Source organism: Peromyscus californicus, unplaced genomic scaffold (genome assembly GCF_007827085.1).
Source record: "Peromyscus californicus insignis strain IS unplaced genomic scaffold, ASM782708v3 Scaffold_7__1_contigs__length_154581171, whole genome shotgun sequence".
Lineage (NCBI taxonomy): Eukaryota > Metazoa > Chordata > Mammalia > Rodentia > Cricetidae > Peromyscus > Peromyscus californicus.
The window spans coordinates 115002845-115147023 of NW_026294595.1; the positions used below are offsets into that span (position 1 = coordinate 115002845).

Sequence of the window (144179 nt, forward strand, 5' to 3'; positions counted from 1 at the left end):
TCTATCTGTGTAGTGTCTATCTGTCACCTTCTCAGGCATCTGTATTCCCACCTTCCCCAAAGTCACCCTTCTCTTTACTTCAGTATGTGTTCTAGAGCCAAGACACCCAGTTTGCTCTCTCAAAAGGGGAGGATACCTTTGTTATAACACGAAGATGGTGACCTTTATCGAGGTCAGAACTAGATCACCAAGATGGCAAATTTGTGGCAAGTCTTAGATGACTTGTCCTCAGCATCCTGCTGTGGTCCCCTTAACTAAGCAGGAAGTCTGGAGTTGTTTCTCTGGGGCAGTTCTTAAGCTTTATCCACTCTCCATCACAGCCTGTGTGGGAAATCTGCAGCAGCTCTTGATTTGGATGAGGAAATTCTTTATTGGGTGAGGATAGCTTGGCATAAACCTGTGAGCAGGTTTCCTGATGGTCCAGAGCCTACCTATGGCGATTTCTAAGCAAGAAGATCAGCATGGCAACAATTAGGCCAATCACAAATAAATCCCAGTATGGTCCGACGGTGTTGTCCAGTTTCAGCCATTTCCATCTCATGGTGAACTGCTGGCAAGAGGCATTCAGTCAAAAAAGAAAACAATCCTAGCATCTCACTGTAGTCAGAATCATTTCCCCTCACAAACCTACCACTGCCACCCTACCCTCAAGCCATCCCCCAGCTCCCTTCCATCTTAGAAGATGTGATCTATTTCAGGGTAGAGCCCATACACAGGCTGAACTACCACCACTAAAATAACCACAAAGATGTATAAAATTTAGCTTGACAAGTGGCACTTGCCTGTAGTCCCTGCACTGGGAAGGCTGAGGCAGAAGGATCTCAAATTTGAGGTCAATCTGGGTTACACAGTAACTTCCAGGTCAGCCTTGATGATATCATAAGGCCCTGTCTCAAAAAAAATTTCTACTCTTAAGAACTACAGTTCTCTGTGGCATCACTTGCCACCTGCCATGTGCTTACCAGTCTCAGATTTTGATGGCAAGAGCTGTATTTTGAACAAATATATATAGCACATCCCTGCTTACTCTGAACATGGAGTGTGCGGAAAGAGTGTCTGCTGAATTAATTCACTGGTTGTACTACATAGTGTCAACACATACTCAACAAGCAGAATTGCTGTGTGGTAAGTACAAGACTTTGCATTCTACTTATCAAAGAAAAGTTAACTAAAAAAAAAAAAAGACTCCCTTGGTAAGCCTCATCACTTTGTCCCAGAGTGTCTTATTCAAAATCTATTTGAGACAAACTTACATTAAAAAACAGAATATCTCGGAGCAAATGCATAGTTTCCAGTTTCATAAGGGCAAAGAACACAGGAATGTGAGCATCTGGGCTTGTCTGAGCAGCCATGTCATACAATCTTCTGGCCAGGTGAATGTCCTAGAAAGGAAGCAGTCCATCCCCATCAGGTACAGATACTTGAGAACCAGAAACTGTTTTTAGAAATGCCACAATTTATGTTTGGTAGGCAGAATGGGTCCACAAAATTGTCTACACCCTCATCATGCCAGAGCAGGAGAGGGAAGTTAAAAGTACGGGAGGAACTCAACTTGCCGCAACTGGATGGTGGGATGTGGGCGTCACATGGAAAGAATCAGAAGCAGCTCAGTGAGCCAGCAAGGAAGCAGGGGGCATGGTCTTCTTAACACTTCAGGGAACTTAATTCACTAACAATCTGAATAAGATTGAAAATGCATTCCTCCTCACTGCCTCCAGGATGGAATTAGCCTTGACTTTAGTCATAGGAGATCATAAGCAGAGTCAGGCCATTTAGACTCTTGATCTAAAGAGACCATGAGAAAATAAACATGCTGTTTTGAGGAAGGACATTTGTGACAGAAAACTAACATAGGCCTCAAAACCCTTTCTTATTATTATCCTGCATTAGTTAGCTCCTACTTGTGAGCAAAGAACTTTAGGTACTTGTGAGTACAGATCCCTGAAATAAAAGTGTAGTTAGCTACAGAATAATAATCACATAATCTCCATAGTATGAATCATGGAATGTGATTATCTGTTTCTCTCTAGGTTCTTGACAGTTTTGGATTATCTGTTCAAAACTAAGTTTAATAAGATGCTTACTGCATAGTAGGGCTTCAATCATTCTTACAGAACGAATGGGTAGGCTATTTTATCTCTCAGGTTGGAATCTGATTCCTGAATGATGTGTTACCATATTCTTTTGGGGCTTTTTCCTCATTGAATTATACCAAGGTAGAAAATTATTTTCTTTATTTTCCAACTACTTATAGCTTATGTTTTTATTTTTATTTTGTTTGCTTAACATTGATGAAAAGGCTTCTAAGGAGTATTCCTTTAAAACATTTTTTTTTTTTTTTGGTTTTTTCAAGACAGGGTTTCTCTGTGTAGCTTTGTGCCTTTCCTGGAACTCACTCTGTAGCCCAGGCTGGCCTTGAACTCACAGAGATCCTGAGTGCTGGGATTAAAGGCGTGCGTTACCACCGCCAAGTGGAAGCCAGAGGCCAACTTTCAGGACTCTCCTTCCACTATGTGTGTTTCATACATTGAACAAGATGTCTTTCTGTATGCTGTGAATATGTGTAGCTCCCATTAGATAATAAATAAAGCTGCATTGGCCTATGACAGGGCAGGATGGAGCCAGGTAGGGAAAATCCAAAAGAGAAAGTGAGAGAAGAAGGGTGGAGTCCAGGAGCAACAAGATGCCAGCAGACCGGTAACGCCACGGCCATGTGGCAACGTATAGATTAGCAGGAATGGGTTAAGATGAAAGAGCTAGCTAGCAAGAAGCTGAAGCCATGGGCCATACAGTTTGTAATTAATATAAGCCTCTGAGTAATTATTTTATAAGTGGCTGTGGGACTCTCAGGTGGGAGAGATTCTTCCGGACTGCTGGGCAAGGCGGGACCAGAGAAACTTCCGGCCACAGTGGTCAGGCTTGGTGGCCAGCTCCTTTACCCACTGATCTGTCTCTCTGGCTCGGGAGTGTTGTTTTTGTTTTTTTTTTTTTTTTTTTTTGGTTTTTCAAGACAGGGTTTCTCTGTGTAGCTTTGCGCCTTTCCTGGATCTTGCTCCATAGACCAGGCTGGCCTCGAACTCACAAAGATCCGCCTGCCTCTGCCTCCCGAGTGCTGGGATTAAAGGCGTGTGCCACCACCGCTTGGCAGGAGTATTACTTTTAAAGCATCTTTCCCAGAACTGTGTTTTTGTTGGGCATCTATGTATTATGGAGAGTTTTTTCTTTTTCCCCCAGAAATTCACATTGTTTTTGGTTCTGGGGATTGAATTCAACACCTCATACATGCTAGGCTACCAAGCTGCATTCTCAAACCCAGGTTGAGGCTTCAATAACGTGTGAGCCCTTGGGGCCTCTGCTAACCCTTTTCTCATGTGATGTTCCTTCGGCTGTGTGCTGCTTATCATGTTCCTCTCTCTGCATTCCTTCTCTCCCTCCCTGACCCCCTACGGAAGCAGGGTCTTACTGTGTGACCCACGCTTGGCCTTGAACTCACAATCTTCCAGACAGCAGCCTCCTGAAGGCTGGGATCACAGGTGTGTGCCACCACACCTAGCTCGTTTCTCAAAGACTTCTAAAGCTTCGAGGTCTGCTAAATAAATTTGTTGGAAGGAAAAAAATGCTCACCTAAAGTACTTAAAATTCAAGAGATTGGGACAGATCTTCCTAGCAAGAAAGAAAATAGACATTGTGAACTGTGGTCTATGTCTTTAATTCCAGCCCATTCAGTGTGTGTGTGTGTTCATAGGCCAGCGGGGTGCACCTTCTATCAGCCCACGTGTGGAAGGCATATCGACTCAAATGACGTGGAACTGGGCAGCTTTTGTCAATAATTGAGGTGTTCACTTACTGTTTTTTGTTTTTTATTGTTATTATTTGTGTGTTTGTGAAGGCACATGTCACAGCACATGTGTGGAGTCATGACAACTGGATCGCCCTACATTTTAATGTGAGTTCCATGTCGCCAGACACAGCAAGTGCCTTTACCAGCCGAGCCACCTCACTGGCCCTTGTTTTTGATTTTTGAGATAGGACTTCATGTAGCCCAGGCTGGCCTCAAACTCACTACATAACAGGATGACCTTGAAGTCCCGATCTTCCTGCTTCTTACCTCCCAAGTGCTGGAATTACATGTCTGTAATTCTTAAATTAATCATCATTAATTTAATTAATGATTAAGTTAATCATTATTAGTTTATTTCTTGAGGCATAGGAATCTCCATTCATTTATGTGATCTGGAGTTTAAAAATGGCAAGAAGTACCTATAAGTAAGATGGGCATACATGCCTTGCTCAACAGACTTTGAAGTTTGCAGAGGGGTGAGATGGGATATGAAAAATCTTCCTTTAAAATTCCAGAAAAAGAAATTCTTGCATGCTTCTAGCTAATAAGGGCAACTCAAATAAAGGAATTTTCATAGCTAAACTCTAGAAATGACTCCTCATTCCTTGACTTTACTTAGCAAAAGGTTCATACCACTGAAACAAACAAACGAAAAGTCTTCTTTTGATGTATATTGTTCTGAGGATGCCCAGGACTCAGTAAACAAGTCCACCGCATACCTAATCAACTTAGACATAACTTGTACTCTGTACATGAGAGTTTACTTTAAAGTCAGTGGTTCAGGTTAGGTGGATCAATCTCTGACTTTTCTCAAAGAACATGTTCTAACTAAAATATCAGGTGTGCCACAGTACTGCTTAATGTGCTCATATGTTCAAAATGGCTGCCCAAGAGGCAGACTTCTCCGACAAGGAAGCATGACACACAGGTTCTCCAGGCCCAAATATTTTAATATCATCAAAGATTTCCTATACTAAAATAGACCATGTGAATAGAAAGGTGGTTGTTTGAGTAATTTATTTTCATTTTCTTATTATGATTGTATCTCTCGGAAATTAGGGGAAACTGATATTATAGAACTGAATAGGGAAAAAAAACCTCAACATAACCCTCCAGTGCAGAGGGAACTACAGATAATATTTTATACACATTCTTCCAGCAGATGATATACTTTCCCCAGAGGACATTGTAATCTCTTTGAAGATTATTTTGTTTTGTCCCTTGTGGTGGTATTGTGTTCCCCCAAAATATTGTGCACCCCAATAAACTTATCTGGGGTCAGAGATAGAACAGCCACTAGATACAAAGGCTAGAAAATGGTGGCACTCACACCTTTAATCCTAGCATTCCAGAGGCACAAATCCGTCTGGATCTCTGTGAGTTCAAGGCCACACTGGAAACAGCCAAGCATGGTGAATTACGCCTTTAATCCCAGAAAGCAGCCTTTAATTCCAGGGAGTGATGGCAAAAACAGAAAGATATATAAGGCGTGAGGACCAGAAACTAGAAGCATTTGGCTGGTTAAGCACTTGGCTGGTTAAGCTTTCAGGCTTCTAGCAGCACAGTTCAGCTGAGAACCATTCGGATATGAGGACACAGAAGCTTCCAGTCTGAGGAAACAAGACCAGCTGAGAAGTTGGCCAGGTGAGGTTAGCTGTGGCTTGTTCTGTCTCTCTGACCATCCAGCATTTCACCCCAACAACTGGCCCTGGGTTTGATTTTATTAATAAGACTCTCTAAGATTCATGCTACAGTCCCTGACCCCAGAGCCAAGCCCACTACTTCATAATGTGAACAATCACCTGGTAAATATACAGATGAGTGAATGAAAACCAGGCCATAACATGGCATTCTAGAAGTAGGTATCTTTTAAACCTGGGAATATATTGAAAGAGTTGAGGGGGAGGAATATATTGCTTAGAATATATTTAGAAGGGAAATGGTATACGAGGCTGTTGTTATCAAGGACAGTTAAGTCAAAGAAGGCATTGAATTTAAAGAAAGAAGTCTAGGATTTATAATGCCAGTAAGGTATTTTCAGTTTGTGTGTTTGTCTATCTGCATTGCCTTTGGGGGACAGTAAAGGAGGTGGCAGTTTGAAGGAGTTACACTTTATCCACAATAACATAGTAGTGGTAGATGACTTAAGTATTCCTTAAGGTAATGCTAACACTTGTAACAAATAAACTCCCCAAATTCAGGGACATAATACCAAAATGTTTGTTTTTACCTTTAATCAACATTTTAACGTGGATGTTCCTGGGTGGTAGAGGATTTTCTTCACTGGTAATTAAGGGACTCTTTCCATTAAGTGGTTCTGCATTTCCCCAGAGCCTCTGCTTTCTGCTGTGTTCCATCCACAAAGTGCAAAGGGACTAGGAAGAAGCTCTATTTACTTACTGACTGCCTTAGCACAAATGGCACCTTTCACTTAAGCTGTTGGGGGGGAGGGGCGACACATGGATGCAAAGGATGTTGGGAAATGTAGTCTAACAAGACAGACATTCCTCCATAATTGTTCTAAAGACCAGAGATTCTAATCTTTAGTGGGCAGAGGTACTTCTGGTAGAAACTTAATGGGAGAACATCAGAACTGAAGGCACCGCGTAGCCTTTGCAACAGACCAACGCGATAAAAAATTCAGACCTGATCCAGAGTCGAGACAGTTGGAATAGCCAGTAGGAATGGACAGCAGGCTTTGTTCATGGTTAAGCTTCGGAAATAATTTAAAAATATAAACTGCAAAAGAGTCTCGTTGTAATTTGTCAGCTGAATGCTTGCGTTTTTAAGTTTCTATCCTCAGTTAATTTTACCATCCTTCCAGCAAAACAGGCACCATCTTGATCAGGTGAGCTGAGTCTGCTTGCAGATGGTCCTTGTATCTGGGCTTGGAGTGCTGATACTCCCCCACAGCAGGAGGAGTTGGGGAGGGTCATTGGGCCCTCAATTCGGTATCCAGCTGCTTCTCACAGCCCTTTGTAAGTCTGTCCTATTTGCACGTGGCCACAGGGAGGCGCTAGAGTATACAGGCTTGGGAAGCTCAGGGGAGGGGGGTCCATCTTTTCAGCTATGGAGAACCCAACGTCCATGCTGGATAGAAACTTGCCAGCGTGGCTGCTTTGGGGTCACCCACTGTCCTGTCAGTAACTCCTGACTCATGTTCTGTAAGTAAAGCCCTCCCCATGCCCCATTAGTTCCCCAGGGTGAACTTTGGAGGAACCATTCCTCTGTTCACATCTCTGGCAGAGAAAGATTTGGGAAATGAGGTGTTGTTCTACGTTCCTACAGCGATGCAGTCTGTCCTGACCCCGAGTTTAGATCAAGCAGCCCACTGAACTGAGGTGCTTCTCAGTGAGGCTGTTAGGATAAGTCGTCTGCGTTACCTTAGGTCCAGCGTATGTTCCCAAAGACAAAAGAGCGCACCAGAGGCTCGTATTTTTACAGCGACTCCACAAGAGTTGATGGATACCTCACTTTCATTCCTTGAACTCAAGATTTTACCAAATATGACTCCTTCAACCTTCTTACATTCTCAGAGGCTCTCTGGAAGTGACATAACACTCATTTTTCTCACTGGTTCGCATGAAGATTTAGGGTAACAAGAACTGGGAAGTGCCACGCTGAAGAAATGGACAGTATGTGATGATGAACACTAGAAATGTCATGCTCCTAACACCTTTGTAGTAAGTTTGGGGCCTGAACTTGCTGGGATGCTTATTTTTGAAAATTAGAGTCACTTAATTAATTTGTCTGAGATGACAAAATTAATAAAGTTTGCCCTAAACACTTGATTATTTTTCTAATTGCTAAATGAAGAGATCAGTAAGGACAAAACGGAGTGATCTCTCATCAGCTAAATCTAAAGTCCTGATGGAGGTTGAGCACAGCTCCCGGTTTCTTTCTTTTTTTCTCTCTCTTTGGTTTTTATTTGCCCCCCCCCCTCTGGTTTTCAGTGTAGATGCTTTCTGTCAAAACAACAACCAGAGGAACAAAAAAAATCCATAAGACCTCCCGTGAGGAAAGTTGATCAGTTTGATCACAGTGAGCGACCTGTGAGTTAAGAGGAAACCTGGCAGGAAAGACTAGAAAAGGAGTCAGAGAGACGAGCCTGTGGCTGTATTTCCAGTGTGGAACGGATGTCCCAACAGCGGCTATCTGACTAGAGAAGAGAGCGCGCAGCCAAGAGGTTCACTGGGGGGGCCTGGGGGGAACCAAAGCCTCTGGGTGACGTCCGAAAGCTGGGCCCTGGACAGTGTGTTGTTCTTTCCTGCCATCTTGGCCGCCTGTCGTGAGAGGACGCTCCATTCTGCCTCTGGGGATGCAGGAGAAAATGGTCTCACTGTGGTGAGGAGGTGGCTGTTAAGAGAGGGTCCTGTTTTGAGTCACCCCAGGTAGGAGAGCTAACTTAGTGGACACACAAGGTGGGGTCATGGCTTTTCTTGGGTTTTGGTGTTTTACATGAGGAATTTATGAATAAAAGCCGGGATCTTATTGAAACCTTAGCAGCTGTTCAAATTCCCTTCTGAGCTAAATGACATCATTCCACATGCTATTTAACTCCAAGGCCCGTTCACACAGCCTTGTTCATTTCCTTCTCTACACTGGCGGGTGGGGGGGGGGGAGTAGGCCAGGTATTATTAGTTCTGTGTCACTGACGTGGATGGCAGTGGGACGCGGAAGGTCAACGAATGACATCCGGAGAAATCCCCAACTGAACCACTTGCTTCTGTACATTTTACAAACAGGTAGCTCACGTCTGCTAGGAATGGGAGACTGGGCTGGATTTGGAGTTGGCCCGATTTGGGAGGCTGATGAGAAATGATCAGGCGAAGGCAGACTGCAGGGAGGTCAAGACAGTGGGGTCTGCATCACTGGGCAGTCGGGCCTAAGAAGCCTTTGACTGTAGACAGCACTGGCTGGCCAATTCTCAGGAAACTCCCCACCAGTGACTCTCAATCGCTAGTCCTACTGGACTGAAGAAGAAAACACAGACAGCCAGTAGTGTTTCACTCTAGAAATATTTAGGAATATAAACACCGTGGAGAGAAACATGCTTTGTTACTAAGAATGACTCTTGTCAGTCCCATTTTTTTTTTCCCCTGAAAATGTTTGGGATCAGACATGCTTTGCATAAAATTCTGGATCCACTACTAAAGAAATTCTGCAAACTTGGCCAAATGACTTTATATCCGAAGTGTAGATTCCTTATGCATATAAGGGCAGAGTGCTTACCTCAATATCTCTGTCTGTCTGTCTATCACACCTAACCAAAACTGGTTAATATTGGCATTTAATATACCTGCCTCCTCCTTTCAGACTTTTAACACATCTCTGCCGGATTGCGCCCACTGACTAAAGGGTTTTCCCCACTAGCGTTTGTACTGTTAGCTTGCTTTCATTAATGAATATGCCTTCAGCCAGATGTGGTCTCTATAGTCTCCTAGTTCTCTTTAGAGTGCCCAGTATGGTGTTACGGAGATAATGGCTGCTTTCTGAGACATTTCTGGATTAATGAATGCCACCTTAATCTATAGACTGGGCCTCATTCCACCTTGCTGTTGTGACTGACAGTTTAGGAGTTGGTGGAGATGCATAAGTCATGTCAGTGAAAAAGTGGAGAGGAATGTATGAATTAGGATTGGTCCAAATTAGATTTCTTCCACTCATTAATTATGTACTTGGTATAAATGAGGATATGAAGGTAATAGGGTAATTATATATGTTAGCATGAGGGAGAAGGACTCTTTTCTTTCTTCTACAGTGATAACATCAATGGAATTCCAAACATTTATAGATTTTCTCTTCTCACACAGCCGTCATTACTAGCTTTGAACCAATGCAGTTACCTTTGCGATACCCAAGCCATGTTCATACATGTAGGCCAGATTGAACATGGCTTGTGCACTGTGATGCTTGTCTGCTGCAATGCTGTAGTGTGTGGCTGCCGTTTCATAGTCTTTCTTAGTCCCATAACCATAGTAATGGTAATCTCCAATTTTCACTCTAGCAAAAGCATTCCCTGAGAGAAATAGCGGAGAGAGAGAGAGAATAGTAACCCAAGTGATTCATGTATAGTCCTCAGTAAATCAACCTAATAAACTGTAAAAACACCGAATACACACACTTATATACATGTATACAATGAAATATTCAAAATCTCACAGTTAAGATTACATATACTATATGAAACACAAGACACAACACTCAATGCTAATAGTCTTCATTGCAGGATAATATTCATGATTATAATGTTCTGAAAGAAATGATAAACAACACAAATTTGTATTTAGAGACAGGACGACAACTCCTGGAAAACTGAATCCTATCTTTCCTGCCCTTAGAATTCCTTTCTAAAACTCTACTCTGATGTGACAGTGGCCACATAAGGGCAAGGCAAGAACTCCAAGGCTCTTAATTACTAAAATTGCTCTGGAGCCTAGTCTGGCACTTGATAAATATTTATGGAACGATCATGCTAGGATATTTTTAGAAAATGCCTTCCCAAGAGGTAATTTAGGATATTACTTTCCAATAAACATGGATATGTAGATATATCAAAGAGGGAGGAAATCACATTACTTTTAAAGATTTGTGGCATCATTCTTTTGAAGGCCATTTAGAAATGGCTTTTAAGTGTGTGTATGTATCTCAGGAGATGGCCATGCTTCTGTTCCCTGAAAGAATGTCGGTTGAAAGGATGAGGGAAAATTCATGTTGGACATTTGTCCCAGCTGTGGCCAATGTTTCACAAGATCCAGGCTTTCTTGGAAAATGGAAACCATGTGTATTAGGGTCTGAGGCATGTCTTGAGATACAGGACTTCTTCAAAAATTCTTTCTCAATCTGGCCCAGTACAGTGGATTTTTTTTTTTAGTTATACCTTTGGGTAACAAAGTTCCTCTAAACTTCTAGTGTCTCCTGTTAAAGCACAGATACTTCACAGATATGTGACACCACGAGCCATCTTTGTTTCTGTCTGAGCAGAGGTAACATTTTAAAAGTCTTAAGCTGATGAAGACATTAGGTTTCAGATTTTGCTTCCTACATAATTAACACAAAATGTATAGGCAAGTGGGAGCAAGGACTGACGGGGATGGCGCTCAAGCAAGGATAATTATAGAGGCCAGGAGAGACATGATGCGTCAAAGAGAAACCCACTCCATCTCTAATTTTGTTCGAAGCTGTCATGCTGACCACAAGGTTCCTTCTTGGCCATAGTCACAAAGGGATGGGACACTTGTGTATTCTTAAGCTTTTCAGTTAAGAGCATGATCCCCCAAGTCCCTGAGAATGGAGGACAGTGAACAAGCCTGTCCTCAGAGCAACAGTAGTACCCTAACGAGGGCCTGTGGCAATTCCGACAGGCTCCTGTTGACTAGAGAGAGATTTCTACTGCAATTCCACAGATGCAAGGTGGTTCTGAGCCCTGATGTCTCAGTACTCTCTTCATATGAAGCAGCTGCTAAAAGAAGCATTAGTGGCTAATTGAAAGTTTTCATTATTAGATTTCCTGCCTTTTGTGAGCCAGTCAGCAGCCATAACTTTGAGATGGGTGTGTCTGACCTTTTTGACACAATGATTTTGAGCAACTTGGCAAGCTGTGTGTGTGTGTGTGTGTGTGTGTGTGTGTGTATTCTATTTAATATTAATATCTCTTCATTTTCAGCTTCTCTTTTCTTTGGTCCAATTTCCGCACCATTTCCTGGCTTGAAATAAACGTGTATTTGTTGCAACTGAGCTGATTTGCCATGGCTGAGAGATTGCTAGCATTGTTTTTCTCACTCCAAATGAGGTCTTTATTGCATTTTACAAAACACGGAATTTCTCACTGAACTCGCAGTGATGGCCTGCTGCTGTCTAGCCGGCCCAGCCGGGTCTGTGAAGGCACCACTGTGGCTTTGTTCCCTCTGCTTCATATTAGCACCAGCTGAGAATCATTTTTTATCCTATTGCATCCTGTTAAAAGGGATGATTCAGCCTTAACAGGAGATGATTTCAGGAAACCTAATTGGAAATAAAATTGCTCTCTTATTGCTAGAGTTCCTCACACGTCCAAATGCCAACCGTGACAGCTGTGCAACATCTCTCTGGTTTTAATACTATAATTTTAGGGGGGGGAATGGGGAGGGACACGGTGATTCAAATGCCACCTGACAGTACTGTTCCGAGCAATGTTGGTGTACATTCCTTACCACATGTGAAACCAATGAGTAGGAAGGCCTTGAGGAGGCTGAGAAAGGATTTTCCCACTTTTTTTTTTTTTTAAATTTTAACGTATTGACGGTGAGAGTAAAGATCTGAAGTGTGTTGTCAACATCAGTGTCTCACTTTAGAAAAGTCAAACATAGTCGGCACATAATTAATTTTGCCTACAGACTCATAGAGACACAGGTCACATCTCAGGTTAGCTCAGTAAACAACTCAGCAAATGAATGACTAAAGCCAGATGAAGAAAATTGTTTTCTTGAGTAAAATTATCATGTTTCAAACAACAGTTCTGGTACCATGGAGACAGAGATGAATTCCTAGGGCTTGCTAAACTAAGGGACTTTGAGACTAATGAAGAAAATGAATTCTCAGAAATGACCTCTAACAGCAGTATAATTCAAAGTGCCCTCTGCTTGACACCCTGGTACCTCTCTGCCTCTGTGCCCAACAACACAGCTGAAGCGCAGCAGATGAATAGTCATGGCTATGGTCCAGCTATGTGCCTAGTTTGATCTGTTTTATACCTTGAATGGCAGCTCGGTTCCATAGCAGAAGTGCCATTGGATACATCTTCTCTTTTCCCAGAATTTTAGCCTTTTCTAAAAGGAAAAAGAAAAAAAAAAAAAGAACTATTGCATGAAAAAGGCTTAAATGAGGACATAGTAAGCCATTTGTGCATATGTATGGTTGGGGAATTTTGAAAATTGTATCTTACTAGATTCCAAAATGAATGCTGAATTGCTTTGAGCTACTTCGTATCCCATTTCTGCAAGCAGTGCATACTGAATAAGAGAAGAGTCTACGTCGCCATCCTTATAGGCGAAGTAGGCTGTCAGGAACTTCTCAGCCCAGTGGCCTAGTTCACAGACACCTTTATACAGCTGAAGACGGAAAGAGAAACCAAACAGGCTAGTTAGCTTCATCCCACACGGTGATCTGTGATCCTCATCTCCAGCTTCCGCTGGCTGAGCAGGCAAGAACTTTTTTCTGCAATTGCCTGGCTTTTTGAAAATTATTTAGAGTGAAGAATTAATACATCTATAGGCACACAGGTTCTCAGGGTAGTTTTGTCTCTGGCACATTGCTCTCCGGCTCCTTTTAATTTGTGTAGTAGACTTTCCTGGCTTGGAGGCTCTCCGACGGATAAGCCTATCAATTTGGAGGGCTTTGTTGTTGATGGTGTCATTTTACAGGCACTGGTGCTCTGCATGGAAGAGGCTACAGCTGATGTGGAAATGAGAAGGAAGGGGAAGTCAGTGCCTGAGGGTATAGGTGACATAATGGGAAGGGAGGTGTGCAGAGCTCCGTGGGGACAAATGTCAACTTAGCTGAATAGCCCTTATGTAACCAAAAGAGGTTAGCCATACATAATTCATTAGGAAGTTGGCAAAGGAACAAATCTAAAGATAGATTATTAACTGGCAGCTTTGGAAATGAGCTTCAGAGGGACCAGATTGCAACGTGGAGGTATTTATACTGGTGCAGCGGACATATTTAATAAATCAATGAAGGGCATTACGGTCCTAAAAGCATTCTTTTGAAAAGTACATTACTGGCTCAGGCTGAAAGAACCCACTTTCTCAATTGTCATCCGAATCATCAAAAATCTAAGGACCCTGTTTTCTGGGAAGGAATGGGCTATATTTTCTAGGCTAAATCAAGCCTGCCTTTCCCGAGTAGTGACTCCCAGTCTCACTGGGAGTGCCAGGTTGCTCTGGTGGTTTGACTGAAGGCTGAAACAGAGCTTCTAAACTGAATCCAGAGGCCAACTCTGACTGTGCTGAGGAGCCAAACTCCAGAGAGGAAGGGGTCATTTCTTTTCTTCTCTCTCCCAATTTAAGTTACACTCCTGTTTTTCCTCCTGTCAAATGGTGGTGTTCATTGCCAACTGTGAGAAAAGAGTGATAAAACAAAGACAACGACCTACTCTGTGTGACTAATGGAAGAGCTGTAACAGAAACCCCAGGTTTACCTCTACGGCCGTTCTGCAGGATCTCAGCACCCCTGTTCCAGTTGCGTACATCTCGGCTAGGTAATAAATGGCGAGAGGCTGCCCACTCTGAGAGGCCAAGTAAAAATATTTGAAGGCAAGTTTATAATCCTTCCATACTCCAAAGCCAGCTGAAAATTAAAATTCTTTTAAGTCACTCAATTTAAAAAAAAACAACATTCTATAGATATAATGGTCATAGTGATACCCACAAGTCTAAAAAGGATGGGAAAAGACTGAGAACTGTAAGTAAAACTACTTTAGGTTCACTATTTTTGGGACAAGTGGTTGAGTTACTCTATGATCTTTACCCAGTCAGAAAATTAAGAAAGAAGGGCTGTTCAGTTTCATGTACATAAGGAGACCAAGAAGTGTGTGATCATGGGAGTTTCTCTGTGATCATACCGTATCGTCTCTCTCTGTCTCTCTGTCTGTCACACACACACATACACACACACACACACACACACACACACACACACACACACACACACACACACACACTCCATGTAGATCTTAACCAGCCACAAACACAGAACAGGGAAATCCCAGGTCCAGGAAGAACAGCCCTGTCTGAGCTCATGATTGGAGGAAGGAGAGGCAGAGAGGCATTTGGTGCTGGGCAGTCAGTAGATCTCTAGCAGGAGAGGTTCTTGGCTCAGTTCTCTTGTTACTGTTATTCCTCTTTATGAGTCATTCCCATCTAGGGACTTCACTTGCAAAAAAGAAGGACCTTTCCCTGGATTGGCTTTACATTCCCTTCCAGCTCAAAGGTTTCCTGGCTTTTAACAACAGTGCCACACGGGAATTAAGCTAGAGCCGTGGCTCAGCCTGGTATGGTGGCACACACCTGAAATCACAACACTCTGGAGACTACAGAAAGAGGCCAGTGAGTCTAAGGCAGCTCAGACTTCATAGTGAGACTCTATGTCTAAACTGATAAGTAAATAAATAAAACTTGAAAAAAAATTAAAAAGAGCAGAACATCTGGTGACAGATCACTTGGGATTGAATCCCAGCCTGTCTGTGTAGTCTTGGGTAAGATGTGTGGGCCTTGGTATGACTCAGTCTGCTCAGCTGTAAGCTGTGGGGTATCCGTATGTTGAGAGAGTACAATGAACTGGAACATGTAAAGCCATTACTATTACTCTTCCTAGACGCTCCAGGAATTGGACAGATCTAAACTGAGGACTTAGAGTGAGTTAGGAGAACACAATGTCAAACATATAGTACAAAACAGGCCCCCTAGAGCTGGACCACAGTGGCAAACATCGGCAGACTTCTTGACTAGATGTGACCTACTTGAGAGAGTTGGCTGTTGTCCAGGCTCCATCTCGGCCATGATGGACTTGGTGAGGGCATGTTCAGATGTCTGGGATTTGTCCTGACCACTCACTCTTCGAACAAATGCCCATCACTGTCTGGTGCCCTTTCCTCTAACTACCTCGCTATTGCTCTAAGAAGGCAGTATTTTTTTGCCTGTGAACTAACTGAGGGCAACTCCACCTTATCTTCCCTCACTCGTCCCTCTTCACCATCCTCCCCCAAGTTCATGTACCTGTACTTTCACTTGCCTTCCAGTGCTGCAGGATGAGAAATCCTACTTCTCTGTCAAGACCCTGAGGCCTCCACCAACCTGGGATCAATCAGATCTTAACGCCACCAACCCCTTTTCCCAGAACCTCCTTTTATCAATTATAATTATGCTCATGTCTCTCATCATGTTATAAAAATTCCTTCTTGGATGTTGTTCCCTTCAGTTCCTTTTCTCTCTTAGAGATCACATTTTGGAAATACTATTTTTCTTCTTTCTCGCCTTGTAGTCACACCCTAACCCACTGTCAACCAGTCCTCATTCCAATAAACACAATAATCTCACCAAGATTCTCCATATTGACCAAACAATAAGGATACTGAATCATTTCTCTTTCCTTCCCTCCTCATTCCCCTCTTCCTTCTCTCCCCTCCCTCCTGGCTTTTCACTTCCTCCCCCTCTCCTCTCTGCCCTGCCCCCAACTCTCTTCCTCCACCTCCACTACTCTATCACCAGACTTTGTGCTACGTTATCAGTAAAATGTACACAGTATCTGCAAAGTTCTGTCTTTTAGCCCTTTTGGATCCCTGTCAACCCTTCTCCCTTTCCAGGATTTTGTTCTTTTTGACAACCATGCTTCTTTGGCTTATCCTTTCAAGATGCCAAAAGGGATCACCAGATTTATGAGCATAGCCACATCTCCCTTTTCTCACATTCTTTCTTTTTCCTTTGCAAGCTCAACTACTCTTAACTTACACCTATATGTTTATGTCTCAGATCTTTCTCCTTAACCTTGACCTCTCTTGTGAGTGCCATCGTTACTTCTGGATGTGTATGTACGCTGCTATCACAAGAACCTCAAATCATATATATTTCAAATTTTATGTGCATTGATGTGAAGGTGTCAGATTCCTTGGAACTGGAGTTATGACAGTTGTGAGCTGCCATATGGGTGCTGGGAATTGAACCCAGATCCTCTGGAAGAGCAGCCTGTGCTCTTAACCACTGAGCCATCTCTCCAGTCCTCGAACCTCAAAGTTAACCTAGTCAAAGGTGGGCATCCTGCCTCTGCATCTCCCCACCCTTTCAACTAATGTCCAAGTCTTTAGGCTTCTTTGAAGCTCTCTTTAAACTGATGCCTTAATGTTCTTTGCAAGCCACTCACAGCAACCCTTTGATGCTTGTTATATGTGGAGAAGATTTACTAATGCATACATCGTTCTAAATGAAGTAGCCATATTTGTGGTACCTACAGTAGTACATGAAGCCTAGCTGGAACTGTGCATTAGGCCATCCCTTCTCTGCAGCTTTCTGGAAGTATTTAAGTGCTTCACCATAATTCTGCAAGATAATTACACTTATTACTCAAAGTTATATGCATAACTCCATGGTAACAACCACTTTCCAGCTTAAGAGTACTGTCAGTGTCCTATAGGCTAGTTAAAATAGCACCAGAAATATAATACATTTTCATTATTATATTAGATTCCATAAAGAAATCATTATGTTATTTCATTATGAATTGTATTTTTCTGTATTGGTAGTTGTTTTTTTTAGATGAGGGAAGGTCACTCAAAAGACATATTAAGCTAAGAAGATAAATTTCTCTATCAATAAAATCCTCAGGAGGCAGCTGTTTCAAAAGCTAGTTTGACCCTGTGAGTCTCAGACACAACTGTGGATGCTATTCTTGTCACATATTTGTTCCTCTGTCTCTTTGGCAAAGATTTTACTGAATCATTTCATTCTCTGTCAGATATACTGGTTTGTCTAAACCAAACAATAAAAGCTAATTTCTATACATTAATGCATAACCATTAATGTTAACCGCAAAAATGCTAGAAATATGTTGAAGGGATGGCAAGGTTATTGAACTTACCACAGGAACACCTTTTCCATGAAAGTAAAGGAGACCAAGTCCATGAAGACCAATTGCATTGCCCTAGAAGAATTTAAAAAATCTGTGAAAAGGAAAACTACTGCAAAATCAATTCAAGTATTTCAAACGCACCCAGTAAGAAATGGCCAAGGCCATCAATTAGGAGGATGGCAATTCATTTGGCCTCTCTAGCACCCTTTCATACCTTTATTTCATCACCCCTGTGACTAGAAGAACAAAACAGAAGGAAATAGAAGTCAGATTTTTATTTCATTCTTACATTTAGCACTTAGTGCTTGCTTTGTGGGTGATTCCATAAGAGGCACTGGGCAGAGTAAAGGTAAACTCTGCCTTGGGGGTCGCGAACTCCTGGGTTCTGAGCCATATCAAAGAAGTGGGTCACCTTTCTTTCCCTTTCCTTCTTTCCTTCCTTCCTTCCTTCCTTCTTTCCTTCTTTCCTTCCTTCCTTCCTTCCTTCCTTCCTTCCTTCCTTCCTTCCTTCCTTCCTTCCTTCCTTCTTGCCTGTCTGCCTGCCTGCCTTCTTTCCTTCCTTCCTTCCTTCCTTCCTTCCTTCCTTCTTGCCTGTCTGCCTGCCTGCCTTCTTTCCTTCCTTCCTTCCTTCCTTCCTTCCTTCCTTCCTTCCTTCCTTCCCTCTTTTCAGTTAGTTTTGTTTGTTTTAAAGTTCTTACCAAATAGCCCAGGCTGTACTCAAACCTACAATCATCCTGCCTCAGTGTCTCAAGTGCTAGGATTATAGGCCGACACTGCCAAGCCCTGTTATGTGGGTCTTATTCCTTAGTCATGCTAAATGTAGTAAGTCTTGAAGTAAAATAAGTTGAGAATGTTGTGGACAGATAAAAGGGGGTACTTGACTGTTTGGTTGAGGCTAGGAACATGGGAGAATCAAGTTACCCTGGTAGTGACATTTGAGCCAAGACTTGAAGGATGGATTCATTTTCTAGAATGGGAAGGTCTATTCAAACGATTGTTACCTAATTTGTCTAAAGGGAATTGACATCAATAGCCAAACAATATTTCAGGACATTGGATTTCAATGCAACCACTGCTAACAGTTAATAATTTATTATTATTATTATTATTATTATTTATTATTATTTGTATGTATTACATGTGGTGTATGTTTATTCAAATTCACCTGCTCATGACATGACAAATGTCCAATGCTAAATTACCATTTCTGTTTCTAATTTGTACTTAGAACTCTAAAAATGGGGTGCTTTCAATACAGGCAGGGCAGTGCTGCATGAGCACTTGTTCTGGTGTATCGATATTTAGTGTGCCAGTACTAGGTGAAGGGGGAGCCTTAAAATGACAGGCCATGTGGCTCATGGTAAAGCTCTTTGGTGTGCAAGTAGAACAACCTGAGTCATAGCCCTGGGGCCTATGGCAGCCACAGTTTCCTGAAAGGTGTTCTCTGATCTCCATATGTGTTCTCTGATCTCCATATGTTGTGGGATGCACACACACACACACACACACACACACACACACACACACACACACAGTGACTTTCCAACAGAGAGTTCCCTCTTTTCTTCTCTCCCCTCATGTCTTTTGCCCTCTGGTGGCTGTGTAAGAAGCCCGAGCTTGGCCACTTGGCTTTCGTTCAGCAGATCTGTGCATCGATCTGTTTTATAGGCTTACAGAGTTTCCTCAGGAAGTTAAATTCTGATAAAAAGCTCTCCAGTGTCTCCTAACAACCTAAATTTAGTTCTGTGGATGCAGCCAGAGCATGCCCCCGTGACCTGGGAAGAGCACAGAAGCAGAGAAGGCATATTTTAAATACCATCTCAAGAATCCCAGCTTTGAGCCTGTGCCTTTCAAAGGACTGAATATTATAAAAAATCCTTTGGATATTCCATCAATATTAACTACATGGCATAAAAGCCCTCCCTGTTTGTTTTGTGTTGGCTATTAATCCTGAGGCCTGCAACTACACAAACATTCTGTAACTGGGCTATATCCCAGCCCTTTCTTCTCTTTTTTCTTCCATCCACCTGTGATTTCTGGTGGTCACCGTTACTCTGCTCTGGGAACAATAAGACCTATTGTGATGGATGTGGCAAAGTCTAGTGAGTCTATTATCTAAGAAGCGTCATTTAAATGTTGAAAAAAAAAATGAAAGGGCGGGGAAGGAGAGGAAGGACGAAGGGAAAGGACTATAACAGCCAGAACAAACTACTTTCTTTCTCTCACTGGTAACTCAATGGTGGTAAGCCTAGAGCACCTATTTACAATCTTAGCACCGGAATGGCCCACTCTGTCTTCTCCATGCTCTGTGCTGGTGACGTAAGGAGTAGTAGGACACTGCCCTCTGAGTGTGACAGCCATTACCTTCTTCATCATCAGAATATCTGTGGCTGCTTGCAAGAGACCCTCACAATCAGGTCTATTGATGTTTCCTCACAGAAGAAGGGGGAGTCATTAGACTCTGCGTGAGATTCCAGATGTTCCCTTTTACTCCCTTCTTTCCGATGTATGGAATTCTGCTTCATTTGCAGATCTTGTGGTTTGGGGTCTCCCTGGAGTGTATAGAGTATGCATCTATGATGAAGTCATTGTCTGTGCTGCACTGAGGCTTTCCAGTGGGGTGGCTGCTCTGGCGTCATCCATGTTCCCCTAAGTCAGTGGATCTCAACCTCTAAGTCATGACCCCTTTCAGGAGTTGAACAACCCTTTCACGGGGTTCACCTAGCCAACTGGCATATCAGATATTTACATTACAATTCATAACAGTAGCAAAATTACAGTTCTGAAGTAGCAATGAAATAATTTTATGGTTGCGGGTCAGCACAACATGAGGAAGTGTATTAAAGGGTCACAGCATTAGGAAGGTTGAGAACCACTGCTCTAAGTCACCCTTGCCCATGCTCTATAGGTAAGCCAGTAAACTTACTGGTGTGCCAAGTTGGATTTGGTGGAACCATCCTTTGATCTGTCATTGAGTCCTACCTAAGGTAACTTGACTTGGACAAGTGGTAGAACAGAGGAGAGGGAGTCAAGCCAGAGGGGATCTGCCTTGTCTAGGGACAGCAGCCTCTGGCTAGTTATCTGCTTCCAATGTTGCCACATAAAACAGTAATCCTGCTTAACTCTTGCCATTTTAAAAGAAAATCCAAAATTATATTTTCATTTGCCAACATGGTAACAAGGTTTAAGGGAGGTACATCTCACATGGATTATCATGATCATAAGCCACAAAAGGATTTGACTGTCTGTGGTTTGATGTGACATTTACTGATTTGAAAAGCACTTTCTGGGCTGACCAAAACATATGTGTAGCCAACTTCCCAGTATATAACTTCCATGTTAGGGCTTAATGTTCTTGATTAGTTAAGGGACATGAACCTCAGGAGCAGATGGTCACTTAGCTGACATTTAATGAACCTTAGCAAGAGGCTAGGACCTTGTCCTCCTCAAGTTGAGGAGACATTGATTCCAGACAGTAGAAAAGTAGCCAGAGGCAGAAAGCTCTAGATGCCAGAGTAGACACTAATTCAAAAGAAAGAAATGATTTTGTGAGCTAAAGGATGTAGGGAGGCTTAGTGGAGGGAACAAGGATTGAGCCCTGCTCAGGATGAGTAGAACTTAGAATGACTACAGGACAGAAGGGTGTGATAAATGTATGAAGATAGGGTTGGGCCTGGTGTGTCCTGTGTGAGACAAGTGAGACAAAGGAGTTTGTAAACGATATTTTTATGTCCTGGTACTGATAGAACTTTAAAGCAAATTAAACAGCACACACACACACACACACACACACACACACACACACACACACACACACACATTATTTTGGAGACAGGTTGTTCAGGTTAGCTTTGAACTTGATACGTAACTCCTGATTCTCCTGTTTCCACCTCTGGAGAGATAGGATCATAGGCATGTATCACCACATCTGCTTTCTTCAATGTAAAGATCAAACCCAGGATTTTGTGCACAGCAGACAAGCAGTCTATTGACTGAGCTATAGCTAAAATCCCAAGAACAGTATTTTTTTTTTTTTGTTTTGTTTTTCAAGACAGGGTTTCTCTGTGTAGCTTTGCGCCTTTCCTGGAACTCACTTGGTAGCCCAGGCTGGCCTCGAACTCACAGAGATCCGCCTGGCTCTGCCTCCCGAGTGCTGGGATTAAAGGCGTGTGCCACCACTGCCTGGCCCAGTATTTTATTTTTAAGTTGCAAAACAAAACATGTGTGAGAACTCTAACAAGTTGTTTGGGCAATAGCTATGGAGTATGGTTGTGCCCACCTAATGCCATCGAGAAGAATTACTTTCAATACAGTTTTAGACTTCCTTCATAAAGAAGAAAAGCTAGGGTTAAAATATAACTAGCCTGGGTCACTGCTAGTTACAAATCCTTTAGCATCTGGGGAGCAGAGTTAATTTATGCCCAGCTTCCTGGCATTATTCCTCCTGGGTGACAAGTCCGTATTATTTGCCAGATTACAAAAGATTGTCCTCAGTTACCTCCTTTAAGCCTGCCCTCCCTTGTCTCCCTAATCTAGTGGTGTTCTGGATAACTGTCTCCCTGAACAGTGATTTCATACAAATTACAAGGGAGAGGTGCCGAGGACCAGCCTCTCAGTCATTTTAGCACAAGAGCAGCAGCCACTGTCTGCTTGTCATTCCTAAACAGGCTCCTAAGGCAGTGTACAGCTTGTAAAAACAGAACAGTTGAAAGTATTCTTGATCCAAATGCTTCTTGGTTTTGCCAGTTTATAGAATAAAATCGTAAGACAGGAAAAAAAAATGCTTCCTCTTGTGGGTGCCAGAGAGTTAATCAGGGTATTTCCCGAGACTAGGCCAATGGGTGTGGGATGAGGTCTTTCTTTGTATAGAAAAGGGATTCTGGGTAGCCTACTGAGTTTGCTCTGATAGACACTCAGCTTCACCGAGCCTACAGCAAAGATATTTTCTTTGTTTTGTTTAGTTTTTTTTTTCCTTTGACATAGGGTCTCATTATGTCACCCTGTGTGGTCTTGAACTCACAGTGATCTGCCTGCCTCTACTTCCTGAGTACTATGATTAAAGCCATGTTCAGCAGCAGGAGCTAGATCATGGATGTCCTCAGGTACTGGGGTGGGAAGAGATGGGCTTCAGGACCTTCAAAGACACTAAAGTCCTCAGATTCTGGACCTCCCACATGTGATCATGTACTATTGCATATAGCCTATGCACATTCCCTATACTTTGAATCATCTTTATATAACAACATCTCTATATAACAACAAATACAACCTCATCTCTATATAACAACATCTCTATATAACAACAAATACAACCTCAAGGTGATGTAAATGGTTTTTATATTGTATAGAGAATAAGAAATGGCAAGAAAATGTCTGTATGCATTCCATTGCAATTTTTGGATTCATGATTAGTTGAATGCATGCATATGGAACATAGTATACAGAGGGTCAACTGTCACACCCTTTCTGTATTCCCTCATAGCTGCAAGCTATTCTGCCTTGGCTATGTTTCGAGGTTCACTCTACCTAACTAGTTCCAGATTACAAAAGACAACTGTTAATGTCCAGCAACTATTATATGCCAGGCAATGCTTTCATGGTTTGTAATATGACAACATCAGGGAAATCTTATATTCTGAACTTACTGATAGGGAAAGTGAGGCACAGAAAAGTTACATAACTTATCATGGCCACACTTGGAGAAAATTGCAGGAATGATGCTCAAGCCAGAGAACTGTGTTCTTCATCTCCTTTCCTTGGCCACCGCCCCAACAACCTTCCACACGGGCTACTGGGGCTCTAGCCTTTAGATAAACTGTCCCTGAGGAAAGCTAGATGGTGACTACGTTTGTCTTAACCTTATTGCAGTTAGTGATTAATGTGTCCTCTCTACTCCTACCCCTATATTTTCTGTTCCCAAGTCATGGCTTTTTCTACTTCTCAGGGGTGAGGGAAGCTGCGTTTCTGTCTAGCTTCCTGCTGGCTCCAGCAAGGGCGGCCGAGTCACTGCCCTTTTCATTTACTAAAAGACAGAAGACAGGCCATATCCCTCCATGCTCCAGCTCAGTACTTTATTGCTGATGATCTCCTCCTCTAGGACATGCAAGTCCTTTCTTAGGCTTATTGTCAGGTCCAAAAGAAACCCTGGACCAATGGCTACCCGTGGTGCCTAATAGCATACCAAAGTGAGTGTATTAGGCTCTCTCAGTTTATTGCAAATACCCGTTACAGAGTCCATGCTGGCACCCTGACTCCTCCCAGCTCTTCTCACCTGCCCCCTACCCTAAACTTCTCCAGCTCATGGGCTTCCCTCCCCACAGCTTCTCATTCCCATATAACCCTGCCATTTGGCCACATGCTTGCTCTCTTGTTCTCCTTTTGTCTTCCTGTCTTTGCTTTCTTTTTTGGTTCTCCTCACTCTCTCCCTCCCCTCTTCTCAGTCTGCTCTGGACTCTTCCAGATGCCTCTGTCTGTACTCTCCCTCTATCTACAGTAAAAACTTTCCCCTCAACCAGACCTTGGAGTGGTCATGTCCTCACTTTATACACCACGTGCTCGCTTCGGCAGCACATATAGTAAAATTGGAACGATACAGAGAAGATTAGCATGGCCCCTGCTCACTTTATACACTTATCACAGGGGCTTAGGATTTTGAAGTCAATTCTCGGGCATCAGTCTGCTTGAAATAGAAGCCAGTTATCTTATATGTTTAAGGCAGTGGGCTGAGGGTGTACCTTGCTGGCCGCCATGGAGAAGTATTTGAAGGCAGTGGCATTATTTTGTGGTGCAGCAGTATTCCCCTCTAAGTACATCTATGGATAAAAAAGAGGCTATCAATAGGAAAATCATTTAAAGTGATGCAAATATTTAAAAACTAAATAGCAATAATGATCGCCAGAGCATTGCGAGTATAGTAAATATCACTGAATTATACATTTTAAAGTAGTACCCATTATCTTAGTTTTATGTCAGGTAAGAAAGCAGAAGAAACTAATGTCACCTACTACATACACTAGAGTGATGTTGCCCCAGGACAAACAGACCCTATTTATGTTTTCTCATATTTCTTGCATCTAAATTACAGTTTGTAACATTTCTAGAAGCAGGGTACTCATTCCCATGGTAACTAATGCAAATCAGCTACAGGGAGCCAAAGCAGCCTGGGGAGTGGAGAAAGCAGAGTCTTTATGGGAAAGAATAGCCCATCCCAGCAGGCATAAGGGCTGATTTTGACTTTGGTTAGTGTAAAACTGTTTCTCATTCCAGGGGTGGAGGAAAGAGACACTTACTTGACTGGGCCAGGGCCTGTACCAGTCTCTGATGACATCTAGCCTGTTACCTGTTGGGCCTCATAGCTACCCTTTGCAGAGAAGTTCAGGCCAGGTGTATTGCAAGGTTCTGTGAGTGCCTCAGATAAAGGCTGAGTTTCTAATAGGCTTCTTCCTGTCATCTCAAGAGTACTACCCACAGGCTGCAGAGGAGTACCTCTTCAACTGCTTGTGTAAAAGGGGTCTTCAAGTGTGGTCACACCTTACCCTGCATTCAACTAGCTTTACTAGTTAATTCTTAGAATACGTGTACACGTGCATGCGTGTGAGTGTGTGTGTGTGTGATTCATTCATTTATTTATTTGCAGTGCTAGTGATTGATTGGTCCTTGTACGTACCAGGAAAACACTTGGCCACTAAACTGCATCTCAAGTCCATTTCTTAGAGGTGTGTGTGTGTGTGTGTGTGTGTGTGTGTGTGTGATATGCATGTGTAGGCCCAGAAATCACATTGACTGTCTTCCTTGATGAATCTCTACTTTATATAATTAATTAATTAATTAATTAACTAATTAATTAATTATTATTTTTTGGTCAGGAGTAGTGATATATGCCTTTAATCTCAGCACTCAAGGGGTTTAGGGAGATGGATCTCTGTGAGTCTGAGGCCAGCACCTGGTCTATGTAGCAAGCTTCAGGCCAGTCAGGTCTACATTTTGTGTGTGCATGTGTGTATGTATGTGTGTTGGGGTGGCCATATTGCAAACATGCATGCCACAGCAGGACAGTTTTGTTGAGTTGATTCTTTTATTCCACTTTCATGTGGTTTCTGATGATTGAATTCAGATCACCAGAATTTCCCAGCAGATGTCTTACCTGCTGAGTGATCTTACTGGCCCTTCTACCTTACATTTTTAGGCAGGGTCTCTCACTAAGCCCAAGACTCACGGTTTCAGCTAGACTAGCTGGCCAATGAGCTCCAAAGATCTGCCTGCCTCTACCTATTCAGAACTGAGGTTACAGAACTGCATAACCATGACAGGATTTTTGGGGTGGGGGATGGTGGAGATTGAAGCCCAGGTCTTCATGCTTGACAGCAGGCCACTTTATGAGTCAAGACATCTCCCAGTCCCCGTGTTTCTTAGCTTTTAAAGAAATATCAAGTACTGATGAACTAGAATGTACCTTTCCTATAAATGCCATGGCATTTGCGCTCCCAGCCTTTGCTGCCTTTAAAAAGTAGTATAGTGCCTTCTGGAGAGAAAAGGAACAGTATTATTGCCAGTCACAAATACATTCTACAAACTGGCTCTTTGAACCAGATTTTATTCATTCAATGTGCATTCAAAAGTATCTATGAAATAACCACTTTGTTTAAGACACTCTTCCAAGTGTTATTTCAACTATAAACCTGAAGAGTGGGAGAATGTGTGTGTGTGTGTGTGTGTGTGTGTGTGTGTGTGTGTGTGTGTCTGTGTGTGTGTGTGTATGTGTGTGTGTGTATGTGTGTGTGTGTGTGTGTGTATGTGTGTGTGTGTGTGTGTGTGTGTGTGTTCTCAAAACAGGGCAAATATATTTTATATACATATGTTTTATATATATATTTTAGAATATAAAACTTTTTTCTTCTCACATTTGGAAAAGCTGGATAGGCATGTGGCTTCATAGCAAAAGATGAATCTCAGCTACAGATTTAAATAGTCCAGTATTTGGAAAAGTAGGCTTTTATGTACTTATTTTGAGACAGTTTGTACTACAGTTGGCAGAATCCTAATGTTTATAAGGCAGAATAAGGCCAGACACACCCAACTGCTTGCTGAGACCATGTCTTTGTGTAGAGGTCAGCTTCAAGACAATTTCTTATGAATCAAAATGAAGGAGATCAGCAAAGCCTCTGATTTCTCTAAGTAATAAGATTAAACATTCTAGAATAATCTTATCTCTTACTGCTGCATTCTCTCGGCCTCATCTTGACTTTCTAGAAAATTCCTGAGAAATAAAAGTGACCAACCACAAGAAAGAGACCTAAAAACAACTCTTTGTTGTCACATTTACACACAATTCATCTGTTTGAACTCAATGAGTCTATTCTTTACAAGGTCTTAACTAGATTAATATGCAATTATCTGCTCCCTCCCAAAGAGAAGAAAATATTTAGGGAAGAAATATGGACAAATCTTTTATATGAAAATTGGCTCTAAAAATGTTGCCATATTATTTGAGAGCTATTTTTATATTGCTAAGTCAGTCTTCTTTGTGGACGTAAGTACAGATGCACCTTTGCTGGACTTCAATGCATCATCTCTTTTAGTCTTCATTTGTCCTTTAGAAAATTTGACTGGCATTTACTACATGTCTATTGGTGTATTAGGTATTATAGGTCATTCATAAATGAACAAAACCATGGTCCCTTAGATTTCATATTGCTAGAAGATCCACCAGGTGAAAAAAGACATCAATGATGATCTATTGTTGACCCTGAATATTATAATATTGACCTGCCAAGTAAGATTTTCCCATTGGTGAAATAGTGGCATGACTGTTGGGGGTAACCAACACCTTTCTGATTGGATTTAAGGCCAGCTCTACAGGAGAAAATTCATGGCTGAAACTGTTAACTTGACCAAAAGCCCACAGCTAGAGAGGTCATAGGCCCTAAGAGAGAACCTATTACTTCCTTCATTTTGCTAAATGCCCACATTATCAAACTATTTTCTAAATAGTTATGTTTCTATACCCACAGATTAGTGTTACTGTTAACCTTGGCCAGAGAAGCTTCTTTTTGCAGTGAGTAACAGTTAGTACAGAGACTCATGGTTACCAAAGACATGTGAGTAAGTCATTGTTAAGCGCTCAGCCCTAAATGGAACATCTCCATCATTCCCTATCCCCCACCCCATACCCACACTGGCTCAAGGTATACCATGGCAGAGGAGATGGAAAGAATGTGTGAGCCTTAAGAATGGGGAGGAGAGCTGTGAAATGCTGTCTTCTGGACATGACATGGCTGTTTCACTTATGAATTCACAGCAGCTGTGGTTACCTGCACAAGAACTGTATAAGATCAAGCCAGTCAACATTACAGCATGGGATGGCGCAGGGCCTTAATGGCCTTGTTCCTAGTTTAGGAGCTATTGATAGTTTAAAGTGTTGGGGAGGATAGAGTCAAGTTTCTTTGAGGGTTTGGCCACTGGTAAGTTGAAGATATATTGAATACGTGTGTGAAAATATCAAAGAATAAATAAAATTATTTTAAAATAAAACATGGTTCCTAATTTGCTACCTGACAATGGTGCTGAGAAAAAAAAAAAAAAAAACAAACCAAATGAACATATGTTAATAGCACTGAGTAGGTGAGATAAAAGGAATGCCCCCAAATAATTAGATGGGTAGAGAATGGGAGAATATAGGTTGTACTGTTTCCTAACAAGTGTTTTTATGGCTTTTCTTTCTAAGTTCTCATACTATCATTATAAGGAAGGTACTGTTAATATATGGTCTTATTTAATGACATCTAAAGTCATGCACAGTATATATATTCCATAAGACGACTGAATACATTTTCTATGTCCTTGGAACTCTTCATGGGATAAAGGGGAAGGCCAAAGTGATAGAAGCTTCACTATACTGAGGCAGTCAGAAACCAGAGGAGTGTCAATAGAAAGAGAGTCTTCATTCCTTTGGGAATGTCTAAGCTGCCTAAGAAGTCATCATTGTTTCAGTGTGGCCGGAATAGAATACCCCAAATCTAGGGCTTGTAAAAGAGAATGCAGGCGTTGACTACTAAACTAAGGATTTAACTTTAGAAAATAAATATCATTAGAGATTTACAATCATTGGGAAATCTTGAAACTAGAAATCTCTGGACTAATCTAAGTGTTAGGAGAAAATTAAAACTATGTATGATATGCCAAATTAAAAAACCACACTGGTTTTGAAAAAGGGCTTTTTTTTTTTTTTTTGGTTTTTCTAGACAGGGTTTCTCTGTGTAGCTTTGCGCCTTTCCTGGATCTCGCGCTGTAGACCAGGCTGGCCTCGAACTCACAGAGATCCGCCTGCCTCTGCCTCCCAGTGCTGGGATTAAAGGCGTGCGCCACCACCGCCCGGCGAAAAAGGGCTTTTTGTATGGATGCTCTTCCTATCCAAATACTAACCAGGCCTGGCCCTGCTTGGGTTCTGAGACCTGGTGAGATTGGATACATTCAGGTTGGTGTTGTCAGAGACTCAGTGGGCCAAAGCTAAGCATACACCCAAATAAGGGTGTCATCTGTGCAAGTCACATTATCTAGGTTTGATTTCTTCATTTAGATTCTCCTCCTCTGTGTTCTCCCAGTACCCTGTTTTGACCCTATAATGTCATTCACCTACCAATTTATCTGTTTGTCTCCTTCAATGTTGGATCCTCTGTACTTAGCACCGTGTCTTCATATATTAAGCATGCATAAAATATTTTTAAAATCAGTGAATGAATATGTATAAATTTTTAAAACAAGGGACCTGGACTTTAATCTTTATGAGACATCTTGGCCTAAGTATCATGGTCCTAAAATCATTTCAAAGTCCACTTTAGTAATTTGGCTCTCAATTAGTTTGCAGTAGAAAGTTCTGGAAAAAAAAGTTTCATTCTGGGAAAAAGATAATTTGAACTTTTAAAAGGAAATAATCTACTCAGAAGCAAGTCCCAGAGTTCCCAACCCTTGTGAACAATGTGACCCCATAAAGCTCATGAGAGTTGGCAGCTTCTCATATAGCACTTAGTGATATGGCTTATTCTACTCCACTGTCAGGGCTTCCTCTACTCCACTGCTGCGACTCTCTTCATTCCACTGTCAGGGCTTCCTCTCCTCCACTGCCGCGACTCTCATCACTCCACCGTCAGGCCTTACTTCACTCTAGTGTTGTAGCTTACTCTACTCCAGTGTTGTGGTTTTCTTTACTTCACTGTCTTTGCCTACTTGGAACTTCAGTTCTATTTAAATTTACCGGTTCTGATGTGATTGCTTCTATTGTGTGATTGCTTCTATTCTATTTTTTTTTTTTTTTTAAAGAGACAGGGTTTCTCTGTGTAGCCCTAGCTGTCCTGAAACTCACTCTGTAGACTCAGAGATCCGCCTGCCTCTGCCTTCCTAGTGCTGGGATTAAAGGTGTGCACCACCACACCTAGCTGTAAAAATGTATTTAACATCACATGAAACTGCCATGCAAGTCACTTTGGTGGATATACAAAAAGATACCCCATGAAGGCAATTTCATGTAAAACCAAGTTGCTCTCAAGCATTTTGATGGTTTGGAGATGTAGTTCAGGTTGTAGAGTGCTTGTGCTTGCCTAGCTTGCATAAAACCCTGGTTTGATCTCTAGTACTGCATAAACTGGATGAGGTGATGCATGTCCCAAGTAATTCCTGCACTTGGGAGATGGAGGCAGGGTAACCAGATCAAGGTCATTCTCAGTTACATAATGATTTTGAGGCCAGCCTTGGCTATATGAGATCATGCCCCAAACAAACAAAACAGAATAATTATCCACCCAGCCATCCATGTATCTTTTAAATATTCACTGAGCAGAGCCACAGATGTAGCTCAGTTGGTAGACTGCCTGCTTAGTATACACAAGTCCTTGGATTCAATGCCCAGCACCACTTAAACTGGGCATGGTATACGTGCCTGTAATCCCATCACTCAGGAGGTGGAAGTAGGAGGATCAGAAGTTCAGAGTCATCCTCAGCTACGTAGTGAGTTTGAGGCCAGCCTGGAGTACTTGAGATCTTGCTTTGAAGAAAATTATTGAGCACTTATCAATTGCTCATTCTACAATGTACATTTTAATCAGGATAGATCTTACTGCAGTGGCAGATTATAGTCTAAAGTTATATTGACAGCTACTTTCTTTCTCAGTAGAATAATGGTTTGTGTCACAGCTAATGGAGTGTTACTATGAAAAATAGCATGTCTCGGGCATTGTGTTAGGTAAAGTTTCATTATTTAAACTCCCCCCTCTTGTAAATGTGGCTTTTTATTGACTCTAAGAAAATCCCTAATTTAATCAGTTTGTAACATTTTCTCTAGAATGAAATGAGAAGGAAATGCATTATTCTGAAAACATTTATGAAGACTGCCCTTATCCAAGGCTCTGTAGATCATCCTGGAAAGGGACATTAGTCTTTCTCTATATTGGGTGGCAGAGAGGATAATACAGATGGCTCTCAGGGTTGATATTATTCCTCTGCCAGTTTTAATTTAATTATGCTGCATCCACTTTAATAATATGCACCCAAGCACCCAGCATTCCTAATCCAATTCATTCTGAGCTTTTATATTTTTAAGAATGCAAATGAAATTAAAATATGTGTATAGAAAAATTCAAGATAATGTAATCAAGAATTGCACATACACAATTTTTAATAATTATAAATTTGGTCAGAGAGGTGCCAAATTATTCCCTATGATAACAAATTCTGAGAGAAATTAATTTAATCAAATAGTGAGCAGTGATGGGGAAAGGCAGGATAGTTCCAGGGCATTTTGGTATTTAATTTGCTGATCAGCAAACTGGAGCATCACGTTTCAAATGAGCCTTGTGGTAATAATTTCTTCAGTGAACTGAAACATCTGATGGGCTGAAGTGGTGGTTTTCATGCTGAAAGGCATCGTCAATGTGTAGGTTACTAGCATCCACTCATTCAATATATATTTACCGAGTGCATTATTCCTAGTAGAAGACAAACTAGTGAGCAAGAGAAACAAGGACATAAATTCCACTGTGGACACAGACAGCAATGAAGACCAATAGAATGAAGGGAGGTACATGTGTTATGTGGAAAGTAAATGGTGTGGGAGTATAAGTAGTGGAACACTGGAGTTATCAAGAAAATTCTTTCCAAGGAGGTGAGACTCAAAGGATAAGAAGCCAAATATGTGAGAAGCTGCCATAGTAGCCCCTCAGAATCTTCTTATTCTTTCACCTTCCCCTCTTCCCTGTGGCTAGCTAACTGAGCATAAGCCAAATAGGCTTAAGGTGAGATTTCTGGAGGAATGTCCACATATATTCAATTTCATTAGACTGAGGAGTAGAAAGGATCAGCCTGAACCTGTCCTAAAGAGTGCTTGACTATAAGGAAAGGTTCTGGAATTAAACTCATGATCTTGAGATCTCTAGAGAAAAATGAGGCCCAAGCCAATTATTAGAAAGTCAGAGATGGAGGAACCTGAGTGATCATGCTTCTCTCTGCATTCTTGCTCTAAAAATGGGAAAGCAGATTTTAGAGGCTATATTGTGGGAGTGGTGCAAGAATAAATGATATTTACTAGAAATAACACAGGTTTTCAGTGCCGAAGGCCTTCATTCAATTTTGCGATTTATTTTTGATGATTTATTTTTATGTATGAGGATTTTGACTACATGAATGTCTGTGTACCAGGCCCAGAAGGAGGCCAGAAGAGAGTGTCAGATCCTTTGGAACTGGAGTTATAGATGGTTGTGAGCCACCATGTGGGTGCTGGGAACTGAACCTGGGTCCTCTGTTCTCTTAACTGCTGAGTCAGTACACCATTCTTCAAATTCTGCTTCTTAATGCACTTACTTTCCAGCTCTGAGACTTGAAACAATTTGCTTTATCTCTACAGAGCAGGTTTTTCACTTATAAAGCACTCAAAAAAATCTCCACAGCAGTGCTGCTGCCTGAGACAGGTCCTCAGGATGCCTGGCTCTTGGCCGCTGCCACTATAGCCTTGCAATCCTTCAGTGCCACTCAGGAGGGCTTGTACTGCTGAGTTGAGGTGGCTCCAGTTCCCTTCAAATGTTCATGTTGTGTGTGGCTGACTGACAGTATGCGTGTGTGTGTGTGTGTGTGTGTGTGTGTGTGTGTGTGTGTGTGTGTATGTAGGGTGTTATATAAAAAGGCTCTTGTTATCCTTAAGTCAATCAAAGTTCCTCTTTAGAACAAATGAGGAAATGTTCCCAGTTATGTACCCAATGACTAACATCTATTATAGGCTAAAGTCAGACACTGGAGCAATCTTATGAACACAGAACTCCTGTCTAAGGAGCTAACACAGTGCTCACAATCAGGTTTTAAAAGCCCTGGAAACCTCCGTTTCAGCTCCCCCAGGATGCAGATGCTTATGTAAATTGCTACTTTATGGAATTAACTTTGACGTTTATCTGATGCTTACCATCTCTCATATAAAAGAGAAAACAACAGCACCAAAGACATATATAAAATAACAATATCAAGTGAAGTGAGAGTAACAGACCCCTTTTTAATGTAGCTGCCTTATAAAGAGGTGATTTCTGTCCCTTAGGCTGTTGGGTTTATGTTGAGACAGAGTTTTCTTTCCTGTGAGAAAATGAGCACGTGGCTCCTAGAAAATGATAGTTAAGTGCAACATCATTTGTTTCTCCAGGTCTGTGGTGATTGGCACCTTGAGACCACATTTAGAACCTAGGACAGAACTCAGCCTGTGATGTGGCATCTCACCTATGTGGGTTAGGCTTGTTTATCCTTTTTCCTCCAGTATGTATTTGGAGGGCTAATTAGGCCTCTAACTCACCACAATAAGGTAAGATCAAGCACAGTGATTAAGTGTTCCACAGAATTGCAGAGATGCTTAAGTTACAGTTAAAAGCAGCCTGATCCCTGACCTAGCCAAACCTGATGAATTAGGCCCTCAGGTAACTTAGCAGAAATTTCCCATGAGGACTTTCTGCAACTGGCCTTTGGGAAAGACAAAAGTTCAAGGCCAGTGAATGGGGGCATTCTCCATGCTCAACACCAGCCTGACAGAATGTAGGGAGTAGGAAATGTTGAGGGTCTGCACAGGCATGGGACATCCTCTGCCCTGGTTGCTCCTCAGAAGTTGCTTTGTGCCTGAAGACAAGTTAGGAAAAATGCAACCGTGGGGTGAACTCTGCTTTCCCTCAGAATATGACCAAAGCCACAGCTGTGGGCTTCCCACATCCTGCCTACTACCCCCTCTTCCGTTTTTCACTGGGCCCTCAGCTTACCTCACCGCTACCATTATCCCCTATAGGACTAAAGTTTGAGATCAACTTACATAGTAATCCTGATCTAGGCCTTTCCTCCCAATTAGATGTAATTGTCCAAGGGATACCTGGAAATGATGATTTTTTGAAAATGGTTTTAGCAGCAATATTAATTTAAATAAAAATAGTATTTATTTGTTGATTTTACTATAGTGCATTGCTTCAGTCTGATGTTATTGGTGTGCTTTGGAAGAGGTGGGGAACATTCCAGTCTATGTTCTTTGATCACATGATCAGTTGCTACTAGGCATATGGCTTCCTTCGTGGTAGAAAGCCACTGGCTGGTGTATGGTAATGTCCAGATTCATGGGTAGAGGGGCCTTAGTCTATGACTCACTAAGATCACATAGGTGCTGTCATGTTCCCACTATGGGTCCTCAGGAGGCCATCTACATTAATGCCAACATTGGAGATACTATTTTCCCATCACTAAAACCTAGGTTTTTAAAAAGTGAAATTTCCAGGAAGAAATGCAAAACCACCACTGCCGCCGCCGCCACCACCGCCGCCGCCACCACCACCACCACTACCACCACTGCCGCCGCCGCCACCACCGCCGCCGCCACCGCTGCCACCACCACCACCACTACCACCACCACCACCACCACCACCACCACCACCACCACCACCACCACCATCTTGCTATCACCATGGCAGCTATTTCTTGAATAAACCCTCAAAAAACTGCAGGTTGCAAGGGGACAAAACAGAAGTGGGGCAGAGAGGAGAGAGTATCCCCCACTTCACATTCAAAGTAGGGCATTGTTGATACCCCTGGCCCTCAGAAGGGGCCAGCTCTCTGGTAACTGGCATGTTCTGAGAATGTGGTCTTTTCTGTGTGCATTACTTGTATCTGAACATCTCCTCTTTCTGCCAAGTACTTATAGTACTGGTATATGTCCCAATCCAAAATCTCACTGTTGGAGCTCAGATTTTCAGGTCTTTCGGTTAGTCTCACTTTCTCCACTGGAATTCCTTCACTTTTTTCCAATTTGTCAGCAACTGTGAATAGAAACAAGTCAGAAAATAGAACACCTGGCCGGCAAGAAGTAACAGTTGATTTGGAGAAACACGGTTAGACTCATTTTGCTTAAATTGTGCAGGAATCTGGACTGCTGACAGGGAAGAGCCATAGGAAATTGGGACTTGCTGGGTTTTGTTTATTTGGATATGAAAAACAGTGGGAAAAAGTCTGTACTTGCCTTTGAAACTCATATAAATATTGTCAACATAGACTCGTGTGAGGCTATGGGCAAGGTTTTAAAGGGACACCCATTGATCCCCCTGTGCTAACTTTTTCCGGGACGGCCATTGCAATAGAAGAATAAGGGCTACTCATTTATTCCCTATAGATAGTCTGAGAATAAATACAAAAATACATTTGCTTGACTATTCCTAACAAAATGTACAGTTGAAATACATACATAGCGATTCCATTATCATTGAGCGTATGAAAAATGATCTTGTCATAAATAGCCTCTGAAATCCAACAGTATTTTTTTCAAGCCCCCTTTCCCCCAGATGTCTGAGATACACGTTTAGATGTTATTGTAAATACAGAAGTTAACCTAATGGACTCAATCCACCTCTAGGAAGACTTTTATTTAGAACTGTATGTAATCTGAGTGATGTTGCAAGATGGAATGTGACATATAACTCTGAAGAGCCTCTAGGAAGGAACACAAACTACCCCATGCTCTATTTTTGTAGTCAAAATTTGTGTGGTAGAACAATGACTGAACTGTGGAGCAATCCCTCCCGTGTGTGTATCTTCTATTTGTTTCATTAGAATTCCTTTTTCACTTCTTTATTTTTTTGGGACAGAGTCTCTTTATATAGCTCTGGCTAGCCTCAAACTTGAAGTGACCATTCTGTGTTTCTGCATCCCAGATACAGTGTTTATAGGTTGTGATGGTTTAAAAGAAAACGGCCCCTTGTTGGAGTAGGTGTGGCCTTGTTGGAGGAAATGTTTCACTGTGGGGGCAGGCTTTGAGGTCTCCTGTGCTCAAGCTACACCCAGTGTGGACACAGAGACTCCTGCTGCTGCCTGTGGATCAAGATATAAAACTCAGCCGGGCAGTGGTGGTGGTGCACGCCCTTAATCCCAGCACTCGGGAGGCAGAGGCTGGCGGATCTCTGTCAGTTTGAGACCAGCCTGGTCTACAGAGTGAGATCCAGGACAGGCACCAAAACTACACAGAGAAACCCTGTCTTGAAAAAACAAAAACAAAAACAATAAACAAACAAAAAGATATAAAACTCTCAGCACCATGCTTGCCTGCATGCTGCCACACTGCTCACCATGATGATAATGGATGAAACCTCTAAAACTGTAAGCCAGCTCCAATTAAATGTCTTCCTGTATAAGAGTTGAGGTGGTCATGGTGTCTCTTCACAGCAATAGAAACACTAAGATGCTGGCCCATACTACCATAACCCCACTAGGAACTTTTTAACAAACCATCCAACATGATTTAGGTTAGAATTAGGGGAGTTCACTTAGTGTTTATGTTTAAGAAGCAAATATTCTAGCAAGGCATAGTGGTGCACAGCTCTTGGGAGAGAGAGGCAGGTGGATCTCTGTGAGTTAGAGTCCAGCCTAGTCCTACATAGGGAATTCCAGGCCAGCCAAGGATATATACAATGAGACCATGTCTCAAACAACAACAACAAAAAACCCACCCAACCAACCAATAACTGCCTCCCCTCCAAAAAAACCTTATGAGATTTACTCACTATAATCTGCCACTTTCTTGTAATGATTTAGGGCAACTTCACAATTTTGTAGAACATTGATTCCTGACAAATATCTGTACCCCTAAAACACAAGCATATATATGTGTTATTATTTGTATAATGCTATAGTTACAATATATCTACTTTTGTCTAAGAATATTTACAAACCAGAATCATCTGGGACATCATGCTTCCTCCAGCACTTCCAAAGGTATAATATATCAGTGCCTAAGGTACAAGAAATACAATTATATTGGTTTCCTAAATTTGGAACTCAAGTCAAATACTGTTTCTTCATTCCTACCCCAGGAATGAACCAAAAAACCATTTCAAAATATATCCCAAGTTTCAATCTGTTCTGTTAATATGGTTTCCATTTATTGGGGTTACCAGGGTATAGAGTCTGTGGTAAAGGCATGACATATGGCATTTCATTTTATCATCTTAAAATCCTATGAAATAGATAGTATCTACCTTCAGTAAAGAACCTGATGTATGAGACTTCAAGAAATTTGTGGCAGATTGCTAAATTTCTCTGCTGAGTAGGTACTTTTAATACAACAGTAGAATGAGCCTCTCTAAGAATAAATTCTATTCAGTGTTCCTTTTAATAAGTAAATTTTGTTCCAGAAAAATAGAGTTAACTTTTACCTTGGCTTGATCATATTCCATTCCTATTCCATAAGAAGATAAAAATCCTAGTGCCTAAAGGGCATAAGAAAACACAAAATGGAGTCAATTTGTTTCATCATTTTTATCTACATATTTATTTTTTAGATTTGTTTATTTTATTTTATGTGTGTGAATGCTTTGCCTGCATGTATCTATGTGCACCATGTGTATACCTGGTGCCCTCAGAGGTCAAAAGGGGGGCATTAGATTCCCTGGAGCTGGAGTTATAGATGGCTGGGAACCACCATGTGGGTTTTGGGAATCAAATCCTGGTTCATTGCAAGAGCAACAAGTGCTCTTAGCCACTGAACCATCTCTCCAACTCCATAATTTTTTGTCTATATTGATAATGGATATCTTACATATATTTTTATAATAATTTATACTGTTATTTATAATACAAAAAAGTGCTTTTATATTGGGAGGATTATATAATATGTGAATCTTCGGTACTTGTTGTACTTTAGAATAAGATATAATAATAAAATAGTAAAGTCAGGTGTGGTGGTACACATCTGTAATCCCAGGAGGCTGAGGAAGGAGGATCATGGCATCTAGGCTATCCTAGGCTACATAGAAAGACCTTGTCTCAAAAACAAAACAAAACAAAAGCAAGCAAACTAGAAAATATTATAAACTTGTGGTTGATGTATGTTTTCCTTTGTTGTAAATAAAATTTTCCTTTGATATGTGTTGGAGTCTGCCAGAGTCCAGCTCTGACCTGTCCAAGAGTTCTTCGGGGGAGGAGAGAGGAATGAGGAAATGATAGATAGGAAGATAGAAACAGACAATAAAAAAGACAGAGACACAGGGTAGCTTCGGGAAGGCCCTGGGTCAATACCCAGTGGCCTTGAGGTTTATTTCAAAGGGCTTTTTATACAATGCCAAGGGTTGAGGCAAAAGACTGCCCCCATTCAAGATCAAAGCACAACATATAGCCAATTGTAGACCCTTCAAAACACCTGGTAACCACACCTGTGGCCAAATCATCCCATTATGCAGCCCTGCTGGGTAAAGCAAGCTCAGATTCTCTGACCTTGAGTAAGGTCTTACTAGGGAGCCTCTGTGGGCCCCCACAGATATAAGCTTTCTCTAAGCTTTCTATATTTCTTGCTTTTTGTGATATGGTGATTGAGTCCAGGACCTCACATGTTCAGGGTAATGCTCTACTACTGAGCTATTTCCCCACCCCTAATTTAAGTATTTTTATTCATATTTTAAAAATAAAATAGAATTGACTTAATAAAATACTTAAAAATATACTGAATAAAGAGTGAAAGCCTGATCACAGAGCAACATGGAAGTATTGGAAGCCCCTGCCTGCATCCGACACAGTATGCCATCCAAAAAGCTTTTATAGAAACCACAGAAACAAGTTAAATCAGTACATCAGTGTGACGCACCAAGCGAAAAATGGGATTCAAAGCCCACATAGGCAGCTCCCAGATGGTTTGACCTATGATTTCCCACATTTGTGATGGTGTGAAAGCAATATGTGCTCTATAGAAACTGTGTTTCAAATCTGGATTTTGTTATTTCCTGGGCTAGTGGCATGGCATACTATACTCCTAGGATGCAGGGCAGTAGCAGCAAGCTGCAGTTCCTGGTCCGGTGTGCTCACAAGGGTGGACCCCTCTGTGATGTATGTGTTGGTAAGTTATAGTGTTTGGAAGGTGACACGGACTAAGTGCATTTCAACTTGTGATATTTTCAATTTCTTATTGGCTCTTTGAGATTCATTTCTTCCAGCAGCTGTCTGTGAACCCTTCTCAGTGCTTACTGGGCCACTCCAGTAGTCTCCAGGCCTATCTCTTCTTGTCTGTTCTTCATCTGCCATCATCATCATCATCTCATCTACCATTGCCAAGCTTGTATTTATATGTCACAGAGTTTAAAAGGATGCTGTCAAATGTCAAGCATGTTCATCGAGGTTCAATAATTCAATTACCCCAGGAAATGAGTAATTGCATTATACTTTCAAGGATAAAGAACCCTGTTACTTTTCATTTATTTGTGTGTGTGTGTGTGTGTGTGTGTGTGTGTGTGTGTGTGTGTGTGTGGGTGTAGGCCAGAGTATAATCTCAGGAGTTCCTCAGGTATCATCCACTTCTTTTTTGTTTGTTTTTGTTGAGGCAGGGCCTCTTACTGGCCTGGAACTTGGTAGGTCAAGTTACGCTGGCGTGGCTGGCCAGCAAGCTACAGGGCTTGCCTGCCTGTCTTTGCCTCCCTAGTGTTGAGGTTACAGGCTCATGTCATCGCCCCTGACTTTAAATGGGTTCTGAGCTTAGAACCCAGATCCTCATTTTTATAGAGCAAGCACTTTCCAAACTGCGCCATAACCCGAGTCCTGTGTTGCTTTTGTGATTAGGAAATTGACTCTAGAAGTTATTTTCTCCCTTTCTAATTAATACATTAGTGTAACTTCTGTCCTTTACCTAATCTGCACACTGATCAAAACCCCTAATCTGAAAATCTTCACGTTCTTCTTTAGCCTCCTTTTAAAGAAGGTGCACCTTGCACACTCATTGCAAGTGGAAAGCCCTGGGACTCCTCTGCATCTTGGATTGTGTGCTTGAAATGGCTAAATTGGCTCTTTTTTTTTTTTTTTGGTTTTTCGAGACAGGGTTTCTCTGTGTAGCTTTGCACCTTTCCTGGAACTCGCTTTGGAGACCAGGCTGGCCTCGAACTCACAGAGATCCGCCTGGCTCTGCCTCCCGAGTGCTGGGATTAAAGGCGTGCGCCACCACCACCCGGCTTAAATTGGCTCTTTTAAAAGATGCCACTAGCCACTTTTAGATTAAAAAAAAATTCCTGCAACTCCTGGCAGTTCCTGATTGTGCTCAGTTTAGAATCTGGTTCAATTATGCAGAAACTTTGACAGTAAACAAACATACTGACCTTTAAAGAGAAGGTATCATTTGGGCTTATATTTGAAGACTCTCTACGGAGTACATCGTTTTGGGCCGAGCTCAGCAAACATGTTGGTCTGTCCTTCAGGAAAACTGTGTAGACTGGTGAAGTTGTGAAGTAAAGCTGGTATTAAATTTCTACTCTGCGATGGGGAAGGGACAGTTCTCTATACAGAGCTCACTGAAGATGAAAGGACTGGACCACGATGGTACCACTCTTGTGTAATCAAACCAACCAGGGTCATGCTTCCTCCCTCTTTAGTGGAGTGATGACAATGAATGACAGGCTCTGCATTCAACTCGTTTCTATTATTTTTATGCTGCTTACAGCATTCCAGGACAATAGAGGAAGCTGAAAGGCCTTAAGGGCTGTCACTTGGTGGACTGTGCTGAGGACTGTCCTTTCCTTTGTGCCTGGGCGGGCATTGCCACCTAACAACTTCATCACCATCTGCTTTTACTGGTGTTTGTCTTTTCTTTTTGGGATAAGGATAAGATAAAACTAGGCGGATCATAAAATGATTAAATCTTAACCCAGGAAAGAAACATTTTGTAAAATGAGAGAAGAGTGGTGACATCTGTGACTCTCTAGCAGTTTTGAAGGTCGGATTCTGTATGCCGGCTTCTCATAAGACTCGATTCTGAATTCCGCCGGTTTGCTTCTGGCACTCAGCATGGGTAAATGCCTGGGATTTACTGTGAAGGCTTTAGCATAATGGATATTTTACCGTATTTTAAAGTAAGTTACTTGGGGTCTGCCGTAACAATTTAAAAATCAAACATCTCTCTGTTTGCTTTTTCTAAGAAATTATTAAAGGAGGAGGAAGATTAAGCAATTTCCCTCTAATTACCATACGAAGCTGGAAAGCATTTGTGATCATTACTTTTGGCTCAAACTACATGTGAAAGCAAAGTGTGAATCAGTTCTAATGAGTAACTCAGATACTCTTAATACAAGGCCATTAACATCAAAAACACCCAACAGAAGCCTCGAATCATCAAAGCGATTATTAGATTGACACTAGAGATGATGTTTTCAGCCATGGCACGGTGCTGATGACTAGAGTCTTTCCAGAAACCCTTCAACCCTTCAAATTTGACATAAATAAAGAATATGTGGAGCCGCTGCCATTGAGATCCAATTATTTTCAAATCACAGAACACAGTAAAACATCACTCACATCTTTCTCTTTTATACATCTGTGGTAGTTATTTTTATATAATAGAAAGGATTTTCATATAATCCGTGGTGAAACTGTTTTGAATTGTATAGCCAAAGAAGTGTGTACATTTAAGTCCAATGACTTAAAAAATTCACATTTGTGTGTGTGTGTGTGACAATAAGCATGTGTTTTAGGTGTTTAAAGGACCACTCCTGGTAGATAATCATGTCCTTTCACTGAAACTCAAACTCAGGGTTCAGGCTACAGACAGGCACCTTTCCCTGCTGAGTCATTTTCATGGAGACTACTCTCTTTCTGTACACACACACACACACACACACACACACACACACAGATATTATATACTCTCTATATAATATATACACAGTATATATAATAGCACATATATTATATATAAGAATATTGTTATTTGGTCACATTTCCAGCTTCTTTAGGTGCATTTTCTGTGTGACATTGTCCTCCCAGTTCCCAGAAACATTTCTGACAATCCATACAGTGTTCCTAGATTAGGCTAGCTCAAACAGCAGGCCAACAAAGATGCTCCTGGCTAGCCCTATTAGGTGTTATCAGGATGGTCTGTGGCACAAAATCTCTTCAACTGACTGTTCTTTGTACAATAAATCAATGAATGAATGAATGAGTAAATCGATTCCTAGGGAAGTTGCTAGAGGTAACAATGATAGATAGCTTTAGTTCAGCCTCACTTCCGCTGCAGTCCGGGAGACTTTCTACTCATCCGTATACAAATGATCTGTTTCCTAATCCATAAGGGGTCAGCCTGAGATTAAAGGAGTCCCAGGATGTCAGAGAAGGGGTAAGTGGGCTTTGCTAGAGGACTTTTACCAAGCAATAGTGTAACATGCCACATTTCAACAGCATGACTGGAATTTGCATATCAGGTCAATGTCAACCTCTGTTGGTTAAGTTTGTTCACACGCACATTCTCTGTTCTGGTCTTCCTTGAGACCAAACACACACATACTGGACAGATAACCTCACTTTTACATCTGAGGAAACTGAGACTCAGAAAGGACACATCCCAAGGTGGGGCCAGTGTTGGAACCCATGGATAAAACAGGACTGGCTGATTTAAAAGACAGAGCTGTTGAGGTGAACATTGTCACACACTAGTATGCATTAATGCCCTTTAACGGTAACGCGGCAGCGGTGGCGCTGGCTCAGGCCTTTAATCCCAGCTCTTGGGAGGCAGAGGCAGGCGGATCTCTGTGAGTTCGAGGCCAGCCTGGGCTACAGAGTGAGTTCCAGGACAGCCAGGGCTGTTACACAGAGAAACCCTGTCTCAAAAAAAACAAAACAAAAAAACAAAACAAAAAACCAAATGGGTTGGGGATTTAGCTCAGTGGTAGAGCGCTTGTCTAGCAAGCTCAAGGCCCTGGGTTCGATCCTCAACTCAAAAAAAAATGCCCTTTAACATTTGCTAAGGATTCTTGATGGTGTTATTTACTTCTTCCAGCAGCTTTGTGAAGCACACACATTATTACCAAGCTCCTTTTTAGGTTTGAGAAAACGGAGGTTTCGAGACATAACTTCTTTAGGGATACCAAACATGAACACAAGATGGAAAAGCTATTAGGATGCAGAACCCAAGGCCACATATGATCGAACATGGTCTGGGAACTCCTGCTGTGCTACCTCACTGTGGTACCTTGCAGCCTGTGACTGTGTTTCCTAGAGTTCCCCATCAGTGCCTGCTTCTCTATAGAAAGATGATCATGGCAATTCATGGCCAGCAGTTGTAGTTTAGAGCTGTCTCCTCTGCTACTAGGTTTGCCCTAGAAAATTATTTTCTGACTAACTTTAAAGCCAATGGCAAACTATTTGATCAAGTGTAGTCTGGTTGACTTAATTTATATGTGCATTGAAAATAAGGAAAGGAATTAAGTGATATAAATGGTAGGGTCATCCAAAGCTTTGTATTTTTGGTTAACCAAACTATGAGATATAACAATTCTTGTATTTTATTAACATTCACAGATGTGTCCACTGTGTTCTTTTTATATATAACTGCAAGAATTCCATGGAGTTAAACACAGTATCCACCAACATAAATTAAGATCGTACGGATCTTTAAATAATGACATTGATCTGTATGTATTTACCTGGAAAGATATCCATGGTATTAAGTGAATAAAGAGCTGGCTAGGGAGCAGCAAATATATGTGATCTCATTTTAAAAACTATATAGTACAACAGTTCTAGAAGTATAATAGTGAAGACAATAATTTTTATAGCTTTCCTCTGCCTAACTGAAACTGTGTCTATTAGCAGTCACTAACCCCTCCCTATCTACCCACTTCTCTCTTCTTTTATAATGAATGACCATGGTGTTCCAGGCATGGAATTGAATGCCCTACATTAACTCCATTAAGCCATTCATGGCTATAATTCATTCAACTTTACATTTTTTTTTGTCTCAGACACTTTACTAAATGTCAGAGATGCACTATTGAACAAGTTGCAGTGTCCGATGTTTTATAATTATCTTAATTTTATAGATGCAGATTTAGAGAGATTGCCCTATCTATCATGGGTTTTTGGTTCAACTTCTTCTGGCTCAACTAAGCATACAGTCCCACAGGAACCCCATGGACCTCTCTTGCCACCAGCTGTATTCTGGAAAGATTGGGGCAAATGAACCACAGTGTGTCAGTGGGTAAGTGTCAAGCCTTCCTTAGCAATGTATACAATCTTCTAGAAGCTGCCATCCCAGATGCCTCAGGAGATGAGACCTACATGGAGAGGATGTGAAAACCATCTTGGTGTAAATGCTTCACCCCCACATAATGACTCCACAAGTACAGACACGGGGTTCTCATTTAAAGGTTTACCATCATCAGGCTCAATAGTTCATTTTAGTATCTCCCCCTCCAAAGGCAGTTTGCCAGTCAGAGACCATTTCCATCATAAGGCATGCTAGGTAAAGACACAGTTCAAATTTTATTCTTATCAGGTTACCTGGGAAACAGAATTGGAGTGTGAACCAAAGGTCAAATTCCCATGCAGAAAAAGGGGAAAGGGTTTTTGTTCAATAAGTAGCTTATTCACTAAGCAAGCATAATAGTGCATTCAAACTGAATCCAACTCCATGCATATTTCCTGTACTGCATTGGATAGTAACAAGGAAGGTCTCTAGTGTACACCTTTTAGGTGACCTTACTTTCGTCTTCATATTTTATGAATTCTTATATTTTTGTTTTTTGGCTAATGGTGTGAATTTTGTCTGTAAGTCAGACAAAAACCTTTTCATAAAACACTATAGCAACATAAAAGCATGCCTTAACTTTACATTAAGGGGCTGAGACAAAATGATGTGTGCAGTTGCATGTGATTAGGGTGATGTAAAAAGAGAGCTGCATAGATCGAGAGGGCAAGTGAAAATACGTGGTGGTCCTCATAATAGCTGAGCCAGGGGATTGACTCCTGAAGGTCTTTGTCTTTATTCTCTCCCCACCTCCTACCTCTCTCTTGCTATGTAGCCAAGAATGACCTTAAACTCTGATTCTCATGCTGGGATTATAGTATGTACCACCAAGCCCTGTTTTATACAGTGCTGGAGCTCAAACTCAAGGCTTCATTTGTGCCAGGAAAGCACACTACCAACTGAGCCATGTCCCGAGCCCCAGTTTTTCTGATTTTTTTTAATGAAATGATCATTTTATTATTGGAATAAAGTAAAACACATTTATTAAAATAGAAAAAGAAATGCTCTTAGCTTATAAAAGATTTGAAATTAAAAGTCAGGCAAACATTACCTTAAGATTTTGTTCCACATTTCTTTCAAAGATGAACACATTCTATATATACTTTAACAATGTTTGGATTCAGAGGTCTTGTGTCAAAATATACACATGGATAGATGGGAAGGTAGATTAGAGAACAATTCTGCTCTGTTCCTATGAACCAGAACAGTTTATCCCAAGTTCCTGCTGTAGTCCTGCCTGGATACCATTTCAGAGTGTTCTGAGTGGCCATACGTCTGGGTCCATGCAGAGGATGGGGGTATTATTTCTTCTCCCCTTTCATATGTTTGTGTTAATTGAAGATGTATCTATTGAAAAAAATTTTATTATCTTTCAAAACTCACGTTTTGGGCTTTGTATGATCCTTCTTTAGCCAAAGACTCATATAACTGGATAGCTGCTGTTATATTTTGCATGCCGAAACTTCCAAATAGCAAAGCATCAGCCATTTTTTCCATAGCTTTCAAATTTCCCATGTCAGCTGCTCTGGCAAAGAGTATGTAGGCTCTGTTTTGAGAATGTAGTCAGGAAGTTGATTAGCAAAAGTGAAAATTTCTGCTACTCCTTCGTATGTCTTTCTAGCAGGTAAACTGTGGTTGTCACTATTAGTAATGATGCAGCTTTGCTGAAATCTGTTATACCTCTAGATCAATAATTCACTTTTATGTCAATCAAAGATTTAAATTTCAAAGCTGTCTGACAAATTATGAAGCCACCAAAAATGAGATATTTATATAATATATACCATGTGTCAAGCCTATATACCAACTAAAGTGAAAAATTAAAGCTTATTCTAAAGCAGTGAGCTCTTCTATGGTCACTTCCATTATTAATAAGCATTTGTTTTATAAAATAAATTCCAAAAAATATAAGAATTATCATAATTGAAATGTCACATCTAGGAAATCTGTATCACAAGAATGTTGGTAAATTTATAGTCTAAAATAATCTTCAAAAGCAGAACTAGTTCATCAACACAGCAGAGCCAGACAGTTTGGAAAAATAACAATCCAAACAAAGTTTAATGGGTGGGGCTTTAGCGTCTAAGTGCCAGGTTCAAGTCCTGGCTCCACCAATTGCTATTTGGAAAGCTTTAGTCTAACTTCTCCATTCCTTTTTCGGCCGTAACACTGGGATGGTTGTAGCACCTACTCCAGGCTGCTGTGAGATGACCCTGTGGTTTGCTTGGCATAGGGACTTATTTAGCTAGTACTGTTAGGATGATCCCATTGATTAAAATTTTATAGCGTAATAATTGTTCTGTAATTAGGTGGTAAATGGTGTGAAATTTTAGTGGTTAAAATACAGACATTGTAAGATTGCCTTACACACTGCATTGTCACCTGATTTGTATTGTACACAGTGCCAGAAGGCATAACAAAGCCCAAACGCAGGTCAGAGACAGAAAATGTTTTGGGGATTTGTTCTTACTTTTATAATGTTTTTTGGTAGTGCAAGATCAAAAAGTATTACCCATAATTTAATCTTGGTTCAAATATAGGAACACACACACACACACACACACACACACACACACACACACACACACCAGTCTTTGATTCTAATTTAAAACAACTAAGGGACTTAATTTTATGCACAACCTATCTATGCCGATACTAAAGTTGCTAGCTGGCTAGAGTAGAATAGGCTAAGGAAAAAGACCCTCAGGCAGAGAGATATCCAGTTGGGCACTGGAGTTATGGCTGTCAAAATAGAGGGTCTGTACTCCAGTGGAACAAGCTGGAAGCCAGAGTGTCAAGAAAGAAATCATAGTCAAAGGAAGCTAAGATTCTGGAAAGCAAAGAACTGGGGAAAAGGTCTTAAAGGTCAATGTGATGACTTAGTCTTGATTTTCAACTTGACTAGATTCAGAATCACCATGGAAACATATCTCTGGGTGTCTCTAAGAGAGTGTTTTCTGAAAGGTTTAACAGGGGTGAAGCCCCATCCTGAATGTGAGCGTTACCATCCCACAGGCTACAGTTCTGGGCTGAATAAAGAGGAGAAAGCAGGCTGGACATCAGCCTTCATCTCATCGTTTCCTGACTGTGTGGCCAGTTGTCTCGTGGTCTGGCTGTGTGATTTTCTTGCCATGGTGTGACCTCAAGCTGTGACCCCACACGAAGCCTTCTTTAAGTTGCTTTGTCAGACATTTTGTCAAAGCAATGAAAAAAGTAACCAGTTCAGAAAATGTGTACTAATGTATGAGGCCATTGATATGGTAAACCTGACTATGCGGCTGATGGTCTTTTAGAACTTGTCTGTGGAAGAATGTGGAAGAGCTGAGAAATATGTGCTAGAGAAGCCCTGGGATGCTAGAAACAGAGCTTACTGAGCCATTCTGGTGGGAGTGTGGAAGACCAGGACGCTGAACGCACTCTCTCTATATAAGAGAGCCTTCATGTTATATTTTGGCTTCAGTTTGCCCATATGTTCTTAACTTGGGTGACACTGAACTAAAAAATAATAAACTAGTTTGTTTGGTTGATGGAATTTTGTGTCAGGATCACAGTTAGACTGTGATCTAAGTTCTCTTATTTAGATGAACAATGAGAGAGAAAGCAGAAAAATATGAAAAGCAAGGAACTTGGTAAGGAAAGGACTGGGAGCAGAAGAATTGTGAACAAAGATGGTTTGGACGAAGCCTCTGAAAGTATTAAAGAGATTAAAGAGGTTAGAGAGAAGTCTCACACTCTTCATTGGGATAATAAAAAAAGGTCCTCGAGGGCAAGTTGTCACTCACTAAAGGATCTAACTTGTGGAAGTAAAAATACATTTGGAAGGAGGAAGCCTGGGCTAGATCAACATGTAAGTGCTTAGCATTAAACCTGATGACCTGAGTTCAATCTACAAGACCCTCATGGTGGGAAGACAGAGCTGACCTCTACCCAAGTGCTATGACCCACACAATAAATAAAAAAGGAATACAATTTTTGATCAATAAATGGAAGGAGAGAGCTTGAACTGAGAAGATCACTGAAGAGATTCCTTGCTAGAAAATCACCACCTACGGAAGTGTTTCCCCTGGGGCAGTACAGAGGCCACTCTCACTGTGTCCGAGAGGACCAGCCTGTATCTCAAACCAGCAGTAGAACTTGGCAGTGTTGTTCATGGAATACTGACTTTGCAGGCATATAAGATGAAAGAGTGAAGGAATCATAGAGGCCTTTGCTAAGGCTGGGGATTGAGGCTAGGCAATGTGTTGCAGGGTCAGATTCCCTATAAAAAAGCTAAGCTGTTAAGGCATGAAGCTGGGCAGATAAAGCCTATGTTGTAGTGGAGACCCTAGGATCTTGGAGATGTCATGAATGTCGAATGTAACCTGAGAAATGCTGCAGGCATGAAGTACACCCAAAAGAGACCATATCTGCTGCAGGCAGCAAAGCTGGAAAGGTAGAACTGCCCAGTACCACAGGAACTCACCATACTCAATCCCAAGTCCCAAGTGCTGGCCATAGTGCTATATGCAGGATTTGTGGTTTGCCCTGTTGGCCTGTCTTGCTTTGATCTGATCTTTTCTTGGTATGCCCCCATTTCTCCCTTTTGGAATGAAATATTTACATCATGCCATCGTATATTATGAACATACAGTGTGATTTTTTTATTTTACAGGGGCACATAGTTAGGAGTTTTCTGTTGAGTTTCAGAAGAGACTTTGGAGTTTGAATTTTTGAGCAGTTAATAACTTTGAAGACTTTTAGTGATGGATTAAATGCATTTTTCATCATGAGATAAACACAAGACTTTAGGGAGCAGGGATGTATTGTTATTCTTTAAAAGGGTGTGTTTGGGTGACAATTGACAAAAGGTGGATATGTGACAGTCTTGTCAGACTGATGCGATGGAAACACCTCTGGGTGTGTCTTTGAGGGTGTTTCCAGAAAGATTTAATTGAGGACTGAAGACCCACCTTGAGTATAGGTGGAGCCATCACCTGGGCTGGGCTCCTGTGCTGAATTAAAGTGGGAAAGTCCACTGATCATCAGCATTCTGGTTCCTAATTGGTGACCAGGTGCCTCGCAGTCCTGTTCCATCACTTCTTTGCCAGTATGGACTGTACCCTTGAACTATGACCCCCAATACACCCTCCCTTAAATTGCTTTTGCTTTGTCACATCGATGAGAAAAATAACTAATACAGTTGATAAAGACAAATGTCTAGGACCAAAGACAGATGTTAGGAAGAGAGCCTGACAACTGGGATGCAGAGTCCCTTGTGACTTTTGTCACCTCACCTGCTGCTACAAAACCCTACAGCCTACTGGACTGAGAAGGGCACCAGCAGAGAGCAGGGACAAGAAACCTGATATGGGGCATTCCATGCTCGACTCAGTCTAGTACCAAGAGTCAACAACAGGCTATGAAACAAATCTTCGTAGATGTCTTTAATCCCATGAGAAGGGTTGGCATTATGGCTTTCTTATTAGGAAAGTCCAAAGTCATAAAAGAGATGAAGAACCCAGGACCAGAGAAGTTGCTTCTGGCTAGGAAAGAGTAAGAGCTGGGTTGCAGTTCCCAAGAGGAAAAAAAATTAGGAGAATCTGGGTAACATGGACAGACACAATAAACCGAGCAACTGGCATCATCTGTAAAGGTTGTGGTGCTGACTACTGAGATGAACGCTAGGGAAGGAAGGTCTAAATGCTTCTCCAGGGCTCACCAGTAAATTGCTGTGGAGAGTAGCTTACCTCCATCCCTTCTTTCTGTCAGGGAGTAGTTCTTAGTGAAGGACCAACCCTAGGAAGAATGCATTCAGAATGCAGATGTAGACAAGACGAAAAGCTTAGTGCCGTTTCCAACTATGTCATCCTTTTCTTGGGAAGTGACAGAACAAGGAGGTGGGCTGGAGAAATGAAATGATTCCCCTTTCTTTGGTGGTGTACACAGTAATTATTCTCTCCATCTTTCTGCATCTTAGATATGAATATACAGGCGTACTTGACTTAAGGACAGTATGCGTTATCCTAACAGTACAAGAACTGTTGCTTAGCATTCCCGTAAACTCCTGGATGTCTTGATTTGAGCAACTCTAGTTTTCTGTTTCCCAGTGCTCAGAAGGGTCAGGGACTCAACCCATAGTTGGACTTCTGCTGCTGAAAAAACACAAGCTGCTCTTCTGTGACTTTTGGGCAAGGATTGGGATCAGGAAAGCCTGGGCAAGAATTGTCTGGTGTAAAAGCTCCTGTGCTGGTGGGAGATTTGCTCCCAGGACTGCATTTCCCCCTGTTGTTTATACCCAAGAGGAAGGATCCCTTCAATGTGAAGTGGAACTGTTACTTGGGACCTATAGCTGGAGTTTTCTCCAGTCCTGCCTGGCCCACGGTCAGGACAAATTTCTCTCACCCGCCAGTCCTGCAGCCGCTTAGACCCAACCAAGTAAACACACAGAGACTTATATTGCTTACAAACTGTATGGCCGCAACAGGCTTCTTGTTATCTAGTTCTTATATCTTAAATTAACCCATATCTATTAGTCTATAAGTTGCCATGTGGCTCCTGGCTTACCGGCAGCAGCTGGCAGTGTCTCTCTGACTCAGCCTTCTACTTCCCAGAATTCTCCTCTCTCCTTGTCCTGCCTATACTTCCTGCCTGGCTACTGGCCAATCAGTGCTTTATTTATTAACCAATCAGAGCAACACATTTAACATACAGAACATCCCACAGGAGGGACCTTCTAGGAGTGTTTTTGCACTATCAGACCAAATCTAAATCATCCCTTGGCTTGACAGGGAATACACTAGTGGGCTCCTTATCTCTTGGCACTCTCATGCTACAGGCTGAGAAACCAAGCCCCAGCATTTGTTTGTTTGTTCTTTTTTTAATTGTGTGTATCTGCATGTGTGTGTAGTGTTGTACATGTATATGCACATACGTGTGTGTGTGCGCGCGCGCGCGCGTGCGTGTGTTGAGGCCAGATGTTGACACTGGGTGTCTTCCTTTGTTACTCTCCACATTATTTTTTGACACAAGGTCTCTTGCTGAGCTCTTAGAACCACTTAACTAGACTGGAAGCCAGGAACCTTGAGGATCTGCTTGTCCCCAACCCCAGTGCTAGGGTGACAGGTGTGGGTCACTGTGCTTGGCTTTTACACAGGTGGCAGGTGATCCACAGATGGTTGTCTCCTTAGCCTCACTCCCAGGGCTTGAAGCAGAAAAAAATGAAGTACCACTTACCTTGCCGAACTCATCTTTGAAGAAAACATTATTATATGTATTAAAGTGCTTTGAGGGCAGTGGTGTTACACACCTTTAATCCCAGCACTTAGGAGGCAGAGGCAGGCAGATCTCTGTGAGTTCGAGGCCAGCATGGTCTACAAATCGAGTTCCGGGACAGCTAGGACTGTTACACAGAGAAACCCTGTCTCGGAAAAAAAAAAAGTGCTTTGAAAGCCATAAGGTCTTTACAAATACTCAGGTAGAATAAAGCATGCTAAAACACAAACCATTTTATTTCATTTGAAATTTCTTACAATTAGAGTAAAAAAGTTATTTTTGCTGAATGTGCCTATCAGTCACTTAGGTCTGCATGTTTCTTCATGGAAAGGAATCCCAATCTCAACACAATCCTCTTGCTTGTTAAAGGGATCAATTTGGGAATCCTTAAGTAATCATTGAACCCTTTTAAAAGCAAAAGCTGATGAACAAAGTGAACTTATTTATTATTCCAATAAGCTTTTAGTAATAAACTAAATTTTCTGATTGTCTAGTTTTTTTTTTTTTTTTCAACCTGGAAATTTAACTTGGCTAAAGGAACTAGATACTTACTCTGTTTTCTGTTTTTGGCTTTTAGACTCCTGGAGCATCTTGTTGCCCATCTTAAATAATTCATCTCCTTTATCTGTGATACTTTTCTTGGCTTGCTTTTTGACTATATGGGGAAAAAGGGAATAAAACCCAATATTATTTCTATTTTTAAATTTTGAGAAACAATGTGCTGACTCTGTGCTAACACTTTGTTTTGAGTTTTGCTACTCATTTGTCTAGTAGTTGCATTTCAAGTAGATCATTCGGTATTATCCCTAGCTCAGGGGCCTGGAAAGTAATGGAAAGAGATGCTTCCAATGGAAGGAGAGGTGTTTTCAGCCTAAGAAAAGGATGCGGGCTTCTGCAAGCAGAAGGTGAGAGGTCTCCCGGTACACCCTAGACAGAGGTAGGATCTGAGGTGCTGTGTTCTTAGTCCTGGCTGTCAATGCCTCTCTTGTCTGTGCCACTTGGTCCATATACTTAGAGCTCTGAGATTCTACAAGGACGTGGGCCAGGTATCTCCAGGATGACCAGAATAGGCATAGGAGCTGAAGAGGCAGTTTTCTTGCAAAATCTTCTTTGTGTAAGGCTTCTGCCATTCCTTAAAACCTTCCTGAGATGCATCAAGGAGTCTCATGAGACTTAAGAAAAATAAAGAAGTTTTGTTTTTCTAACATTTATGCAACACTAATTTTTTTAAAAACACTATTACTTGGTTTATTGATAAGAAAGCTAATTGGGCAGACTCCTATTTCCCACCCTTCAGCTATCTGTCTTTCTCCTCTCTCTCTGCTCTCTCTTCCTTTGTCTCCAAGTCCATTACAATACACAGTGAAGCCTGATCAGAAAAATAGAGCCTGAAGCCCTTTCCAAGGAAAGGCATTTGGGATTTGAAGCCTCATTAACAGGAGTACAAAGAACTTTAAGTGGCTCTTTTTTTTTTCTCCCAGACAAGATAACAAGAGATGTCTATTTTAAAAAGTAGAAAAAAATAACCAAAAAGTAAATTTTAAATTATTTTGAAAGCTTCAAGTTATTCAATCAATTCAGAAACACCAGACATTTTAGCATCTAATTTCTGCTTTGAGTTATATGTTATCTATACTCACGATTAAAAGGGAAAAGTCATAGAGAAAAAAAAACCTGACTAATCTGTGTATAGAGTAGCAATTATTGATATTAGCATGCTTTCTTTCAAAGTATGGGCATACATTCTGGAAGATAGACTATAAGGAATGATTTACCATGAAAAAACTCTTCCCCAGGGCTGTTACTTTTATTAGTAATTTTTTTGCCTTCCCAAATGTATTGAAATACATATTTTCACGACTATAGCAGGATTCAATTTCCAGATAAAGTTATCTTCTTGATGCTTTAATTTTGTTCTTATGATTTGAAGGTTTCCAAACTTGGGAAAGCATAGTAGGGAAATGATTTCAGGAGGCATTCTAAATTTGATGTGAGGCAGACTAGATAGACATAGGAAGAAAACAGGTGGGCTGGTAGAGGGAGAGAGAAAGAGTGGATGAGATCAACATGGTGGGTCAAGACAACTGCTCACAGTCCTTTGCTTTGTTATTACAAAATAATAACATTTCTGTCCATATCATCAGCCTTGCAAATTTGCCTGTTCCCATCATGCATCTGATGTAATGACACATCCAAAACTCTCATAAAAGAACAATAAAGGTCGGGAGAGTGGGAGACGGGGGGGGGGGGGGGGGGGGGGAGGGTTTGAACCTTATTCTTGGCAAATCATGACCCAGTCCTGGAATTCCTTGTTGCCCCTGAATACACATATACCTTAATTTCTCAGTAATCCTCTTCACCATTGAAGTTTGCCCATAAGGCCAAGCTACGCAAAGTCTGGGGGTAATGTGACTCTAGAGAAATTCATACCCACCTCTTGAGAACATGTTTTTTTGAGGTAGGATAGAAAGACAGGGGAAATAGGGGAACATAGGAAGGGAAAAGAGACCCTTATTCTTGAGTCTGGTTGAAGGTTTTTCTAGCTGAGAATCAAGAATTAAAGCATCTGGGCATGGTGGCACATACCTTAAATCCCAGCAGTTGGGAGGCAGAGGCAGGTATTTCTCTGAGTTCGAGACCAGCCTGGGCTACAGAGCAAGTTCCAGGATAGCAAGGGTTACTCTTAAAAATAACAACAACATGAACTGGCCTACTCTGGTAATCAGATTGGTGAATACCCTAACTGTCATCATAGAGGCTTTATCCAGTAACTAATGGAAGCATATGCAAAGATACACGGCTGGCTGGCCAGGCGCCAGGCAGAGCTCCAGGGGTCCAGTCGACTCTCAACTACTTCACAGCATCATGTTTGCCTGCATGCTGCCATGTCCCACCATAATGATAATGGACTGACCCTCTGAACTGTAAGTGAGCCACCCCAAAATTAAATGTTTTCCTTTATAAGAGTTGCTGTGGTCAAGGTGTCTCTTCACAGCAATAGAAAACCTAACTAAGAAAGAAGCTGGTATCAGGGACAGGAATATTGCTGTGATAAGCCTGATCATGTTTTTGTTTGAAGGAATATGAACTTTGGGACTGTAGAGTAGAAAAGCAGTTAGAATGCTTTAAGTGCTGCTTAATGGGCCATTCTAGTAGGAACATGGCAGACAGTGGTGTTGAATGTGGTTTAATGAATTGTGGGGGCCTCACCAAGAGTTTTTAGAGGAGAAGAATTTTAGTATGTTGCCTAGAGATTGTTCTTGAGATACGTTAGTGGAGAAAGTGACTGCCTTTTGCCCCTGTCCGAAGAGTCTGCCTGAGGCTAAAGTGAAGAGATTTGGATTAATTCCGTTGGTAGAAGAGATCTCCAAACAGCCTGGTATAGACTCTGGCTTGTGGTTATGAGTGATAACTCTAATGAAGATTCATAATGAAAATGAACGAGCTGAGCAGGATAAATTACAAAATGCAAACTTTGAGGAGAGAAAGAGCACCAGGAAGTGGAATGGACCTAAATCCTGTGTTCAAGGAAATAAACAGATTTAGAAATGAAATAAAGGGAGTAGTGACCTCAGGTCAAGATCCCACTCAGCTAAATTTCTAACTTGTGGAAAGGAACTAAAGAAAAGCTTAGAGCCTGGAGTGGTGGTGTATGCCTTTAATCTTAGTACTCCAAAGGCAGAGGCTGATGGATGTCTGAGTTTGAGGCCAGCCTGGTCTACACAGCAAGTTCAAGGACAGCCAAGTTTAGGCAGTAAACGTAACAATGAAAAACGAAAGCTGGTGAAGATGTAATTGAATGAGGGGCCATGTTCTAGCCCCAGCAAGCAGCAGAACTTGGCAGCTTTGTCCATGTGGTTCTGGTTTTAGAGCTGAGGATAGAAGAAAAGGGTTATGGAATTTGACCTCAAGACTAAAGAAAGCTGCTGAGGCCAGGCATTTGTCAGGGGTGTCCCTGAGAGGAGGTCTAGTAGAGAGGTCATTGTGTGAAGCTGTGAAGTTGAAGCCTGGATTGCCTTGGAGACCCCAAGATGTTAGAGATGCCAGAGTCTTAATATACCTGCTAACAGGGAGTGGAACCAGCCCAAGAGAAAGAAGTGTGTTGCAGTCAACAAAGCTGAATGTAGCTGGAGATCTGAAGAGTACTTTGACTTTAGGCATGGAGATGCAGGGCTTGGAGTTTGCCCAGCTGGTTTTCCATCTTGCTTTAGTCCAATATTTCCTTGCTATGTCCCTTTCCTTCGTTTTGGAATGGTAATGCATACCCTGTGCCATTATATGTTGGAAGTATGTGATCTGTTTTTTGATTTTTATTTTTACAGGTGATTACAGTTAAGAGGTTACATGAATCTCAGAATAGACTTTGTACTTTTAAACATTGTTGAGATTATGATAGACTATGGTGACTTTTGAAGTTGGAATAAATGCATTTGGCTTTATGGTATTGTTACAAGCTTATGGGGAGCAGGGAGTGGAATGTGGTAATTTGAATGTAATTGTCCCCCATAATCTCATAGGGAGTGGTAGTACTATTAGGAGGTGTGCTTTGTTGGAGTGGGTATGGCCTTGTTGGAGGAAGTGTGTCACTGTGGGGGTGGGCTTTGAGGTCTCTTTTTCACTCAAGCTTTGCTCAGGGTGACACTGAGACCACTTTCTGTTGCCTGTAAGTTGTAGGACCCTCAGCTACTTCACCAGCACCATGTCTGCCTGCATGCAGCCATGTCCCACCGTGATGATAATGGACTGAACCTCTGAACTGTAAGTGAGCCACTCTAATGAAATGTTTTCTTTGTAAGAGTTGACAGGGTTGTGGTGTCTCTTCACAGCATTAGAAACCCTAAGACAGTTGCTTATATAGAGACAAAATTTCTTTTATATATAGATATTTCAAATAAGCATGTTAAAATAGCAATGAACTGTTCCTAATGTCTGAGCATATATGACCTTCAAATGAGGTCTTATTCCTTTCCCACACATTTTCTGGGAATCTAACAAATAAGACTATTAATTTTTGTTTACAGTGAAAACATTCTAACTTTCTGTGCAATGCTGGTGATCTTGAGTTTTATTTTATCAGCTGTAATCGCAGCCAATACACTTCTGGGGCCACATTATAAGCTCTTCAACTGAAAAGGAAAGGTTCTTTAGGAATCCTTTGAGATGTAACTTTAGATGCCACCAAAAAAAGCTCGTGTGGCTATTGTAAAGACACTGAGTGTGACTCCCTCTTGAGCAGGTTACACCCACACTTAGGTGTATCTTCTCCGTCCCCTGAGCTTCTCTCTTCCTTGTTTAAATCTATACTAAAATATCTTCTCAATGAACTCTAACTCTGCATCATACTGGTTCATGCTGAAGTTCTTTTCTGCTATGAAGTCAAGAAGCCTGGCCGAGCAGTGGTGGCACACGCCTTTAATCCCAGCACTTGGGAGGCAGAGGCAGGCAGATCTCTGTGAGTTCAAGGCCAGCCTGGTCCATAGAGTGAGTTCCAGGACAGCCAGGACTGTTACACATAGAAATCCTGTCTCGAAAAACCAAAAAAAAAAAAAGAATCCTAGCTTTTCTGGAGAAGAGGTCTCTGAAAAGAGCTCAGGTTACCTTAGGCAGCTATAACACAGAGCTGTGTCTCTGGCCTACACTTCACTGATGTTGCTGCCTTCACTCTGTGTGGTGGTTTGAATGAAAATGGCCCCCATAGGCATGTTCCAGCTCCAGTAAGTAGCAGAACTTGGCAGCTTTTGCCACATTGTTAGAGCTTTAGAATCAAAGATAGAAGAGAGGGGTTAAGGAATCTCCCTGAGACTAAGAAAAGTCATTGAAGCCAGGCATACATACATCAGGGGTGTCCCTGCATGGAGGCCTAGAGAGGCCATTGTGTGAAGCTGTGAAGTTGAAGCCTGGATTGCCTTGGAGACCCCAAGATGTTGGAGATGCCATAGTCATGGGATACCGGCCTAGGAAAGCTGCTAACATGAGATAGAACCAGCCCAAGAGAAAGAAGTGTGTTGCAGTCAACAAAGCTGAATAAGGTTGGAGATTTGAAGAGCATTTTGATATCAGTCATGGAGATGCAGAGTTTGGAGTTTGCTCAGCTGGTTTTTGGTCTTGCTTTGTTCCAGTATTTCCTTACTATGCTCCCTTTTGGAATGATAAAGTATATCCTGTGCCATTATATGTTGGAAGTATGTGATCTGCTTTTTGATTTTTACAAGAGATTACAGTTAAGAGATTGCCATGCATTTCAGAAGAGACTTTGAACTTCAGACTTTTAAACAGGGTTGAGAATGTAATAGCCCATGGGGACTTTTGAATTTGGACTGAATGAATTTTTGCATTATGACATGGCTACAAGCCTTTGGGGGACAGGAAGTGGAATGTGATGGTTTGAATGACAATGCACTATTATTAGGAGGTGTGACTTTGTTGGAGGGAGTGTGTCACCAGGGAAGGGCTTTGAGGTTTCAAATGCTCAAGCCAGGCCCAGTGTCTCTCTTCATGTTACATCCAGATGCAACTCTTGGCTCCTCCAGCAATGTCTGCCTGTGTGTTGCCATGCTTCCCATCATGATGACAATGGACTAACCTTCTGAACCGTAAGCCAGCCCCGATTAAATGTTTTCCTTTATAAGAGTTGTCATGGCCGTGGTGTCTCTTCACAGCAATAGAAACCCTAACTAAGACACTCTAAACAAAATCTTGCCCCCATTCTCTTATTTTTAATTCTTTCTCTGACAGTGATAAGAACCTAGAAACACCAGATAAATGGCTCTGTTTGGTCTCTTAGTCTTTAATACTTCTCCACTATATGCTGCCAGCAACAGATTTAAAGGGCCTCCTTGAGTTTGGAGTTCTCTGATTGGCCAGCCTGTGGGTGCCTGTTCTGCCCTGATGAAAAAAAACCAGGCTTTCTTATGATAGGTTTTCTAGTTTCATTTTGCTGCTTCGCTAAAAATACTCTGACAACTCAGAGGAGGAAAATGTTTATTTCAGCTTACATGTTATAGTCTGTGGTTGAGGGAAGTCAGGGCAGGAACTTGAGGCAGGCACCATGGAGGATTGCTGTTGCTGGCTCACTACCAGGCCTATACTTAGTTAGCTTTCTTTTGTTTTAGATTTTATTTATTTTTAGTTTATGTATATGTGTTTTGCCTGTATGTGTGACTGTGTACTATGTGTACGCCTAGTGTTTGCAGAAGTCAGAAGAGGGTGTCAGGTCCTTTAGAAGTAGAATTACAGATGGTTGTGAGCTACTCTGTAGGTGCTGGGATTTGAACCTGGGTCCTCTGTAAGAACAAATTGTCTTAACTGCTGAATCATCTTTCTAGACTTTAGCTAGATTTCTTATACAGCTGAGGACTACCTGTCGAGGGAGTGCTGCCACCCAGAGTGGAGTTGGCCCTCCTATATCTACTAAGACAATTAAGATAATCCCCCACAGCTGGGCATGGTGGCACACGCTTTTAATTCCAGCACTCAGGAGGCAGAGGCAAGCAGCTTTCTGGGAGTTCAAGGCCAGCATGGTCTGCCATAGCAAGTTCCAGGACAGCCAGAACTACATAGAGAAACACACACTTTCTTCCTTTATCTTAAAAACAAAAACAAGTCCCCTCAGACATGCCCACAATTTATCTGATGTAGGTAATCCCTCAACTGAGACTCTCTTCTCTGTTGACTCTTTTTTTTTTTTTTTTTTTTTTTTGCTTTGTAAATAACTCCTATCATCTCCTAGCCTGCTGCAGGAATAAATCTTCACTCCTCATGTCTTAGCTATGCTGATTTTGGCTCTGTACTTGCCAACATGCTAGCCCATTATGTCGGGTTACAAGGAATTAGTTGTTGTAACAGTGATGGGGAACTCGATGCTCATCCTGGATTGCATGGAAACCAACTGCTTCTTCCCTGGAGGAAGAGACACGCCTAAATCAAAGCATGGACTGCCTGCCAAAGGCAGGAGGGACTGTAGCTTTCCACGGTCTCCCTAGGTCTCCAGCCTGGAGCTCTGACTTTGTTAGACAACTGCATTTCCCAATCACTCACTTCTGACAAGGTTTGCTTTTTGAGATTATAAGTAGGTAGTGTCGTTGGTAAACTTCCCTGTGTTTGGCAGTTCCTGGACCCAGATCAGATCACCTTCTCATGCATGATGGTAATCTTTGGCTAATATTGCTGACCCTTCAATTGCCAACTTTCCTAATTATGTTCAAGCCACACACCACACACACACACACACACACACACACACACACACACACACACACACACACACACAAATCTATCCTTTGAAAGGACACTTAGGTGTGCCTATCTCTTGAGTCACCTGTACCCACTCCTGGCCTGTCATGCCTTTATCCCATGTTTCCCTTCAAAGCTCCATCTTCTCCAAAAGCACTTTGCTCTGCCCTTTGCTACATTTTTCCTTCTTTTTTTATGTTTAGCCACAGACTCTAAAACCTTAACATTCATATTATAAGTAAATACTCTTTTAAGTTACCTAGAAAACATACAGAAAGAGGACAATAAATTATTTCACATCTCAAGTTATATTTGCATCATGTATTATGTAAAGGTTCATCAAGAATTAAAGGGACTGATGGATGAGCCCGGAGTCACTGAGTCTGACCACAAGTCAGGTGTAGTCACAAAGTGACAGAGATAAAAATGGAAGGTTCTTTCCCAGGGCAGCGAAACTCTCACACCGACTGCTGTGTCCTCCTCACTAATTGTAGTTGCATTGAACTACTTCAGCCTCTGATTTTCAGGATTCACATCAGGAAAACTCTTCACATTCACCCTTGTGTGTGCCAAGAAGACAGAATATTGTCAAAGGAGGGAGAATAATGATCTGTTACTAAAAATAACATTCCATCCAAGAAAAAATGACTCAGCAAGGGGTTAGCAGATAAAGGTGCGATTAACTCAAAAACACTTGAATAAGAATAATATTACTGCAATATTATACTTGATTATCTCCTGTTCATTGTCATCAAACACCAAGACCCCCAGGGGTACTGGAGGAAGTGGTAGACAGTGTTTGTTAGCTGTAGGGAAAAATACTCCTTTTCTTCAAGCATCTATGAAAGTAAAACTTGAGATCAGGGATTCTGACTTCAGATATAATTTATTACCTAAAACTCTTAATTTAGCTAAATATGTTTTATAAAATAAGATTCAAACAATATATAATAGCAGGTATTACTGCTTATAAAGCAGTTAGTGACAATTCTCAGTTCTTATATTTACTAATTCTTTTCACCAACTATGAGAAGGACTATTATCATTCTCCTTTTAATGCTGAGGTGGTGTGGACACAAAGACGTCTGGCAGCTTGAGCAAGGTCACTTAACTGGTACACAGTAGATGACGGCTCAATTCTATGCAGTGTGACTCAAGTCTGTGCTCATGTAGCCACTACTTCTTTAAAAAAACAAAAGCTTTGGAACACCATGGGCATCGTTTCCAGGCATCTACAACAGGAGGGGCTTCAGACTGAATTAGCCACCACTTTGCAAGAATGGACTAAGTTCATTTGCATGTAACTGTGTTGACTTGAGGAAGGCTTTCAGCAAACAGTAGGAGAGATGGTGGCAAAAGAGTCCTGTTTAAGAAGTGCCTTTGGGTGTTTGAGTCTTGCCTGTTTCTCTCTCTCAAAATCAAGCCTGGCTCCCCAGCTTAGTAGCTGGAAATTAACCCTCTTAATAAGGAGAAGCAGAATTTAGAACTCTGAGACCAAGCTCCCTTAAGTTGGGCGTTTCCCTCTCATCCTTCCCCCCACACATAAGATTGATTTAGGTCCCTCAAGACATACGTGAGCCAGTCTTTGAGGCTGATCCTTCAAGATCAAAAGAGAAAAGAGGTCTTGCCAGTGAGTGATCCAAGACATAGTCATTCTTTCCCTCCCAACCTCTCCCTCTGTGAAGTGTCCTTGGATTCTCATCTGGGGAGAAGTTGGATTGGGCAGAGGAAAATCCTGAAGCAGGTTTGATAAAAAACACTTTGTAGGCACCCCACAGGGTACTCTGGAGCGAGGGTAGCCTTAGGACTGTCCCAAGTATGGTGAGATGATCAGAGTTTTATGCTCCTGGTCTGATGGTTGTCAGCAGTGGCTACCAGTGGAAGGGCCAGCTGTCTATACACAGCTGTCTGGCTGGGAATACCATCCCATTTGGGACTGGCTACTGAAGACTATCTGTAGCCTGTAGTCTCAGCAACTGGGGACATGTCCTTCATTAAAGGAGTCTTTGTCTGTTATTTCCCAGTGTCTGTTGCAAATATTCAAAAAGTCGATAAAATAGAATGCAAATGATAAACTTAGCCTAGCTGCTTTAGATTGCAGAAAGGAGAAAAAGGAATGTCTAAATTGGTTTTAGATGAGTTGTAAAATACCCTCCTCCAACCAAGGACGTGGTAGTGGCTGAGGATGATAACTAAAATGAATGCTGATTAATCCCACGGGAGGCAGGAAGGAACGCAAGAGCCAGAGCAAGCTCCAGCCACTCCAGGGCTCAGGCTGGCTATTGATTTGTCTTGCTAACAATTTAATAAGTATAATTACTTTTTTTAGACTTAATTTTATCTCAGAAGAAAGAATTAGCTGTTGAAGTCACAGTGTTAAGGTACTCTGAGGGAAACCGCACCATTTTTTAAAGATAATGCCTTTGAGAACATCATGTTCAACTGCAAAACATCACTCAAATGTGCTCTAGAGGTCTAAGGCTTTTTTACCTTTGAATATCACCTATAATATAGCATACTTCAAAGAAAATTCTGAATTTGAACTCAGTTCTGAGACCATGTCCTAACTGCACAGAGACAAGTTTTGACACAATTTAATTCATCAAGGTGTTTTTTTTTTTTTTTTAATTCTGAGTGTATGGTAGATACTGTACCAGGAACATATCTTGCTTTTAAGTAATGGGGATGCAACTACTCTTTGTTATATTTGAGAAATTCTGAGTTTAAAAACAATTGGCAAGATTGAAAATGAGTCATTGCTCTGTTTTCAAAGCATGGAAAACTATATGCACGTTCTAGAAACTTCAACTTGATGTTAATCGTTTCCATTTCTAGAACAGAAGCATTCTGAGGCTAGTTAGGCTGAGCTTTGTTTCTCTTTTTTTGATGGACTCAGTGGTCTGGGGAACTGCACTTATCTAGAACACCTGTTTCTCATTGTGAAGCGTGTATCTTGTGCATGGAAATGTTAAATGGGCACTGAAGAAGGTCAGAGTTCCACAAGGTGAATAGTGAGCCTGTAATCATGTCTAATCCCCATGTTATTGCTTTATTTTCACAGCTTGTAAAGTTCAAATTTTTCCTTTAGAGGAAATCTTGCCTCCACAAGCTTCCTCTTTTTTAACTCCTGATGTTCCAAGTACTGTTCTTATGCTGTTTACAGTTGCAGGAAACACAAAATGATAAGGGCCAGTTTATATTTAAACAACCTGGTGCTGTTATCGATACCTAGCACTGGCCAAGGTGACTAATAATGGGCATGGGAGGGAAGGGGTATAAATGATCACAAAATGGCTAACATTGGATGTCTGCAGAATCCAAAGCGTTAACAGTGGTATATAATCTGTTACATAACTATTGCTGGCAGACTGTCACTTTAGTATGCATTTTATATAAATTTGGCCCTGAAGTCAAAGACCAGAGAACCTCTGCCCTCATCAGCTTGCCTACGTGTGTGTGTGTGCCCGTCTGTGTGTGTCTGTGCCTGCCTGTGTTCTGCCCAAGTGTGGTGGTGTGTGTCTGGGTACCTGGTGTTCTATGTGCTGTTTTTTACCCCCAGAGTGAATAAGCATGTTTTATCTGTCTATGACTTCTCAAAATCCCTTCAACCTCCTGTCTCCAGTGACCATCCTCCTCTCCTGGCATCACCACATACCCACTGACTCACAGGGAAATGCAACATCTTTTTTAGTTATTCTAAAAGAATTTTCTCTCTATGAAGCAAGTCTGAGAACTGCAGACTTAAGATTTCACAGAACAGAAAAAGAGGCTGATATACCCCAGGGATTAAAATAGCTTCTTTGGTTATCTCAGGCACGGATGATTTAAAAACACAACTTGGATCTCCCAGTTTTGGGGTTTATTGGCACCCCAACTTGGCACAACCACCATGTTCCTGGATCCAAATATTTCTCCATGTTTTTCTGTGTAATTCTTCTCACCTTTTCACAAACAAAGAGAGTGTGGAAGCTGGGTGTGGCATCATACATCTGTAATGCCATCACTCAGGAGGTGGAGGCAGGAATTTGGAAAGTTCGAGATCATATTCTCATCCTTTCTACATAGGGAAGTGTAGGCCAGCCTGGGATACCTGGAACCCTACCCAAACAAACAAACATGAAGTCTCAATGCTGCCTACACATGAGCTGAGCAAGGATGCCACCAATAGACATACTAACATGAAAAGGGGAAGGTCAAGAGGCCTGAACCCAACAGAAAGAACTGTAGTCAATTAAAGGATGCTGCGGGCAGGAGAAACAGTCTTCCCCAGTGACAGCACATCAATTGCTTATCTAATACCAACCGGTCAGCCCTGAAAACACATACATACAAGTAACATCATACAGACTATGCAGGTTGTATTTATATACTGCACACACCACCACCACCACCACCACCACCACCACCACCACCACCACCAACAACAACAACAACAACAACAACGGCAACAATTAAATGAAAAAAAAAAAAACAGAGGCCATGAGTTGGAAAGAGAAGGTTTGGAGGGAGGAAAGAGAAGAGGGAAATGATATTATAATCTCAGAAAATAAAAGCATAGGCTGGGCAGTGGTGGCGCATGCCTTTAATCCCAGCACTCTGGAGGCAGAGCCAGGCAGATCTCTGTGAGTTTGAGGCCAGCCTGATTTACAGAATGAGCTCCAGGACAGGCACCACAACTACACAGAGAAACCCTGTCTTGAAAAACTAAATAAATAAATAAATAAATAAATAAATAAATAAATAAATAAACAAAGAACCCAAAAGTAAATAAGTAAAACCTCTCAATCCTCTCCCTGGGTCTGCAAGAAAGTGTGTCTTTCCTTGAAGAATTGGCATCAGCTGCTAGCAGATTCCTGTGGGGGGTAGGAGAGGGTCAGGAGCAGATGTTCGTCCACTTCCTATCCATAAACACTTATTAGGGCAGCTTTACAAACAAAGACATGCATGCCTTTCAACATATTTCAGCAAATAAAAATTTCTCAACCTCATCACTTTTAAAACTCTATCTGGCTGATCAGGTAAATATTATTCTGGAGATTTATATTGGACTACTGTGAGTTCTTGGCTCTAAATTTGGCCCTGTATCATTGACTTCTGTAATAAGTCAATGAGATGACTCCATGGGTAAAGGCTTTCAATTTGCCATGAATACATTATGTCTTATCACTGTGCTCTGATGTCAGAAATAGCAATAGTGTATTCTGCAGAATACAGGATATCATGGTTAATAAATCCAACTCCACCTACCACACATTGACCCTGACTAGCAGGAGATGTGAGGGGACTAAGATCATTGTGGGTTCCATATAAGTTAAGAACTTTATAAGAAAGGGGTGCATTGAAGAATAACAAGGGCCTTGTATAACCCAATGGCTAATCTTGTATTTAGGTAATCTCATGTCATCTTCTAGAAATACCAAAAAAGATGTGAGACTAGATGACCTCTGACATTCCCTCTTTAAGGCTCTGTAATTTCACTTTTAATTTATCATATGTCAATGAAAGCCTTCATCCCTTCCAGTTCATGTTCTAATTTGCCTGCCTGAAAAGCCAGTGTGCTGAAGGCCCCCTGATTGCTTTTCTTGTGAACTCCTTTCGACAGTTTCTGTATAGGTTAGGTCAAAAGGCAACCATAGGGAATATAAAGAGTAGGCAGAGAGTGAGATAAGGGTAAATACTCCTTGGATTGCCAATCTGTGACTCTGTAGCCTGGCATTTTCTCTTGACCTAGGGTCACAGTTCTGTCACAGAGTTTTCTCCAAGCACCTCTTGCTGCGTTCTCAATTTCAGTAGTCACTACTACCCTGATGTCCTTTGGAGCATTGAGATGATGATGTTACTCCTGCTACTAGTCTGGGGGAGCTTTGTGGTTTCACTGCATCCAGTTTAAACCCTGTTTTAAATTTCTCTCAAATGACTCCATTGAAAGGTGCCATTTTTTTCTTGCCAAAACAAGGGTATTGATATTTTCAGGTTCTATCTAGAACTATCTCCTAGCTAAGCAGCAAACTGGCCTTTTGTGGGTAAATATGGGGTGAAATACTCTTGACATATTACACTTTTGAAAATTTAAATATCTTTGTTAAAGCAGGACTTTGAGAAGGAGCTGAGTCTGGGTCAATAAGAAACCTTCTGGCCTCTAAATGGATTGTTCCCTCTGGAATCCCACTGTTTTCAGGTTCTGCCTCTTGCTATTATTGGCGGTGATGCTTCTCTTTATTTACTTCTAGCAGAACAATACAGTTCTCATTTCTATAAATCTTGATGAAGGGATAGTGTGGCTTACAAAATGGGACTTCTCATGTGTACTCGGCAGGACTTTGAATAGATACCAGTGATGAATGTATGCACATATCCTGGAGTTCCAGAGGACAACAATGCATTTCTTTGAAGTCAAGTTACACTATTCAAAATGTGAATTTTTAAGTCTACTGAATACACAGTAGCTGCTCTTGGTAGAGTAAAAGTATTTTTCATTATTTGTTCTCTTTTAAAACTTGCAAATGAAAGTCAGGTGGCCGTGGTGCACCCCTTTAGTCCCAGCACTCAGGAGACAGAGCCAAGGGGATGTCTGTGAGTTCGAGGCCAGTCTGGTCTACAGAGCGAGATCCAGGACAGGCACCAAAGCTACACAGAAAAGCCCTGTCTCGAAAAACCAAAAAAAAATAATAAAATAAAATAAAATAAACCTTGCAAATCAATTTGGTGCTTAGAAAATTGCAACATGCTTATCAAATAGTTCTGCATCTCCCCAAAGCCACTTGAGAAGCACGTAATCAAAAATTTTTGGAGAGTGTGTTTGATTGCATAGCCCACGCTGGCCTCAAACTTGCAACGCTCCTGCTAACTGCTTCTGAGTGCTAGATTACAGTTATGTGCCTCTGCGCCTGGCAAGCATTTTTGCTCTTGTCAGCCATCTTTCATGATAAGCGGAATAGCTTAGTGGCTAAGAACCAGAGAACTCCATCACTCAACCGTTCAGGTTCAAATTTCACTTTGTGAAACAGCTTTGCAATGTTAAGCTGTGATGGCTAATATCCATCATTAACTTGACAGGGTCTAGCCTCTGGGCTTGCCCATGAGATATTATCTGGACTAGGTTAATTGAGGAGGGAGGCCCCAGCCTGAATATGGGCAGTACTGTTTCTTGGCCTTGGGTCCTGGACTCCTTAAGAAGGAAGAAGCCAGCATCTGAGCACAATCATCATTGCACTCTGCTTCCTGACTGTGGATTCAGCGTGACCAGCTGCCTCGGGCTCCTGCTGCCTTGATTTCCCCACCATGATGGGCTGTACCCTTGAACTGTTAACTGGAGCAAATCCCTCCTTTCTTAAATTAGGGTTGCCATGGTATTTTATCACACAACTAAGACATATCCCTTGCATGCTTACAAAAGTCACGAGGCGGGGGCTGGGGAGATAACTGGATAAATAAAGCTCACGCTGCACAGGCATGAGGACAGAAGTTTGGATCCCCAGAACCCATGTGACAGCCGGGTAGGGGTAGCAGCCCAACTGTAATTACAGTGCATTGAAAATAGAGACAGGAGATCCACCAGGGCAAGCTGGCTAGCCAGACTAGCCATTGTGGGAGTGTGCATACACCCACACATGTACATCATATGTACATACACATTTAAGAAAAAAAAAAATCAGGAGTACTTGTTCCTAAGTCTGTGCCAGTTGTACTGTCATTATAACTATAGAATTTAATAGAAGAGTATGTAAACCGATGAAATACAACTACAAAAAGAATATATGAATGGAAAGTAATTTAAATGCTATGGGAAATTTTGAGAATGGAGTGTCACTCAAAATCACCCAATTTAATTATAATGATGCATCTTAAGAGATTGAAGGGGCAGGGAATGCTGCAGATATCTGGAAGAATTCTGAATAAGCTTACCATGATGGTAAATATTGTTAACTAGACAGGACTGAGTAACACTGGGGATAAGACTTCCAGGGAAAAGCTTTTGTGTTTGCTTGTCTGCTTTTGGCTTCTGACTGGCAAGTTTATGTTCCTGGTTTGTGAGTTCGCCTACACTGTTGCCTCCACCTCTGCTGCCATCCTTTGTCAACGCCACAACCCAGCTTCTTCAGCCTCTGTTCTAGTTAAGGTCACTATTGCTGCAGTGAAACATCATAACCAAAGCAACTTGGGGAGGAAAGGGTTTGTTTGGCTTACACTTCCACATCACACTTCATCATTAAAGGAAGTCAGGACAAGAACTCAAACAGGGCCAGAGCTGATACAAAGGCCATGGAGGGGTGCTTCTTATTGCCCTGCTATCCATGGCTGACTCAGCCTGCTTTCTTATAGAACCCAGGACCACTAGCCCAGGAATGGCACCACCCACAATAGGTTGGGCCCTCCCCCACCAATGACTAATTAATAAAATGTCCTATAAGCCTGCCTCTAGCGTGATCTTATGGAGGCATTTTCTTGAGGTTCCCTCCTCTCAAATGACTTTAGCTTGTGTCAAGCTGACATAAACTATCCAGCACAGCCTTCAAATGTAGACTGAAGACCAAAGGTTCTCTACTAATCCTCCAAGCCTTCAGTACTATTGAAACTGCTGAGGTGAAGTGGTGAAGACAGCCACTGTTGGACACCCAGAGCAATGGTGTAAGCCAATTTAGTAAGTCCACTTTTAATATATATTCATTCTATTAGTTCTGTTCTTCTAGTCTTTGACTAATACAATTGCTCCATGTGTCTATAGTTCCCTATTGTACAAGAAAGATCCTGTTGGGAGAGCTCATGTGTAGTAGAATGGGTATGGTTTTTATTAGGAAGGCCAATGAATGCTGAGTAAAAGGCAAACCACATTTCTCCATTAAAAAAAAATTGACAGATAAGTATTACAATGTGTATGACTTACATTTTGAGTAAATTTAGATGTGCACATTTTGATAGAATCACTGAAAACTGATATCCTTAACTTCATCCACAATTTTAGCTCTCAAGCATCTATTTAAATAACATGCTAATAAAGTAGAAATTCATATACATCTATTACACAAGAGCATGCATTGGGCTTAAATAAAACGTTGAAAATAATTTTTAAACTTTATGCTTGAGTGTCAACATGAATGTAGGAGAAGGGCACATGTTGGGAAGTTACTGGTCCCAGAGAGAGCAGGAAAGGCATAACAGAAGGGACTATGGGATGAATGTGATCAAAATTCCTTGCACAGATACATGACATTGTCAAAGAATAAAAATTTAAAAATGATTGGGTACCAATTAAATTCTGCACACAGACTATATGAAGACCATATTTTTCTAGAATCTTCTTTTATATTAAGAAGTCTAACTATGAAGCGTGTGTGCTTCTGTTATGGAGACTTCAATTACTAGCATAGAACAAAAGGGGTGTTACATTCATTTTGGTTTCCTTTGGCATAAGAGGGTTACTCTTAGCAGAGTGAGTGATAAGGACCTATATACTTTTGGAGATTTTCTCCCATGAGGTATAATTATTAACCTTGCTTGTTATCATTATTCTCAATTCTGAGTTAAAATCCTAGAAGTTGACAGCATAACGCTATTGTGCACATAAATATTTATAACCATAGCCTATGTTTTATCAGAAGCAGCCCTAAAATACGATCTTTGGTTAGTCATTTCAGATTGACATGTGGGAGCATGCTCTACTTACAATAGTTTTGATTTCTCTTCAGGAGATCTTTATTTTGAATTCCTTTTATTTTTAATTTATGTTGATTCTTCTTTTTTTCTAAGGGATTTTCTCTTTTATTGGTTATTTTACTTGATTTTCCTTGTTCCAGTAGATTCGATAAAAATTGCTTGACTTTGCTCACTGATACCTACAAAGAAAAGGATTTGGGTTCACTTCACTCCTGTATGACTTTTTAAATGAAACAAGAAAGTTAAAAAAAATCCCCATTTCTAAAACAACTATAAGTTTAGTGTGATTACTCTAATTCTTGCTTTTTTAAACATCAAAATGACATATGTCTTGCTGCTATATGCCATTTATTTCATCCAGGTTGTATGAAATAAACCCTTTGAAATCTATTTTATTATCTGAACCATGTAACCAAACACTAAAAGCTAAATGTTATAAATAAAATAAAAAGAGAATGTAACCAATCTACTCTTCCCCTGGTAAGCTGTCATGGTAATATCAATTATGTGAGCTAAAATAAATGGAGATGATCCTACCTCATGTGTTACAACAAATATGTGTGTTGTGACTTTTAAAAATGTAAAGAAATCTTTTCCCAGTGTAAAAAATGTAAAAAAAAAGCCCTTTTCCCCAGTGTATTTTCCAGAAATCATCTAATTAACCTACATGAACTAAGGTTACAAGCTTTTCAGTGTATGTATGTGCAATTTGTTTTGAATTGTATAAAATAATAAAAAAACCCAAGAAGTCTATGAAGGAAAGTTACATGCATACTTTTTCAGGATAAATTATATGAGAATCTTTTGTCAATCAATGCTTCTACAAAGGGTCAGGTTTTTTTTTTCTCTGTTACCAAAGAAGTTTAAACTTTCACTTTCTGAAATGCTTAATCCTAGGGTATTCAGAAGCAAGGTGCTAGACAAAAGCTTTTTAAAAGACAGCTTTGTTGGGCTGGGGATGTAGCTCAGATGGTAGAGTTTGATCCCTAGCTTTACATTTAATGGGGCATGATGGTGTATACCTATAAACCCAGTAGGAGAATATGAAGTTCAAGGTCATCTCCCTATATAGTGAGTTTGAGGCCAGGATAGGCTATGTGAGACCTTGTCCCCAAACAAAATCACAACTTCAGCTTTGTTGACCTATAATCAACTTACCATAACTTACCCATTTGACATGTCCATTTTGTTTTCAATATTCACAAAACATGTACAATAGTCAGTTTTAGATCATTTTATCGCCTCAAGAGGAAATCATAGCTGTCACCATCTTATTTTCAAATCTGTCCTACTGTTAGCCCTAACTACTTAATCTGTGTTCTGTCCCTATAGCCTCCATATTTTGATTCTTCATATGCACATTATCACATAGTGATATTTTTTCTTTCTTGTGTGACTGTTTCCTTGCAGGATGATTCTTTTCAAAGCTAAACTTCATTGTAGCTTCTATCAACATTTCACTCCTTTTTATGGTCAAATAATAAACCACATATGGGTATATTCAGTTTTCTATTGCTGTGATAAAATATTCTGACTTAAGGAAGAAAGGATTGGGAAGGTTTATGTTGGCACATAGTCCCAGGATGCAGTTCATCAGGGCAAGAAAGTCAGGATGGCAAGACCTCCGGGAGACAGCTGGTCTCCCTAGTCAGGAAGCCGAGGGAGACCAGTGCTTGTACTCAGGTCCTTTACTCCTTTTTGTTCAGTTTGGGGCCCCAGCCTACAGGATGGTGCTGCCCATGTTTAGTGTGATTGTATTAGTTACTTTTCTATTGCTGTGATAAAACACCATGGCCAAGGCAATTTACAGAAGGAAGGATTTATTTGGGCTTCCTGTTCCACAGGGATAAGAATCTGTCATGGTGGGGGGCAGATCATCTGCACACAGCGGGCATGGTGGCTGGAGCCAGTCAGCACCTATGGAAGGTATTCTCATTCAAATCACCATACTCCTTGCTCCCCACTCCCTATTTAATCTCAGGAAGGTACCTCAAGCCTGTGGAGAGGCTAACCACACCCTCCCAGATGTGCCCAGAGATTTGTGTACTGGGCGATTGTAAATTCTGTCAAACTGACAGTCAACACAAACCATCACAACAGATAAACCAAGTTCTATCCTCCCTCCCTCCCTCCCTCCCTCCTCCTCTTCCTTCCTTCCCTTCTTTTTGTATTAGGTCAGACCTGAAAGGAATCCATAGTGCTGTCAGCCACTTTCTAGTCAATGAAAATGTAAGGCTGGGAAGTGTTATCTTGGTACTGGGAAGTGTTATCTTGGTACTGGGAAGTGTTATCTTGGTACTGGGAAGTGTTATCTTGGTACTGGGAAGTGTTGTCTTGGTACTGGGAAGTGTTGTCTTGGTACTGGGAAGTGTTGTCTTGGTACTGGGAAGTGTTGTCTTGGTACTGGGAAGTGTTGTCTTGGTACTGGGAAGTGTTGTCTTGGTACTGGGAAGCAAGAACAGGAGCTCCCTGCATGCCTTGCCATCACGAGATTATCATCTTCAGGCAGGAAAGAAAGACAGGAAAATTTTTGGGGCATGAGAAGGGAGTCTTTTACCCTAGAGTTTGTAGCTTCACTTGACTTTTAGCTGAAGATCAGGTATTCCACCATATTCCATGAAGTATCCCAGTATTCTAGCTGGCAGTATTGCCCAGTATAGAGAGTTGCCCGCCTTTGAGCCTGGCGACCTGAATTCAGTCCCTAGAATCTACATCTCATGGTGGAAAGAGAGAACAATTCTCTCAAGTTGTCTTTTAACTTCTGCACACACACACATGCAAACAAACACACACATACACAACTACACATACACACATGCAACTACACACACACACACACACACACACACACACACACACGAGAGAGAGAGAGAGAGAGAGAGAGAGAGAGAGAGAGAGAGAGAGAGAGAGATCCACATAATCAGCATTTACTGTGAAGTGTTTTGACACAGAGAAAAAAAATTCCTTCTATTATATGATACGTTTATATTTATTATAAAATTATTTTCTATTAGGAATGTTAAGATAGCAGTAAACCAGGCTTAGGGTCTGAGTGTATGACCTTGAATATGGCCTTTCTTCTCTCCCAGTTATTTCCTGGGAATCTTACAAACAAAATTATTGACTGTGTTTACAATGAAAATACCCAAACTTTCTGTACCCCCGTGATCTAGGTTTTACTTTATAAGCTCTAATCCTCTATAGTGTACCTAGGAACCATCCCATGATCTCAATAAATTTCCTTAGCAACCTTTGAAGGTAATTTCAGACATCACAAAACATATATAAATAATATATGTGTATATATATTATTATATATGTATATATATTATATATATGTATACTGTAAAGATAGCAAAGGTTAGTTCTCCTTTAAGAAGCCCATGCCCATAAGTAGCTCCAGGTTGCATCTTTCCCCAGAGTGTCTTTCTATTAACTCTTGTGCATAAATCTATGTTTAAAAATCTCCTACTAAACTGTGACTCTGTTTTATGCTGGCTTATCCTGAAATTCCTTTCCATGGTGAAGTTAAGGAACTGGCTTTACCTGAGTGGAAGTCTCTAAATACAAGTCCTCAGGATGTTGCATGGAGCTGTGCTCCCTGCCTGAAGAACCGCCACTCCCAGACAACATGCTATGCTACTAAAAGAAAGGCATTTAAAACATCAATTCAAAATAGCGCTAGGCAGCGGTGGTTCACTCCTTTTTTTTTTTTTTTTTTTTTTTTTTTTTTTTTTTTTTTTTTTTTTTGGTTTTTCGAGACAGGGTTTCTCTGTGTAGCTTTGCGCCTTTCCTGGGACTCACTTGGTAGTCCAGGCTGGCCTCGAACTCACAGAGATCCGCCTGGCTCTGCCTCCCGAGTGCTGGGATTAAAGGCGTGCGCCACCACCGCCCGGCGGTTCACTCCTTTAATCCCAGAACTTTGGGGAGGGAGGACAGAGGGAGGTGGGTCTCTGAGTTCTAGGCCAACCTGGACTACAGAGCAAGTTTCAGGATAGCCAGAGCTATATAGAAAAACCCCATCTTGAAAAACTAAAAAAAAAAAAAAAAAAAAAAAAAAAGTTCTAGCATCTAGTTGAGGAGGCAGTCTGAGCTTGACTAATGTCTGCTAATGCCTCTAATGGCCTAATGTCTCCATCTCCTTTTTCTATAGTGTTTTCTGAGTGGTTTCCTCTCTCATTCCCTCAAAGCAAGTAGAACAGTCACCTGGGACAAGTATTAGAAAGCCTTACTATGATTTTCAAAGACATCAAAAGCTGGGAGATACAACTGTGAATAAAAAGTCTCTACCTTCAAAACATTATTTTCTGGTTGGGAAGATAACAGCCAACTGATAGAATGAGGTTTTAAAAGTTAGTGTTATTGGATCTAGGGTGTCTAGGGACACATTTTCCTGTGAGTGGACCCCTGTGGGAAGAGACAGAACTAGTTATACAAATAGCTCACGAAGGAGAGTTCCGGCAGTGATACAGCGAAGACAAGGTCAGGAGCACACGGATGCGCTGGGAAGACAGTGCAGCTGAAGTGTGGTGAGTGATGGTTGAAGGGTGGTAGGCAATGCGGCAGAGGGGCAGCTCCGAAGCCAGGATCAGGGCTGTGTATGGTGCTCCGTGTGAGCGGGAGACCTGAGCCGAGGCGTGATCGCCACTGATTGATTTTAATTTCCAGGAGTCACTGGTGGCTGTAGGAGAATATTATGTGTTGGAGAGCGACTGGGGTAGAGAGGAGGTCAGTTGGGATAAACCGGGTGGGAACTGAAGATGGTGATAGAGGAGAAACGGAGGCAGGTGTCTGGGTAGGCAGAAGTGTTTGCCCGAGGGAGTTTCTGTGGAAGGACTTGGAATGTGTACTTTATCGTGTAAACGGGAAACTGAAAGGAGGAAGTTTTGGCAAGTCTGTTTTTAAACTGCCAGGGAGTGTTTTCGTCAGAGATGGAAGCTGTGTTGAGTTTCATTTCTCCTCACCTTTCCCACACCCTCTTTACTCTCCTGCATCAGGAAGATTCATGATAGAGGAGTTCTTCTGAAATATCCCATGGACACATCCTACCCAGTTTAGAAGCCCTTAGCCCACAGCCATAACAGGATAAAATCCAGCTCCTTTGTATAAATGCTAATATTATCTCCCAAGTCTTCCTTTTTGTAGTATTCCTCCCACACATATGCAGACATCGTGGGCAGTCTCTCTTACACTCACTAGTCCCTAAACAATATAAGTCTGTCCCTTCTTCCTTGTTCTTGCTTACATATTTTTCATTGTCCCTTGTTATCATTATGCCAAATATCTCTCCTGTCTCAAGACCCAGCTCTAGCTCCTTCCCAGGGCCATCCTCATGGCCCTGTGGCCCACAGTGCCCTTCCCTCTGAACTTGTGATTACTTCCTTCTTGGGTAGTACTAGTTCACTGCTCCTATCTCTAAAGTGACATATATATTTTTCAAGACAAGACCTCAAACTTACAGAGATCCATCTGCTTCTGCTTCCCCAGTGCTGGGATTAAAGGCATGCACCATCACCGCCCCGCCATAAAGTGACATCATTTTATATCATACATTTCATGGTTCATTTACTCAGTTCACTATACATTTTGTAAACTTCTTAGTGTACTTTTTTATTTAAAATATATTATCTTGAGTAGAGGAGAGCCAAATAAGTGTATAGATTTATATATTTCACAGTAATCCCTCTTCCCTTAAATCACAGGCATAGTAGGGAATCTTTTCACATGAGAGACTCAAATATTGATGGACTCTGAGGAAAAAAAGAATTTATCTTGCTCTATATTCAGTCCTAATCTGTAGCTAAATTATAGTTTGTTTGTTGTTGTTTTGTGTCTATAGATGTTTCCACAGCAGAATCCAGTCTTAAATACTTGGATAAAGGCAAACAAAATATATAGAAATAGTCCTAGCATTCTGAAAAAACTTCTATTTCAAGAATCTGGCCACTAGAATTTCCATGTTTTGTCTGAATGATAATTGACTTTACTCTGAAAAGCACACAAATTTTACTTATTCAAATTCCCCATCCTAACAGTCCTTACCTCAAGGTAAAAGTGCCATAGATTTTTACGTAGATGTTATATGTAATATGTAATATTTTATGTTCAATAATTAAACTCAGTTTACCCACTCTGTAAAATGGGTATAATAATACTGTCCATTTCAGTAAGTATTGTGAGATGCAAATAAGTTGATGCCTGGAAAGAGCTTTGCATATGATAGTCAAGTATTGGTTGTTATCAATATTTTATTGACCATATATTTCTGTTTAAATAAAAGTTTCTGTGTCTCTAAACCTCCAGAATGCAGGTCCTATAGCTGTTTTTTTATTTGTTCTGTTCATTAGTGAACTATGTCTTGAGCCAGAGAAATCAGTGCATGTTATTCGATAAAAAAACAAAACAAAACAAAACCGCCACCACCAACAAGAACAACCACCTCCCCCCAAAAAACAGAGCAGGGCATGGTGGCACCTTTAATCCCAGTACTTAGGAGGTAGAAAAAGACAGATCTCTGTGAGTTCAAGGCCAGCCTGGTCTACATAGTGGGTTCTAAGACAGCCAGGGCTATGTAGAGGGAGCCTATCTCAAAAACCCAAAACTGAACAAACAACCAAAAAGCAAAAACAAAACAAAACAACAACAACAAAAAACAACCACTACCACCCCACAATTTTCTTAATATCTTAAGTAGAATATCTAAAATTCTTTTGGGTAGTAATTGCACTAATTTTAGCCAATAACATTAAACAGTAATTTTAGCATTTCAAATTGCTGTCTGGGCTGTGTTTATTTGATGCTGAAAATGTCAATTGGTCCACAAATCCCACATTTATTTTTTAATAGAATTTCATAAAGAAAAAAACATGACTAATGACTGAAGGGTTGTAGTAGCCTCCTAGTATAGCTCTTGGGAGTCAATGAATATGAAATAAGCAACTCAGTGCCCTTTAGCAATGATTCCTTTGTTCACATTTGCTGTCTCTAAGAATTGAAGAGACAAAAATGACAAGAGGGGCTGAGATACTTGCTGCTCTTTGGGAATTTCCATTAGCTTATGAGAAGAAAAACAATAACAATAATCAGTAAAAAAAATGATCAGGTTAGTCTCAGAGATTGATGCATGCTGTGAAGGGAATTAAATAAGACACAAGGGCAAGGAGGGAACTGGTCCTAACTAGATTAGACAGGGTGCTTTGCTGTAAAGGTGACTTTGCTGCCAATAAGTTAATGCCAAAGAGTAGTAATGAACAGATACAGAGGCAGCCTCCCCAGCAGAAGGAAAAGCAAATGACAGTACCCCATGTGGGACCAATCAGTTATGCCTTAGGAATGAGAATAAGGCCCTGAATGAGTGTGAGCTAAGGAGAGAATTATAGAGCACAGTCACATAGGGAGGCAGAGGGATCTATCCAGGGAGAGTAGGGAGCTGGGGGTTCATTCATGCAGGCAGCTATCACTGCACAGTTAACAGTGACACACTCTGATTTACACTTTACAAGGAGAGTTCTGACTGATGTGAGCAACAGACTGCAGAGAGAGGGAGCAGGGAGAATAGTGTGGAAACTGTAGCAGGCGACTGGGTGAAGAACGGTGTGACACTGACGAGCGCAGAAGCAATGGAGAGAAACCACACGGGCAGACAAAGGATGCTTCAGAAGTAGCACTGAGAGGAACCAGAGAGGGACTGGACGTAGATGCAGGAGAAATGACAAAGTCAAAGATAATCTCTTGCAGTTTTGTTTAAGCAGCTGAATAGATGAAGAATCAAGTTACAGAGAACGGAGTAGAGTGGAGGCAGGGCTGCATTAGTGAGGGACTCAGACCCCCTCTGTCTTCCTCTGCATGATTGTAATGCATCTGAAGCAGTGGGTCTCAGCCTTCCTAATTCTGCGACCCTGTAACGCAATTCATGTTGTAGTGATGCCCACCCATAAAATTATTTTTGTTGCTGTATCATAACTGTAATTTTGGTAGTTATGAATCATAATGTAAATATCTGTGTTTTCTGATGGTCTTAGGTGAAAGGGTTCTTAGATCCAAAGGGGGTCATGACCCACAGGTTGAGAACTATCGGGTGTGGGACTATACTCTATATGGAGAACAGAAATTGTTTCTTAAAGAGTGAGTCATGCCAGTAATGAGTTGGGACAAGAGCCTTGTTCTTTGTAAATGATAAACAGGTGGAAAGTTAAAAAATTGCACAGTGATGATTCTTTACCTTCTAGTGACTTTTCCAGGGTGCTACATTCAGAAGACATTTCTCACTTTCCTTAACTCTCTATGTCCTTCTGACATTTCTAGCTCTTACCCCTCAGCAATCACCACTCCTTGGCTTTGATCCACTACATCATGCCTCACAAATACTTCCCCCGGGAAAGAGTGGATGTGAAGTAACAGCTTACTGAAGTCATTCATGAGGGCAAGTGAGTGACATAGCAAGACAAGATCAATCTTCCTCACGAGTGGCCTCTATTTAGGTGGAACATGAGATGGCAGAAAGAACACAGGCTGCTGCCACTGGTTTGATAAGAATGAGGAGATGAATTTGAACTTCCTAGTGTGTACAGATGGAGATTCCATGTGCCATGTTTAAGCCATCATATTTCTAAAGTATGAACACTTGTGTTCCAGACATCCTCAGAGAAAGGCCAGTGTATGCAACAGTCAGGAAGAAGAGAGAAGAAAGTGGCATTTTCTGTAGAAGCGCTTGGTTTCTCTAGATCACTGATTCTCAAAACATGGTCCTGGAACAGCTGCCTCGGCATCACCTAGGAGTAAGGGATGCAGATTCTTGGCTCCACCTTAGGTATAGAAACAGAATCTTGGGGGGTGGGGGGTGGAACCCACTCTCCTGCGGTCTGACACATCTCCCATTGAAATCTACTGCCTGGTAAAGATGCAGAGCCCCTGCTCTGGGCAGCAGTGGAAGAAGGCTGAAAGCAAATGAGAAAGAAATCAAAGCACTCGAATAAAGTACCATGGAAATGTGTGTCACTCATCCAACAGTGACGATGTGTGCACACATAGCACATAGCCAAAACTTGCAGAGAGCAGATGCTGTTTCTGCTAGGGCTTTCAATCAAGAATTTAAACCGTATCAGATCACCCTTTCTCTAAGTCTTAAATATATGTATACAGCATGTGTTTGACAGAAAGGGAAGACGGGTAATTCTGAACACTAGACTCTATTTTAGTAGCTCCCCTCTCTTAAAGTAAAATTTTCATCTTTGAGTTGCTTAAATTGAAGCAAAGGGGCTTTTTGGTAATCATCTTAGTGTTCTTCGTTTCTTTGGACTATTTTCAATTAGGACTAGAAAATGATCTTAGGATATGTTGCCTAACATGACTAAGGATTTTATTTTAGCAAGGCAAATATGTTAAATGCAGTAAGTACCACCATGTTTAAAGAAAATGCCTACTCCCTAAGAGAGAACAAATAACCTTCATTTAAAAAATGTCATCCAATTGATGAGAGAGAGGAGAGATACTGCAGGCGAGGGATGTCAAGATCATGACGGGAGGACGTGCAGAGATGACCGGCCACACTAGTGGAAGCCCATGAACTGTGGACTGGTGGCTGTGGAGCCCCCATGGGACTGGACTAGGCCCTCTGGATACGGAAGACGGTTGTTTGGCTCAAACTGTTTGGGGGGCACCCAGGCAGGGGGATTGGGATCTGTCCCTGGTCTATGGGTAGGCTTCTGGAACCTGGTGCCTATGGTGTGACACCTTGCACAGCCTTGGTGCAGTGGGAAGGGACTTGGACCTGCCTAGGCTCAGTATGCTGGGATTTGGGGACTCCCCATGGGAGACCTCGATTTGGGGGATGTGGGGATGTGGGGTGGCTTGGGAAAGAGGGCTGGGAGGTGGGAGGAGAGAGGAGGGGGGACCTGTGGATAGTATGTGGAGTGAGTAGAAAATTTCTTAATAAAGAAAAATGAAAAAAAAAATGTCTTCCTCTTAGACTTCTGGGAATGATGGCAGACAAGAAGCTGCCTCTGTGTGACCCAGGAGAAAAGTAAAAATAAGAAAAAGATGACTCTACTCCAAAAAGAAAAAGAAAAGGAGAACTTTGGGAAATCACAAAGGTATCGATAGGCTATGATAGGCTACGCCAAAACTTCGGAGAAAATGATGGGTGATGCACAGATGTAAGCTGAGCTGACAGTTCCAGTCAGTAGCTCCCTGGAAGTGGGAGGGGGATTCTCATTCAGAAGGTAAAACATGGAGCTTTAATGAGAAGAGACTGGTGCCCTATACCCTTAGGGCAGGCTCACAATACGCATATGCTGTAGATCCAGTTAGGAGGGTTTTTGTTTGCTTGTTTTATTTTTCTTGTCTCTTTTGTTTAAGAGAAGATTTTGCTAGGCAGTTCTAGCTGGCCTGGAACTTCCTATGTAGACCAGTCTGATTTTCCTGCAGCTGTCTCCCAAGTTCTCAGATAACAGGTATGTGTGATCATGCCATATAAGTCGTAGATATTGCTAAGACAGGGATTCCTTGAGCAAATGGGTCAGCAGAGAAGAAGAAGAAGAAGAAGAAGGAGGAGGAGGAGGAGGAGGAGGAGGAGGAGGGAGGAGGAGGAGGGAGGAGGAGGAGGAGCAGCAGCAGCAGCAGCAGCAGCAGCCCATTTTGTCACTCTGGAAGCAGTGACTGAATGTCATCTTGAGAGGGAATCTACTATCTCAAACTGAGCCAACTCTGGCAGCCTGAGAACAGGGAGCGACTGCTGTGGATATCGCTCTGTATAAATAAAACACTGATTGGCCAGTAGCCAGGCAGGAAGTATAGGCAGGACAAGGAGAGAGGAGAATTCTGGGAAATGGAAGGTTGAGTCAGAGAGACGCTGCCAGCCACCACCATGACAAGAGAGATGTAAGGTACTGGTAAGCCACAAGGCATGTGGCAACTTATAGGTTAATAGAAATGGGTTAATTTAAGATATAAGAACAATTAGCAAGAAGCCTGCCATGGCCATACAGTTTGTAAGCAATATAAGTCTCTGTGTGTTTACTTGGTTGAGTGTGAGCGGCTGTGGGACTGGCAGGTGAGAGAGATTTGTCCTGACTGTGGGCCAGGCAAGAAAACTCTAGCTACAAGTGACCACAAAGTAGGGAGCCTACCATAGCCCAGGATGAGAGTGCCCTTAGAGGCAGCTGTGGAAAGCTGGAAGGTTGGACACTGTTCAGAAGAGAAGTATGCAGCAAAAGGTGCATCTCAAACAGCAAATAACACAGGGAAAGGTAGCTTTACCTCAGGGGCCAGGAGCAGATCCCACCAACTGCCACCAGTCCTGGAGTTTGATAGCCCTGAATTGGAGAGCAACAGAAGAAACAACCCCTGGAGCCCCCTATCTGCCATTCCCTGCCATAGAGGCCCAGACTTTGAAGCTCAAGCTGAATTCTGGACATCCACAGCTGCATCCCTATAGTAGGGTGAATCATACACAGGGGAGCATAGAACAATGAAGACACCTCTGCTGATATACAGATTTCAGTGCAGTGAGACCCCCCTCATTACAACATTAGCCACCACATGTTGATACAATTTGAGGAGTCTTAGGAGGATGGGAGAACCTGGCCAGCCCACAGAAATGTGGCCAGCATAGGACCCTTCCATGTAAAGAAGGGAAACTGACAATACAAGACAACTCTGGTGACCATTGGTCACTTGTCCAATGCAGGTGCAACAGTCTAAGCCATGGGAAGGCTAAGAGTCCAAATTCAAATGGTCTCTCCTCACTCCTGTGCATAAAACTAGCCATCGCTCAGTTCTGATGCCCCAGAAGGAGCTGTGCCAACACTTCATGTTTTTTACCTTCTCCTTTTTATTTATTTTTGGACCCCCTACGATCATCCTTATATGTTTTCCTACACTCTCAGCAGCATTTTTACTTTGTTATACTTTAAATTTTTGTGTTTCTATTTTCATTCCCTTTATACATTCATCTAATTTTGTGAGTGCATTTTCAAGAATGTACAGTATTTTCTCTTTTCTCTGCCTCCCCTCATCTCTGTGAGTCCCTCCTTTTGTTTTTCCATTACAGTCTTAGCAAGATTTTGGCGTTACCGTATTAGTTTTCATTAAAAAATAAAATTCTTGGGGTTTTATTATTTTACTCCTCTTCTTACATTTATCTAATTTTGTTTCTGAATAATATTTATTATTGGGAAATGTTTGGGTTTTGTTTTTTAAATTTTCTCTACTATTTCACTTTTCTCCCCGATAATATTCTTCTCTAAGCCTCTTTTTCATTTCCCTTACTTTTATCTAGTGTGTCTTCCTCTATTTATCCCTTTTCTATGCCTTCTTTCTTTCTCTCAGTCATTTTACTATTTCCACACTTTAAATAATTCTTAAGTTCATATCATGTTCTACAGTAGTTTTGTATTTTTCTGTTTCATGGTTGTTGGTGACATATTATTGGGTTTTAATTGTTTTTAAATGTATTCTTATATCTTGTACAGTTTGATTGTGTTGCTGTTAGAACTGCTTTTTCCTCTCTGAGTGGTACTGCTAATTGAGACCTCAAGAGTAGACATCTCAAGCAGCTCCCCAAATAATACTAGAAAAGATATCCAAACCAACAGATCAGCAAATCACAATGCAGATATACAAGAAACATGAAAAAAACAAGGCAACATGACTTCTCCAGGAGATCATGATTCTTTAAGTACTGGATTAAAAGATCATGAAATAAGTAACATGCCAGATAAATACTTCAAAGTTTTCTGGTAAAATTGGCCAACCATGTCAAAGAGGATTCTAATGAACAGATAAATTCAATCAAGAACTGCTGGGGATGCTGTGAATGTATTGCTCTGATTGACTGATAAATAAAATGCCGATTGGCTAGTAGCCAGGCAGGAAATATAGTGTAGGCAGGATAAGGAGAGAGGAGAATTCTGGGAAGTGGAAGGCTGAGTCAGGAGATGCTGCCAGCCACCCTGCCATGAGAAGCAAGATGTAAGGTACCAGTAAGCCACAAGCCATGTGGCAACTTATAGATTAATAGAAATGGGTTAATTTAAGATATAAAAACTAGATAGCAAGAAGCCTGAGCTATTAGGCCAAACAGTTTAAATAATATAAGCGTCTGTGTGTTTATTTGGTTCTGAGTGGCTGCGGGTCTGAGCAGGACTGGAGAAAACTCCAACTACAAAAGACCTAGAAAGGAAAGTTAGCAACGTGGAAGGAAAGTCAGCAAATGAATGAGAATATCAGAAAGATATATGAAAAAGTCACTGGTGTGAAAAATATCAGTAAGATACATGAAAAAAGTCACTGATGTGGAATAAAAATCCAGTAACAACTACAACAACAACAATAAAAAGGCAACCAAATAGAAACATGGGAATTAAAAAAAAAATCAATGATTCAAACAAAAAATATAGTGGAAAGCATCACTACTAGACTGAACCAGTCAGTAGGAAAACTGTCAGAGATGGAAGACAAGATCTAGAATGTACTACATTCAAAGATCAATAAAGAAAAAAAAGTATGACCATAGTATCCAAGAAGTCTGAGATATGATCAAGAGACTAAACCTAAGAATCTATATGATGGAAGAAGGGGTTGAGGAAAACTCAAGGTGGGAAAATCGTATCGAGCTTCCTATGATGTTACTCCTATTCTTTATTTCTCCCCCTTAGTGTGAATATCCATATATTGCTGAATTAATGTTTGAAAATAATGTGTTTGAAAACAACAGTCTCTTCCAGTCTTCCAGGGTATTCTATAACATCTAAGGTTGTACAATGGGACATGAACAAGTGTTGTGAATGAATGAATGAATGTGTGTGTGTGTGTGTGTGTGTGTGTGTGTGTGTGTGTGTGTATCACAGAACTAGAAAGGGGACCAGGCTAGTGGAGGAAGAGATTTTCAGGGGTAGGGAGGTGTAATAGAATACTTATGTCATGAAGGCAATAGTGGGGATATTTGGGGTGTAATGAAAAAAAAATCAGCAAGGAGGATCTATAAGAGATAGGGTAGGTCAATGAGGTCATGCTAGAAACAAACTATAATGACACATATGTGGGACAAACATGCAACAAAACCCATTTTGTACCCGAACATAAAATTTTATTAAAAAAAGACAAAATAAATTTCTTTTGGCAAAGCATTTGCTGATTATTTTATTGCATATTTTCATGCTACCTTCTAATGTCTTCAACTACTAGGTTATAGTATGTTCTTTGGAACATAAGGAGGAGTTTTATGGAACGCATACCATAAGATAATAGACTACAGTAGACAAGATGTAGACTGGATATCAGGAAGATGGTGGGTGACGTTGATGGTTGGCAGTGGAACAATTGAAATGATTTGGTACATTATGTATCTTAAGGACCAAGAGAACTGGGGTGCTGTGTATGAGAGAAAGAAGTAGACATGACTTTAGGAGCTCCTTCATCTAAGCATATAGTAGACAGAGGAGCCAATAACTAACATGGGAGACACTCGGGGAGGAAAGTTAGGGTTAAGGAAAGTCAAGAGTTCCTTTTAGATGCCCTCATAGTGAGCCTATGAAGTTTGTGTCTGGGGTTGTGTTGGCACACACAATAGAGGATGGTAGGTTGAGAGAGTTGTGGGTAGATAGCTGCAGATTTGCTTTTTACATTGGTTGTTTTAAAAACTGTTTTCAGTAAGAAAAGGAAGTGTGATCATCTGCCAGAAATGAAGGGTGCATCTACTAGAAGTCTGAGAAGAAAGAGCTAGAGTAAGTTTGACTAGTCAGATGTTAGGGTTTCCTGGGAAACACGAAAGGCCTGCTTGAGGCTGGTGGTCCTGATAGTAAAATGGGGCACTGGTTTTCTGTTTATTCCCAGCCATGTCAACTACTCAGGTGTGGAACTGAGGACACAGAGGACAGTGTTTCATCAGGGTTGAGATTTTGCAGTAAAACATGATGGAATCATCAATGCCAAGAATGCCTCTTTGTTTGCATATGGTTTAAAATAGCAAGAGTATGTTGTTTCATAGATTTTGGAATTCTGTCCTAATTCCAAGCCAAAATTAATCAAATTAAAATTTTCAAATTAAAACTCAATCAACAACCTAAATAGCAATTATTAGCATCAAATGTTCTAACACAATACAATCCAAATATATACTAACTTTATACTAACATGTTATAAAATGATGGCTGGAAAATTTCAGCATTTTTGTTTTCATAATTAAATTATATGTCTTTATAAAAGCAGTTTTGGATACCAAGTAAGAACAATGAAATAGATCATTTACAATAGGTCTGAAACTGAGCTGTAGTGTTTCAGAGTGGTATTTGTTGGCAATGCATGGCATGATGTCATGTGAAGTGCAGATGTGCTTGTGGTGTGTTTAGAACCAAGTTACAATGACACTGTGCAATGTGCTATGTATAAGTGCTTGCAGAAACACCACATTCATTACATGTTTGAGTCTGAATTAACCTTTGGGTATTGTTCATTCAGAAATGTTTTATTATTGCTCAACTTTTTGCAATCTCTACATTCAGTCCAGGATGTGTAGTGTTTGAAACCTACTATTTTAAGAAGCTTTTTTTTTTTTTAAATCAGATCCCAAATCCTTAACTGTGGTTCTCTCATTCAGAAGAGACACGACACCAAAAGCCTTTTTTTTTTTTTTTTTTTTTTTTTTTTTTGTGAATTTGGTGCCAGAATTTAGTTGGTGGGAAAACCTTACCTAACTCCTGGTGAGGTTATTCATTTCTTTATGTGGCAGTTTGAATGAGAATGGTCCCCAGAGTCCCATATGTTTGGATACTTAGTTCCCAGTTGGTGAAACTGTTTGGGAAGGATTAGGAGATGCAGTCTCATTGGAGGAGGTGTGTCACTGGGGGCAGGCTTTGAGGTTCCAAAAGACTTATGCCATTCCCAGTGCTCTCTCTTTTTCCTCCTGGTTGCAGATTAAAATGTGAGCTCTCAGCTGTTCCTGCTGATACACCTTTGCTCTGCTATCATGGACTCTAATCATCTCACACCATAAGTCCAATTAAATGCTTTCATTTGTAAGTTTTCTTGGTCATGGTGTTTTGTCACAGCAATAGAAAAGTAAGTGAGACACTTTATTTATTCCTATTTATGTGAATATCCATGTATTTCCAAATTATAAATGTATTTGAAAACGCGGTTTTCTAGTTTCTTCTAGGATATTCTATAATATATGAGATATATGTGTATGTATCTTTTCTAACTTTACTTTTTACAGCTTTTATATTTTATATTATTTGTATGTGAATCTTGTTTTACATTGTATATGTATGTATGTATATATGTATATTCTAAAATTACAAAAAGAGAATTGAAACTTCTCAATCTCCTAAAATATTTTAGCAGAAGGAAAACTTTCAAACCCAGTTTCTGTTATCAAAGCGAGACAAGGACAGTACAAGGAAGGAAAACTATAGAACAATATCTCTGATGAAATTGATAAAAAAAATTCATCAAAAAGCCAGAAAACTGAATTCAGTAGTATATGAAACAGGTTAGATGCTGTGGAGAAATAGAAGTCATTCTTGGAATGCAAAGATAGCTTAATTTCCTTGAAAATTAATAAATGTAATGTATCACATTGAGTACTCAATGATGTCCAGTATGCAGTAAAAGTATTTGACAAAGTCAATACTTTTTTATAGTAAAAATTGACAAATAAGGAATAAAAGAGAATTACCTCAATATAATAAGGACCACATGCTAACACTGCTTACCTGACATCACACTCATTTGTGTTAGATTGGGAGCTTTTCCTTTAACATTAAGATCAAGACAAGGACATCCAATTTTGCCACTTATATTTGGCATAGCATTGACAGTTCCACCCAGAGTATTAGATAGGAAAAAACATCCATTCAACTTGGAGAAGATAGAGTTATCTATCAACAGAAAACCTAATCATATGTGTAGAACACCATATTCTTTACAAAACTGCTAACACACACACACACACACACACACACACACACACACACAAGCAAAAACAAAAACAAAAAATACCACCCCAGACTCTAGCTAGTCATGCTGGATCATGCCTGTAATCCCAGTGCATGGGAGGTGGATACAGGAAGATCAGGAGTTCAAGGTCAACTTCGGCTACAACATTGAGTTTGAAGTAAATCTGTGCTACCTGATATCCCATTTTCTTAAAACAACCAACCAACCAACAAACCAACCACCCAATCCAATCAACCCAAATTTCCCCCACCAAAATAGATTCAGCAAAATTGCAGAATAAAAAATCAGCACACAAGACAGTTGGAACAACCCAAAAAGGAAAGTAAGAAAACAATTCATTAAATAGTATCATCAAAAGGAGCACAGAACTTAGAAACCCTAGGGAAGAAGGCAAAGACACATACAACAGACTACAGAGCATTACTGGAAGAAGTTAAAGAAGAAACAAATACATAGAGATACAGACTATGTTTACGGACAGAAATTTTAATATTGTTGAGTTATCAGTACTACCCAAACTGAGCTACAGATCTAATGCCACCCTTGTAAAAATTCCAATGGTATATTTTTGCAGAAATAGAAAATTCATCCTAAAATACAAATCTCAAGGAATTGGGGATAGTCAAAATGATCTTGAAAACTTGGAAGTCTCATATTTTCTAATACCCAAATTTACAACAAATTACAGTAGGAAAAATATTGTCATACTTGTCTAACATGCATGAGGCCCTGGGTTCAGTCCCCAGACTGCAGAAAATGAGTACACACACACACACACACACACACACACACACACACACACACACACAGACACTACAAAAAAATGAAAAGTGAAAAAAAAAAAGCCTTGTGGGGTACTGACAACAGAAACAGATGTATATAACAGAATATGAGAGGCCAGAAACAAACTCTCCTTATATGGTTGGATGCTTTTTGACAAGGCAGCCAATGTCATTCCATAGAAAAGGATGGGCATTTCAACAACTGTGCTGGAAAAACCATCTCCACATGCAAAACATTAAAAGCGGATCTTAGCTTTCACCGTAAATAAAACTCAAATGACCAAAGAGCTAAATGTAAGATCTTTGTCCACTAGAGTCTTTGAGGAAACCGTAAGGGAAAAGCTTCATGACATTAAATTAGTAAGACTCCCTTGGATATGATCCCACGTTTATAGTCTGTAGAAGTGAATAGAGATAAATTGGACAATAGAAACATTTAAAAACTGCTATGCAAGGAACCAGGACCCTATAGATGAGTGAAGAGGCAACCCATGGAATTGGAAAAAATATTTCCAAATCAGATAAAAAGTTAGTGGCTAGAATATATAAAAAGCTGCTACAAGAAAGAACAAAAGCAACGATAAAACCCTCACAAATAACCTGACTGAAAACTAAGCAAAAGACTTGAGAACACAAAGTAAATCAGCCACTAAATGAGAAGTGCTGTATGCTTCCACTTACATGAAATACCTAAAGTACTTCATAGAAACAGCAAGTACAAGGTTGGTTGCCAGGGGCTGCAGAGGGAGGAAAATATGGGGAGTTGACTGTTAGAGTTTCTGTTTTCCAAGATAAAATGAGTCCTGGAAATTAGGTGCATACTGAGTGAATGTAATTAACAGCAGTGAAACTGTTCACTTAAAACTGGTGATTGATAAATGCTGTATGAGGTATATATTAGTATAATCCCCAAACCTCCTGAAATATGGTTGTCCTCACAGGTTTTGGAAAGTGCTGTGATCATGTAGCAATGAGGAAATAAGAACAGAAGGGAATGAGGACACAGAGACAGTGAAGAGCAAATGTAAGGACAGGTAGCCTTGAGGTTCTGGAGAGGCTGGAGTGTTTGTGGAACAACATGGAATGGTACTGGTGGTCATCAGAAACTGGGATCTGCTGTGGGATGGTCTGTATGTCAAATGTGTTGCTGATTGGTCAATAAATAAAACACTGATTGGCCATTGGCTAGGCAGGAAGTGTAGGCGGGACAAGGAGGAGAATAAAACTGGGAAGTGGAAGGCTGAGTCAGAGAGACACTGTCAGCCGCCACGATGACAAGCAGCATGTGAAGATGCCGGTAAGCCACGAGCCATGTGGCAAGGTATAGATGAATGGAAATGGATTAATTTAAGCTGTAAGAACAGTTAGCAAGAAGCCTGCCACGGCCATACAGTTTGTAAGCAATATAAGTCTCTGTGTTTACTTGGTCGGGTCTGAGTGGCTGTGGGACTGGCAGGTGAGAGAGATTTGTCCTGACTGTGGGCCAGGCAGGAAAACTCTAGCTACAGGGATCCTAGACTGTGACTCCAGGGATGATTAGTGGTAGCAAGATTGAAGTAATGAAGGAACAAACCTAGAGTTCATGAACAGAACAATGTACAAGAGTAAAGTGAAAACAGAAACATCAGAGCTACCCTTCTGCCCTCATCTCCATATGTTCCAACAACTGAACAAATATAAAGGGCTACAGATGTATACTGCCCTATCCTGGACCAGAACAAGTGGATTGTGGGAAACAGTGTTCTAGAGAGTACCAGGGCAAGAAGTGCTTAGGAGATAGCCAGATTCCAGACAGAGATAAAGGGGAAGGTACTGTCTGGAAAAGTATGATTCAAGATGGGTGGTTTGAAAGAGACCAAATGTCTAGAGGTTGAAGACTCCATGAATTTTATGACTAAGCCTTGAACAGATGGAAGCACCTTTAATTAAATGTGTACACTTTTATAGCATCTATCACACTGCAAAGACTGGGCTGGGGAAAGCTGAATAAGATACCATATTATACACCAGAAGCTCAAAGAAGTGTTATCAAATAGAGGTCTAGAAAACATAAAATAACATTTAGAACCTTTTGAAAACTCTGAATTAGAGCTACTGTGTGGTACATAATAGGTATTGTGTCTGATGAATGAACACATTGAACTCTTGTAATCCTAAGACTCTTACATTTTTAATGGGCTAAGCTATTCTCATTTTCAAGTTGTGGATAAGCATTTGAATAACCAATTCTACACAAAGGCATTAAGAAGAATGAATAGTACATGTGAAGGGACCTGATAAAGTTTAAAATATTGTATACCTATGAGAACACAACTCCAAATATAAACTGACTACATCATAAATCATGACTCTGGAAATGTGCCTTTCTAAAAAGTGGAATTATTTATTGGACTGCAATGTTAATATCACAGTAAGCACAAATGACATTAGGCGAGTTGAGAAGGGAGCTGCTCCATGCTGAGGGCAACACTGCTGCTTCCCCACTTTAGCGTGTTATTGGTTGTGATTGTTGTCCCAGTGGCCCATCAATCATGCACTTGAGTTGTTGTTTTAGCAGGCCTTCGTGATTCCCTCATACTACTATTCTATCAAACACCTAAGAGTTTATTACCTCTGTGATCACTGTTATTTTATTACTTTGTTTTTTGTAACTTGGAGACAAATTCACGCTGTTTAGCCCTAGCTGGCCTGAAACTTGCTATATAGATCAGGCTGGTCTTGAACTTGTGGCAATTCTCCTGCCACTGCCTCCCGAGTGCTGGGATCAGATGCATCATGCCTATGTTGGTCATTCTTTAATACTGAAGGGAATAATATACAGAGCTTCTGAAAGTACTGAATCATTAACACAAGAATCATTAACTTTAAGGCAATGGTTCTCAACCTGTGGGTTGTGACCCCTTTGTGGGGGTTCTAACGACCCTTTCACAGGGGTCACCTAAGACCATCTGCATACCATATATTTACATTACAATTCATAACAGTAGCAAAATTATAGTTATGAAGTAACAATGAAAATGATTTTGTGGTTGGGAGGTCACCACAACATGAGAAACTATATTCAAGAGTTGCAGCATTAGGAAGGTTGAGAACTACTGCTTTAAGGAGAGAGAGAGAGAGAGAGAGAGAGAGAGAGAGAGAGAGAGAGAGAGAGAGAGAGAGAGAGAGAGAGAGAGAGTGTGTGTGAGTGTTTTGGAGCAGAGTAGACAGCTTTTGTGGACTGTAGCACGTTAAAGTCAGAAAGCAAGTCCGAAAGGGAAAACTAGGGAAAGAGCAGTATTGTTTTGGTGGTTTTGTTGTTGGAACATTAGTGGTCATTGTCATGAAAAGACAGCCCAGACCTTCCTGGTCTGCAATGATGGTACAAATGTGACAGAATACACTCAGCAAGAGCGGCTCACTTCATTGTTAAGGAGCCATGAAACACTGCACCAAGCTTGGGAGCTAGGTCTTTGGCCTGCGATCTCTTCACCTCTTGAGTCTAGGCTCCACGAGGCTGTTTTAGGGATGTTTTAGAAATCATAAGCCAAAGAATTGGGAGAGATCAATCAAAGAAGACTTGGAACACTCCTCCTTTGTCTTTGATACAAAGGCGGTGTGTTTGGGACTTTGTGTATGTTGAGAGCTTCTGGAGAACCGTTTAGGATTCTTTCTTGCCAGGGTTATACATGGAGGGTAGATTCCTAACTATACTAGGCATTGAGAGGACATTTATGGGTCAGAATTACATCTGCATCTTGAGCAATAACAGGTTTCAAGCAAAGGCGTGTCTGCAAATGACTTGCATACAACCTTACACTAGTCGCTGGGCTGAGAGTAGAGTGAAGAATTGAATCCCCTCCCTCTAAGATGCCAGAGGACACTCTGAGGTTACTAAAGCGCTTGAGACCTTTCTGTTTAAACACTGAGGGCTGCAGGCCAGCCAGAGCCCAGGGAAAGGCTCAGACCAGTGAACAGTCTTCTCTGAAGGAAGGAATACTACAGAGTGAGAATTTTTCAAAGTAAAAATGCAACAATAGCTAATTATCTGTTTGAGAAATTCAGAGCACGCTGAATACACACTATTAACAGTGCCTATAACCAAAATTTTCTATTGAAAAAATACGATTTAGCAAAAATATTTACCTGTGTGGTGACATTCATTTCTTTTTGTTTTTTATTATATCTTTCTGCTTCAGTATCTGCAACATACAAAGCATTTCTATGAAATTTGAAGACATCGAAAACATTCACAAAATGCAGTTTCTAGTTTAAAAGCTTTCTCAGAGTGTTAGAGCTTGCATTGTAGTACTTGAGATGCTTTACAGTCCAGAGTTACTAATGAAATGTTAAAATAATCCCTTTGTTGATAGTTTTTAAAGCTGCAATTCAATGAAGCATTTGGAAACCGACCTAAGATGCATGGAGTCTACAAGTGTTAGCATCAGATACAGTCGTGGAAAGCACTCTGAGCTGGTTGTTTGTTTGTGGAAGCTGTTTGTAAGTCACAGGGGCATAGACAGCAAACTATAGGAAGCTTTTGAGGCAGTGAAAGAAGAGACTAAGAAAGCATTAAAAAATGACTTTATTGCAAAGGGAAATAGAAGAAAAGCTTTGGAAACCCACAAAGGCAGCAAAAAGATATGGAAAATAACAGGGAAAAAATACATAAAACACAAGATGCAGGCAAGCAAGAAGCTGAGCACAGCTTCAGCCCCGCAGTTCCTCGTGAGGACCCAGAAGCTGCTTCCAAAGGGAAGCCTGATGGAGGCCAGGCCTCCCTTCTCAGGACAAGCCAGGATCCCAGGAACATCAGCTCCAGTGGCTGGTGCAGATGAGACAGGGATCACATCGGTGGATCAGTCAGCAGGAGAAAGATAACATTTTGTCATGACATACCACTTGAGGGCTGCTGAGCATGGCTTTTTTTTCCTGTTTTACTTGCATATATTAATTATATGTAATGGTAGGTTTCATTGTGACACACACACACACACACACACACACACACACACACATACACACACACACACACACACACACACACACACACACACACACACACACACGAAGTATTCTGAGCACATTCACACACATCTCTTAACCCTTTCTTGCCCCCCACCCAGTGCTATTGCTCAACCCTTTTTCTTTCCCAACCAGTTCTTCTTTTAATGGACCATTGTCCTCTTCCTCTCTCTCCCCTCTTCCTCCTCTCTCCCTCTCTCTCCTTGTCTCTCTTCCTTTCTCCCTCTACCCCCTTTTTCTCCCTCCTCCCCTCTCCCTTCTCCCTCCTTCTTTCTTTCTCCCTCTCTCTGCCCCCATTTCTTTATGATCTACTGAATTTAATTAGGGTGTTTACAGGAGCATGGTTGATTAAGGAGTTATTTACATGAGCTAAAATAGTACTATGTGATTGAAGACAAGGCCCTTTCATTAACATTATATCTTTATGGAGACATGGCATCTCATGATCCCCTCCCTCTTCTGTGACAGAATGTTGATGGGCCAAGTCTTATGCTGATAATCATAGCTTTTGAGAGCTCAACTGTGGCTATTCTTGGTTGTCTACTTGACTACATCTGGAATTAACCTAAACCCCACATACACCTGTGAGGGATTTCTTTTAGTTAGCTAAATTATTTGAAGTTGGAAGACCCACTTCTAATCCAGATCTTTGAAGTGGGAAGATATACTTTTAATGCAGATCTTTTGAGGTGGGAGGGCCCACCTTTGTTCTGGGCTGTACCTTTTGCTGGCAGCCAATATAAAGGACATGGAAGAAGGAAGCTTTCTCTTTGCCTGCTTGCTCTCACCGGCAAGTCCATTTTTTCACTGCAATTACAGCCTGCTTCCTTGGAATTCTGGTATATACTGAAGACCAGCTGAGAAATCCAGCCCATGGACTGAACAGCTACTGGATTCTTGGACCTTTCATTGATAGACAGCCATTGTTGGACTAGCTGAACATGGCCTGTAAGCCATTTTAATAAATCCCCCCCATATATATGTATATATATAAAATCATTCTATAGGTTCTGTTCTTCCTCTAGAAAACCTTGACTAATACAGCAATACTACAAGGCTATGCCATGCTCTGCACCACCTTAAGAGAGAAATTATTCTTAAAATAGTTTTATTTTATAAATTTATTTTATAAATAAAAAACTATCTATTCTTAAAAATTGAGGTACCCTGAAAACCTAAGACCAGGGAACACTCAGAGGGGGCCTGCCATAGCTTCAGGGAGAGAGAAGGCCAAGAAAAAAAAATGCACTTTTAGCATACAGGAAGGCTGAATATTAATGGGCTGTGTTGTATTTAATTTTTATTTATGGTTTTGTCATTCAGCTTCATACATTTGGATAATTTTGTTAAAACATTTTTCATTTGGGAAAAATGCTTTTTTTCTTTGTTTCTTTTTTGATCTCTGTATTTCCTCTTCCTGCCTATGCTTATTAGTATTTCAACAATATTGGCTTTAAATTTGTAAATAAATTTTTACTAAGTGTGTGTGTGTGTGTGTGTGTGTGTGTGTGTGTGTGTGTGTGTGTGCGCGCGCATGCACATGTGCCACAATGAACCTATGGACTCAGGAAATGTTCAGCTTTCTCTTTTCTACGATGTGAGTCCCAGAATGCACAAACTCTGATCATCAGTGCCTTTACTCAATGAACCATCTTGCCAGTCCAATATCCTTTCCTTTATGCATATTCATTGTACACAATACTGTGTTACATAGGAATAATTAAATCCAATTATATGCTATACATTGAATGTATTCCTTCTCTATACCCCACCTTCCCTTTTCTAACCTTGCCTCCTCTATTTAGACCCTTGTTCCCTTAGACAATTTTGCTTTAATTGCTACTTTAATATCATATATACATACACATACGATTTTGTGCATTTATATAAAGTCTAGGGACCACAGATCAAAGCAAACATACAATGTTTGTCTTCTAGGACTGGCTTATTCACTTAACATGATTACTTTCAGCTACATGCATTTCCTTGAAAACTATATTCACTCTTCTTTGTTGCTGAAAAAAGCCTTCATTGTACACACACACACACACACACACACACACACACACACACACACACAAATTAGAAGGCAGGATCTGCATATGAGAGCAATATGCAGTATTTGTCTTTCTGTGCCTCAGTCACTCTGCTTAGTATGCTATTTCTACTTTCATAAATTTTCCTGCACATTTCATTATTCTTTATGACTGAGTAAAATTCCATTGATATATATATATATATATATATATATATATATATATATATATATATATATATATTTCATTATCTGTTTATCTTTCAATGAGCATCTAAACTGTTCCATTTCCTTTCTGCTATGAATAGGGTAGCAATAAACATGGATGTGCAAGTATCTCTGAACTAGAATATAGAGTTATTTGGGTATATGCCTAGAAGAGGTATATTTGGGTCACATAGTAGTTCTGTTTTTAGTTTTTTGAGACCCTACCAATGAATTCCATAATGGCAGCACCAGTTTACTATAAATAACTATTGTTTTTAACTAAATATAAATCATTCAATTTTACCAGTAAAGATTTGGGAGCGAGATGCTGATGTGAAAGCCGAGCTACCTCAGTTGGTAGCACATGAGACTCTTCTCAGGGTCATGGGTTCAGCCCCACATTGGGTGCCAAATATTTTTAACTAAATCCCAATTATTCAATTTTAGCAATAAAGACTCAGGAGCCAGATCCTGGGATGAAAGTCTACTGGCTTAGAGAGGTAGAGAACTACCCAGCTGACCTTCTACCTCTGCAGACATCCCAGAAAGAGCTTTCTCCTATGCTGGCTAAAACAATCTCCTCCAACAGGATGTCTCTCCCTTCTACTTCCTGTGCATCTCTCCTCTCCCTGCACCCCCACCCCCATCCTCCTGACTTCTTCTTACACTCTATGGTAGTTTTCCTGTCAGCTGGCTGCTTGCTCTTCCTCTTGACCTATAGTTGATTTTATTTAATCCTGTTTACAATATTAAAACAGAAAGCTGTTAGATTAAAGGTATGTACTAGGGTTGAGCAACAGCACAGCTAGAACCACAGGTTCCTCCAGTAAACAATGCAATCTCAGGGTTCACAGTGTGATCAAATCTCCTGCAACAAATAAGGGTTCCCCATTCCTCCCTATATCTTTGCCATCATCTGTTGTCATTCTGACTGAGGTGAGGTAGAATCTCAAAGTAGTTTAATTTGATTTTTCCTGAAAGCTAAGGATGATAATTAAGGACACTCAACTTTTTTCCCCCATATGATCATTGGCCATTTGTATTTTATATTTTGAGAACTGTCTGAACATTTTATTAGCCCATTTATTGATTGGGTTGTTCTTAGATATTTGAATTCTTTGTATATTCTAGATACTCTATATCAGAGGTATAGGTAGATAAATTATCTCCCATTCTGCAGACTGTGTCTTCACTTGATTATTTAGCTTATAACCTTTTCTTTCACAGGTTCTATTTGGCTATTGTTGGTCTTCTTCTCCGAGTGACTAGAGTGTATTAAGAAAGTCCTTCCTGTCCATGAACACACCACCCTGAGTATGATTGATTTGGAAGCTAAGCAGGCTTAGATCTGATTTGTGCTTAGATGGAACACTGTCCTATGCCTATATCTTGAGTGTTTTTCCTATAATGATTTTAGAGTTTCAGGTCTTATATTAAGGTCTTTCATACATTTAGAATAAAATTTAATGCAGGTGAGACATAGGACCTCAGTTATTCCCAATTTACTATAATGTTGGCTGAAGGATTGTCATGTATCACATTTGTTATTTGGACTTTCTATTCCCAGTCTTTTCAGGGCTTTCATTGTAAAGGAATATTGGATTTTGTCAAAAGCCTTTTCAGCATCTATTGAAATCACCATGTTATTCTTGTCTTTGAGTACATTTATATGATGTATTATATTTACTGATTTGCATATGTTGAACTATCCTTGCATATATGGAATGAAGCCAAGTTGATGATAATGAATGATCCTTTTGATGTGTGCTTGAACTCTGTTTTCAAGCACTTTGGTGAGAATTTTTGCATCTATGTTTATTAGGGAAATAAATTTATATATTTTTGTATGTCTTTATCTGGTTTTTGGGTCAGGGTAATAATGATTATAAAAAGTTTAGTGTTCATAAATTTGTGTATATAGAAAATATAGACTATTTTGTGTATATAGAAGATACAGATACTTTCATTTGCTGTTTATTTTTAATTTTATCCTACTATCAGAAAGAAAACAATATATTATTTCAATTTTCTTATATTTCTTAAGCTTTAGTTAGTGTCCTAATATGGAAAGTTCCTTCTGTAGGTGTCTCTTCAGTCCATTTGATCTATTGTAATTTATTCAAAAAATTTCTCTTTATTTCTGGTTAACAAGACTTACTCATCAATGAGAATCTGATATTTAAATCATCCATTATTATAGTGCTGAGACAAATCTGTGTCTTTATAAATAGTAATGTTCATGAAATTAGGTGCACAAGATTTGGTGGGTATATATTTAGAACTATAATATCCTTTTAACAGATTGTCCTTTAATCCATAGAAGGTAATCTTATTTTTTTAAAATTAATTTTGTTTGAAGTCAACTTTGTCAATTATTAAAACAACAACACCTATTTATTGTTCTATTGGCTTAGAATACTTTTCTCCATCCTTTCATCCCAAGGTTGTACCTGTTTTTGATGGTAACGGCCATTTCTTGGAGGCAACAAATTAATAGATATTGTTTTAAAATCCAGGATGCTGATCTGTTTCGTTTGGTTAGAGAACTGAGGTCATAAGTATCTAGAATTGTTACCAAAAGGTATATATTAATTCATGTCTTTATTAATTTTGTAGTGGTTGGTGATTTCTTATTCCTCATTTTCTTAACTACTGTTCCAGTAGTTTCCTCTTTCCTGTAGCCTTATGTATTTATCTTTCTCATCAGTCCAAAGGACTTTTTTCAAGAATCTGTGGAGATGACATGGCCATAAATTCCTTTAGCCTGCTTTTCCATGGAGATTATTGCTTTCTCCTTTAATTATGACAGATCATTTTTCTGGGTATAGCAATCAGGGTTGGCATATCAATCCAAACACTTCAGGCTTTTAAAGTTTTTGCTGAGAAAGCCGTTATTGAAATGTGCTTTTATATGTGATGTTTCTCTTGGCTTTCAAAATACTTTGTTCACTATATTTAATGTTTTAACTATAATATGATATGACCACATTTATGTGATTCCAGAGTTCTGTGGCTTGGTTAGCATATACAATCAATAAGTATAATTCCCACATAAATAAATGTAAGGACAGATACTACATTTTCATCTCAGTTGATGTACAAAAGACTTCTGACAAAGTTCGACATCCATTCATGATGAAAGAGATCATGAAGAGGTAGAACATATCTCAACACAATAAGACTGTAGATAACAAACTCACAGACAACAAAATACTAAATTGACAGCATTTCCTCTAAGATCCGGAATAAGACAAGGCTGCCCATTCTCTCCATTCCTATTTATTATAGTACTTGAGTCTTAGCTAGGGCAATAACCCTGATATTAATCTTAATCACAGACATACAGACCAGTGAAGTAGAGAGCCTGCAAATAAACTCCTAAAGTTACAATCATCTCATGTTTGACAAACATGTAAAAGGCATACATCAGAGAAAGATACTTTCATTGACAAATGCTTCTGGAAAAACTGGATTCCTACATGTAAATGAATTAAATTTGATCCCTATTTTATCTTGCACAAAATCAAGTCAAAATGGATCAAACATCACCATAGTATAAGACCCAAAACTTTGGAATTTCTAGAAGAAACATGGATAAGGCACTTCAAGTATTTCTTAAATAAGAATCTAATGGGAAATAGCACAAGAATTCTGGTTTACAAAGTGAGTTCCAGGACAGCCCAGGCTACTTAATGAGACCCTGTGTATATATAAGAAAAGGAATGAGAAAAAATTTCTTGTCTAATCTAAGCGTTCGACAGGGAATTAACACCCAGGATATATAAAGTATTGCAGAAATTAATAAAAACCCATATACCAGCCAATGAACAAATGTGCTAATGATTGGAATAAATAATTCTCAAAGTGAAAAATAAAAATAGTCAATGAATACTTGGAAATGTGTTCAACATCCTTATCAAGAGAAATTCTTTTTTTTTTTTTTTTTAAAGATTTATTTATTTATTATGTATAGTGTTCTGCCTGCATGTGTCCCTGCAGGCCAGAAGAGGGAGCCAGATCTCATTATAGATGGTTGTGAGCCACCATGTGGGTGCTGAGACTTGAACTCAGGACCTCTGGAAGAACAGCCAGTGTTCTTAACCTCTGAGCCATCTCTCCAGCCGAGAAATTCTTAATTTAATGAACATGTCCTGGAGATTCTATCTTACCCCAGCCACTACAGCTATCATCAAGAAAATAAATGACAAGAAATAAAAGCAAGGAAGGTGAGAAATCAGAACCCATATTAACTGATGATAGGAATGTAAACAGAGAGAATCAGTATATATATTTTCCGAGACAGGGTTTCTCTATGTAGTTTTGCGCCTTTCCTGGAAGGCCCTCTGTAGTCCAGGCTGGCCTCGAACTCACAGAGATCTGCCTGCCTCTGCCTCCCGAGTGCTGGGATTAAAGGCATGCGCCACCACCGCCCAGCATAGATATCATTTTTAAAAAGAAACTGACAATAGATCTCTCCTCTCTCTCTCTCTTTCTCTCTCTCTCTCTCCCTCTCTCTCTCTCTCTCTCTCTCTCTCTCTCTCTCTCTGTGTGTGTGTGTGTGTGTGTGTGTGTGTGTGTGTGTGTGTGCAAGTCATGAAACTAGAATGAGGAAAAGAAGTGACTGATGAAATACATGCAGTAAGAAAGCAGAAGGGGACTAGCTAGGGGAAGAAAGGAAACCAAGTGGAGGAGAGGAAGGCAGTGAGAAAGGGAACAGGTGAGGACAAAGTATAACACATGTGTCTGTTGTGAAACATTGGTTTATGCTGTTGAACATTTGCTTTAATGATGCAAAGGTATGTTGCATTCTTTTTTTTTTTTTGGTTTTTCAAGACAGGGTTTCTCTGTGTAGTTTTGGTGCCTGTCCTGGATCTTGCTCTATAGACCAGGCTGACCTTGAACTCACAGAGATCTGCCTGGCTCTGCCTCCCGAGTGCTGAGATTAAAGGCGTGCATCACCACTGCCTGGTTGCATTCTTTTATGTTGCATTTGTTTAACTTGTGAAGCTGTGTTACTGTGCCAGTCTAAAACACCTGAATGGTCTAATAAGGAGCTGAATGGTTAATGACAGGACAGGAGAAAGGATAGGAGGGGCTGGCAGGCAGAGAGAATAAATAGAAGGAGAAAAAGAGGGATCAGGAAGCAAGAGAGATCAAGGAGCAAAAGAACAAGGAGAGGAGAATGCTAGGGGCCAGCCACCCAGCCACACAGCCAGCCATGGAATAAGAGTGAAAGTAAGATATACGGAAGTAAAAAAAGGAAAAAGCCCAGAGGCAAAAGATAGACAGGGATAATTTAAGAAAGGCTGTCTAGAAACAAGCCAAGCAAAGGTCAGGCATTTATAAGTAATAATAAGACTCTGGATTTATTTGGGAGCTGGGTGGTGGTTTCTTTAAAAGTTTCTGCCTGCTGGTGAGCCCTTGAGTAGTCAGTATGTTAAATAGGAACAAAAGTAAGTAAAAATGCCTGTCACAGCACAAGCATCAGCATTCTGGAGCTCTAGGAAAGTTGAGTGCAGTTCCTGGTCATGTACCTCCCACTGGGCCTTGAGCTTGGCTTTCATGACCCAAGAGCAGTTGGAGCTAGCTGAGGGCCACGTGGAGGATCCAGGCGTAGCTTAGCAGTTTAAAGTTTGCTTATGTGGTCAAAAAGACTAGAGATTTGCAGTAAAAGAGGTCCAGATTGGAAAAAAACCTCTAAACAGGTTCCCCTGTGTTTTTAATGTACTTAGGCTTAAGAAAGAAAAGAAATTGGGTATAGGCAGTTTAGAAAGAAATGAATAGTTTTTAAAAAAGTCTTTAAAGAGACAGTAAAATAATAGAAAAAAGCCACATAAAGAAGGGAAATGCACAGGGAGTCTGAATCCTGCATAGTATGGTGTTGATTTTGAATTTTTTGATTGCTGATGGGCAAAAGCTGATGGGAATCATAGGATTGTGAACTGGACTGCAAAAATTGAACCAACATAGATACTTTAGGGCTATCTTAACTTTAAAAAAGAAGTCAAATGTTTTGTCAAATGGAAATAAAAATGCTTTGGAGAAGAGGTTTTGCTTTTGTTTCCACAGGAAACAAGAGGCTGTGGATTCCTTCCAGGTTAATATGGTTTGATCAGGGTTATTGCTGGTCTTCCTAGGACTTGGTCATTATCTATTCTCAGGGACCCCGAAAGATGTCTTCACCCACAGACAACAGGAAGCAGTTTGGGGAACACAATGCCCACATTCCCAAGAGGGGTGTGGGAGGCTTTTGGTTATTTGGTGGGTTATGAATGTTTGTTATCGTTTAGGGGAATATAGGAATATACAAATGATAAAAGGGTATATTTTAAAGTAAAAAATATTAATCTCAAATACAAATTTTGTATTTGTATGTACTTTTGTATATTGATACAAATTTAAGGTAATTTTTGTTACAACATGCTGTATATGTGTTTCTACTCTTGTTTAAAGGACTTTTGTATATTGATACAAATTTAAGGTAATTTTTGTTACAACATGTTGTATATATGTTTCTACTCTTGTTTAAAGGACTTTTGTATATTGATACAAATTTAAGGTAATTCTTATTAATAACATACTGTATATATGTTTCTACTCTTGTTTAAAGGATTTTTGTATATTGATACAAATTTAAGGTTATTTTTGTTACAACATATTGTATATATGTTTTTACTCTTGTTTAAGGCATTGTACCTATGCAGTTCATTTAAAAATGTAAGGTAAAGTTCTAGTTTTTGAAAGCTATTATTATAAACTATTTAGAATAATCAAGAAACACAGGTCAGTAGTTAGTCACCTGTAACAATCAAATTTGTAGATATGTTAGGTATATTTTCAAGATCATACAGAGATATATTTTAGATAGATAAATAGCCTTCAAACACCTTTTTTTTTGGTTTTTCGAGACAGGGTTTCTCTGTGTAGCTTTGTGCCTTTTCCTGGAACTCACTTGGTAGCCCAGGCTGGCCTCGAACTCACAGAGATCCACCTGGCTCTGCCTCCCGAGTGCTGGGATTAAAGGCGTGCGCCACCACCGCCCGGCTTGATAAATAGCCTTCAAACACTTCAAAGACCTATAGACTATGGCATTTAAAATGTTTTTGTTAACTTTATGCTTTTCATGATAATGAGATATATCTTCTCCTAGCAGCACCAATTTACTTCATAAAAGAATGATGGACATTGAAGAAATTCCATAGGAGTTTGCTTTCATTGTGGCAAGATTAGCCATTTGGGCAAGAAAATGCTTTTGCCTTGACTGCTTGACTGTGTGCTGTATGAATTGGACATGCAGGAGGCCCTACAGGAAAGTGACTGCTAAACTTTGTTAAAACAGGCAGGACAGTCCTTTGAGATTCCTGCTTCACAGAAGAGTCTGCCAGACATTCTGCAGGACACAGAGGAAAGCAACTAATGAACTTTGCCAGTACAAGGTAGGACAGTCCTTCAAATTTCCTGCTTCACTGAAAAGTCTGCCAGATATTCTAGGCCTGTAGGCTGAAGATGGATGCCCCAATGTTACAGAGGAACTTTGAGTAACTGTCCAGGCAGCAAGATGTCTCTGTTGTTAGGTAATATTAATTACTTCTGGGGTCATTGATGGAGTTAAAGAATAAATAATTGGAGTTACAGTTTTCCTTAGTTATGATAGAAGTAAATTAGGTATAAAATTTTGGAGTCACTAAGATAGGATAGATGATGGAGTATTTTCTCTAAATTTGCCAGACACAAATATACTGAATATTGTAAATTAATTCTTACTTGATAACTGTTATTTATATATATTTTTATTATGTTAAAGTTAAAACCTTTCATTTTTATTTAGGCAAAAAGGGGGAAATGTTGTAGAATATTATTTTAAGATGTGTTACATTTGTTTATGCTGTGAAACATTTGCTTTAATGATGCAAAGATGTGTTGCATTCTTTTATGTTACATTTGTTTAACTTGTGAAGCTGTGTTACTGTGCCAGTCTAAAACACCTGAATGGTCTAGTAGAGAGCTGAATGGCCAATAGCAAAGCAGGGAAAGGGATAGGAGGGCCTGGCAGGCAGAGAGAACAAGTAGAAGGAGAAAAAGAGGAATCAGGAAGTAAGAGAGATCAAGGAGCAAGAGACTAGAAGAGGAGAATGCTAGGGGCCAGCCACCCAGCCACATAGCTAGCCATGGAGTAAGAGTGAAAGTAAGATTGCAGAAGAATAGGAAAAGGTTCAGAGGTAAAAGGTAAATGAGGATAATTTCAGTTAAGGGAAGCTGGCTAGAAATAAATCAAGCAAATGCCAGGCATTTATAAGTAATAATAAGACTCTGTGGATTTATTTGGCAGCTGGGTGGCAGGCTCCCCAAAGAGCCAAAGAGCAAAGAGTAAAAACCACATACAACACATGTCTGACAATTAGTGGTGAAATTCATTGCTTTGTATGCTCACCAAAAACATTAATAAAAATAAGTTACAGACCTATAGCAAAATGAATATATGCATTTGAAAAAAAATTAAATGCTGAGCGGATTTCTACCATGTAAATGCAAATTCCACAAAAGCAAGGAACTATAATTGGGTTACTTGATAATAAACATTTTAGACGGAAAAAATTTAAGCTAGAAGCATTGAAAGAGGCCAAGATAACACTACAAGACCATTTTTTCAATATATCACTATTAAACAGATATATCCAAATGTCATACTAATTTATTGATCATTTACAATCTGCTTATTTCTGAGGTAGAATTTAATTAAAATGTATCTGTGTAAATAAATGGCATTTAGCAATAAAAACATAGAAACACACACACATATATGTTTCTATGTTTTATATGTAGTTTTTGAAGGCTGAGTCTTGCTATTTAGCCCAGGCAAGACTCCAAGCCACTATTTCCCTTATACATTTTCCCCAGTGTTGAAATGCCATGTCTCTGCTGCCACTCAGCCTTTCAGTTTTAAATTCTTCTCTGTTTTGTATTGTAGTCCTTGGGATTGAACCTGGGGCCTTGCACATGCTGGGTAAGCAGTCTAGCACTCAGCTACATCTCCATTCTTAAATTTCATATTCTCATTGGCTTATCTGTATGTCAGAGGGGTACTGAAATTAATATAATTAAATGTCATGGTATAATTTGAGAAATGCCAGCTAGTATTGATTATACTAGGATATTAATTGAGAAAATAATTTCAATAAATTCTCAAATCAATTTTTGACAAATCTGTTCATAGGAACATAAGTCATATATATATTATGTTATCTTTTATATATATATATATATGCCATATATATGTTATCTTTGGTATGCTGTTAGGAATTAAAAAGTTCAATTACTGTACTTTAATTTGATACATTATAAAACTGATCCTACATATTTCAGCTTGTTGGCAGGGGCCTGTGACCAATCTATTTGGGAGGCTGAGGTTTAGAACTCCAAATTTTAAGGCCAACTTAGGAAAATTAGTTAGAACTTGTCTAACAATAAAAAGTAAAGAGGAGTTTGACTATAGCTCAGTGGTAAAATGTTTGCCTAGCATGTATAAGCCCCTAGGCTCAATCCCCAGTACTGAAAACAAAAATCAGAATGAAAACAAAAACAAAACCCCATGTTTTGTGAAATAAAACACACATGCATGTGATATGCTCACATTCTAGAGACATAAGAATTTGATACAGAACAAATATAGGTAGTCAAATTTTTATACTTACAAAAGTTATGAGATTTTACTTTAAAAGCAGGTCATAAATTTCCTCATGTTTTCTCTAGGATTGCATTTATTGGCCTAATATATTTTATCCTTCTGTCACTGGCGAACTTTACTTATTCCTCCCCCCCGCAATAGAAGCAAATCTACTAAAATTAGTTATTTCTGACTGACACATAGACATGTATTTATGAGGTAAGATGCTATGTTTTGATCCTGGTAGCAAACTCGTGGTCACATGTTCTGTTTATTTTGTGTGATAGACTGTGTAGGAACTAGTCACAGGTTATTTGATATTTAGCCTCTTGTCAAGTTACATAAGAAACTGGTAAATTCTAACCTAAAATTTAACCTTTACATGATAATAAATGTATTAATGAACATACTGTTTTAAAGATTCTATACAGTTTATAAAATTATGTATATTTGGGTTGCTCCTTAGATTCAGGGAGTAAGATAAATTAAACTAGAATTAAAAATGTTATGAATGAAATTTTCTCTATCCCATTTGTGACTAATGGAGGGCCATACATAGTTTGCAAGTCAAGATGGCATCATTGTTCCCCACTCTGCCTTCAAATCTAATAAGTCCTCATTTTCTGCCTTTTCCATTAAGTTTACTATGATAAGCAAGTGAGATAACCCATGTATATTGCACAGTATTTTATATTTGGTGCATTACAAATTTCAGCTTTATGATATCTAATTTGTTTTTAAGACAAGGTCTTTTTGTGTAGCTTTGGCTGTCCTAGAACTAGTTCTGTAGACCAAGCTTGCCTCAAACTCACAGAGATCTGTCTGCCTCTGCCTCCTGAGTGCTGGGATTAAAGAGGATTAAAGGCATGCACAACCACAGCCTGGATGGATATCTAATTCTTTAATGAATCTAAGATGACTGGAGAGATAGCACTGGTTGCTTTTGCAGAGGACCTGAGTTCCGTTCCATGCTATGGAATAATACTTGTGTACACTGTAGATTTGTCACTCAAATAGGTTTAATAAAACACTGATTGGCCAGTAGCCAGACTAAACTAAGGATGATGAGAAGGAGAAGGGTGGAGTTAGGAGTCACTAGCCAGATGCAAAACGAGCAGGAGATGAATGTGCCATGCTAATAAAGGTGCCACCACATGGCAAGGTTTAAATAGAAATATGGGTGAATTTAAATGTAAGAGTTAGCTACTAACAAGCCTGAGTTATCAGCCGTGCATTTATAATTTACATTCAGCCTCTGAGTTGGTTATCTGGGACCAGGTGATCAGGACAGGAAATGTCCATTTATAGTTCCATACATCCACATGTGGCTCACAAACATCTGTAACTCCAGTTCCAGGGGATCTGGTACACTCTTTTGACCTCTACAGGTACTGGGCATGTATGTGGTGCACATACATACATGCAAACAAAATACTCATACACATAAAATAAATCTAATTAAAAAATACATGTAAGGTAATAGTTTAAAAAAACTATGGGAAATAAAGCTTTGTTAGTGACTTCACAGTTTTAGACATTACTGTTTTGCTTATTACTAGTCTCTCAATGACTGATTTTATTCAAATTACTTAGTCTAATTATATTTGTGTATAAGAAATGATATGCTGTGACTTGATATTATAGTAACAGTAAATGCCTAGTAATTTTAAAACTCCATTATTACAGCTAGAGAAAAATGCTAGGAAAAGAAATGTGATTTGCTAGATTCCCATTGTCATTTTCTGCAAAGTACGTGCAATATAATTAGACCTAGCATGACAGAATGTACAGACACAGAATACAAAGTACAAGGTGTCATGTGTTTGAGACAGAGGATCAAATTATGGATATTAAATGGAATAAAATTTATATTATAAACTGGGCCAGAAAATCAAACTGTCAGTGCCAAGAGTAACATGAAAATTACAGGGCTAAAGTCAGTTATCAAAGGAAGGATAAGTGTATCTGAGAGAATTACTGGAGTGGGTGGGGGTGGAAGAGTATGGCTGAAGGCATTAACTCTTCAGTGACTTAAGAAAATAGAAGCAATCAGTCATTATCTCCAGCAGAAGATGGACAATCAGAATACTTGGCATTTACTAAAATCTGATCCAATTTTCCTCTCAAGCTTTTAGAGTCTCACCTCAGAAAATGAAATTTTGATTGGCTATTAGGGAAAACATTCTATGGCAAGGAATACAACCCAGTTACTTTCTGAGTGGTTGTTATATATCAAGGGAGAAGCCATGGCAATTGCTAGCTCGGTGTTGGAGGCCCCACATCATCACTTCTTACTGCATGAATGCCAACATCGCCACAAATTCTAACACTGTGGGAGGAATTTGCTGTGTTTGGGAAGGAAATGCCAGAAATTTTACTTCTGGTAAATGAGACTTTCATTATTAAATGTATCTGTTTTAAAGATACATTTTGTACAACACACAATACATTAGAACAGCAACCTACCATCCATATGTGCATATACCTTCAAAAGTTTGATGTGAAGTTAGCCTTGGAAGGGAAATAAGGCATTACTCAACTCTAGAATGGAATATCTAACTACAATTTATTATATGCCAGATTCTTTATATATTTTATCTCCAATATATGTAACAAGCCAGTAAAGGAGTACACAGGAAATATCTGTGTTCATATTTTACTGTTAGGAAACTAATGCTAAGTGAGAATCACCAATGTGTCTAAAGCCAATGCCAGAATGAGATTCTCACACAAGTCTGACTCTAGACATTTCCTACTTTCTAAGCTGTTGTGGCTTGAAGCTATCAAGGGATCCATACTAGACTGACTTTAACTGGGGAGATGTTGTAAAGCAGCTCTGCCTCCAGCCTCACAGCCACAGGATGGAATCATGACTTGACAGTGAGAATTAAAGGTGTGCCCAGTCATTGAGCTAACACCACTCTGTTTCTTATTTTCTTCAGTTTCATTTCCTTCCTACTGAGTTCCCAGATTTTTTTCCTTTCCTACATTGATCTTGGATCCCAGGACAACAGTCATAATTAATAAATACCTTAAGACAAAGGACTGAAACAACCCCCGCAGGAGACCTTGGCACCAACATAGTTAGTTGTCCATAGTAGATTCCAAGATCCCAGGGGTGAGATCCCGCCACCACCACTGTCTTTCCTGGATGTGCTGCTGAGCCTGGTCTCCTGGAACTCTCTGGGGCTGGGCTTTTCCTCTAGCTAGCTCCAATAACAAGACCAGTTGAAAGCAGCAGCAAAGACTCCCTCAGTCTACAGAATTACAGGGAGAAACCAATCCTTGATGTTTCAATTCACCGTGATTTGTGTTGTTAGTACAGCAATTTGAAATTGAAACAATTGTTTCATCCAGTATGGAGCCTCTTAAGCTCCCAGTTCACAGAAGCAAAGGTAGATCAGTAGGTGATACCAAAATAAGTCACACAGAACACACTAACAGAATTGACAAAAGGACTTGAGCAAAATAATATCTGAAAGCATTCATTATAGTTCTTTACAGAGTTCATTCCCAGGAGAACCTCAACACACACGATCTCCTAGCTCCACCATTGGCTTGCCCAATATAAACTCATCTTGTTTTTCATTTTGGTGTTGTCTACATCTAACCTTTACATTTTAATTCATTTCCAAGACCTGTTTTTCATACACCTCTCCTTGGTAGCCAATAGCTTGGTTTTATTATTCTACTGAATGGTCTTACTCTTCCTTCAATCATTTGTGTTTCCTTGATATAAAGTCTTGAACAGAAACAAAAATAAGAGATTGATGAAAGTCCACGTCTCTTCACCTTTATCCTATTGTTACAGGCCCAGTTCTAACATTCTCAAAGGCTAAGGAACATGAATACAGGTGCTCATGTATTTAAATGTCACCAAATACTTAAATGTGGTCAATAAAAGTAATAATCAATTAAATAAGTATATTTACTATCCCCATAGCTTGTTAATGAATGTTTGTTACAAACCTGGAAGACAGGGTGCAGGTATAGAATCTTTGCAATCCTTGGTTGTGGGTGAGAATTTGACAGCATGAGAAGAGCCAACACCAGGGCTCTAGTTGCAACCCGTTTGTCCTCTTCCAAAGATCACTTTCTAAATGTATGGCACACCTGATTTTGACATTAGAATTGCTTTTTCAATGGTCCATAATGATTGCTTTACTGACCTTATTCAATGACATATCATCTCTGTTATGCTTTAAAATCTCCCTTCTAGACTTTGTGTCGGACACAAAGTCTCTGTGTCCTTACACCAACCTAGACAGCTTTCTTCTTTTTTTGCCACTATTCTAGGCTCACTCTTCTGTTTTACGTCTCCTAATGATCATGCTTACTCAAGCTCAGGCTTTAGTTCTTCGGTGTGATCTAAGCATTTACCTTGGCCAAGAAGAGTTTAGAGTGGACATCTGAGAAGTATTTAGAGGACCGGAAACAAAGAGAGGGTGATATGCTGATTCCAGGGGTCAGAAGCCACTTAGGGAAAAGTCCTGGGAGAGAAAGACCCTCTACTAGTTGTCTCTCTGTGTGTTTCCTCACCCCTAATAAAAGCCCGTCTTCATAGGCTGAATCTGTCAGCTGTGTTTGAGATTTCCCAAACTGCTACCTGTCTCTAGTTTTTTTTTTCTGCCTTTTAATTTTTTTTTTTTTTTTTTTTTTGGTTTTTCGAGACAGGGCTTCTCTGTGTAGCTTTGCGCCTTTCCTGGATCTCACTTTGTAGACCAGGCTGGCCTCGAACTCACAGAGATCCGCCTGGCTCTGCCTCCCGAGTGCTGGGATTAAAGGCGTGCGCCACCACCGCCAGGCCCTGCCTTTTAATTTTTTAACTGGCAGAGAAAACAAACCTGATCTATCACCTCTAGATGATAATATTTGTTGGATCTCTTTTCAAGATTTCTTCTGAGGACTCATTAAAATGCTACCTTGCCAGCACATTATGTTCCAAGATCACACAAAGTTGTCAAATGGCTGCCTTGTGTTCTGGATTTTTACCATGGTCCAGACTCCTTAGGTTGACCTGCCTCTGAGACACTCTGACTGCTGTCTCTTTCTCATTGGCCCTGTGTTGACTGGGACAAGCTAGAGGATCTCCCTAGCATCACTTAGGGACACCTCCAAGAGGGGCATGTTGAGGGACTAGGAGTTAGACAGATCCTTGATAGACAAACAGAAGGGAAGAGGGACCATGACTAGGTAATAAAGATGATGGCATCCTCTTCTCCAAGATGGCCAGCAACCTCGTGGCCAACATGGCTAGCTTCTTCCTCACCCTCCTGACCTGAGACAAAAGTCTGACAACTACAAACAAAGACCTGGAGGGCTTTTTCCTTCCTTCCTGTAGGACTCTGGTGCTGATGGACCATTCCTAAGAGTTCAAGGCCATATCAGAACATATTTATGTTACAGTTGTGGGCCAATCAGCTCTTCTGTCTTTGCTCAAACTGACCAACCCTAAGTTAGGGGAGTAAGACCCTTTAAAGACTTAAAAACCTGAGCACTCCAGGAAAGACTGGATTTTTCAGGCTCTCAAATTCCCTATTTTGCTTTGCAGCGGTATTTCTCTATCTATATGCCTCTGTGTATGTGTGTGTGTGTGTATTTCCTCACTACTAATAAAAGCCTGTTTTCACCAGGAAAAAAAAAATGCTGTGTGAATCAAGCTCTAATATCTGAAAAGCAGAAAACACAAGTTATGGGAAAAGGAATTAATGGAAATTAACATAAAAATTAAGGCTCCAAGGAAACCATAACAGAAAGTTTATGCAAGTGCAAGTCAAGAAAGGGTCCAGGTTCCAGCCCCATCAAGCAGAAGAACTTGGCAGCTTTGGCCATGTGGTTTTGAATTTAAATTTAAGAAGGATACAGGAAAGGGGGTTATGGAATCTTCCACTGAGGTCAAAGAAAGCTGCTGAGGCCAGGTGTTTGGCAAGGCAGTCCCTCTATGGAGGCCCAGAGAGGCCATTGTGTGAAGCTGTCAAGGTGAAGCCTGGATTGCCTTGAAGAACCCAAGATGTTAGAGATACCAGATACCTGACAAGGCAAGCTGCAGACAGGGTGTGGAACCAGCCCAAGAGAGAGAAGTGTGTTGCAGTCAACAAATCTGGAAGGAGTGGGAGATCGGAGGAGTCCTTTGACACTGGACATGGAGATGCAGAGTTTGGAGTTTGCCCTGCTGGGTTTCGGTCTTGCTTTGGTCCAGTCTTTCCTCACTATGCATTCTTTCCTCCCTTGTGGGATGGTAACATTTATTCTTTGCCATTGTATGTTGTAAGTATGTGATCTGCTTCTTGATTTTGATTTTACCGGGGTTACAGTTAAGAGACTGTTTTGAGTCTCAGAAGAGACTTTGGACTTTTAAACAATTTTGAGACTGAGACAAACTATGGGGAGTTTTGAAGTTGGACTAAATGCATTTTGTGTTATGATACAGCCACAGGCCTATGGCAGACAGGGAGTGGAATGTGGTGGTTTGAATGAGAAAGGCCCCATTAGCTTATAAATTTTCATGCTTAGTTCCCAGTTGATGAACTGTTTTTGCAAAGTATTAGGAGGTGTGATCTTGTCGGAGAAGATGTATCACTGAAAGGGGAATTTGAGGCTTCAAAAGCCCATGCCAGGTCCTGTGTGTGTCTCTCTTTGCCTACAGATTAGGATATACAGCTCTCAGCTGCTGCTCCAGCGCCATGCCTGTCTGCCTTCCACCATGACAATCACGGACTAACCCTCTAAAATAGTAAGCAAGCCCCTAATTAAATGTTTTCTTTTATAAGAAAAGAAAAGAAAAACACAAGTTATAGGAGAATCCATCCAGATAGGCATAGAGGCTGATGGAGATGAGACACAGGAAGGCATCTAGGTTGATGGAGATGAGACACACCAAACAAGGGCAGTTCTGAAATCTGGGAACAAGTCCGGAGAGCAAATCAGGCTGAAAATAAGTGAATGTAGACATTCGGAAAAATCTAAGTTACCAGATGACTGGTGAGACAGTGTGGTGAGAAGTGTAAAGATGGGCTGCACAAGAGTCTAGAGAAAACTCCCCCAAAGGGATATTTTGTGGCAATGGAAATTCAGCTTTCTGAGGAAAGTGGAGCGTAAATCAACCTCTTTTCATTTTTGTGCCTGCGTTCATATGATAGCTGCCTCACAGATTTAGTCATGATTGATCTAATTTTAATCTAATTTACACGTACCCTCAGAATAATTCCCCCTCTACAGACACATATCCACTTAAAAACCCATTAAGTCCTTGTTGCATAAAACACGAAATCCCTCAGTTGACCTCTATTTCCTTCATTATCAGTTTTAACCCCATATTCATAGCTCCCTCTAAATCCAAATAATCCCCGCTTCATTTGTTACTGGTTCCACCTTTGAAAGTTTTCTTCTTCCATTTATATAATATCAACATCTTCTATTGAAAATTTCCCTTAAAAAGCCATGTGTCTATGTCTTTTATGCATTTGATTTGTGAGCCACTTAACTTTGGATATCACCAAGAACTATGCTCAGAAAGGGCATGTCCTATCTCAACTGTATAAACCTGGGTAAGTTCTTTAAACGATCCGAGCCTCAGTTTTCTATCAGCTGGGAATACTTGCCTTCCCTTGAAATTGTCTAGCCACCCCATAGAACAGAGTAGAATCAAAGTGTGGAAGTGTCCAGTGAAGGCGAGTATTGAATTCAAGGCAGCACAATAATAAATATCAATTCTCTTCTCCTTTCCCAGTGACCCACCTTTAAAAAAAATCCCGTGCTGGAGATCAAACCCAAGCCTGCCTTGTGCTAACTAGGCAAGTGCTCCACCACTGAGCTACACAGCCAGTGTCCAGAAGACCTGTCTTGTACATGTGGAATTAGCATTTGCACAGACAGCATTGTCCCCCCCTTGTCTTAAAATGAAGAAGCCTTACTTTGTAAGCAGGGGAAGCACCCGCAGCCCAGGGGTCCACTTTGTTTCAGCTTTTATTCTCCCCATCCCAGGGCTTCCACCTTCCCTTTAAGCTCCTGGCCTCACTGATATACCACATCTAAAGCTGGAGGCCTTTTCAACAGAAATTTAATCGTAAGGATCGACAGCAGCAAAAACATCATTAACGGAGATCTGGTTACAGTACATGGACTGCTTTCTCCGTGACCTGGGCTCACTCCTTCTCTAGCAGAATTTCACAAGACTCTTTACCCTCTTTCTGATAGGAGGAAGTGCCATCTTCCTGTTCATGCCAGGAGTAAGATTCTCCTCAACATCTAGTTCTGTGACTCTGCTACTCACAAGGCCAGCCAGTGCCCTTTCTCTTTCTTAGGTCTCTTGCAGGATTAAGTGATGCTTATTTTCAACCTTCAGACACGACTACATTATCTAGATGCTCATCACAATAGTGCACTAGCTGTAGCCTCTACACGGGGAAGTTGCTCACGTAAGAGGCATCTCTTTTTGTCCTCTCTCTACAGGGATGATTTATAATAAGGACACCCACATAACCAGACCAGACTTTGAAGTAATCAAGGACTATGAAGACAGATATTAAAGAAATTGATACTGGCAATAAAAAGACTGTGATAATGAAAATGCTAGTACCATAATAAATTTGTTGAAGGATAAATACATTTAATGCAGTAACTATAGAATTGATAATGGGCTACTGATGGAGTTATATCAGTTAGTACAGTAATATGCTGGATGTTTCAAAACAGTCTATAATTTAATGTTGGTATCTGAGAATGGTATTTTAGAAACTTTCTCCTCCACTGCTTTCTTCAAGTACAAAAATGATAAAATTCCCATAGAATAAACTTATTGGGGGGATAGGTTAATAGTGAATGAATAGTACTTTTATTTATTTTGATTCATATGCATTTTAATTGACTAGAAAAGGCTAAATAATTCCCTCAGCACTGCTGAAGATTTTCCTTCCAGAAGACTAATTGCTCACTGTAATGCCAGTAAAGAGTGTTAACAGCAAACCTGCAAAAATACTTGGATAATATATACGATGTGCCTGTCATAGTTCCTAATATATAGGAAGTGCTTACTTAATGTTAGTTTTTTAAATTCTTGCTTAGATGAGAAGTAACTTGATAGGAATATAAATTACATATGGGAAAATATGGTGGAGATGTTAACTGGTACTTTTCCCCTGATGTTTCCTTATACTGGAATCCTTTTCTCTATTCAGCCTGGGAGTTGTTCGTTGCTTTAAAAAATAAACTTGATGCAGTAGAAAGATCTAGATGTGACTATAGAATGTATCAAACATAGCATTAAGGTAACAGCAAGTCTTTCTGGGAGCCATCCCCCAAATCAGAGAAGACTTGCTCAATTAGGAGAGAGGAGTGAGGTGGACTAGAAGCAGAGAGTCGTTTTCACGACGATAGCCTAAAATTGAGGTTAAATAGACATTCAATTCCATTATTAACAATTTAAGAAAGTCATATGTACTTAGTTTACTGTGCATTACAAATCTGAAGGCTTTGTTAATGGTGAGTGTAAAATGTGACCCGTGTTCTAGGAATGGGGCAAGAGAGCTTTTAAGTGGAGACACTGGTGCTTTACTTGGAAAGGTGAAACTTTGCAGTTGATAATTTACAGTTCCTGGTTTAGAGGAGAATGGAAACACCTAAGCTGTGTGTGTCAGTGCCACCAATGAGAAGTGACAGAGGTATGATTAAAAGCGAGTTAGACAGCGTGGCTATCCTCCTATTGCCTATGTTGGAGTACCCTGCACTTAAGGTTGCAGTCCACCATAACCCAGTCTGCTCTCTGAGCTCAGCCTAAACAGAGGACTTGATTCCTCCAGCTGTGCTTCCTGCTCTTTGCCTGACCTTATTTGGAAGCTGTCCCTGAGCCTGGATGTCTGACTTATCTTAAGTACGACCTTTGACAGAGTTCCCTACAAATGCTCTCCCCCTTCTGCCCATATGATAATTAGGTAGTGTGCTCCAGCTGTATGGTAAGACCATGCTGCCAAATGCAAATTAGGTGATGCCCTGGCTGCTGTTTCCATCACACTCACAGGCTGTACACAGCTCTGAATGCTGCCAATGGATCTCAAGGAAGAGGGAGACCCCATATACCTGTAAGATCCATGATCCTGAACTAAATCATTACTTCTCATATTCTCTACCAAAGTCAGCTTCTCTTTTCAATTTTCTGCCAGTCAAGGGGATTGCCACATACTCAAGTTTGAAATCTTAGGTAAAACTTTTTTTTTAAATCAGTGTCTCACCCTGTCTGGCCTGGAACTGTGTCCCCAACGTGACACTGAACTTGTGGCAGTCTTCCTCAGCCCCCTGAGTACTGGGGTTACAGGCCTGAGCCACTAGGCCCGAACCGAATAATATTTTATTTATTCCACACCAACATCCCCTTAGCCAAGAAAAAAACTGTTTCCTCTGGATAGTACAGTTGTATGCAGAGAGTGGAGGGAATTGTTCTGAGAACTAAATGAAATCATGTATGTACAAGTGCTTGACCTGGGCTAGGCATTCAGTAGTACAGATGGATCTTATTTTTCCAAACCGTGTTATTTCCTACGGTATCCTGCTCTTACTGAAGTGGTGTGTCCTCCACCCCCACACCCCATCTATTCTTATACTTACTCTGGGGACTTCCTTAGGTTTGGAATGTTTTCCCCTTCTTTTCCTGATGTGCAAAGGGTTATCATCCTCCCAGGACACGTCTGTCCTCTTTCAACATTGGAGCTGGGTGCCCCATCTTATACTCTTAATCCATCTTTGTGAAGTGACTAAATGCATTTATTGTCCTACCTCCTAGGGCTTGATTGACTTAAATGATCCTTCCCTTTTAGGCACTTCTCCAGATTTATGCTGTGTGTCACTCATGGCAGCACCCAACCATATACTGAGTACAATATTATATTTCTTATTTGTCCTTCCTAGTTTCACTAATGGACTTTTCATCCATATTGCTCCAACACTAGAACATCATAAAAAAATTGGGGGGATGAACTTACTAAGTTTAGGGTACTTTTAAAAGTTTACACGTATTCGTGTATGTCTGACTGATTACTAGTGACTGAAATAAGAGAGGTAATTATTTCTGCTAACGTGATGTCAATGAATTTCCCTGAGTATTTTAAGACGTTGTTTCATTAATTTCTTTTTCTTTTTATATTTTCATAGTATTGGGGATTGAATCCAGGGCCTTGTGAAGTCTACCACTGAGCTACAGCCCCAGTATCCAAACTGGTTTCAGAGCAGGTTTAGAACCCACTGAACTCTGTAACTCCTGTCCTTTCACTATCAGGGAGTCCCTCTCTGGTGCTGAAGAAGCTATGTGGATGAGCGGTAGAGTAAGGCTGCAGGATTCAGAACTTTGCAATCCTTGTCCTAGTTCCCTTTGCAAATGGTTGTAGTGAGGCAGAAGGCTTACCCTGTCTTGGCTCCTCCAGTTACTTAAACAACTATAGATAGCATCATGTAGTATCATTGGTATTGCCATAATGTACCTTAGAGTAATTGAAAGTGTTGTTTGAATAATAATGATGAGTGATGAGTGTTAATTAAAAGAGCAGAAATTTAAATATAGATATTTCTCATTCAGTACTAACAAATTAATTAATACAGGGAATAACTATGTGGAACATCCTGAGAGTTTTTGCATTTTATATTTTAGCATATTTTACATACATATATAAAATTAAATATGTGCTCTTAGAAATATAGTGACCTTTGTACTATAAATACTTGAGGTAATGTTTAACATACATTGAACATGGAGATAAATTAGTGTTCATATATATAGAAATGCTTTGTCAATTAATTTGTTCTTAAAGATTTCTGATGTGTTATATAAATAAAATCCAGACTAAACAATAAACAAATGAACAATACAATTTCAGACTTGCAAGAGAGTTGTCTCCACAGTGCTACCATTTAAAAGCCAATGTGGACAGAAACTCTCGATGCCTTCAGTCATTTTGCTTTTATAAGCAATATTGCAATGGGTAAGATAGACAAAAACAAAATGACTTTTATTACATTTTATTTATTTTGATGTGTGTGAGCATGGCAGGCACTTGGAAAGGCCAGAGGACAATTTGAAAGAGCCTGTTCTCTCCTTCCATCATGTGGGTTCCAGGGATTTAACTTAGTTGGCCAGGGTTGGCTGGCAATTGCCTTTACCCACTGAACCATCTCACTGGCTCAGCAATGGTCTTTCTTCATTGGATAGTGTGTTTAAGTATTAATAGCTAAAGCCCAGTTGGCATTCCCAAAATGCTATTCTGCTTTCTACTTCCATATGTGGAATATTCAAATATTCATGTCCCTCACTTCAATTGACACTTTTTAATTCGTTGCCAATGTGTGGAGACACTAGTGGCTCATTGTTCCTTGTCACTTGCACACTCACAGGTCAAATGCCCGGGAGAGCCTTTGTTTGCTTTTCCACACAACTGACAGATCATTTGCTTATCTTTCTATCGGATAAAAAGAATCCTCCCAGATCTCATATTTGTATACAATGTATGTATTTGCTTTCTATATTTTTAACCCATCTGAGATTTTTCTTGTGATTGGTATGAATTGGAATATTTCTCTTTTAGCATTCATTACTGTCCATCCCTTATCCATAGAATTGAAAAACTCCCTTTCAGACATTATTTCCCCATCATGCATTGGTCTGCTTTTAAACTTTGCCCCATTTTCTTGGTTTATTTGTTTGTTCTTTTGCCAGTACTCTGATTACTGTAATTTTATAATTGCATGATTTAATATCTGTTATGAAGGAACATTTCTATGTACAGATGTATGTACACATGTGCATGCACACACACACTCATCCTTAGTGTTCCTCTTTTTTTTTCTGAATTCTAAGACTTTTATTTCCAGGTGAATTTTAGAGAAAAAATTTAAATTAGTTAAAAACCCATTGATACTTTCATTATTAATGCATTGTATTTTTATGTTAGTTTACAAAACTCTGGCATATTTAGATTGATGTTCATTCAAGGTTTATTAGTTTATCCATAGCTTCTATTTAATTTCTTCAGTAAAAAAAATCATTTTCCTTCATATATATTGTTATATCTTCTTCAAGCTCATTCTGAGATTTTTTAAAAAAATATAGTTACTGTGGAAGGACTTTAAAATGAGCTGTGGGTGTTAAATTTTTAAAAACATATTTATTTACTTTTTGTGTTTTAGTGCTTTGTCTGCATGATGACTCTGCATCATGTGCATGCCTGCTTCCCAAGGAAATAAGAACTGGAGTTGCAGAGGGTTGTGTGGATGCTGAGAATGGAACCCAGGTCCTTTGGAATAGCAGTCAGTGCTTTAACCGCTGAGCCATCTTTCCAGCCCTGGATTGTTACATTTTTTTAAAAAATAAAATAAACTTTTATTTAGATTTGTCATGCCTTAAATGTTTCTTTGGTGACTATTGATTTGTTTACTTTCCTCTCAGATTCATGTTTTATTTTGCCGGAACACAGTTTCCAGCAATTATTTCCACTAGGGTTTATGGGAAATCAATTTTCTGAATCCCTTTAGCTTAGAAATTGTTTTACTTTGCCATTATACTTGTCTGATAGTCTGTCAAATTATAGATTCTAAATGCAAAACAGTTTTCGCCTCAGCACTTAGGATATTTCTCCACTTTCTCTTATATTTATGTTACTTAGTACATTTTAAGCCATCATGATACTTTTTGTCTATAAATAATTTCACCCCCTCCCTTCTTATCCCCCCCCTCACAGAATCTTACTATGTCAACCAGGCAAATCTGCTGCCTCAGCCTCCTGAGTCCCGGCTCCCAGTGAGTCACTGAGTGTAGCCTCTTTAGCAGCTTTTATGATGTCTTATTATCAGTGAAGTACTAAAATTTACACTGTGTTCTAGCAGTGGGCTATTCTATTTTTCTTGGTCTTATTGTTGGCACTCAATGAAACTTCATTTAAAACTGTCAGATCTCTGAAATTTTATTTATTTTTCCTCTCAGTTCTATTTATTCTGCCTGGAAATCGATCACAGGGCATTGTAGCTTTTGTATTCATTCTCTGAGCTTTTTAACCTTTCTATCATTTCCCAGGCAGTTTGCGCTACCAGCCAAAAGACTTGGAGCCTCTGGATTACTCTTCAGCTCTGTCTGGGTTAACATTTGGTCTTGAGTCTTTGACTTTTATTATCATATACTTCAATTTTGAAATAAATATATCATCTTTTATTTCATGAAAGCCCCTTCTTGCTTTGTGGATACAAATATCTTTAAATACAGAGTATGTCATTGTTTTACATTTATGTAAGTTGTTTGTTTCTTTGCAACACTGAGTTATGTATGACCCTAGTCCTCATTTTATGTTTTAAAGTTTCCAAATGTGTGCACCTTTTCTGTTTCCTCCAATATGATCGAGGTGTATGTATGGGTATGTATGTTTGGTGTGTCTGTGCATGCATGTGTCTGTGGAGGTTGATGCTTCTTTTCATGAAGTTGGTTTTACTCAAATGTTTGGTATATCATAATTGTTCCTAGACTTGGATTTCCCTAACCTTGTCAAGAATGCTGTTTCTAACTACTTAGGCTTTCTAACTGTAACTCTGGGTACTGCAGTGTGTACTGTCTGAGTGTGCCAGGAGCTAATCTTCTGGGAACAGGACCTTCCAGAATGTCACCAGCCATTTGCAGCAGTTCCCTGTATCTCTGGCTCAATGCTCACCCTTATGGTCCCAGCATGAACCAAAGGAGTGCTTTATTCAGTTGTCTCACTGTGAGGGGATTGGTTCTAGGAACCCCCTCGGATACTGAACTCTGAGAATGTTAAATCCTTTACATAAAATTGTGAAGTGTCAGCAGTAACAGCAGATATACAATTTTCTTAAGTTCTTGCAATCATTTTGTGATTACTTATGATATCTATTGCAGTGTAAACAACACATTAGTGGTTATACCATATTGCTTCGGGAATATTTGACAAGAAAAAAAGGATTTATACATATTCAATAAAGACACACCTATCCTCCAGTATTTTCCATGACTGATTGGCTGGATCCACAGAAGCCTTCTATGAATATGGAAGCCTGGTTACACTTAGTTATCTTTACTATGTCCTATAAACTGCCTGTGAGTGGCCACTAGAGTGGAGATTGTCTTTCCACAGAAAGCACATAAATCTACTCCTCCTAGGTGTGCCAGGCACTAGCAATATAACACTGTCTTAGACCTAATAGTTCTAGGATTCAGTGTCTGGGGAGTGCTGTAGAATAATCATTCTGTACACTGTGAGAATATATGTCACTATGATTGGTTTAATAAACAAGCTGGCCAATAGCTGAACAGGATATAGTTAGGCAGGAAAGCCAAACTGAGAATGATGGGATGAGAAAGGGCATAGTCAGAGGAGTCACCAGTCAGATGGAGAACTAGTCAGACATACAAAATGGGATAGAGGGAAAAGCCATAAGCCTTGGGGCAGCACATAGATTAATAGAAATGGGTTAAATTGTAAGAGCTAGTTAGTAACAAGCATGAGCTATTGGATGAGCATTTATAATTTATATTAAGCCTCTGAGTGATTATTTGGGAGCAGGTAGGAGGGACAGGAAACTTCCACCTACAGGGGAGGGCAATAGGTTGTGGGACCTCAGAAAGGCTGGTCTGTGTTAACAGCTTCTAGAGATGTATTCTTTTTTCCTTTTCTTTTTCTCCCTGCTCTGACTGTATCAAGTGTAACAACTCCCTGGCTTTGAGAAGAGGGAATTTGCTGTTGACTTTTAAAAGGTTTCCTGTTAGGCTTCTTCCCTTGGGCAGATCTTGAATATTAGATTCTAGGTTCTTTTCTTTGTAAGATCATTAAAAGCAAAGTAGCCACTCTTCTGACTCAGAAAAAAAGGCCCTTTGTTGTTCACATGCAGGGCTGAGGTGGGGAAGGCATGTCCTGGGCCTGCTTGGGTGCTCTCTGCTTACTTACCTGGACTCTGATTTTTTTCTTAAATTTTGACACTGTAGGTCTTTTAAATTGTGTCCAGTAGCTTCTATGCTTTTATAGTTTGTTGCTAAGTGCATTTTATCTACCTGATTATGAAATTCATGGGTAAACAGGATGAAGGTAGAAGCAACCATTAAGAATGAGTTATATTTTTGGTTGTGAGCCTAGCCTTTAATGGCTGAACCATCTTCCCAGCACTCAGGAGGCAGAGGCAGGCGGATCTCTGTGAGTTCGAGGCCAGCCTGGGCTACCAAGTGAGTTCCAGGAAAGGCGCAAAGCTACACAGAGAAACCCTGTCTTGAAAAACCAAAAAAAAAAAAAAAAAAAAAGAATGAGTTAACCCAGATCCAGAAAGACAAATGCCACATGCTTTCTCTCATTTGACGATGTTAGTGTTGAATCTATAGATGTGTGTGTTCCATTTTGAATACTCACAGAGGTCAGGAAATTAATAAGGGGCCAAGGGTATATAGTTCAATGGAGACATAGCACAGTGTATGTATAAACAGTTACAAGGGGGTAATGTTACAGGAAGGGTTTATGAGAATAAGGATGAGAGGGCAGAGTAGATTAGGGAATACAAGAAGGATAATTAACACTAAAGACATTAAAAAATCATATGGAGGCCTACTACTGTGGAAGCTTCCTAAAATACATATATAAAAATATATAAAAAATTTAAATGGAGTTACTCTATAATGGGGCAATAATGTTCCTACTAGACATCATGGGATAATAAATGAAAAGTCTGGCTGTTAGAATGGGTTACCAGCTTTGTAGTTGTTTGTCAGCAAGGTCCAACAGACCCTTGAACATTATAGGCTATTGCCAATGCTCTTGGTTACCCCCAGAATGTTACAGTGAGACCTTATTGGTTAAGTCACCATACACTTGAATTATGAACACAGGGAAATCCAGCTGGTACTCATCTGGAAGTTTCAGCTCTCCTGGCTAACTTTCATAGTGCTAGAAGGTGCTGTGCATGCTATTGGAGGAGAAAAAGAACCATCAGTTTTACCCATCTGTGAACACTGCAAGCTATAGCAATGACTGGCCTGGAAAGATATGTCCACCCGTGCAATAGTGGCAAGGCTATCACAGGAGTAACCAATCATTTCTGGTTGGATTTAAGGTTCAGTACAGAAGCTGAACCCATACCTGGATCCATCAATGGGCCCAAGAACCTGAGGTTAAATAGGTCATAGGGTCTAGAGAGTTACCTATCATTACCACCCTGATAAATGGATATAGTATTAAACTGACTGCTAGAGATAGCCATAGATTAGTATATCTGTGAACCCTTATTGGGAAAGCATTTTTCTTCTTCTTTGCATTAGATGACAGTTAATACAGAGACCCACAACTAATTAAGGTCTAAATAAAAGACTGAAATATTCAGACCTAAACAATTCTTCTATACCATACCCCTATCTCCCAAGGCTCAGGTATGAGGAAAGAGGGGGCAGAAAGATGGTAAGAGCCATAGGGGTAGATGACTACAAAGAAAGTGTTTTCTGGACACAGCAGGAAAGTTGAAAGTATGAGATCACAGCACTTGAGAGAGCATGCATAAGACCTGCACACACTCAGGCCAGACAGAATTGCAGCATGGAGAAGGGAAATGGTGGACATAAGGCTTCATCACAGCTAAGGAGCTATTGGCAGTTGCTAGCTGGTGGGAGAGAGTTCGTTTTCTTTCAGGGTGTTTCTCCTGGTGGTGAGCCACCCTCCAGTGAAGGCCACACATCCAACAGTATATGGACAGCACAAACTGTATTTGATGCTTAAAATAAAATAAAATAAAATAAAAAGTCACTGACTGGGCGTGGTGGTGCATGCCTTTAATCCCAGCACTCAGGAAGCAAAGGAAGGCTGATTTCTGTGAGTTTGAGGGCAGCCTGGTCTACAAATCAGGTTCCAGGACAGCCAGGGCTGTTACACAGAGAAACTCTGTCTTGAAAAGCCAAAAAACAAAACAAAACTAAAAACCAAAATCAAACAAAAAACCCCCAAACAAAAACAGAACAAAAAAACAAAAAGACCTCCTACCAAACCAATCAAATGCACTAAAAATCACTTCCAGTTTCCAGACCCCTAAACCTTCCAGTACAGTTGCTCTGTGATCTTGTTTCTCAGTCTGTGGGGGAGGACTTAAAGGAGAGTTTAATTTGTTGTTTTTTTTTTCCCCCCCGAAAGAGACTGTTGCTATGTAGAACAGGCTGGCCCTGAACTCTCCAGCCTCCTGTTTGAATCTGTTAAGCTCCCAGACTACCATGGGCACCACCATATCCAGTTTAAAGAAGCTTTAAGAAAACAAATTCTATTTCCTATCATAAGATAGCTAAGACTAGAAAATCATAGTAAGTGGAAGACTCCAGTTAAATAACAAAAATCACTTTTCAAAGGGGAAAATGCTACTTTTGGAGTTTATATACTCATCATATTGCCAAAACAACTGGTTGAAAAGAAAAATAACTATTCTCCAGCTGAGTGCTCTGTATGAAGGCAAACATATGCACATTATATTCTAAAGTATTTGGGTGATTGAATGTTTTATTTTTCGCCTCACTTTTTGGTAGAATGTAGAAACAGCCTGAGGCGAGTCACTATGATAATGAGGCAAATACCCAGAGCAGTCCTTTGGAGAACATAAACTGTGGGAGCAAACAGGTGACTCACAGTCAAAGAGCACTGGGCCTTACAAATGCTACACTTCAAGGTTCTAAAATGCCTGTAAGTTTAGAAAAATCAAAATATTGATTTGACTTACTCCTGTGGGTTTTGTGAATACATTTTACAAATCTCAGAGTTACCATTAGTTTTGCAAGAGCTTTTGAGTATGCGCTGTTGTGCTTTCTTAATATTTAAAAATATGTATAAGTGCTTTTGCCTGCATGAATGTGTATGCACTATACGCGTGCTGTTCCCTGGAACTGAGTTACAGATGGCTGTGAGCCACCGTGTGTGTTGGGAACTGAATTTCGTTCTACAAAAACATCAAGTGCTCATGATTGGCTGAACCATCTCTTCAGAGCATGCCCCACCATCTTTTTGGGCAAGGTCTTGATGTAATATCCCAGACTGGCCTTGAACTTGATACATATAGCCCAAGTTGGTCTCAAATTTCCAAGCCTTCTATTGGGATTATGGACACATGGTATTGTATGTTGTCATATTTAACACAGCCAACTGATTTTAACAAAGGTGACAAGACATTCAATGAGGAGATGTCAGACAGTCTTTAAAAAATGACTCAGGGAAAACTACACACACACACACACACACACACACACACACACACACACACACATGCATAAGCATGAGAGGACTTACCTAATAACATAAACATTAAGTGAAAATTCTTTAAAGACTTGCATACAGACCACATAGATCAGGAACTGTAAAAGTATTACCATAAGACACAGAGGACAAGACTGATGGAATTGAGTAGTGATTTCTTCCTATAGGAACAACAGTGAAATAGGCAAAGGAGACGGAGTCAGAATAAAAACAAAAAGCACGTCCACAGCAAAGGAAACAGTGGCGTGAAGAAATAACGGATCGATGCAGGTGGGGGAATGTTTGTAAACCGTGCGCATGTTCCCAACGTGCGATTGTTCGCTCACAATACTAAGAGGCAGGCAGATGCTGCCTTCTTGTACTGTTTAAGCTTAGCCTCTGTGTGAGAGGTGTTGGCGCGTCCCCTTTTCTAGACGAGGTGGCAAGGCTGCTTGTCTGCTGAGCTCTGAGTCCTTTGAGACCTGTGATATTGCCCTTTTCAATTAGGATAATGAAAAGTGTGGGTAGCTGAGCTGTTGTTGACTTTTTATTGTTCTAACTATAGAAGTGAATGACAGTGAGGAGTTGCTACAAGAAAGAAACAGGAACTCAGGTCCTGGATGCTCTTGTGCTAAACTACTGGTTTTCTTGGCCTTGGTACCTCTTAGTACTTCATAGTACCCTAAGTGAGAAGCTGGTTTTAAGTCAGAAGAAAACATTTCATTTACTTTCCTTTTCTAAGCCATATACCTTAGCATCACTATTCATTTTTCCAGTTATAATAAAGTATTTTATTCTGAGGCTTAATCAAAGGGGAAAACAGTCCCTATAATTGTTCTAGAATTCTTCTTAGGTGAATGTAAAATCAAGGATAATCATATAGTTGTGGCCCAATCTGTATGTTACCATCTTAACATAGTGAAATCAAAGTGTAATGAACAAGTGGAAAAAATGCATACAAAGGCAGGCTGGCAAAGTGTATCTGAGTGAACAAGGACAGACTGGTTTGTTTTACCATGTAAACTAGAGTAGGGAACCTGAAGTGGGAAAACAAAAACCAAAACAGTGAGAGCAAGAGATGATTTTATGGATGAATCAAGCTTTTTAGCACTAGCCTGAAAAGCAACTGCCTTAGCCCAGACTAGCCACTTCCCTGGGCCTCTGTGGACCTGTAATCAATAAACGATCTATTGAGCTATCACTGAAGGGTTTACAACACGCCCCCACGGTCGGGTGTGTTCGCATATGCCCGACGGACACTTCCGCCTAGCCAGGTCCAGGTCAGGATAGCCATTTCTGGGTCAGGGCATCTCACATGACCAAGATCCATGATGTTCCATTGGCTACATAGGCGCGCAACGTGGCCATGTGATCTACACGCTTGCGTGTAGTAGTGACATTGATCTGTCCACGCCCAGCCTTTAAAATCCGGCGCCATGTTCCCGGTTCCTTCTTCTCCACACACGTGTTTGCCGCAGGCCTGTTCACTCTCTGTCCCTTTATCTTTAATAAAACTCTTATTAACGGATTCTGTCGTGTTTTGTGACATTTCCATGCAGGATAAGAACACAGCGCAGCCAAATAACTAACAATCACACCTGACCTTCGAAGTGCCAAAATTCAGGAAGACCTCTGTAATCACTCCCATCTCTCTTTTCTTTCCTTTTCAGCTGAAATCTTGGTTTTGTCCTGGCTTCTGCCTATAATTTCCCAGGAAATATAAGGATTTCCCAGACACGAAATTCAGCGGTCTCTTTTCAGCCCCTATCTTAGCAACCCTTTCTTGCTGATACTTGTCATTACTGGCCATTCACCCTCAACTTCTGTGCCACTGATCTCTCTTACCCTTGTCAACCTGCTGTCTTCTCAGTGTCCACTGCTACTCTAAGCTGCCAAGGTTATTTTTCTAAACAAGTAAGTCTATGAGTAAACCATTAAAATACTTCCATTGGTCACAGGGTCAGCTCAATTTTTATAGCCTGTCACATTCTCTGTCTACCTCTTCAGCCTCATCCACTGCTGTGTTCCTTTTTATGTCCTATACCACAGTAAATGGATGCCTTTCATAGACCACACTCTCTTATTCTCTGTGTCTTTCCTCCTTAGCTCTGCCCTGCAATGTTCTCCCTCTCTCTCTCTCTCTCCTGATCACTCACTTTCAAGGCTAGGTTTATGCCATTTGGTTTATGAAGCCTTCCTGACCACTCCATGCACCAGCATAATGGACCTTTCCCACAGGTGTATAATACAGTACTCTGTAAATACTTGTAAGATCCACAGTACTTTGCTGTTTGTTAATTTATTTTTGTTTTTCCTTTAAGACTCTAAGATGCTCAAGTATAAGGTCTGTGTAGTAGATGCTTTTGTATCCTCACTACTCTGGCACATAACTTGCATTAAATACTTTTTCTTCTATTATTTAGTGGTTTTTAAACTATTTGTGTAATTGTTAGCGCAGTCAAATTTTATTTCATTATTATTTGTGGTACTAAGAATCAAATCTCAGGCTTAGCGCATGCTAGGAAAGTGCTTTAGTTCTGAGCTGCCTCTCACCATGAATTTGTTTTTCTTTTGAAATGGCATCTCACTACGTTGTCTAGGTTGGTATTTAACTTATGAATCTCCTACCTCAGCTTCCTGTGTAGTTGTGGTTGTAAGCACATACTTCTCATATTAATTTTAAAGTATTTTTATTAACTCCAGGAAAATCATGTTCCTCCAACTGGATTTTCCTATACTCTTCATATTTAGGATCCTATGGTAAGTTATAATGCACTTTCAGCCTCTGAGAATTTGGCTCTTTTGAGGCTTTTAGGTCCATAAAACTGTAAAACATACAGTTTTCTGTGGTGATATTTTTTATCTGTATCCCCCAATAAAATTTATCTGAGGATCAGAGGAAAAAGCCAACCACTATATTGTCAGGCAATGGCAGCACACACCTTTAATCCTACCATTCGAGAGGCAGGGATCAGTCTGGATCTCTGAGTTCAAGGCCACACTGGGAACAGAGCCAGGCATGGTGGCACACGCCTTAAATTCCAACACTAGTTAACCATAAAGGTTTAGAAATCTGTACAGACAGACAGGAAGTGACAGAGCTGGGCAAGAAGAAGAAGTGATGTAGCTGGACAGACAGAGCAAATGAGATAACAGAACCGAAAGGCATATAGGCGTGGGTATACAGGAAGTGGGTTTCTTTTGAATCTGACAGTAAGGTGAGGCTAGGTGGCTTGTGGCTTTTCCTATTTCTCTGATCTCTCAGATTTTCACCCCAGTATCTGGCTCCAGGTTTTTTATTTAATAAGACCGTTTAGGAATTCACCTACAGTTTTCTATGCCTAGTTCCTTTTGCTAAGTATAATGTTTTCAAGGCTTATCCATATTGTGCTCTATTTTGTTGAGTAATATTTAATTGTATAGATATAATATTTTCTTTATATGTTCTTCAGTGGATAGGCATTTGGGTTTGTCTTATTTTCCTTTCCTGTCCATAATGGCAGGGGAATCAAGGTTGTAGGCTTGATGCAGCTGGGTACCCTGCACCCACAATCAGAAGCTGAAAGGAATGGATACCTGCTGCTGCTCAGCTCCTTTTCTATTTTTTTTTTTTATAGCTCAGAATCCCAGCCAGGCAATGGCTCCCACTGAAATTAATGTAGTCAAGATAGTTTCCCCCAGACATACTATCTACAGGATTCTAAATTCCGTGAAGTTACAATAACACAACCACAACTCCACCCCTTGCCATCTGAATGACACTCAAATGCATTGCTTCCTAAATTCAGTGCAACTTAAAAAGTCCCCACCATCTTTAACAGTTCCAACTCTTTAAAAGTCCAGAGTTTCTTAGCTGTGAATTCCTACAAAATAAAAACCAAGTTACATAATTCCAACATATAATGGCACAGAGTAAACATTTCTATTCTAAAAGATAAGAATCTAGGCATAGCAAGGAATGATCAGACCAAAGCAAGACCAAAATTCATCAGGGACAATAGCAAATCCTGTTGCTCTATGTTTAGCATCTGGAAGACATGATGAAATTGGCCAGGTTCTAGCTCTGCCTGCAGCACACATAGCCTTTCTCTTGGTCTAGCCCCCTGCAACACCTGCAACTGTTCTTGACATACACTCCATGGGCCTGGCATCTCCAACTTCTTGTGGTGTCTATTGCAACTTAGGCTTCATTTTCACAGCTTCACTCAATGGCCTTGCACACGTTGCCTGGCCTTAGCTGCCATCTGAAGCTGTGGAGAAAGACTATGTAACCCTCTTGCTCTTGAGTCTTTCATGTCTTCAAAATCAGTACCACAGGGATGACACTGCCAAGATTTTCTGTAGCTCAGGATGGAGTCTGTCACCCATGAACCACGGTTGTACCAGATTCTGTGTGCAGACCCCGGGGAAACACTCTCCCAGGCAGTTGCTTCTGAGGATTGGAAAACTCCCTAAGCTGGATTGTCAGTCTGTGACCTCTTTCATAATAAGTTTGTATCATTGCGAGTTGGAGCCTTTTCTGTGTGAGGTCATTCCCTCAAGACACCTTTCCTAGTGTGCCAGTGCAGTCCATAACTATTGCTTATTGACGGGGATATTGGCCACCTATGTTGAGGCGCTCTGTCTCGATCAGACCATATGGGTTTGAGCTTATGTGGCAAGCATATGAATACTGGCTGAATTTTGATAGATATCTCCAGTAGAACTGGTGACCCATCTCGTCAGGTGTGCAACAAGGCAAACAGCTCCATTTCCTACTATAGCCTTTTAAATGGTTGTGATGTAGTTTCTCCTGAATTTTCATTTCCTTAACGACCTTAATGCAAAATATCTTTCATGTGTGGGGCCACTTGGACATCTTGTTTGTAAAAATCTCCATTCAATTCCTTTACCTATTTAAAAAGTGAGTCATTTGTTGTTTTGCTGCTGTCTAAGTACTGAACTCTTACTGGGTGTGACTTGTCAATCCCCCCCCTACCATTCTCTGGTGATCTCCTTTGAAATGGAAACATTTTTAATTGGTGTCCATTGTACTTTTTTTCTTCTTTTTGCTTATGCTTTTGGTGTCAAAGGTAGGCTGTTGTTATCTCATCTGGGGTCAGGAAGACTTACTTCCCTGTTTAGAGTTTTAAAGCTTTAGCTTCTATTTATGCCTTTTATCCAATTAGAATTAATTTGTGTAGATGATATGAGGTGGGGTCCAAATTTCTTCTTATGTCCACAGCAAGGACTTTTAATGCAATGGCAAGAGTAACATTCTTGTCTTATTTTTTATTTCAGGGAAAACACTTTAACCTTTCATCATTTACTGTATTAGCTGTGGACAATTTTTTAGCTGTAAGGTTATTGCTGCCTGGGGGGCCAGCCTCTAGCAGCACAGGGCTCAAAGAGAATCCATGGAGTTGGTACACTAGACTTTTCCATCTGAGGAGATTAGGGAAAAAGGCACTCACACTCTCTCTTGATGGTTTCCATTTTTATTCTTCTTGTGTATTTTCTATTCCTTATTTTCCTGGTGAGTTCCTCCTCTCATTCTTGATGTTTTCCTTCTAATTCTATCTTTAGTCTTCCTTATCCTCTCATTCTTGATGTTTTCCTTCTAACTCCCTCAATGTTTTCTTTGTAATTTTCTCATTCTTGATATTTTCCTTCTAACTTACTTTAACTCCACCTTTATTCTTTCCCTTACAGCTTATATACCCCAGCAAAATCTTTCAGGCAATATAAAAATTACAATGTGGTTACATTCTGTTTTTCAAGTGAATGATTACAATGAATACAAATAAAAAATAGCATGTTTTCCATATCCCTTACATGATTAAACATTTTACATATTATAGGTGAAAAACAAATTATCCCCAAGAACCCACATACATTCACACTCAAGCAACTTGTTATAGATTAACAGAGCTTAAGCAAGCAAGATATTCTTTTACTGGCAGGCTGCATTTTGAGGTTACAAGGAAAGGACCAATCACTTTATTACTTATCTTGAAAGGTAAGTAATAGTATCTTAAAGGAATCACAAACCTAAACTTTTATACATGAAAAATAATCAGTCAGCTGTAGCTAGTGTTTTTTTTGTCTTGTCCACAGTTAGGACAAATCTTTGTCACCTACCAGTCTCACAGTTGCTCAAACCCAGCCAAGTAAACATAGAGACTTATATTGTTTACAGACTGTATGGCCGTGGCAGGCTTTTTGTTAATTGTTTTTATAGTTTAAATTAATCTGTTTTTATAAATCTACATTTTGTTATGTGGCTTGTGGCTTACTGGCGTCTTTACATGTTGTTTGTCATGGCGGTGGCTGGCAGTGTCTCTCTCAGCCTTTTGTTTTTTTAAAATTTTTTTTTGTTTTGTTTTGTTTATATTTTTTGTTTGGCCACTGGCCAATCAGTGTTTTATTTACACAGAACGATATCCACAACAGTTCAGCTCTACTTTAAATCTTTAGTGTGCATACCTACTCATCAATAGTTTTTTATATTAGGAGACTGAGGGCCGAAATTGATATAAAAAATTAATCATCACCTTTGGTCATTAACTAATCCTAGCAAGGAAAGCACATCAGCTAATGATAACTGGGCTGCTTTGTTCTTGTTCCCTGACCTTAATGAGTTCCTCATTCAACTATGTGCCTTTCTAAAACTTTAAATTGTCTTTGTGGGTTTTTCACCTTAAAGCCATTTAACAAAACATCTTGGTTTAACTTTAAGTTATTTTCAAAGCTTTTTTTCAGCTATGATGCACTCCCAAACCTGTGAACACATTTCTCAACATCAAGGTTAAAAGAATTTAAACTAGCTGAGCTACTGGGACTCAATTGTTTTTCTTAATCATTAACTAAGCCACAGTCTATGTGGTTCTTCAAGAGAAACTCATGTGTTATAGCTGTGTGATACTTCCTTGTTTTATTTTTAATCAAAACTCTATTTAAATTAACATTATTATTATCAGTTAGACAGTACAACTCAGGAAGGAATTATCTTCATAATAATCCACAGGTAAAAATGCCCAGTAGAACGGGATATTTCCATGAGATAAACACACTACCTTACAGGCAGTGGGGATCTCCCCACACCCATTCACACCCTGTCAGATATTAGAGAAAGATGGCAGTAGCAAACATGTAAAGGCACAGCAGAAGCAAAAGACATTCTGGAGTCTGTGGTCTTGGGGCCTTGCCTATCCGAGATTCACCCATCAGGGTTTTTCTTCCTGGTGGGCTGACACTCTAAAGTTAACTGCCACCTGCTGCTCCTCTGACATGGCCACTGGCATTAGGTTTTTCCTTAGGTTCAGGGAGATTCGATTTAGTTTATTGAGTGTTTTTAATTGCAAATGTGTTCTATTTTGTCAGGTGCTATTTCTGCATTAATTGGGATGGATATGTGGTCTTTGATTTTATTCTATTATGTGATGTATAACAATAATTAAATTTTCAGCAAGTAAACTAACCTTAAATTTATGGGTCAAATCCAAATAAATATTCCTTGTATTGACTCTTTTATGACTGAATTATATGAGTATTTCATAAAATGAATGCAAGAAATGGACAAGGAAGCAAGATAAAATAACTTCCTTCTTTAGATAGTGACTATGTAGGTAATATTGAAGCTTTGGAAATAAAATTGTCTCTTTATAATGCATTGAAAGGAATATAACTCTATAGGACTTTTCTACTCTTTGAATCCTATAGTTTCCCTTTAAAGTTGTATATTTGACTTAACAATCTGACCCAAATAGCTCTGCTTTACAAAGATTACCTTAATGCTTTCCTTAGATACCTCCTCCCTCTCTCCCTACCTGCCCCTCCCCCACACCCTTCTTCAGTCAGCATTGTCCCAAGTAAGTTCTTGTTTAAAATTGTTAGTTGGGAAGTTGGTGAAGTTCCTTCTGATTATGTAGCTGGTTTAAGCTCTTGGCACCTTTAGAGTGAAGACAAGAGACATTTATAGAGAACTGTAAGGACAGAAACACTCACTTTGAGTTGTGACCTCAATAATGATCAAGATCTCTACTAACAAAGCCATGGGCTTCATCTCTAAGCAGCTCCTTTTCACTGTAACACAGGCAGAACTAGGTGGCTGGCCCACAAGCTTCCTCTTCTTAGGTCTGTGGGATTCAGGATTCAGTTGCTAAGCAACCATTTCCTTACTCTTTAGCCAATGGGCTTCTTGGTAGTTCCTTTGAAGTTGGAATGAAGCCAGATGCTTGGAGAGAACAGGCTATGGGAAGGGACCATATCTAGTCTGCCACCCCTTTGGCTAAAGATAAAGGCTAAGCTTGAAATAAGTAGAGATGACTTCCTAATACAGAAGGGACTACCATAAGCCTAGTGTGTATGTTTCTATACTATGTTCTACTGTGTTCAGGGTTGCTGATGATTCTATCTTTTATGTTACCTCAAGAGACATATATTATCCATTTTTTTGTAGTATATGTAGATGCCTGAGGCTGGATAACTTTATGGGTTTGTTTTAGTTCACAGTCCTTGGATGTGCAAATATCTGGTTAGCAAAGTCCAGATATAATATAGGGTATCACATGGCAGCAAAGACAGGGGTCCATCTGGATATGTGCATCTCTTCTAGTCTCTTCCTTTTTGGGTTACATTTTTTTAAAATTACTTTGTAGAAGGTGGGTACACATATGCCATGATACACATGTGGAGGTCAGAGAACAACTTGTGAGAGTCAGTTTTCTCCTTCCTGTGGGATTGAAATCAGGTTGTTGGGCCATCTTCCTGGCCTGTTCTTCCCCTTCTTATAAAGCCACCACATTCAATCACGGGGCCTCAATCCTATTGACCAGATCTAATTCTAATCATCTCCAAAATGCTCTAAGATCAAGTTACCAACACTCTCAATACCTCATAATGGGGGTTAAATCTTAACACACAGAGCCTTGCAAGGGACACACAAGCTATATCCAAACCACAGCAAGGTGCCATTAAGTATCTGAGCTGACCTGACATCAACCCGTAGCTAAGGCACCCTTAGGCTATGGCAGATAAGAAGACTATGGGCCAAATTTGTTTTGTTCCCAAATGAGTGTTCAAGGCAAAGAGTAGAAATATTAAGATAACTAAAAAGTAGAACAGGTTGAGAAATTATACCTAAAGAATATACAACTTTCACATCATGTCCAGGTAATTACTTCAGAAAGACTATTGTCATGGATTTTTAAATCACTCCCTTTGTTAGTTTCCATTGCTATAGCAACAAATCATCATAAATGTAGAGGGTTAAAATGATACTTGTTCTTTTTCAGTTCTTGGGGCCAGAGATCCGAAATAATAGTTAGAGGCATAGTTTCTTTTGGAGGCACTAGGGAAGAATACACTCCTCCCCCACTCCCCTCTTTTGTTTTTTATGTTGTTGTGCTGGTAATTAAACTCAGGGTCTTTGGATTGCCAGGCAAGGGCTCTACTGCTAAGCCAGAACTTACCCCGGAATATATTCTTTTTATTTGTTCATTCTATTTATGTGTATGGGTGTTGCATTTGTTTATCTGCACCACATGTATGCCTTTGAAAGTCAGAGGTTATTGGCTCCCCAGCACTGGAGATAGAGGTGGTCCTATGCCACCTGATCCACCTGATGTAGCTGTTGATATCTAAACACAGGTCCTCTGCAATAGTAGGAAGCTTTTTTTTTTTTTTTTTTTTTTTTTTTTTTTTTTTTTGGTTTCTTGAAACAGGATTGCTCTGTGTAGCCCTGGTTGTCCTAGAACTCTCTCGATAGACCAGGCTGGCCTCAAACTCATAGAGATCTGCCTGCCTCTGCCTCTCAAGTGCTGGGATTAAAGGCGTTCGCCCCCACCCAAGGCACAGTAAGCATTCTTAATTACTGAGCCATCTCTCTGCCCACAGAATACATTCTTTAATCTTCAATTTTCAGTTTGTAGTGGCTGCTAGCATTCAGTGACTTGTATTTATGTTCCTTCAGTCTCTGTTCAGTGGTCACTTTCTTCTTTTTTATATAGTTATGTGCTCCTTAATGACGGAGATACATTATGAGAAATCTGTCACTATACAAACATTATAGAACGTACTTCACAACCATAAATAGTATGGGCCAATTACTCACCCTCACCTCCTGATACAGTCAGCAGACAGTGTAAACATAAAATGTATGCAGCTGCTGTAAGCATGACATGGTATACTTTTGACAGTAAACTTCATTTTTATAAGTAGGGAAATAGACTCTAAAAATGTTAAAAAATAGAGAAAAGTTAATACATTAACCAGTAACAGTCACTTAGTATTTTAATCAGGTCATATATACTATATGCAATTGTATGTGCTATCCTATTATACAACAATATGTTTACAACAGCATCACTAGAGTCAGATGAGTAATGCATTGTGTTATGAGGTTACAATGACTCTGATGTCACTAGACAATTAGAACTCTACAGACCTATTATAATTTTATGGCAATACCATCATATATGTGGTTCATTATTGGAAAATGTTATTATTCACTGACTGGCTAGTTGGACTTGTCTCCTTTCTGTAATCACAACTGAAAAATTGATAAACTATCAAAGTGCTTTATATGAAAATAAAGGAGCACTTAAGGCAGAGACAGAGAAACTGCGAGTAGAGGTCAAGTGGGAATCAAGGAAGGTTTGATGAAGAATGATATTATTTGGATGGTTTTTGTTGTTGTTTTCTTGTTTGTAGAAGTCTCAGTAGGTAGTCCAGGATGTATAAAACTTAGTCTTTTTGTCTCAGTCTCCTGTGTGTGGGGACTGCAGGTATATACCACCAATGCCAGATATCTACAAAAATGATGCTAAAGTGGTATCTAAAAGATGAGAATAAGTCAGTTACACAAATCATGTTTCAGATATAGTGTCAATATGGGAAAAGGTCATGTGGTGAGGACAAGGTATGTTAAAGCAAATGAAAAGTTATAAATATTGGTATAGCTAGAGCCACAGATTGGGGGTAGGAGTGGGGGACAGAGAATGGCATAAGCCTGGATTGGCGGGAGATGGTTACTCCATTCTTGATGACTGTACTAGTTAACTTAGGGCAGCCAAAATAAAATCCCATAGAATAGGGCTTAAGTAACAGGAAGTTAAATTTCTCACTCTTGTGGAGGTTGAGAGTCCAAGATTAGTGCCCCAGCATGGTAGGGTTCTGTTGATGGTCCTCTTCTTGGCTTGAAGATATCAACTTTCTCTGTTTTTTTTATATGGTGGAGAAAGAATAGGGGAGGGAGGAAAGCCAAGATGTCCCTCCTATGAAAAGTGATGTCCTAAACAATATTATCTCCAGATACAACCACATTGCATGGAAAGACTCTAAAACATAAACGCTGAGATGGGTGGGACACAATTGAGTCCTTAGCAAAGGCCAATGGAAGTTACTTAATTTACACCAATGAGATGATATGATCATATTTGACAAGATAATCTGAGATGAGGTGTAGAGAATTGGCAAAAGGGCAGATGTGAACATGGAGGCTAGTGAGGAAGTGTTTTCAGTGGTCTATCTAAATCCAGACAGCATTTCTGTTGGAAAATAGAGATTTCTACACTAATCCAAGAGTTAAAGTTGAGTAGCTAGAGCTCTTCATTTGATACAAACATGACAATATCAGAAGCACCTGGTATGGGGCTTAGGTTTTCACACTGCTTAACTGAATGAGTGATAAGGAAGTGATTTAGACCAGGAAAACTCGAAGGAGATTAAACATGGGCGAAGGATCATAAGCTCCTTTGATATCTGGAACATTTCAGGAATGTTTGAGAGATTATTTAACCCTTTTGAATGATAATATTTTTAAAATCATTAAACATAAACACTTAAACAAATACTGCCTAAATAGCAGTGTCTTAACACAATAAAAGTCCCAGTTCTTTGAACTCACATGAGAAAACAGTCAATAGTGCAACATTTATAAAAATGTCTAGGTGGAAGGGTGGGTCCTGGGCTGGAGTGCAGCCTCTGTCTTGAAGGAAAGCTGCTTAGCATGAGGCACTTTCCGGCAGACACCTAACAGTTAGCATTATAGAATAAGTCAATTTCCCCAAACAAAATATGATATTTAATTGTTGAACTAACCTGTGATGACATAATGAAATATCCAAGACAGGCTACTTAGGAAGTAAAGGTACCCCTTTTTTGCCTTTTGGTTCTGGAGGTTCAAATCCACTACTGAGTGGTCTCATTGGTTTGAGTCTCTGGTGACAATGCCATATCATGTATGGGGTGTTTGATGCAGCAACCTACTTACATCTTAGGCTAGAAAGCAGACAGAGAGAAAGAAACAGGAGTCTCTCTTTTCTTTTCTTTATTTTGGTTTTTCGAGACAGGCTTTCTCTGTGTAGATTTGGCACCTTTCCTGGAACTCACTCTGTAGTCCAGGGTGGCCTCGAAGTCACAGAGATCCACCTGCCTCTGCATCTCAAGTGCTGGGATTAAAGGTGTGGGCCACCACCACCTGGCAAGAAACAGGAGTCTCATAGTCCCTTTCACAGCATGCCCAATTTCACCACCTTGGAGTAGTGCCACATTCGGGAAGAAAGCTTTAATACTTTCCATGTTCAAACCACATCTCTTGGTTCATGTGAACATTGCTTTGACCATCCATGAGAACGTCATCATCTTTTCTTCCTCCTTCCCTCTCTCCCAAAGTTTATCCCGTTGACAATTTTCTCTTGATTCGACTTGAATCAAAGCCCTTCTAATTTCATTATCAATATTTCAAATGTTACTTCCTTCTTGCCACTTTTCTATTTTTCCCAACAGAATAATGCTTTATTGATTTGATAGCATTTAAAGAAAAATTCCAAAGAAAATATCAAAATAAATATTATTATTATTATTTTTTTTTTTGGTTTTTCGAGACAGGGTTTCTCTGTGTAGCTTTGCGCCTCTCCTGGAACTCACTTGGTAGCCCAGGCTGGCCTCGAACTCACAGAGATCCGCCTGGCTCTGCCTCCCGAGTGCTGGGATTAAAGGCGTGCGCCACCACCGCCCGGCTTAAATATTATTATTTTAAGATGTTGTGAATGAATTTTTAACTCTCATTACTCAAAACATTTTATTCTTTACAATTCTAAGTGTAGCCTCTCTTTCCCTTTCTTTGTCATCATCATTATTTTTAATGCATTCTAATTCTCTTTGGTGGAGGGCTGTTTAAGGTTGAGGCAAGAAAATCCTGGGATTGGGGCAAGCCTGTTGTGGGATATTATTATTATTATTATTATTATTATTATTATTATTATTATTATTTGTTTTTCGAGACAGGGTTTCTCCATGTAGCTTTGCGCCTTTCCTGGATCTCGCTCTGTAGACCAGGCTGGCCTCAAATTCACAGAGATCCACCTGCCTCTGCCTCCCGAGTGCTGGGATTAAAGGCATGCGCCACCACCGCCTGGCGGGATATTATTTTTAACTAGGCAAATGCTGGGGATGTCTTTCTGGATGCTGTGAATGTGTTGGTCTGATTGATTGATAAATAAAATGCTGATTGGCCAGTAGCCAGGCAGGAAGTATAGTATAGGTGGGATAAGCAGAGAGGAGAAGGCGGGGAATGGAAGGCTGTCAAGAGATGCTTTCAGCCACCACTACCATGAGAAGTAAGATGTAAAGTAGTGGTAAGCCACAAGCCATGTGGCAAGTTATAGATTAATAGAAATGGGTTAATAAGAACTAGATAGCAAGAAGCCTGCCATGGCCATATAGTTTATAAGTAATATAAGTCTCTGTGTGTTTACTTGGGTCTGAGTGGCTGTGGCCCTAACAGGACTGGAGAAATCTCCAGCAGACAAAGATGTGTTACATTTGTTTCTGCTGCAGAAAATTACTTCAACTATGTGAAGGCCTGCTACATTTGTTTCTGTTGCATTTGTTAAGGAGGTAAAGATGTGATACATTTGTTTGTGCTACATTTGTTTAATTATGTAAAGATGTGTTGCATTTGGTTCATCTTGCCTGTCTAAGGCACCTGATTGGTTTAATAAAAAGCTGAAAGACTAATAGCTAGGCAGAAGAGGGATAGGTGGGGCTGGTGGGCAGAGAGAATAAGTAGGAGGAGAAATCTAGGAGAGAAAAGAAGAAGAGAATGAGGGATATACCCAGAAGCAGAAGCCAGGCAGCTGCCAGCCAGGAGAAGCAGTTTTGAAAGTAAGACAGAAAGAAAGAAAGAAAGAAAGAAAGAGAGAGAGAGAGAGAGAGAGAGAGAGAGAGAGAGAGAGAGAGAGAAAAGAGAGAAAGAAAGAAAGAAAAAGAAAGAAAGGAAGGAAGGAAGGAAGGAAGGAAGGAAGAAAGAAAGAAAGAAAGAAAGAAAGAAAGAAAGAAAGAAAGAAAGAAAGAAAGAAAGGTAAAAACCCCAAGGCAAAATGTAGGTAAAGAGAAACAGATTAAAATAATAACTAAGGTAAGTCCAAGCCTTCACAACTAATAACAAGTCTCTGTGTCTTGATTTTGGAGCTGGTTGTTGGCCTAAGAGAAAGCCTGTTACACAAGCCTGAGCTACAAAGAGACCCAATATAAAAAAAAAAAATCGTGTTTCATATAGTTATTTGCCAACACATGCAACATAAACCCCAAATTGAATAAATGTGACTTTTCCAAATCCACTAAGCCAGCTTTGTGGAGAGAGACAATAAACTTGGGGTAGAAGAGGAAGCAAAAGTTATAGAACATAGGTTCTAGGTCACTGTACTCTTGTAGTAGATTTTCCTGCAATTGAATTTTCTGAATCATGACAGAACTACCTAGGGTCAAGCGAGACCTTCGGATCAGAAGCCATTTTGAAGTCAACCAAGAATAAAAGACAACCGGGCACTGGGTAATACTCATTAGAATTTGCTTTGACGTAGGACTTGGCCCCAATACCTTTTGCTTGACAGTTCTTAAAACTCTTGAGTTGGCCCAGTGTACTCTGAAGCTTTCTGAACTTCACAGAATTCCAAGGAAATCTCTAACCCAAGACTGAACAGCGGGTTGCTCACGGTCTGAAATCATTTCTTTTTGGTTCTATTTCCCCACCAAGAGGAAAGCGTCAGATTATCAGGTAAAACCTTTCCGGACGAGGAGGCGGTTACAGTGAGCTCGGACATCTCCTAGGACCCGCGCGCGACCCCTTCATCCTGCAGTCCCCCCAGACAGCTGTCTCTCTCACAGCTGGCTCGGGGGTCACCTGGCGCACCTGCCGACGGGCCACGCCCTCAGTCCCTGCTCCTCCCGCTCCCCGCAGGCAGCCGCTGCACGCCCCGCCCCGGTCGGTCGCGAAGCGGCCACGGGCTCGGGCTCTGGCCCCGCCCTCTCCAGCTTCCCCCAACGTCCTCGGCGTCGAGCCCAAGCCTGCGCCTGCGCCTGCGCCCTGAGGCTGAAGTCGGGGCGCGCCTTGGCTAGAACGCGGAGAGCGGCGGGCGGAGCAGCCAATGGGCGGCGGCGCTGCCTAGCGGCCGGGAGGCGGGGCCTGCGCGGGTGTTAGGTTAGCGCGAGGCGTGACCTAGTTGACAGGCTCTGAGGTGCTGCTGTGGCGGCGGCCGCGGGGCAGAGCGGGCGGGCTGAGGGAGGAGGGCGGCGACGGGCGAGCGGCGAGCGGCGAGCGGCGCGGGACGCAGAGCCTTTGCACTTTTCCCACCCGAGTGTCCCCCCCACCTCCATCCCCCCTCCCCCCCCCACTCCACACACCCTGTTTGCCCGTGAGCCTGGGGAACTTGCAGCTTAAAGCCAGCCACCCCCACGGCAGCATGTACCCCAGCAACAAGAAGAAAAAGGTGTGGAGAGAGGAGAAAGGTAACCGGCCCCGCGGTCCCGGGTGCGGGCGGCGGGTGGGGGGGGTGGGGGGGGCGGGGGGCCCGGCGGGGCGGCGAGGCGCCCTCCGCCCGCAGCCGCCTCGCGCCTTCTCGGCCGGTGCGGCTCCCGCCCGCGGCCGCGTCCACGCGCGCGCACCCGCCCGCGGCCGCGCGCCGCTCCCGGGCACCTGCGGCTCGCGCACGTGCCGGCGCACACCCCCCCTGGGCGCCGAGTCACCGCCTCCCCGACGTGTTCGCCTTCGGGACCCCAGCTGGGAGTTTGCACCGGGCCCCCCCCCCCCCCCCCCCCCCCCCCCCCCCCCCCCCCCCCCCCCCTCCCCCCCCCCCCCCCGCCCCGCTGCCCCGGTGTCCCGCGCACAGGTGCCCGCCGGCCGGTGCCCAGGCTGCTGCTGCTGCTGCTGCTGCTGCTGCGGAGCCTAGGCGAGCCTGCACCTGCACCTGCTTTCCCTCCTTTCCCCGCCTCCGTCCCTCCCTCCATCCCAAACTGGCTCGGGGTCCCCCTGCTCCGCTCAGCTGCAGTGTGACTTCTGGAATTTGGAGCCTAAAAGGAGCATCTTAGGGGCGGCGAGGCTAAGTGCCTTCGGAGAAGTCTGAATGGGCTTTCCCACAGCAGTGTGTTTCTCGGTTACATCCCCATTCATAGTGGGGAGTCGCACAGAGTAAGACTGCGCGCACTCTGTGAATGAACCCTTCCCTGAGTTGTGTGCACACCGAGGCTTATCCAAATCCGTTAGATTGACAGTGGCACTCATTCCTTTAAGAAGTAGAACTGGTGTTTTTTTTTTTTTTTTTTTCTCTCCTGTCTGTCTCATCTAAGTTTCACAGGTCATATTTTGATGTAATGCTTGACTCTGGCATATTTTCTGTCATCTTTTAACCTTTTGTTCCTCCCCCTTCCCATTACAGATAAACCATTTGCATTGCTACTACTAACTTGAACGAAATCCGTATGTAAAGGATGAAGTTGAGCAAGGGTGCACAAATTTCTCTGGGCTATCTTACAGAACAGAGATAAAGGGGTGAAAGTTGGTTTTCTTGCCGATAGCTTGTTAAACATTTTCATTTCAGGCCCCTGGCCTTTGTGAGCCTTTTGGCCAAACAGTAGCTGCAAGAGTGAGGATTAGAAAGAATTCTCTAAATAGTGACTGCTTTAACAATGCATGAAAAAAGGAGTGAGGAGGGAAGTTTTCAAATTCACTGCAGGGAAGACGTAACATGACTGAACTGCACAGTTAAAGTGCCCTTTAAATACTGAAAGATCTGCTTCAGCGTCGTTGTCTTAATGACTATGAGTGCCGAGAGAACTAAAACTTAAGATGTCACAAAACAAATGCTGTTTAGAACAGGGACTGATAGCAGGGCTGGAGGCATAGCTCACTGGGAGAGCGTTCGCTGACCTTCAGTAGGTCTCTCTTCACCCAGCACTGGGAAAAAAACAACTAAAGTAAATTAAGAGTTCCGGAAAGAGTCATGTATGTGAAACAGTGTAACATTTTACTAGTGCTTTGCTTTTGTAGTAGCACTTTCACTGGAACACAGTTCTGTGAGCATTGGGAAAATCACACCCATTTTTTTTGATGGTCTTGATATGTTAACTTTGTATAATTGATGATAATAAAACAATAGTGTAAAACCATCGACATTGTCCTCACTAACATGAATCATTGAAAGTATAGTGAATATCTAAAGAGTATTTTTATGTTATGTTAGAAAAACAGCTCCTAAAGTAACATCTATACACTTGGACTGTGATGAGCAGACATTTCAGAATCTCTCTTTAATATCTTAATATTTTTGCCTTTTGTTTCTTCTAAAGGGAAAATATGACCAAATATATTTTTTTAAAAAAATAAAGAAGCAAATGCACAAAGAAGGCTTCTAGTTACTTTCTTTTATCCCAGACTGAGCTGTTTCTGCATGAAGGGTAAAGTTAAAAGGAGATATTAGGAAGTGAATTCTTTGTATCTGTCCTCCCAGGATGTCCGTTTTTGGAATAGTAAAGTGTGAACTATCATCTGTTAATCCACCAAAAAGGAGCTCAGAATTTATCGTACAATAAAGAAGCCAATGGGATTCATGCCCTTTTCCTCTCATCCCACTGGAGAGTTGATGGCTTAGTACTTTTGCAGCTGTTACTGAAATCTAAATGAAGGCTTATGCAGTTCATTGAAATGTCAAGGCATTTTAGAAACATTTTAATTCAGTACCCCATGTAGGAAGTAGAACTGTTTATGTACTTGGTTCACAGAGAAAGGATTCATTATAAAGATGAAGCATTAGTAGAAGTTTGGCAACACCTGAGAAACTATGTCTTTTGCTTTCCATTTGTTTTACTTCTTAAACAAGTAATGGAGGACTTCTTGATTAATATTGTCTTACTATTTTGAGTCCTAATTCAGAATCATTTCATGTGAATTTTCATTTGAGGCATTGTTTTCATTGTATTACATTTGGTGTTGTTTTTGTTCTAAGTATGTACATTTACTTTTAAATAAATAGAATGACAGTCATTTCTGTCTGTAACTTCTGGCGTTTGCGTAAACAGTTGATTCATAGTGTCCCTCAGCCTGCTGTCTAGCTGTCATAATTCTGCACTGTGATCTGAGCTTTTAAGGCAGCGCTTTTGCCACTGAGGGCCAGTTCCCTTCTCTGACTTTGCGAGCCAGTTCCAAAGCTACTTCTTTCAACCTTCCTATTCTACCTGTTATTCTGTAATGAACAGGTGACACTGATTTTATAATTCATGGAGAAATTAAGTCTCACTGGACAGTAGCAGCCCTAACATGCTCTCCATGGTGTCACCATGGCTGCTTCTTTACATTTAATTTAGGTTTTGTTCCCATTTTAGAGGGGGCACTTTTTTCATTCCTTTAGGTTAGATTAACCCTTGTGCTTGTGCTCTTTATTCAGTCGCTTATTGTCTTTGAGATCTTGTGCCATCATGTATTCATTCTTTGGATATGTGTAATTTTTCACCATCTTCGTTGTTTCTCTGCTGTCTATAACAGTGGTCTTAATGTTTGACCTTTCACAGGGATTCACCTTGAGTTGTGCTCCTTGTCCTCTCTGATTCCCTCCCTCCCTCCCTCTCTCCCTCCCTCCTTCCCTTTTCTTTTTTTTTTTAAAGACAGGATCGCTTAGGTTGGCCTAGAACTCAGTCCTCTTGCTTTGACCACCAAGTGCTAGATTACATGTGTGAGCCACTATATCAGGCCTCACTTTCTTTTTCTTTCTTTCTTTTTTTTTAGTACCCCAGAGTAATGGATTTCAGTTATATTTGATTGAAACTAGTGTTTCTAAAGTCATTGAGTGATGATGATGAATGTAATAATAGTTATTGAAGTCCTGTTTTGTGCTCTGTACTGTTTTTACTGCCTTATATGGGTTATATCACTTGATTCTCCCAACTCATGAAAGTAGAAAATGGTATGAGGTAATGTAGGGTTAAGCTTTAAATGCAGTTGTCCCATTTCAAACCCTAGTTGTCACTGGTCTACAAGCTCTGGGACGTTATGTGAGTTGTCTGGCCTCTCTGCCTTAGTTACCTCACCTGAAAGTTGGGAAGAATACCTGTAATTATCTCATGAAGAACTGAGACATAAAGAGATGAGGCAATTGATCTAAGACCATATGGATTTATATAATGATTTAGGTCATAGGCCAAACTCTGTCAACCACTGCTCTGTTTTCAGTGCTATTGATCACCCAGTTGATAAGACAGTGGCTTTGTAAAATAATTATTTTCTCTGACCTTCCTGTAGAACTTGATAGTATTTTTCTCCTTATATGTATTAAAGCTCTTTTCTCTATATCGCTTGGACCTCACAACCTTGGCAACAACTAGATTTTATTTCATTATTCTCCTTTGTAACTGTTGTCGAATTTAACAAATTTTCTCTCCTTTTTTCCTGTTTTCTGTCCTCTCTCCCTCTAGGACCAAAAATTTATTTCTTACATTAAAAATAAGTAGATTTACTGTTTTTCTGCTTCCTAGTGGGTCATCTTATGCACAAACCAGGATATTCATAATCAACTTTAAATTAATGTTTTTTGTTTTTTTTTTCTTTAGCTAAAAGAAGGGCTAATGGCCCAGCATGCCATACAAGTCCCTGTACAGTTTTTCTCTTCTGAGGGCCTTCCCTTCCAGATAACATTTTACAGTTTCATTAAGCTATTTACGTCTCCTTGTTTTTATTGTTGTTCTGTTTGTTGAAGTGTCCTTATTTTTTACCTCTTCATGGGAAGAAACTTATCTGTGCTTCATTAGTCATGAGTTGTTATAAAAATTATTTTAGTGATACAAACATTGGAAACACTTGGCACCCAGTGAGTTCTTTATAAACAGCATCATCTGCTATTCTAAGATGCTGTTTTATATTTTAATCTTAGAGTGTATATTTAAAGTATACATATTCTACCAGCATAACGCTATTACCAAATTGAGAGTACACTTTCATTGTTGATGGCCTTGTAAAATTGAGGAAACAGCTTTGTAGTTATGTTTCTTGTACTCTCACTGCTTGGACATACCTGTCTCAGCAGTCTGCACTTTACTTAATTGATACTCTTTTGTAACTTACTCATTTGCTCTTTTGCCCTGTGAACTGAAGAATCATTTTTTCTGAAGTCTGTAAATGCATCACCTAGCATGCACTCCATGTTAGTCGGTGATGATAAGAAGAATAAATGACTACTCATTTCCTGAAGTCTGTAAATGCATCACCTAGCATGCACTCCATGTTAGTCAGTGATGATAAGAAGAGTAAATGATTTTACTCATTTCTTGGGCCATTTTAGGAACTTAGTCTCAACCAGATTTGATTTTATGTTTCTTGCTAGTGTGGAATTAATTTGACCTCCTTTAACCCTCAAATATGAAATCATTGACTTGAATTTTGGTGTTTTTTAAATCTTTGGTTAGTATAGCATGATTAATATTTATAAATGTATTCAGTACTTCCCAAGATTAAAATTTAAATACAAATGGAGATTCTGCTTTTATTTTGCAAGAACGTTTGCTGAAGATGACCTTAGAGGAGAGACGCAAAGAATACATAAGGGACTATGTTCCTCTGAGCACCATTCTGTCATGGAAGGAGGAGATGAAGAGCAAGGGCCAAAATGATGGTAAGTTTCTCAACACAATTTTTAGGCAGATGCTGTTCCCATATATATCAGAAATGTTGACAGAAATGAATAACTGATATTCACGAATGAGGTATTTTTGAAATTATTGTTTGGTTGTTTTTAGTTACCCATCACATCCTTCTTAAGCTTAGGAATGTATAGTAACATAATTTGTGTTCTGAAATATACCACATTTTCAATACAGTACTTTTTACAAGTACTTTTTTATTTTTTAAAAACTATTCTGCATCAGATCTTAAGAGAAAATACTATAGAG

The 144179-nt window shown here is 40.4% G+C and overlaps 2 protein-coding genes and 1 non-coding gene across 10 annotated transcripts in view; 2 read left to right on the forward strand and 1 right to left on the reverse strand.

Annotated features, from left to right (window-relative positions):
• Nucleotides 1-427: 427 nt before the first annotated feature.
• On the reverse strand, nt 428-69286 carry Sel1l2 (SEL1L2 adaptor subunit of ERAD E3 ligase). Its single transcript, XM_052725795.1, has 18 exons — nt 69124-69286; nt 51780-51882; nt 45360-45522; nt 37141-37194; nt 36658-36717; nt 36490-36571; nt 34601-34755; nt 33765-33821; nt 25896-25964; nt 24178-24255; nt 17453-17515; nt 16827-16914; nt 14022-14170; nt 12765-12930; nt 12574-12648; nt 9688-9860; nt 1254-1382; nt 428-547 (listed from the first exon to the last, which is right to left on the reverse strand). Exons 2-18 carry the CDS (start codon nt 51827-51829, stop codon nt 428-430), a joined length of 1731 nt encoding a protein of 576 aa, XP_052581755.1. The 5' UTR covers nt 51830-51882; nt 69124-69286.
• Nucleotides 23995-24099, forward strand: LOC128102814 (U6 spliceosomal RNA). Its single transcript, XR_008215560.1, has one exon. It is a non-coding gene; the product is annotated as a U6 spliceosomal RNA (small nuclear RNA).
• Nucleotides 69287-138456: 69170 nt separating the features above from the next.
• Macrod2 (mono-ADP ribosylhydrolase 2) overlaps nt 138457-144179 on the forward strand; it is a 1966896-nt gene continuing 1961173 nt past the window's right edge. For 3 of the 8 annotated variants that reach the window (XM_052726012.1, XM_052726017.1, XM_052726016.1), the window contains exons 1-2: nt 138594-138755; nt 143786-143902. In XM_052726012.1, coding sequence (XP_052581972.1) covers nt 138710-138755; nt 143786-143902 — 163 coding nt within the window. In that variant the 5' untranslated portion in view covers nt 138594-138709. Of the gene's footprint in view, nt 138756-143785; nt 143903-144179 lie in introns of all 8 variants that reach the window. The other 5 variants (XM_052726013.1, XM_052726014.1, XM_052726015.1 and 2 more) reach the window with 5 other exon arrangements.

What these genes read in the sequence shown, in the direction of transcription:
- Sel1l2 (XM_052725795.1), bottom strand. Translation starts at nt 51,829, where the DNA reads ATGGGCAACAAGATGCTCCAGGAGTCTAAAAGCCAAAAACAGAAAACA. An exon ending in AGCCAAAAACAGAAAACAGA is followed by an intron (nt 45,523 to 51,779) that starts GTAAGTATCTAG and finishes TTCTCAAAACAG; the next exon opens with AGCCTACATACTCTTTGCCA. An exon ending in GAACCGAGCTGCCATTCAAG is followed by an intron (nt 9,861 to 12,573) that starts GTATAAAACAGA and finishes TATTTCTCTCAG; the next exon opens with GGAATGCTTTTGCTAGAGTG.